Source organism: Scomber japonicus, chromosome 8 (assembly GCF_027409825.1).
Source record: "Scomber japonicus isolate fScoJap1 chromosome 8, fScoJap1.pri, whole genome shotgun sequence".
In the NCBI taxonomy this organism is placed as follows: Eukaryota; Metazoa; Chordata; class Actinopteri; order Scombriformes; family Scombridae; genus Scomber; species Scomber japonicus.
The window spans coordinates 28,924,470-29,068,648 of record NC_070585.1 but is presented as its reverse complement, the minus strand read 5'-3'; the positions used below and the strand labels follow the sequence as shown (position 1 = coordinate 29,068,648).

At 39.5% G+C, this 144,179-nt stretch overlaps 7 protein-coding genes across 7 annotated transcripts; 3 read left to right on the top strand and 4 right to left on the bottom strand.

Annotated features, from left to right (window-relative positions):
- Positions 1–33,948: 33,948 nt before the first annotated feature.
- On the bottom strand, positions 33,949–56,708 carry arhgef37 (Rho guanine nucleotide exchange factor (GEF) 37). Its single transcript, XM_053323698.1, has 13 exons — positions 56,184–56,708; positions 50,077–50,206; positions 48,641–48,788; positions 48,330–48,529; positions 47,940–48,070; positions 45,875–45,979; positions 43,983–44,096; positions 43,175–43,344; positions 42,050–42,197; positions 41,272–41,400; positions 39,958–40,153; positions 38,929–39,098; positions 33,949–34,167 (listed from the first exon to the last, which is right to left on the bottom strand). The coding sequence occupies exons 1-13, from the start codon at positions 56,706–56,708 to the stop codon at positions 33,949–33,951; spliced, it is 2,385 nt and encodes a 794-aa protein (XP_053179673.1).
- Positions 56,709–73,584: 16,876 nt separating this feature from the next.
- elp1 (elongator acetyltransferase complex subunit 1) lies at positions 73,585–86,905 on the top strand. The gene is made up of 35 exons (XM_053324339.1): positions 73,585–73,761; positions 74,009–74,161; positions 74,314–74,395; positions 74,806–74,886; positions 75,010–75,095; positions 75,195–75,385; positions 75,521–75,644; positions 75,790–75,883; positions 76,645–76,875; positions 76,972–77,142; positions 77,743–77,821; positions 78,146–78,301; positions 78,411–78,517; positions 78,864–78,967; positions 79,144–79,197; positions 79,355–79,460; positions 79,575–79,690; positions 79,928–80,001; positions 80,308–80,386; positions 80,521–80,600; positions 80,694–80,831; positions 81,452–81,537; positions 81,654–81,802; positions 82,467–82,590; positions 83,081–83,178; positions 83,557–83,758; positions 83,941–84,002; positions 84,174–84,236; positions 84,384–84,444; positions 84,543–84,656; positions 85,409–85,508; positions 85,684–85,811; positions 86,016–86,167; positions 86,482–86,569; positions 86,767–86,905. The coding sequence occupies exons 1-35, from the start codon at positions 73,612–73,614 to the stop codon at positions 86,832–86,834; spliced, it is 3,951 nt and encodes a 1,316-aa protein (XP_053180314.1). The 5' UTR covers positions 73,585–73,611; the 3' UTR covers positions 86,835–86,905.
- A 1,793-nt stretch (positions 86,906–88,698) lies between these two features.
- On the top strand, positions 88,699–91,364 carry LOC128362846 (ADP-ribosylation factor-like protein 9). Its single transcript, XM_053323696.1, has 5 exons — positions 88,699–88,834; positions 89,692–89,702; positions 89,859–90,039; positions 90,248–90,423; positions 91,194–91,364. The coding sequence occupies exons 1-5, from the start codon at positions 88,699–88,701 to the stop codon at positions 91,362–91,364; spliced, it is 675 nt and encodes a 224-aa protein (XP_053179671.1).
- Positions 91,365–92,655: 1,291 nt separating this feature from the next.
- On the bottom strand, positions 92,656–115,173 carry LOC128363358 (probable carboxypeptidase X1). Its single transcript, XM_053324341.1, has 14 exons — positions 114,912–115,173; positions 106,985–107,094; positions 106,748–106,887; positions 106,289–106,373; positions 103,850–104,012; positions 103,675–103,766; positions 101,619–101,742; positions 98,796–98,992; positions 98,520–98,699; positions 97,915–98,112; positions 97,736–97,832; positions 94,746–94,885; positions 94,153–94,255; positions 92,656–93,743 (listed from the first exon to the last, which is right to left on the bottom strand). Exons 1-14 carry the CDS (start codon positions 115,171–115,173, stop codon positions 93,436–93,438), a joined length of 2,199 nt encoding a protein of 732 aa, XP_053180316.1. The 3' UTR covers positions 92,656–93,435.
- Positions 115,174–118,193: 3,020 nt separating this feature from the next.
- Positions 118,194–125,395, bottom strand: LOC128362845 (GTPase IMAP family member 4-like). The gene is made up of 4 exons (XM_053323695.1): positions 125,274–125,395; positions 121,015–121,091; positions 119,264–120,318; positions 118,194–118,217 (listed from the first exon to the last, which is right to left on the bottom strand). The coding sequence occupies exons 1-4, from the start codon at positions 125,393–125,395 to the stop codon at positions 118,194–118,196; spliced, it is 1,278 nt and encodes a 425-aa protein (XP_053179670.1).
- LOC128362844 (GTPase IMAP family member 4-like) lies at positions 125,394–128,391 on the top strand. The gene is made up of 3 exons (XM_053323694.1): positions 125,394–125,650; positions 126,016–126,074; positions 127,409–128,391. Exons 1-3 carry the CDS (start codon positions 125,394–125,396, stop codon positions 128,389–128,391), a joined length of 1,299 nt encoding a protein of 432 aa, XP_053179669.1.
- A 648-nt stretch (positions 128,392–129,039) lies between these two features.
- smu1a (SMU1 DNA replication regulator and spliceosomal factor a) lies at positions 129,040–139,012 on the bottom strand. The gene is made up of 12 exons (XM_053324342.1): positions 138,896–139,012; positions 137,480–137,690; positions 136,095–136,247; positions 135,291–135,401; positions 134,382–134,510; positions 134,067–134,186; positions 133,584–133,700; positions 132,927–133,054; positions 132,679–132,805; positions 131,929–132,096; positions 131,309–131,461; positions 129,040–130,094 (listed from the first exon to the last, which is right to left on the bottom strand). Exons 1-12 carry the CDS (start codon positions 138,919–138,921, stop codon positions 129,996–129,998), a joined length of 1,542 nt encoding a protein of 513 aa, XP_053180317.1. The 5' UTR covers positions 138,922–139,012; the 3' UTR covers positions 129,040–129,995.
- Between the last annotated feature and the right edge of the window lie 5,167 nt (positions 139,013–144,179).

Below are 144,179 nucleotides of genomic sequence, written 5' to 3'. Positions count from 1 at the left end.
AAATGAAGACCAGATAGTTGAGCAAAAGGGTCTGCCTGTATAGTCTCAGCCCACTAATCAGGTGATCAACATAGAGCAGTAGTCTCCAACTCTGCTCCTCGAGAGCTACTAGCATGCATGTTTTAGTGTATCTCTCCACTCTAACACACCTTATTCTAATTATTAGCTTGTTATCAAGCAGCTGAAGTTCGTCAATGGGCTTGATAACAAGTTAATTGTTAGAATCAGGGGAGATGCCCTAAAACATGCAGGGCAGTAGCTCTCCAGGAGCAGGGATGGAGACCATAGACATAGAGGGATCACAACAGGAACTTACCAAAATAAAACAGGATGTAACAGTATATGTGATGAATTAATGTATGCCTTAAATAAATAAGAGTTTACAGACATGTTAGTAGCTCTGTGAGGCTGCACACTTAGCATTTATTCAATTAGCACGCTAACCTGAATGTTTACCATCTGAGTTTAGCATGTTAGCTCACAAACATTTGCTAATTTGCGTTTAGGCATAAACTTAGTATTGGACTAAATAAAATGTTGATCTAATTATGACAGTAAATGAAAGGTTGGGGGGTCAAATTATTCTGATTTATCCTCTAGGGATGATTGATAGCTGTATCACAACAATCCATCCAATATTTGTCACGATATTTAAATAAAAACAAAAAAACTTCTTGGTGGTGGCAGATGATGGTGAGGGCATCATTAAAGACTTTATCCTTTTGGAAACATGAAAACTTGTTTAAAAAATTCTTGGAAATTCATTTGGTGAATGTTGAGATATTTCACTCTGGTTCAAAGTGCTGGACTGACCAACAGACCAACACTGCCCCCCCTGTCAGAGCTGCTATCATGTCTAAAAATAAACACAGAAATTAGGCTCTGTTGAAGCTTGAGAGTTAAATTTAGAAATAGATTACACTATCAGCACATACTCTGACATTACACATGTGCCAAGGCCATCCATCATTATGTCTGTCAAAGGCTCTCCACTATATAATTGAAAGTAATATTCAGTTGTCAGATCATATTGCAATTTATGGCTGTATGCCTTTGAAGATGGGCCAGAGGTTGTTTATTTTGGGGGATGGAAGTGGCAAATTATTTAGTCAACTTCCACTTTTGAAAATTAAAACAAAACACACATAAACAGAAAAAAACCCTAAAAAATACGCTACAGAAAATTAAATGTTATATTAGTAATTGCCTGTTGTTTGCTAACATCTGTCCCACTGTCTCCATCAAAAGTATATGTGTCCCAGCTGTCATTTAGAAAATGATAGTCATCTTCTTGAACCGGGCTCCATCTGAAAGCAGACGATACCAACAATGCCAACACCTGGACAACGGCTACACATCTCTGCCAAACCACATGTAACAATAGATACACACGTCAATTATCTCATTCTTTTGCCAAAGCTTATCACGCAGTATCACAGAAACAAACTAACACAACAGCCTGGCTATGCTATGTCTGTTCAACATGGTTGTTAGATCCCTAAAATGAATCTGGAGGGTAAAATAAAAATCAACCAGGGGAAAGGAAACTAAGAATTTATTAACAACTTAAAGAAGAAAGCAGTAACAAGGCTGTATTTTAACTAAACATAGGGTCTGTTCAAAACCTCATACTTTCCTACTACTCGTATTAACTCTGACGTCATTTGAAGTATGTAGTGTGTTTCAACTGCGTTTTAGAGTATGTGAGAAGTTCCTGGATGGTTTACTAGATTCTCCAGAAATGCAGAGTATGCATCAAGAGCTGACTACTCACACTCAAATTACCCAAGATGCAACGCAACCCAAAATACAAACGTCACAGATCACCACCTCGGTGGTTTAAAGTTAACTACAGCAAGGGTATGTTCACTTCCTGTTTTCAAAATAAAAGCACCAATTCTATCGTTATGGTTTTCTTAATAATAAAAGGCAACGGGTGTTTTATTTTGTGAAAATGACAGGAAGTGCGTTACTCGCTACAGCTAACTCCGAATTCTCAGGGACAAAACTTTAAACAGGTGTTATTTGGACAAATTAGCGTTACTACATTGTGGATCTAAAGGGCTACTTTACTTTCTTCCTAAAAAGGTTAGAAATGTGGATAAAGTGGTTTATTTACAGAGTTAGAGCTAAAATGAAATCAGCTTCAGCCTGATGATTTCAGCTCGGGTAGGAACGAAATGCATTGTGGGTTATCGTGTAGTTTACTACAGTATAAACGGTCTGCTTACTATCTGGTCCTTTAGTGTGTAGTGTGTAGGATGGAAGTATGTAGTATAGAAGTATGTAGTATGTAGTATGCAGTTTCAAATACAGCCTAAGATTAAACACAGCACAAATAAGCACACGCCCTCTACAAAAAAAAAAAAAAAGGGAGCCAAAGTTAACGACCCTGGCAAACCACAGCTCGAGTTCAGCAAGAAGCAATAACCAACACGAGGCCTGAAAGCTGCCAACTGGCCCACTGACACTGTCTCCAAGCCCTGATGAACGAGTGAGCGCAGCTGTACTCGCTTATACAATCACTGCTGCAGTGAGGAGGGGGGGGGCAGGGAGGAGGGAGGAGTCTGGGGAGAGACACAGGTGAGCACAAGGAAAGAAAAACACTACAACACTACATATGTAACCATGAACATCAGCCAGTTTTTAATTATGAGAGTAAATGCACTGTAACTTTTTATTCTCCTGTTTATATACGTCTTACTCTATTTAAGCTTAATTTAATTTCCAATTGAAGACTTTTAATTGTGTTTAAATGTCCTTTTTTATTTGCCATGTGCTGCTTTTATATTGTGTCCTGTTGCTTTTTGTGGTTTACGTACAGTAAAGCACTTTGAATTGCCTTGTTGTTGAAATGTGCTTTTCAAATAAATGTGCCTTGCTTTAACTCTCAGATCTGACAGTATCCCATCATAGTTAGTCTCTATACATCATTTCACAACCACAAATCATCAATATGCATCTCATCCTTCCTTCCTTCCTTCCTTCCTTCTTTCCTTACTTCCTTTCTTCTTTTTATTCCTTCCTTCAGTCTATCCTTCCTACCTTTCTCCCTCCCTGTCTTCTCTTCCATCCTTCCTTCCTTCTTTCCTTTCATCTGTCTTCCCTTCCATCATTCCTTCCTTCCTTACTTCTTGTCTTCTCTTCCTTCCATCTGTCCTTCCTTCCTTTCTTCCTTCCATCTTTCCTTCCTTCCTTTCTTCCTTCCATCTGTCCTTCCTGTATTCTCTTCCTTCTCCTCCTTCTTTTCTTCCGTCCTTCCATCCTTTTAATGATCCGGCCCACATGAGATCAAATTGGGCTGTATGTGGCCCTTGAATGAAAATTAGTTTGACACCCCTGAGCTAGGTGGTTTAAAAGAAGTACTCAATGCTACTGTAAGGACAATATATCTCCAATAAAAGTGTTATACTGATATACTGTTGCTTTCTTTTTCTACACATACTCAACACAGTGTGCTATAATGAGTGGGTGTTATAATAAACAAAGAGAGCTCTAGTAACAGCATACAGCACAGAGATTATATATTTGATGAAAATGTACTTAGCATATATTGTTTTGTAAGCATAGTTTCATAACATAAGACGTCAATAAAGTGCCAGTGAGTCTGAGTCTCACACACATGTTAATCCATCAAAGGGAAGGTTTATTATACTTAAACATGTCCCACATATAGTCTACCATCCACAACAACAGTAAAACATGTTATGTTCCCATAGACCGGCTCAGTTTACTAGACACATAATTAGCAGGTGGAGAGCATATTTGAACAATGAGAATAACAGGCTACAGGTGTTGTGAGGCTTACAGGTTACAGGCTGTACCTCCAACACCTTATGTAGAAGCTCACAGTGATGAAATGTAAAAAAAAATAGATTTGGAAATTTCACAAATGATCCTCTCTCAGTCCAGACTAAGGAGGCATATGTGTTTTCAGTGTGGTATACTCAGCAGATTTTGGCAGTGAACACAGTAAAACATGGATAGTTTCCAGCTGTCATGTTTACGTTTTAGAGGGTTTTGCTGACACCAATAAATAAAGTGACTTACAGTAAGTGCAACTGTAAGCTTTATATCCTAGATGGGAATACAATGATGTGGAGTTAATACTGCAGGTCTGAGGTTGCAGCACTTTTTGGCAGACTGTTAAACAAATCTAACACCTCTCCAGAGACTGTCACAGAGAAAATAGGTTGAGCAATGAATGCACGGAGGAATTTTTAACAGGAATGAATTCATATAACTCAACCTGACAAAGCAAGGTGCCCATCGTGTGATATTTCTTTGTTTTGCAATGGATTTAACAGATGAAAAAAAAAAAAAAAAAAAAGTCTTTACACTAAATAGTTGAGTCAATATTACAGCGCTGCTTCCCATGGACTCTGATTAGATCACCTCTCCTCTATCAGACTCAGCACTGTTTGGGTTTTGGTTGAAATCCTTTATGTTGGCTGCTTACACTGTCAACAGTTTTGGTGTTTAGTGACAGAGTGTAAGTCTGTTGACATGTAAGCCTTATTACAAGCACAGCGGCGGCAGATTTGCATGCCGTCACATTTGATTAAATAGCCTTTTTTTTGGTTCATTCATTCATTATTTTTAGCAAACATTGGCACAAGATGTTACTTTATGATTGAAAAGAAGCAGGGGCAAGAAAACCAGAAGAGTGTCATATATGAAACATACAAATAAAACATGTTTATGTGTTTCTATAACAACATATGTCATTAAATACCTATGTGTACAGTAAGGGACGCTGTGTTGATGCAGGTGATGGTTTAATTTACTAAACAGTGCTTACAAGGTTGAGTAACATTTAATATTTCAAGTTCATATTTCAGGCTAGTTTTTCAAGTGTTTTAAAACCAAGAAAAACTACAACAAAATATTTTAACCTTCCTGTCATCCTCCCTCCCTTCTTCCCTTCCTTCTTTCCTCTGTCCTTCTTTACTCCCTTCCTTTCTCCCTCCCTCCCTCCTACCTTCCTTCTTTCCTCCCTCCCTCCTCCCTTCCTTCCTTCTTTTCTTTCCTCCTTTCCTTCCTTTCTTTCCTCCCTCCCTCCTACCTTCCTTCCTTCTTTCCTCAGTCCTTCCTTCCTTCATTTCCTTCCTTCCTTCCTTCTTTCCTTTCCTCCTTTCTTCCTTCCTTTCTTTCCTCCCTCCCTCCCTCCTATCTTCCTTCCTTTCCTTCCTCCCTTCCTTCTTTCCTTTCCTCCTTTCCTTCCTTTCTTTCCTCCCTGCCTCCTTCCTTCCCTCCTTCCTTCCTCCCTTCCTCCCTTGACTCGAGGACAACAGGAGGGTTAAAATGAAATTGTTAGTTGTTTCAATAGTTTAATAGTCATTTTACTTTTCATTTATTTTATTTTATCTTGCTAAAATTATATTTGTATCTTTTAAATGTCGCTCTTGGATGATGGAAAGCACTTTAAATTACCTTTGTGTATGAATTGTATGATTTAACTACACTTTGTTAATCAGTTTTTGTAAAATCTGAGTTTTCAAATTGCATTTTTTGTGCATTTTTCATTTAGTAGAAATCACTAAAATACTCCGAAAAGATCTGAGCATGAGTTTGTTGTTAATCTGTGTTTGCAAATGACACAGTGTATCTGTCAGTGTGAGCTCAGGTGCTTGTATCTATTTCCATCTGTGTGGGGTTGCATACCTTTGTGCATTGATGTCTGTGTGTGTATGTTTGTGTGTGTGTGTGTCCAGTCTGGCCGTCACCCAGCGGAAGCATGTGGCAACGGCTCGTTCCAAAAAGCCCAGTGTAAGGAGCGGGCTTAGTTTTATACACTTTGAGATCCTAGTTCAGGAATTACAGTCATGCTCTAACAGCAGTTTACAGCTCCATCACCATCACAGCCAATAAACAAATTCCTCATTGGAAACTCAGACGCTCCAGAGGGACAGGAGGGGTGAGAGTGAGGACTATCTGTTCATTGTAAGGTTATAAACTAAAGGGATCTTCAGAACTATTTGGGGGGGGGGAAAGAAAGAAAGAAAGCTCAATTTTCTTTTGCCATTGTTGTTTTGCTGAATAGGATTTTATCTGGGAAGGTGTGACTTTATTCATGTATAAGCAGACCGAATATGCTGACACACTGTCTGTACCCACAGCCCCTCAATCTGATAAAAATTCTTAAAAGGGTGCAATGAGTTTAAAGAGGATGGTTAAAACCACATTAGGCACTGAATATCCACCTGTCTCATCAAGATAAACCATCACAGAGGAATTCTCCTTCTGTGGATTCAAATTATGTGCCCCCTAAATGAAATTCTGATGTAAAGCATGATCAGTTTTCAAAAATCATAGTATGACAAAGGCACTTCATCCATTTCATCCTTTTTTATGTCCTATACTTAAAGCATCACAGACTTTCATGTTTCTATCTGGTTTGGAAGTTTTACAAGTCTCATGTTTCTGTGGTTTACTGTGTTTACACATAAAACAGGAAGTCTTGCAGAGGCATGTGAACCCATAGAGGGATTTGAGTTGAAGATTTGAATGACTGAGGAAGAAGTGACTGGACTGAATCACCATAAAAAATTTAAAGCATACTCTCATTTAATGGATTTTTTATTGTAATTGCACCGCTTGAGAGCAAAATTCAATCAGCAAAAGCATTGTGTGGCCTAACAGGAAGTGAATACGGTGCGATTTTGATATAAAAATACAAGAAAATACTTTTTTTTGAACTCATATTTATTATGTAAAGATAAACCAAAGGCCACAACATAAAGGAAATGCTTTTATGCAAATGTATATACTATAATCCCAGAGTCTGAAAATGCTTAATTTGATTTTCAGTATGTACCATGATGACTCAGCATCTCTAGGGATAAACTATATTCCATATAATGCCTTGCTCAGTGAGATTTTTTTTTCTGTTTATTCAGTTTTTTTATATAGTCTTCATCATGATGCATTTCAGAGAGCTTTATGAGGAATAACACCTGCTCTGCCTGCGATGCTGAACTTGCATCAAATTTATGGGACTTCTCTTCAGCTGAGCTCTTGACTTTTTTTGTTTCTTTTGCTTCTTTTTGATGCTCTTTTCTTTTTTTTAAAATTTCCATTATTCACAATAATAATAATAACCCCCACCCCACCCCAACAGTCAAACCCCTCCCCAGTCATCACCATCCACACTGTGCTCCTTCATGTACAGCTATTACAGCTACGATAACTGCATCAATATAGCCAAAACATAAAAAATAATTATTAAAAAATGAATAAATAAATACAAATTAAATAAATAAGTAGAAAATAGACACAGAAAATGACTCCAGACAAGATCAGTACAACAACTAAATAAAGCAAATACTAAGGCAGGAGGTAATTAGTTAGCAAATAATAAAATAATAAATAAATAAAGAGCAATAATAGCACAAGAAACAAAAAACTAAGCAAATAAAAAATGTTTATCCAAAAAGTATTTATCCACAATGTCTGAAAAATTGCATCTCTCCACATCTCTCCACTATATGAATGCAGCAACTCTTGCCATCTCCACATAGCCCACTCCTGAAGAGAGGGCACCCCTTCCGTCTTCCATCCCCTGATAAGTATTTGTCTCCCAATCATGCTCATTTCTTTTAACGTTATACTCATATGCTATCTTCTCTCTTCTCTCCTTGTCCTTATTCCTCTATGTCTTTTCAAAGTAGTACAGCGTGTAAAGATCCTTCAGCTGCTTCTTTTCTCTGTGTTAAAAAGCGTGATAAAAATAAAGCTTTATTATTACTCAGTACACTGGGCACTTAACAGCTATGCCGAAGCGGTCTGGGATTTCATGTCTGGTTCAAGGACGTCTCAACAATAGATGCTGACTGCAGGAAGGAAGTGTCGCTCCTGTCTGACCTTCGTTTTTTCAACGCGGCGAACCTCACAGACGTATAATCACTTCCCCCGCACTCTACAGCCTACAGTTGTTTACTGATAAAACAAAAGATTTTCTATCATGTATACCAAGGCAAGTTTGTATTAACCGAGCAACAAGACGTCTTAGCAAACATCGCTGCAGGTCCAGTATGTGAGTATATTATCGGGGGGTGGGGGGGTGGCCTCTTGGGAACGGGGCCAAAATAAACCCAACACATAAAGTAGGAGGTGACTGGTGGCCGTAAAGAGCAACGAAGCAGGATCCTAAAATGGTGTGAATGCAACTGCACATTCACAAATGACTGTTTGCTCACCTCTTGACCCTCAGCTTCCTCCACACCTACTATCTGCACCCCTGCATGCACATGAGCATGCACGTACGCATACCAGACACACACACACACACACACACACACACACACGCACACACACACACACACACACACGTACGCAAAGTGCTGTGTGATCTTTACACTTGACATCTTTTTCATGGCAGCAGCATTCTTCATGTGTCAGGCCTCTTATGGACTCAACCTTCAACTGTTTATCAACCTTGAATGACCAGCATACCAGTTGGCTGGCCAACTGGTATGCTGGCCTCTTGCCTGGGAGGGGTGATTATGTCGCTGGTTGACTGGTTTCCTGGTTAGTAAACTGGCTGGGAGGGACAGTTGGTGACCAGACAGGTGCTTAGTTGGCTTTCTCTGTTTGGCTGGGTGACATCTGGCTGGATTTGATGTTAGTTACCTTGCTGTCTGTCTACCTTCCTGGCCTGCTGCACGGTAACCAAAGCAACGACTGCCTGAATACTTGGCACTGAACTGGCTGATGACTACCTGTACTGTATGTAACTGGCTCTTTTGCTGATAAGCAGGGTAGGCAGATGGTTGGCAGGAAGCTGATTATATTACTTTTACATTTCTTTACTCATGGTATAATCTGCAATGTCACCTAGAAATCAACACTCTTATACCTTTCTGTATCTTTAAAACCATTCTCAATATCTGTCCTCTGTCTGCCTGATTGCTTTTACTGAGCCTGCACTCTATCTTGTTTATTGTCAGTTTTTTTTTTTTAGTTATTGAGTCTGTTCTTGTTATTTGGTTTCTATTATACTTCTAAACTGCTAAGCGGACGTTTCTGGAGAAGCACTGTCTGCTCTGACAACCTTTCCTGTATAAAGGTTTAATGGAAATAAATAAAAAGAGGGCTGTAACTGTCCCCCAGACTTTGCCCTTTTTGGTCGAGAGGACTCAGTGGGTTTGACAAATTAAGGCAAGGTTTGGGCACATATTGAGGTGCCCTCCAGCTTGACATATTTTGCCTATGTCAACAAGAAAAGACAGGAAACACATTGCCCATTACTGCACCCTCTTCGACTGAACAGCACGGAAGTATCTGTGATAATGTAGAGCTTCTATCTGCTCAGAGTTAAGCTGTTTTTTCTGCTGAAGTTGCTCAGGGTGCTCATCCACAAAATGTAAGATACAACACGACTTTCCTCGAGTGAAAACTCTTCAAATTCATTGAAATTAACCAGAAAAAATACCAAGAACATGTAGCTAGATTGTTGTTTGAGGTGAATTTATAGTTTCTATATCTGCTTAGCCACGAGGTTAGTTGCTTATGTTAACCTTTGTGTCGCCCTCCCGGGTCAAATTGACCCCGTCTGTTTTGACTGTTCCTTCCTTCCTTCCTTCCTTCCTTCCTTCCTTCCTTCCTTCCTTTTGTCCTTCTTTCCTCCTTCCTTCCTTCCTTCCTTCCTTCCCATTCTCCCTTCCTTCTTTCCTCCCTCCCTCCTTTTCTCTTTCATTCTTTCCTCTGTCCTTCTTTCCTTCCTTCCTTCCTTCTTTCGTCCATCCTTCCTTCCTCCCTCCTTCCTTCCTCCCTGCTTTCTTTCCTTCCTTCCCTTCTCCCTTCTTTCCTTCCTTCCTCCCTACTTTCTTTCCTTCTTCCTCCCTTCCTTCCTTGACTCGAGGACAACAGGAGGGTTAAGAAGTGATCACCTGGACATCGACTGCATGAGCTACAAGTGCATCAACAGCTTTGTCTACACTGCTTTCTGCTTTCTGTCCTTTTTGGGTAAAACTTGCTTGTCTTTTATAGTATTTCTTATTTCTCCTCTGCTTACAGTCATTTCTTACTTTAATATTTAAACAAAAAAAAGCTGTCTGTACTTGTTCTTGGTTAGCTACCGGAGAATTTGTACCACAGCTTATTTGACTCACTATCCTCTAATGCTTTGATTGTTTCTATCTGCCAAATGGTAAAATTCAAATGTAAAAATCTGCCGTCATCCTGGCTAGTTGCCTGATGATTTAGCTGGTTGGATATTTGGCAGTCTAGCTAAATGGCACATTATGAAGAGGGCAACTGACTGAGTAGATAGTGAACTGCCTTGCTGTTTGTTGGTTTGTTGACTATATTTAATAATCTGAGTGGAGATTAGGTTAGTTGGCTTGCTGACTAGTTTCCATTTTTGCCAGCTGATGTCATGGCTCATCGACGAGCTGGGTAGCTACATATGTGGGTGGCTGGCAGGTTGGTTGTCTTTCTGTGTAAGTACACGGGTGGGAGGGTGTCAGAGCTGTCAGTCTGATGTTTGCCGGTTTTTTGGTTGACCAACTGGTTGACTAGATGTGTGCATGATTCGACAGCTGGCCATGATGGTAGAAGTAATCAGGGAGAGAGACTGAGAGGCAGGGAGGGAGGGATGGAGGGAGGGAGGGATGCATGAAATGTTCATAATTGCAGTGATGAAGTTTGACATGTGGAACACTAAGTGTATTAATCCAGCGCACTGCAGCCCTGTCACCATGCATCTGTCTACTCTGCTGACACCGGGTGTGTGTGTGTGTGAGTGTGAGTGTGTGTGTGTGTGAGTGAATAGTGCTTTTGTATAAATGTGTGCACTTTTGTGTTGGCCTATGTGAGTGTACATTTACAGATGCATGTGTGTGTGTGTGTGTGTGTGTGTGTGTGTGCTCCACCACAAGCTACTCCAATTTGTAATGTACACCATGTACTCTGAGCAATCTCAGAAATAATGTAAAAGCATGGTAGGGGTTTTTGGCACAACTTCACTCGCTTCAAAGGTGCATGGAGAAGTAACAAAAAAAAAAAAAGTCCAAAGAGGTCGAAACTCCAGCAACACTTCTATAAAGAACTACTTTATTGTTAGATCAACATGTTTCAGCTGGTGGCCTTAATCAGAGTCACCGTAAAACACATTACAAATAAATTTTAAATAGAAAAATGGTAAAGACACAGAAAAGACAAGCAATCATATACATCAGAGGTGTCAAACTCATTTTCATTTAAGGGCCAAATACAGACCAATTTGATCTCATGTGGGCCGGATCATTAAAAAGATGGAAGGGAGGGAAGGAAGGAAGGAAGGAAGGACAGATGGAAGAAAGGGAGTAAGGACAGATGGAAGGAAGATAGGAAGGAAGGAATGAAGAAAGGTAGGGAGGAAGGACAGATGGAAGAAAGGAAGGAAGGACATATGGAAGGAAGGAACGAAGAAAGGAAAAAAAGGAAGGTAGGGAGGAAGGACAGATGGAAGGAAGGAAGGAAGGAAGGAAGGAAAAGAACACAGGAAGGAAAGTGGGCCGGATAGCACCCCTCAGCTGGCCGGTTCTGGCCCATGGGCCGCATGTTTGACACCCCTGATATACATCCACACACATATCAGCCAATGGAGCACCTTCAAAGACAGACAGGTTGGGTTTATGGTCACGTGGCTTCAGGCCAGTCATCGTCCTAGAGTGGCAGAGAGGCAAGTGGAGGGTGCAATCAAGGAAATTGGTGACACAATATTTGGTCCATAAACTAAAGAAGTGCAACTAGAGGTGGTATTTGAGTTTGTACAGATGAGGCTTTAACCCAAAGTGTGCCTATTTGATGTGGCATTGGTGTCTAACATGAAACTTCTATATACCGGAGCTTTGACTTCTTCAATCTCAAAAAATAAAACATACAAGACACACTCTCTCCTCTTCTGTCACACACAAGCGCACACACCAAATTACTGTATGCTTTCAGTGTCATTGTCCCAGCAGCCTCTGTTTTATGTATGTACTGCATGAGTCACACACACTATATATTCCAGCTGCCAATTCTATGTGACGTCCAAGGTTTACTGTAGCCTGCTTGTATTTGCATTCCTATATAATATGGGATTTAAATACATAATATAATGATGAAACATAATCTAATTAGAGGCTTTACTGCATGTGTCTGCTTTTAGTTGCCAGTAAAAACAATCACAAAAGCTACGAAAAACAGATTGTAATAAACTTGAATTATCTTTTTAGAGCATATGGCTGGCAATATATATGTTTCTTATTGTCAACGCTTCTCATGTGTAGAGGCAGACCAACAAAAACCCATCCTGCTTACAAGTATTGTGTGTGTATCCAAAGCCTTATATCTTATTCTTTGGTGCCATAGACCTCCGTTGTTGTCCAAAAAACGATTAAAAACACATCAATGAGCCACATCGCTGCACTCAGTACATGTTCCTTCATTATAAACAATTTAACCACTATAGTTTGTTAAGAAACAGCTCCAAAGACCAATGACAGTGATCATGTTTTCAGTCTCCAGAGAGTAGTTCTGAGTAAGGCCGATCTATAGAGCTTCAGTGGCTTGTTGTGCTACTGATCACAACCTCTTAACTTTGTACTAGTATGAACCAAAAGCACCATAAGAAGCAAATAGAAAGATTGAAATGTTCACTTTAACTGTCTTTTTGATTTACAGGGTATAAATATATTTCTAATCACTTGGAGGAACAGCCCTGCACATATGTCCTATTGTAGATATACAGACATAAAGGTGGAATGGGAGTCACTGGTTTTTATATGTAGTGAAATGGTTTGACCTCCTCCTTTTTACTGGTGAAACGTGTCATTTATCTCCTGCTGGTTAAGGGATAAAAAATGATCTCAGCAGGAGTCAGGAGAGAGGCAGCTGTGAGTCAAGGCCAACAGAAGAACATCTTATTGACAAGATCACTTAAACCCCCTCCCACTCTCTCTCCCTCTCTCCCACTCTCTCCCTCTCTCTCTCTCCTTTTCATATTGATATAGTTGAATCCTTTACTGAGCTCCTCTGCCCTTTCTTCTCCCCCTGTCCATCCTATTACCTCTCTTTCCCTCTCATCCTTTCCCTGCCTGTCTTTACATTGACAGGGTCTTTATGGGTTTAATGATAAATGCAACCTCCTCTTTCTCCCCTTTCTTTCTCCTCCATGGTCTTCTTTATCAGCTGCTTTCCTTTTATTTTGTCCTCTTGGACCCTCGTTTTACTTGATTTCCCTCATTTGACCACTTTGTCCTTCAACTCACTGCTTGTTTCTCATCTTCCTCCTCCCCCTTTTTTCCACCCCTCCTTCCTTTCCTCTCTTTACATCTTCTCCTACCCATATTCCTCCTCCTGCATTGCCCTCTTCTTCTACCTTTATTTTCTGTTAGCTTTTCTCTTAATATTTTCAAAGCATCTTCACTTCTCCATCAGATTCTTCCCTCTATTCCACCTCCATTGCCTTCATCTTCCCATCCTCCACTTCCTCTATAAGACAGATAGCCACTTATCCTTTTTTTATTTCAGTTTTTTTACAGCTCAGCCAGGTGGAGCTCGGGGGTCAATCGAGCAGAGCAAGGTCACAGCAGGATTTAGCTCTTTCTAGAAAATAAGGAGGCGAGAGACTGAGGAAAAAGAGACAGAAGAGAGAAGGTTTCGACCTCTAGTTATTGCATTGTTGCCTCTCTGCAGCCTCAAATGTCCAGGTTACAGGGAACAAATCATCTGAGACTGTCTGCACACGTACGACACTGGTCCAGGTTCAAATGTGTTGTTTTTTTTAAACTGAAAAACAACTTTTGGTGACTGTCTTCTTTCAGTAGCAACAATAGAGGTTGCATTAAGGCCCATTTATGCTCAACGTTTAATACGGATCTGGATACAGACGGAGCCTTCTGTCCGTGCTCTGCGTTCATTTCGTCCGTATTTCTGCACGTTTCCATAAATCTTACGGATACAGACCAAACGGAGCAGTACCACCGGAAACCATAGGGGGGTGGGTGGTGTTGCTGTAACTACTCGATACGTAGCTCTAGTGAGACACGAAGAAGAAATAACAATGGCGGAACTTTTTGAGGAAAGGTTTTGCGAGTTGGTTAGAAACTTTAAACATATCGTTTTTGTCTTTAATGCAAGAGGAACATTATCAATATCTCCTCCACAGTCGCCATGTTTGTTTTTGAGTTTGTTGTTGTCATAAACCTTTGGCTCTGCGCTGCCTCCTGGTGGATGTATTGGTTAACATCCATGCCAACGTAAAGGACGCATGGAAGTATGTGAGCAGTGACGGTAACATCGTTTGAAAAGGACAGATACATTTTCATATGTACATTGTGCATAAATGGGCCTTTATTGCCAAAGAACAACAAAACCTGTTAGTCAGAGAGTTAATAATAATAATAATACATTTTATTTATAGGCACCTTACAAACACACATAAAAAAACAAACCAAATCAGAGTTCACAGTAACATATTACATATGATGGATCCAATTATTTTACAGTAATAATACAATACTGAGGAAGCCAAAGGTCAGAGGTCATAGGAAATATTCTTGTGACCCAGAGATAGTGGAAAGAAATGTGCCAAAAGGTAATAAAAAGACTGTAGAGATAGGAGTAGGAAGAAAGGAGGATGGTTTGTCATATAAAAGAGAATTTAGGAGTGATGTGAAATAGATGCTGGTTGAACTAGACGACACACAGAGCGAACGCTACACTGACATACTATTAAGTGTCAAGATACGTCTGTTCCACAAATTTTTGTGCCAGAAGTTAATCTGGGTGTTCACAGCCCCGTGACCAAACCTTTTTTTGCAAGATTGCTAAAAATCCACTGAGAAGTTTGTGAGATTTTCTGCTGGAAGACACGCAGACAGAAATAGGTCAAAAACATGATCTTCATCGACTCTAATGAACCAGCATTAGTCAACTGATTTGGTTTGTACTGATATCAAGCTATCGTCTATTTGAGCTGATGTGATTCATATAATAAAGAGGCATATTTAGGCTTTATTGAGCTGTTTATCTTGTAGAGTAAGACGGTACAGATTTATAAAAGGATAAAATCAAAGTGCATTCAATAAACCTTTATTTTTCCACCTCTCAGTCAATTTATCAGCCACTTATTTCACTTTATTTTGTAGCTTGATTTTCTTTATTATTGTTATCTAATCTTACTTAAGTATTGTCAACATTTCTTCCTATTATAAATTGTATTTCTCTTATTTATATCCTTATTTATTTTCCTCCTTTTCATCTGTTTGATGTGCTGTACGGCTGTCTGGGGTCGGGGGCATTGTATGATATTCTGTTTATTTAAACTCAATTTTTTTAAAAAACAGTCAATGCCATGATCACAACTGTTACAAGCATTAAAAAAAAAAAAAAAAAAGGAAGAAAATAAATGATGAAAACAAAGTGAAATTGAAAGTAAAATACATTAATGATGCAAATAAACCAAATTAAAGCCTCTTCATGAAAACTTACATCAGTCTGTCAAGTTTATTAAATCTTATAACAGAAAAAGTTTCATTTCAGCTCAGTTTCAAAGCTTAAAGTAAACAATGAAACCATTTTACATTGATAAATCCTAAAGACTGGCTTACTGCTGTTATTTTGAATATTCATTCAGTGATATCACGTAACATAACATAACCATATTGAGCTCAGACTGTATTTAGTTTCCTCCATATTTCAAATGGTCTGCCGCTCAGCTGTGCTCAGTCTCTGTATAATGTAACACACGGTAAGACAGCTAACGAAGAGTGACAGTTCAGGCTGTAAGATGAGAATGATAAGTGTGTGTGTGTGTGTGTGTGTGTGTGTGTGTGTGTGTGTGTGTGTGTGTGTTTGTTTGTTTTCGCCTTGCAAAGAAGCAGAGCTGAAAGTAGAGGGTTTATATTTGTGGTGTGGTGTGTGCGTGTATTTGTGTGTCCAAATTTAATGACAACAATCACCTGATATGTGTGAGAGCATGAGGGTATCTGCTTAAATATAGACCTTCACCACATGTAATGTTTTCTTCAGTGTGTGTGTGTGTGTGTGTGTGTGTGTGTGTGTGTGTTTGGTAAAAAATGTGTGGCTCGGTTTACTGAGAACGTGAGAATGACATAAAATATGACACACTGCCCTTTTGACGTCATCTGGTCTCTCAAATTCACTGCGGAGCCGACTCTTTTGATCATTTGAGTCCTATAGCTACAGTAGAGGGATTTGATGAGTTTCCGTAGTAACTGAGAATTAACATATTAATATCCTTCATTTCACATTCACACTGTAGGAGTCTCTTAGGTATTTTATTTTTAGGTTCATGGTGTGGCCATTAGTTTTAAATTCTGAGAAATTATGCCACTTAGATATGGTCAGTAGATTTAAATACTACAATATCCATGAGACTTGGCCATGGTTGCTATGGGGACAAAGTCAGTCAAAGGTCAGAATCAGGGCTATGATAATTCAGAGCATATCGTTGTTGTAATAATATCCATGAGACTTGGCTATGGTTGCTATGGAGACAAAGTCAGTCAAAGGTCAGAATCAGGGCTATGATTATTCAGAGCATAACCTACAACATGATTATAAAATTCATTTAAGATTGACCCAGAATCCCACAGTGAACTTATTTAAACTGACCCAGTGGCCTACTAGATAAGATGATACGTAACCTCAACGTCACACAGGTTCAAGTCTGAGAGTAGACCTTTGAGGTATGTCACAACCATGTCAGTCTCCTTTTATTTACAGTCCCGTCTGTGCTGTCTGTTGAATGTCTGAAAATACATTTTAAAAAAACCATAAGTACTCTTTTAAGCTTTATTTAATGTTTCCGTATGATCCTTGGGAGTTTTAGTTTACTTCTTCCTCAAGATTTTACATCCATAAGTTCTATGACTTTTTATCAAATAATCATTTTCCAACACACCTGATCAAATTTTACACTGATGATTCAACCAGGAGAGTTTTATACTCACCCAAGCCTTGAAGGTGACCCATGAAAAAAAAGACAGATCAATATTTACCCTCCTCAGTCTTTAAAAAAATAAAAAATAATAATGATAATAATAAGAATAATAAAATATATACTTAGAGTTTACAAGAGCAACAGAGCAGAGCTTCAACATGTGTGTAACAGTGTTAAAATGTATGTCTGTTTATATATGATTGTCTGTGTGTGTGTGTGTGTGTGTGAGTGTACTGTACAAACACACACACACACAGTGGAAGTTACAGCCACTGACCTAATCTGACTCCCATTTATAAAGAGAGCATGTTGACTCCCATTTATAAAGGCAAGGTGTTGATGTCACTCTTGAATATGACACCACCCACCTGGCGTCCACTCAGTAGCAAAACAAACTCACCACAACAGCTTCATGTAAAATTATAGAGCTGGGATGATTAATGTTGTAATTGACTTTAACAAGAGCTCTAACTAAAAACCCTTCATATATAGATACCAGTTATTCTGGTAAAAGCACTACTGTAATAGATAGTTTAATGGTTTCTCCACACAGTTTTATTCAGAGTCAAAGAGGAGATCAGCTGTCATGCATACAACACCTTCCTTTGGTGTCCCATTTTAACATTCAACCAAAAGAAGAATCACTCCAAAATTAGTCAGATATTACTTGCAGCAAAATGTTTTTAAAAATATTGCAATTTGCTTTGAATCATTACACATTATTAATGAGCCATTTAGTGCACAATTTCATGATAGCTGGGTTATAAATAGAAAAAAACAAATGTATGCAGCTAATGAGTTTGAGCTGCCAGTGATGACTGTGCAAACACACACACACACACACACACACACACACACACACACACACACACACACACACACACACACACACACACACACACACACACACACACACACACACACAAACATCATTTAGAGCTGGCAAACAGCAGATAAAACATGATGCATTTGTCAAGAATCAGAAAGCACACACACACACACACACACACACACACACACCAGTCGTAAAGCAGAGCTTGGGGGATACACGTATGTGAGAGTGTTAAAATAAATGTATGTCTGTTTATATATGTTTTTCTGCACGTACACACACACACACACACACACACACACACACACACACACACACACACACACATAGAGAAATATAGTAGAGGTTAAAGCAACTGACCTAATTTGACTCCCATTTGTAAAGGCAGGGTGTTGATGTCACTTTTCAACATGAAACCACCCCCCCTTGGCATCCACTCAGTGGCAAAACAAACTCACAACAGCAGCGATATGTATAAAAATATAGTGCTGAGATGATTGAAAGAAAACAAACTTGGATGAAATTAGCAATAGCTCCTCACGAGTGAAGCAAATTTAAACTAAACTGACCACTAAAGTGAGAGTAGATATGATAAAGCACCACAGTAATATAATAATGTAATGCTTTCTCCATTTCAGTGTCTCTGTAAAGCCAGTGAGCCAATATACATAATATCAGGGTCTCAGGCTAAAGCTAAATGAAACGTGGCCATAATGAATGTTATTGGAGTATTGTAAGTTGATGTGTACAGTACAGACCAGTTTGACACAGGTGGCTCTGCTTCATTGTAAATGAGATTGTGGGCATTAATGATATTCATTGCACCTGTGCTGTTCCTGCTCTGACAAGTCAAAATGTCCATAATTTTCAGTTCATAATGTTCAGGTGCCCAAATGAACAATGAAAAAGGTTTTGCTTGCTTGTCATTCCTCCTATTCATACTGACAATTATAGGATTCAAATTACCATTTAAATAGTGTGTGTGGGGGGGGGGGGGGGGGGGGGGGGCTCATGTGCAAAAATATATTCAATATTTTATCTGAGGTCGATATATTGGGCTTGAGCAGTCTGAGTTTGAGTCAAATCAATCTTTCAAAGTTAGTTCTCTTGTTTTATTAGAAACCCTCCACTGAAGCTCAACAGTGAAAAACTATGAAAAACTGTGAAGCGTAACGAGGGGATTTTATACTAAAAACACTGCAACATAGGAATATATCTACTTGGTTTGACTAATTCAGACTACTGAAGCCTCATATTAGCTTCAGATAGACTTTAAAAGATATTTTGGAGAAAAAAAACTGCTTACTTTGAAAGCACAACTGGGAAGGCATCTCTTAATGGTTGGCATGAACAGGAGGAATCACTGCAGCAAGCACCTAAGTAAGGCAAGGCAAGGCAGTTTTATTTATATAGCACATTTCATACACAATGGCAACTCAATGTGCTTTACATAAAACATAAAAACATGTAATTTGAGAAACATTAAAACATACAATTAACCCCCCCCCCCCCCCACCTCACACACACACACACACACACACACACTAATAATAAAAACAAAGTACAGAAAAATAGAAACAGAGAAATAAAATACTAGAATAGAGCATTAAATATAAGATTGCAGAAAAAAAGTGGATCTACCCTTTAATATTAACAAGCAGTTTGGACCTGTGACAACATAATGCTCACAGATACAACTGAGCAATCAGTTGGAGCAACTCCACCTGCTCCTGATGATGGTTTATTTCGTCTGTCTGCAGTGAAAAAGGTTAAAGGTCAATAAACAAAATCACAAAAACTCACAAGGACATTCTGCTTGTCTGTGAACAGGTTTGTAAAAAAAAAAGAAAAGCTGTTTATTTCCTGGCACTTGGTTATTTAAGTATTTCTTAATGTTGCTTCTCATCTGATTAACTGTCAGAGTCTATAACGTGACGCCTGTATTCTTTATGAATCTGTCTGCGCGTCTGATTACAACAGATCCTTTATCACACACTAAATTTAGACTTGACAAACACAGGTGTAAGTAACAATAAGTAACAGCATTAATTAATAATGACTACATTATGTTTATGTGTCAAGTATTGTACCTGCTTGCTGAATAACGGTTGCAGAGTCGTCGTTAATGTTCTTAGTTACACCTGTGCTCTTCCAGCTGCTGTAGGTTAAAATGTGCTGAGATAAAAGTTTGTGATGGCTAAGAGCAAAATAAGGAAAAAAAAAAAAGGAGCAGTGGATTTTAAACTAACAGGAGACTCACACAGCTGTCAATCATCACAGTGTTGAGTGTTGAGAAGGAGTCTAATCAGCCAGTCTGCACTGTGCATGTGTGTCTAATGACTTTAAACTGAGGCAACACTGAGTAACAGAGACATGCAGGTGTCAGCCCTGTCACCAAAATAAAGTGCTGGTATAGTACGTCTCTGTAAGCATGGATACTAAAAATATATATGTTTAAATATATTTAATACATAGCATATCAACTTCTCTATAATACATATCATATTGGGAGAGTGACCTAGTTGAGATGGCATCTATATGAACTGATTTCTATGTTAGGAGAACTGATTGACTGTTCCTTCCTTCCTTCCTTCCTTCCTTCCGTCTGTCCTTCCTTCCGTCTGTCCTTCCTTCCTTCCATCTGTCCTTCCTCCCTCCTTCTCTCTTTCTTTCCTCCCCATTACCTTCCTTCTTTCCTCTTTTCCCTTCTCCCTCCCTGCCTCCTTCCTTCCTTCCTTCTTCTTTCCTCTTTTTCTTTCTCCCTACCTCCTTCCTTCCTTCCTTCCTTCTTTCCTCCCTCCTTCCTTCCTTTCTTCTTTTCTCCCTCCCTCCTTTCCTCCCTTCTTCCTCTCTTCCTTCCTTCCCTCCTTCCTTTCCTTCCTTTCCTTCCTTCCTTCCTTCCTTGACTCAAGGACAACAGGAGGGTTAAAGCAAGATATCAAGACGTTTGCAGCCATTTCTCTTGTGTCAAAACCACATTTTAACCCAACTCATGATTTTTCCCTAAACCTAACCAAATGGCTTTTGAGGCCTAAACCCAACCAGACTTTAACCACAGTGTTTTCATGTCATAAAACATAATTACTCATCTGATAATGGCTGTTTAATGTTGTGTTGAATGAAGCTTCAAATATTAGAAAAGAAGGTCACATTTCTTGGCTCATTTGGAGGCCTCAAATGTCTTCATGCCCCATAATGATACAATAACACCAATGAATCAATTTATTTTAAAAGATGCAGCCCATGAAATCTGTCTTTCTGATTCCTGTTATATGAATACACACATCTATAATCTGGCAGCTATTTCATGTATGACAGCTGAGATGTTTTGTGAAGGTGAGATGAAGGTATAAATGTGGAAGTGTGGAAGTCATGAGTCTGAAATGAATGATGATGATGATGATGATGCAGGCTTTGTGAAGAAATAACACCAACGTGGCGTTTCTGTCCAACCTCCACACTCTCTGTGTTAAAGTGTGTGGAATAACTTGGCTAATTAAACCCAGCAGGGATTACTTGTTAGCTTATGATTTAATTCACATCCATGCTTTTTTTGCATTTTAATCAGAATGAAAGAATAATTTACTGTAGGATAAATAAACAAAGACAGAACATGAAACACATGATGATTGTAAAAGCAGAATTTTGGCTAGAAAACATACAAAGCTAGCCAGAGATCAGTATGGTAGCAGCTCTTTAGAAGTACCTGCTTGGTCATAATAAAGTGAAACATGAGGATTTAATGAAGATATATGAAAAGTAAAATTGATTTCTTGGAGCAGAGTCTTTTGATTTATACTTCCCATTTTTCCAAAGTGTCAGCTGATAACAGAAACTGGGCTAAATTTTGCTGCAAAACTTAAATAGAGATTCTAACTGTATTTTAATGGTGTGTGAAGACTATTTATTGAGTATGACTGCTTTTATGGGATCTTTTGGACATATTTCTTGACAAAAATGTCCAAACACTGAGACATTTTTAAATAAACTGCAGTCTTATCTGTGAGGTGTCACAGCAGTAATGACGACTGAGCTACTTCTGCCTTCAAACTGGATTTATCTATACTTACCATACAGTAAATTAATGATTAAATGCTGTACAAAGCATCCTTAAATTCCCAGTGACTCAGATGTAGAAAGGTTATTAATATTTTGCCTTATGTGTGTGTGTGTATCAGTATGTGTGTGTGTGAGTGACATGTCAGCTCAGCCCAGCACCTCTCCATCTCCTCGGGGGGACTTGACTTTGGCTGCTCCTAATTTCAGACATCAGCTGTCACCTCAAGCACAAACACGCACGCGCACACATACACACACACATGCAAGCACACACATACATGCACACACACACATGCACGCTTTACACCTCGTGCCTCACAAGTGTGTTGTGATCTTGCGACTAAGTTGACTGCAACGTCAGAGCCAATCTAGTCTGTGTGTGTGTGTGTGTGTGTTTTCTCTCTCTCTCTCTTGCTTTCCTCTTCTTTGACTATAAATCATGACATTCAGGATCAGCTGTAAATAAGGCAGCGACCATGGCAGAGGCGCAGATGGCTTGCTCTCACCCTGAGGCTGCCATTAACAACATGAACAGTTTACCGTTGTTGTACACACACACACACACACACACACACACACACACACACACACACACACACACACACACACACACACACACACACACACACACACACACACACACACACTGGAGAGTAGACACAACATGCTGGTGGAATGAAGATTACAAACACTTCTTAGACACACTTAAAGGTGCAGTATGTAGGATTTAGTGACATCTAGCAGTGAGTTTGTCAGTTGCAACCAACTGAATATCCACACACACACACACACACACACACACACACACACACACACACACACACACAAACACACTCACTTTGAATCATGCAAACCTGCATTGGCCATGAAGCACATGAAAGGCCCCCTCTAGAGATTTGTCCATTTCTGGCAAACATGGTGGTGCAACATGACAGGCTCCATAGAAGAGGACCCACTCCCTATGTAGATATAAAGGCTCATTATAAGGCAACAAAAACAAGTGATTATTCACTAATGAAAACATACCTATAAATATTATATAGGATATTTCAATATTATGTGTGTCAAATATTCTGTACACAACAAAACATAAACAGGTCTTATTCAGAGAGAGAAACAAATGACCATAATGTGAAGGTAGCTGTGAATAAAGATTAGTTTGTCAGGTGATCTCTGGTGATAATGTGACCTAATAACAGAGCAATAATTTCCAAATTGATCACGAGCATACTTTATTATTAGAGGGCCTGAATGTAATGATTGAGACCATAAAAAATGACTGACTTAGTATTGGCATTGCACTTTAAGGTACCTCTGCATTGGTTTCAGGTTCAAGTCGTGCTAGTTGCTGCTTAGAATACCATCATTTACAGTATAAATACCCCTGACCTCTAGGACCATGGTGGCTTAGGAGTTAAGGCGCCATCCATGAAGGCTCAGACCGAGACACCTGTTGAACAACACATGGAACAACCTTAAGATCAGGAAGTAGAGGCAACTTTCATAGCAGGTGGAAGCCTGTTTGGGTTTTGACTTACAGGGAGAATTTTTATATAAGTTCACCTCAAGATTTGGACATATGACCATGTTTAACATATACATCCAACATCATAACATTATAAAAATAACAAGAAATGATACAAAGCATGACATAGCCCTATTAAACTACATTTAAAGCGTATTTTCTGTGATGTAATGCTACATGTGTCATAGTTCAGTAGTCTGATGGATGATTATCAGCCAATTATCTGAAGCAAAAACAATCAACTTCTTTTTTCTTTTTCTTTTTAGACCCCAGTGACTGTTCGAGACCCCAGTGACAAAGTTTCAAAGATAAACTGAATGAGTCAGTATAACTGTGGTTAAATGACCACTGAATCAGCCGTGTTGCAGTGCTCGAGGCCCCAAATGTACATTTAGTTATTTGCTGCTCCACCTACCTCAGTCTCTCACATCTTCATTTTTTTCCCCCCTTTCAATCTTTCCTGGTGAATCATCTTTCAAGCCCCAGAGAAGACAGAGACTGGAAGCTGTAGGTCATGACTGCACAGAAAAACAACAGCAACACACACAACCACACACACACACACACACACACACACACACACACACACACACACACCCGGATGCAGTTCCTCTGTTGTCCTCCAGGCAGCAGTGTGAGCTGTGAGTCTATTTTTAGCGCACCATCAGCTAGAGGACAAGATATTTATAGAATGAGATCTGTTCACTGTTACACTTCTGAGGCTCAGCCACACACGCACACACACACACACAGGCATGTGTATCCTCCCACACACACTGGGAGGCATATCCTTGCGCACACTGCCACCATGACCAATTTATGAACACACACTCTTGCATGCAGTCATTCAGAGGCTATCAGATGCCTCGAGATATTCTTCAGCACCAAACTGCTGCTGACAGGAAAAAGGTTAGCTGACACAAGCATTAATGAGCACAATACATCTACACACATGTTCGTGCCACTGTTCAAAGTGAAGAAACACGCATGAATGAGGACATATGTGAGTGAAGATGTGAACACACGATCCCCAACAGTAGAAGCACTAATATATGTACACAACCAGAATGTATTCATACATGCATATGTCCACTTTTTACACAGGATACACACAGAACTAGTCATCTGAGCGTCGCCACATTCATGCAAGCATGCACACAGCACGTCTTGATGTGCCTCCACACAAACACAGAAGCGGCGTTTGTTCACTAAGTGCCACTCTAAAAGCCCCCAAACCAGCTCTCCAGTTCACACTCCAGTGCCCGCTGGAGCCAGCTAATGCTCCCTGTGGAGACACTCGGCACACACACACACACACACTCATCTGCTCAGATTCAACGGGCAGCTCCAATCTTAAACACAGCAGACAAAATATGCTCAGTGGACATGATGCAGCTGTGGTCAGCATGCAGCAGCAGCATAGTGCCAAAACACATTGGGGTTTAGTCATTAAAATACCACAGATAACTCATCTATTGGATGTATTTCAATAATTTAAAATATTTATATGATGAGAATCACAGGACAAATTACACACTGCAGGCTGCCACCAGGTTTACCACTACCATGTTCAGACCACTACATCCACTGTTAAAAAAAGAAAAGCTTTTTGGCTAAACCTACTGCAGCTTTTTAAGAGCTGCAGTGCCCAAGAGGATCAGGTCAGGGCGAAACACTCCCTTTCAATGCTGCCTGAGCTGCGGCTGACTACTGAGTCACATACAGAAAGAAAAATGTACAAAAGAAAAATCTCAGACAGCAGCAAAAGCAGAAAAGTCAAGTGAATACTGGTGTTTTATTTTTGAAAAGCAAATCTCTGAAGAACCTCTGAGTGATTGCTTGATTAATCAAATTATTCTTTAAACAGCTACTCTGTTTGTGACCACTAATGACAGTATGAAGTAAATATTTAATCAGCTTGTCCCATTGTGTTTGTATATGGTGCTCTGCAAACATAAGTATAAAGCACTTGAGCATGTATCTGATGCAATACACTCCTACTGACTGCAGAGGGTGCTGTCTCACCGGATTCATAATACAGCCTAGATTACATGCTAGATACATGCCATGTCACTTCTGATGTTATTAAAATGACCCTGAGGAAATCAGAGATGAGTGAAATTTAACTACTTTCTTCTATACAATAATAATAATGATTTTCTTTTAAAAATAGGGCAGTGCGTGGAGCTAAAACCTGCACAGCTACCCAGGAGAGGGTAGTCTTTTTCTGCATAATGTAAAGGCATCTTCACACTGTGCTATTTTGGCTCGTCTGAGAGGAAAGCTGAACATTTTGAGAGAAACTTGTTAAATATTTCGTTGTCAATCCAATTTCGTAAGATTAAGTTTATAGAGAAAACACACTTCTCTTTCTCTTCTCTTAAATATGTTCTTATTACTCAAATAATTAAAAAGCGATGGCGGTGAAGTGAAAAAGAAGTTTGTTTGAATCCTTCTTCAACGGCTTTGAATCTGGGCAGCGCCATCTCGAAAATTTCAGGTGCATGCTGGGAAAAATAAAAACACGGATTCTACTTATATGGGCATGAAGCGGGGCCATGGGCGGAGTCATGGGCGGAGCGGGGAGGTTGCTATGGTTGCAAGGGCTGGATCTCGAGGACATTGGTCAATCAACCTGTCAATCAGGACGTAGCCACGCCCTAATGCATACCCTGCTTTATCGTCAAATATAAAATCAGGGAGGCCAAAATGTCCCAAATGAACATCATACTGCATTGAAGAAGGCTTTAAACTAACGATTGAGACCATAAACACATTTTGAAAACGTTTACTGAGGTTAGAAATCATGTGGGAAGTTGGTGAATTCTCCATTGACTTGTATAGAGACGGAAGTCCTTTTGACACCAAAATGGTCGCCCCCTGGTGGCCTTTTTATAGAATGCAGTTCTAAATTACTTCCGCGTTGGCCTCATTTCAGAGGAACTCCCTGTCTGGTTAAAGGTCTGTGTTTAAAGTGGAGCGGGAGTTAGGAGATTAGCTTAGTTTAGCATAAAGACTGCAGACAGGGGGAGACAGCCTGTCCAGCACACTTTAAACTCACTAATTAACACACTATATCTCATTTGCTTAGTTTGTACACAATTAGAAAAGCAAAACATTACCTTTAATGTCTGGAGTCCAAACCAATTTGTGTATTTGTCAGATTTACCCAAACGTCTGGACTTCACGCTGGTTCCAAAATCCCTCTGAAGCAGCTCACAGAGGCAAACTGCTGGTTTCCTTTTGTCTCAATGTTATTAATATTTGTCATCTTCTATTTTTTTCCTCACTTTTTCCATTTAGCTTTTTTTAAAAACATGTCTCTTTATCAATAACATAATTAGAGTCAGCTAATATGATGCTAATAACAGACAAATAAAATCCCATTAAGGCACCTGTGGCTGCGGGTTTTCCATCAGTCTGTTCATGATGCTCCTTAAAATTACAAAGTGAGCTGTCTGATGACGGCTGAGAGAACAAAACAGGTGAAAGCTGTCTGACAAGCAGGGGAAAACACAAAATAGTAGTTTAGGTTCGTATGTGGGGAATATATGAAGAAAAAAATGCTGTCACAATTTTTTTTTTTTTTATTCACACTTTTATGTCTTTGGAAGAGATTTGCTTCTGAGCTACTTAACATTCATTCAGCAGGTGACCAGTACACTGAAGGCAACGCTGAAGTCTCCTGAAAAAGAGAGAAAGCTGAACACTGCACAGCATATAAATGTGTGTGTGCAGGTCTTGGTGTGTGTGTGTGTGTGTGTGTGTAGCTCTCTATTGTGCATTCATTTTGCACTCTGCAGCACTGAAGGTGTATGAAGATGAAAGAGCAACTTGTACATGAAAAAAAAAAATCTCACGACAGCTGTGGTGGAAAAAGTCCAATGACTAAGCAGCTTCAAGAAAATTAAGATTTAATAATTATTTTAAATACTGTGCTGCTGAAGGCAAGAAATGACTGATGTCGGACGGATAAATCAATCCTGGGGACAAGATGGACAGTTGGGGACACGCAAAGTCAATAACAGGACGAGAGGAGAAACACAAGTAAACCCAATATTTGAAATGAAGTGCTGATGATGGAGCGACAGGTGGTGTGTAAAGAATTGGACTTAGTTTGGGGCGGCAGGCCTGGTCACACCGCTGAGTCCGAAAACTGCGAGGAGCTTTGTGTACTCTGTAAACATGTTCAGTCTGTAAGAATCTGCCTGAACTAGTTTCTAACTGCTCAGCTGACATAATGCTTCATCTAGGAGTCTGTCTAGGATGGCCATGGAAGAGTAGTAGGAGAGCTTGCTGTGTCTTGCTGAAGGGCAGCATGGCGCGAACTGGTCACCTGCTTCAGCATCGTGTTTGTAAAAGTTTCTCTAGGATGGCCACGGAAGAGTAGTAGTAGAGCTTGCTGTGTCTTGCTGAAGGGCAGCATGGCGCGAACTGGTCACCTGCTTCAGCATCGTGTTTGTATAAGTTTGTCTAGGATGGCCACGTAAGAGTAGTAGTAGAGCTTGCTGTGTCTTGCTGAAGGGCAGCATGATGGCAACGACTGATCATCTGCTTCAGCATCGTGTTTGTATACGTTTGTCTAGGATGGCCACGGAAGAGCATCCACTCCCAATGTAGATATAAAGGATTCAACACACTTCTTATTTTCTGGGGATTAGACACAAAGTATTGAATAAGGAATGAAATATTATCTTCCATTTCTGCCAAGTCAGCTCTACACACTGCACCTTTAAAAGGCTGAGGTTTATACAAATTTGATGGATGGTATTTTGAAAAATGAGGTGACTAATTAATCATTAATTTGGTGATTTGCCAGTCAAGAAAACTGAGCTAAATTTAGCTGGAAAGTTATTCAGTTAGCACCTGGTTTATACTGTAGTACAGTTGAGTTATATGATCTTTACATATCTAATAACCTCATTTTAACTTAGATATTTACACATATTTTGACCTCCAAATCACAATATCAGCATTTACTGAGAGGTTTGTAGTGCTCAGTTAGTGGATTATTGATAGGATTGGATGCTGGATATAATACTGACAACAATTGTTAGTTTTCAATTAGTCATTTTAAAACATTTCCTGGTTCCACCTTCTAAAATCTGCTTTATTTTGCCATTTACTGTATTTATAGTATTGTTAATTGAATATATTTGGGTTTCAAGGCATTTAAAGATGTCATGTGGGGAATATTGAGATGTCAATATTTTAATATTATCCACACATGGCTCATCAATACATGCGTCAGATATATAATATGACAACTATGGACCTTAATCCTCCTTATTTTGAGCTGCTTAGTGTTTATTTCACACTGGTTTTCAATGTTGGTGCAGTCAGCCGAATCAACTTCTTCAGAACATTCACCACCTACATGTTTTTGTGGAATATTATTCAGGTATGAAATGACTCAACGACACTGGACTGGTTTCTGTTTAGTTTTATTGGAACCACACAGCCGATTCACAGCTGCACATGTAGACATTACTGCTGCACTGCAGAAACTCCCATCTACTGTGTGTGTGTGTGTGTGAGAGAGAGTGTATCTGTGTGTGTGTGTCTGTGTGTGTGTGAGAGTGTATCTGTGTGTGTGTGTGTGAAACTTCATAACTTTGGCAAAAAAAAAGCTCAAAGACTTCATGATTCATTTCATGTCAAATAATAAGTTACAACAACAAAATGGCTAAACACAAGTTTAAAAACAATAAATTATGGACAGAATAAGCTGTACACGCTGGAAAACCGGATCATCAGCAGGTTAAACATGTTAAACAACATCGGGTTAAAAAAATAAGTCACAGGTCAACTGAACAATATTAACAAAATATACATGAGGATGTTTTGGCTTGGCTGCGATCTCAGGCAAGCACTAATACTAACAAATGTGAGGATGGAGGTCACACTTACTCTCTCTCTCTCTCTCTCTCACTCACACACACACACACACACACACACACACACTCTGTCTCTCTCTCTTTCCAGTTACACAGTGAAATACGAGGTCTCTCTTATCAAACACATCCAAAAAAAGGTCTCTTAACTCCCTCTAGTGGTGGAAAGGAAAAATGTCCTTTTGGTACACACACACACACATCTACACACACACACACACACACACACCTCTACACACACACAATCCTGTAACGACATCACCATACCTGTGATCATGCCCAAATTACTCAAATTAACCCAAAGGTTATCCAGTTTCTGATCAAAAGATAAGATTGTCATGGTAACCACACTCTGATACTTATAAATGGTCATATATTATCACCATGTGGTTCTTTTTTTTAAAGGAGTGTGCAATGAGGTGATTAAGTACAATTTTTGTGATAAATAGATTCATGTTCAATACTTTTGGTTTTCAAAGGGAACAGTTTAAAAAAAAAAGGATTGAGAGGAGCAGGAAGAATCGCTAACAGCAGATTCACACACTTGTTAAGCGTGATAAAAATAAATGTAACAGTTGAATGGATCCTAAAACGCATCATTTAAATGGCCTTTTGAAGAGGTAAAAGGCTGAGAAATGTTGTTTTCTTCATCTTTCCTTCATCTTACTAACCTTGAGGACATTTGGTATTTTGGCATATATGTAGCAGCATGCACACGCACACACACACACACGCACACACACACACTTTCCTCCCGCTGCTCTGCTCTGTCCTGACATTCAGACCGATGGGAACAGCTAAGCTCCAGCTGAGCAGCTCTGAATCGCAGCCTCCCACCCTCCGCTTCATATCAGCAGCTGATACAGCACAATTCAAAACGAGCGAGGACTCAAAATCAAATGCAAAAACATGCTCACGTGACAAGAAGTCCAGTTTCAGGAATGTTATTAATAGTTACTGACGAGGATGCTCCATCATGCTAAGAGTGATTGCTAAAAACGTCCATGCTTCTTCTTCTTCTTCTTCTTCCTCAAAAAAAATATCCAATTTGATTGTGGGATCAAGTTTAAACTGTATTAATCAGCATTTTTGGACAATTTTCTTGGTTTAACCCTCCTGTTGTCCTCGAGGAAGGAAGGGAGGGAGGGAGGAAGAAGGGAGGGAGGATTAAGGAAGGAAAGGAGGGAGGGAGGAAGGACAGACAGAAGGAAGGAAAGAAGGACAGAAGGAAGGAAGGAAGGAAGGAAGGGAGGAAGGAAGGCGGAAAGAAGGGAGGGATGATTAAGGAAGGAAAGGAGGGAGGGAGGAAGGACAGACAGAAGAAAGGAAAGAAGGACAGAAGGAAGGAAGGAAGGAAGGAAGGAAGGAAGGAAGGAAGGGAGGAAGGAAGGAAGAAGGAAGGAAGGGGGGACGAAAGAAGGAAGGGAGGAAGGAAGAAGGAAGGGAGGAAGGAAGGAAGGAAGGGAGGAAGGAAGGGAGGAAGGAAGGAACAGTCAAAACAGACAGGGTCAATTTGACCCGGGAGGACGACAGGAAGGTTAAATTCAACAACAAGCTAAAAAAACATTATGGGATAGTCAAGTTGATAAAGCTTTTATAAAATGATTGCCTGGTTATATACTGTAAGTGCAATATTCACTCATCATTTTAAAAAGGGGGATATCTGATTCTTTAGATGCTTTAAAATGCTCCACTATGTTCACCAGCTAGAAGCAAACCGGTGTGTGTTTGCTGTTAGTTGCCGAGCAGATCGTGTACAGTGGGTTTATCAGAGCTTTGTCTCTGAGAAGCCTCCGCCTGCCGCCTGCTGCTGCTGCTGCTGAGTCTGATGTCTGATGCACTCAAACTAAACCACAACAGTTACAGATGCAGGAAAGCTTCACTGAGCTGCAGATTTGGTGAGAACTGTGGATGTGATACTACGTGTGACCGCTTTTTAACATATCACACCTAGTGATTTGAACCATTGGTAATATAAAAAAGTTTAGTGCAGCTTTATAATTCTAGTCATAAAATCAGGGACTTTATCAATTTGATGATTTGATTGTTTAGTATATGTATAAATATATACCTTTCACATATATAAAAAAAAGTCTAATGTACAGGACGGTGTCTCTATGGAAGTATTTGGTAGTGGTTCAGTTTTGATTATCATATCCTGTTTTATAATGATACTTATCTGTTAGACCAGGGGTGTCAAACATACGGCCCGTGGACCAGAACCGGCCCGCCACAGGGTCCAATCCGGCCCACTGGATAAGTAAAAATTGCAGAAAAGTAAGTCAAATTTTTCTGTAACATTCACTGTTATTCTTATTTTCACTCACCATTCACATCACAGTCAAAGCTTCTGATCTGCCCAAAGATGTCCAACTTGAGATAATTGATCTTTGTGAGTAAGCTTTTTTTTTGGGACGAGCATGATTAAAATAAAACTGTGTTCAAAAGTTAGATATAATATTGTTGAACTCATTTTTCTTAAGGCACATGATTAGATAGTAAAGTTATACTATATATTATTATAGGTTATCATGTTATGGTTTTACTGGTCCGGCCCACATGAGATCATATTGGGCTGTATGTGACACCCCTGTCTTAGACTGTCCGGTTTAGGGTAACTATCCAATAACTGTCGTTGACATTCTGGACATCTACATCTTTTCCCCTATTTTAAGGGAAAAGCTTTAAATACATTCATAACAAATTACAGGAGATGAAGACTTGACTCCAAATCCATAAGGCATGTTTGCAGGGTCAGAGGAAGTATTTACTTTCTAAAAGGATCATGGGAAACACCAAGGTTTCTTTTTTCTTGGGAGTAAACAATATAAAACAAACATAGAGATAAAAAATAAATCAGAGACATTCACTTTTCACCCCTCCGTGTTAAATATGGAGGAGGAATCTACAGTATCAGCTCATGATAAGAAGATACTGAAAACCTTCTGGCAAACCTTCACTAAAAACACAAGCTAAATATTTTCACAGTCCAATTTGAAAGAAACCAAGATGCACAACCTGCACTAATACACACTGAACTGAACCTATCAAACATCCAAACACACACACACACATCATATACACTAAACTGCAACAGCTACTTTCTGTCTTTATGACTGATTTTGCTCCACTATATTCTGTGTGTAACCATCCTGTATATTCACTAAATTATTATTTTTATTATCCCTACATGGCACACAGCACCGATCTCATATTGTAAAGAGACCTTATTTACTGAAAACACCATAAAAATATACAGTGCAGTATGCAGGGGAAGGATTATTATTGCACTCAAACATGAGATGACTGTAGCAGACCAGTGTATATCTGTTTCTATATATGGTGCAATATTTAGCTCCCATGTATGTCGAGTGTATACCACGGAAGTAACAATAAAGAACTTGAATTTAAATCAGCTTATAGCCAGCGAAGGGCAAAGGAAGGATGCTGAGAGGGAAATAGAATCAAACTAACAGGATAACTTTGTACTGCCGTCTCCTCCCTGCCTGCTACTCCTCCTCCTCCTCCTCCTCCTCGCTGTCCTTTTCCAATTTTCCCTCCAACTCTTTTCAGTTCTTCTCCGTCATGAATTCCTTCCCCTCTCTCTCTTTACATCTCCACCTCCTACTCTTTCCTCTCTCTCTCTCTCTATCTTTTTTGCCGTCTCTCTCCTACTCGGCCCCGGAGACATTTTGCATTTACATCACATTACACAGTCTGAGATGATGAGAGCGCTGTGTACCTGTCAGTCTCGATACAGTACTGCTTCCTGCCTTCAGGTGAGGAGGAGGGGACTACACACACACACACACACACACACACATACACATGCACACACACTCACCTGTCAGCCCAATTTCATATCGAACAGATCCACTCACACACACGCCCACTTTTTTTGATCTGTGTTGCAGTTAGCTGCTAGCACACGGACACTTAGCAACATGCAGTCGGTAGATTTCAATACAAGTGTCCGTCTCTACTGCTGAGGATCAGAGGATACAAGTCTTTATATCCGAACTTCCCTCTTCAGATGATTCCCCCTTTTTCCTCACTGTCTCTGATGCTTTGTAACACTGGCCCAAAAAAAAAAAAAAAAAAATGTGCAATGCAACTTTAAAAATGATCCTTCAGCCTGACGACGTTGAATTAAATTCCATCTCAGAGTCCAGAGCTGCTGCTTCCTTCATTTTCTCCAGTGTGTTGTTTGGATATTTAAACTACTTCACTGAGGGATTTTCTGGGGCCAAAGCCAGAATTTAACAAAAAAAAAAAAAGTCCCCAAGTTTTCCCCAGAATTTTTTTAAAGATTATTTTACTGGTTTGCCGTCTCCACTATGGAAAGCATTATCAAGAGGATGAATTTTTGGTGTTTGAACAAGCAGATTTAGATCGATATTAATCTGAGTTAGTGCAGAAATGGCCTTAAAAACAAGCCCTTACTTCTAAAACTTATGCAGACTTTGTTCAACTTTGCTTTCCTTGTAATTTTGAAAATCTTTAAAAAATTAAACTCAATTAAAAATAGTAAACTAGCAGAATTTGGCCTTTCTATTGCTCAGGGTTAGCGTTAGCGTTAGCCAGCTCATGCTACGATTTGAAAAGCAGGTGCAGCTTCAATGCAAAAACACTGCTGTAGGCCTTGAAAGGTATTGGTGAAGCTTTTGTCTCTCAGTACGCTGATACTGTTCACTCGTCCCTCCTAGCAGTAGGGCTGGTAGGCGCCGGGCTGCCCCGTCGCCATAGGAACGATGGCGAGGTAGTTGGAGGGCACGTAGCCTCTCTGTCCACTCCTCGCCTCCACCAGGCTCCACTCAGGGTTCCCTCTCTTGTCGTGAGGTTCCAGGACGCGAACCGGCTCACCAGCACGTATTGAAACTTCGTGGTTTCCTCTCGCCATGAAGTCATAAGCTGCAAACACCTGAAAGAAAGGTAGAGGATGCAGAGTCAAAAACAAAAGTAAAAGCAACAAGCTTGTGAGGATGTTATGAGCATTACATAGAAGAAAACAAGATTTCTGCTGAGATACAGGATGGGAATATGGAGGCATGTTTGTGATCTTTATAATCAGCAGAGGAGGAAAATATCTAAAATATGGCTTGAATGTGCTGTGACAGGAAATGTCAAGTTACTACATGAATCTAAACACATCTTCAGCTCAGCTTTGTAAGACTCTGGCTCAACTTTGATTACATGTTAACACGTTAGCTTGCCCTGAGTTAGCATGTTATTATGGGATGTTAACATGTAAATACATATTGAGCAAGTTAACTCATGTATTAACACATAATTAACACACTTAGCATTTTAACTTTGTGTAGAGTGTCAAAACTGGACAATAAACCCAATATGATGATTTATTGTCTTGTATCATTATATGAGTTTCTGTTCATCAAATTATTGATTCAGACAAATTAAAAACTAACACACATATATTCTTATTTAAATTGTTGTTGTACACATATGAAGAGTCATGGAGGCTTGAACAGTGTTGTCAGCTTCATTTTCATTAATTTAGTATTTTAGTGTTAATATACTAATGTTTAACATCTAATCATACTATGTTAGCATTCATGTGGAGGTTGATGTACAGTTGATGGGCAGAACTGATCTTTTGCAAAAAAAAAAAAAATCACAACACAGGACTTCATGAAATGAGGTACAGGTAACACACACACACACACACACACACACACACACACACACACACACACACACACACACACACACACACACACACACACACACACACACACACACACACACACACACACACACACACACACACACACATCTACACACACAAACGACACAAATACGACAGCAAATCATTGTAATATTCTTTGAAAAGGTTAAGCCCACTGGTTAGGTCTTGACAAATCCCATCTCATCACACACAGAGACACACACACACACACACACACGCAGAATGAAGGCATCCTAATGAGCCCTGTGTTGCTATGACAGAGAGCCTCAGCATTGCTAATAGCTGAGTTTAGCCGGCTGCTCAGTGTCATTAACAAACCCTTCACCTCAGCTCACCTCTCAGCTATGACATTAGCTCGGCCCTGACAGTCTACACTAATTAGCATATAATTAGCGTTTTGCCAAGCAAGAGACAGGGAGGGAAAAAAAAAAAAAAAAAAGATTTAAAAAGAAGCGTGACCATGGCTGTCAGCTGCGGAGTGATTCATGTTGCTGAAGCCAGGCGAATATTTGCTGCAGCGAAGTTTCTGATGGGAATGAAGCAGTGGAGTGTGGAGCGGAGTGTAGATAATCAGTGCCTCTTTGTGGTGGAATATGGACATGACTGCACGATGGGACCACAAGAGTCTGAGTCTACCTGCATTAAATATCAGAGGGTGGTGTCTGACGGACTGAAGTGCCAAAGCCATAACTGGAATGTGGAAACTATACTTCCTGCTATGTTGAGAAGCTTTAAAAACAACTTTCTTAGGATTTTGAACAGAGCCTGGAGATGAGTATCGTTTAGAGCAGGGATGTCAAACATGCGGCTCGTGGGCCAGATCCGGCCCACCGAGGGGTCCAATCCGGCCCACTTTCCTTATTCCTCCCTTCCTTCCTTCTTTTCCTTCCTTCCTTCCATCTTTCCTTCCTACCTTCCTTCCTTCCTTCCATCCTTCCTTCAATCCTTCATTTCTTCCATCTTTCATTCCTGTCTACTCTTCCTTCTCCTCCTTCTTTTCCTCCCTTTCTTCCTTCCATCTTTCCTTCCTTCCTTCCTTCCATCTTTCCTTCCTTCCTTCCTGCCTGCCTGCCTGCCTGCCTGCCTGCCTGCCTTCCTTCCTTCCTTCCTTCCTTCCTTCCTTCCTTCCTTCCTTCCTTCCTTCCTTCCGTCTTTCATTCCTGTCTACTCTTCCTTCTCCTCCTTCTTTTCCTTCCTTTCTTCCTTCTATCTGTCCTTCCTCCCTTTCTTCCTTCTATCTGTCCTTCCTCCCTTTCTTCCTTCCATCTTTCCTTCCTTTCATCTTTTTAATGATCCGGCCCATGTGAGATTAAATTGGGCTGTATGTGGCCCTTGAATGAAGATGAGTTTGACACCTCTGGTTTAGAAGATGATAGATTTTTTTTACCCAACATATGAAATATATAGTAGCAAATAAAGTCATCACATGCTAAGGATCATAGAGGAAACAGCCTATATACTATTAAAATGAGATGCCATAAAGACAGATATAGCTCGATCCTCCATTCTGTCAGCTCGGACTTTCAATGACCTCTTATTCTGGCATCTCTCCGGTGTTATTGTCACACGTAGATGTTAATTATTTACCAAGGCTACCGGTAATTTGTGGGCTGCTGCACAGAGACACTGAAATTACTGTTATTCACACACAAAGCGTCTGACAGCATTAACACAAAATAGGTCAGCGACAGGACAGGACTGTTATATCATCATCTGCCACAAATAGGTGACAGAGAAATAAATCAAGAGATCTTAAAGGGGCCCAACTGATAAAGTTACTTATTCTGCACATTTAGAGGTTTATATTTATATTCTGGGGTACTACTGGAATATCTTTGTACTATTTACAGGTAAAATAAACTCCTTATTTATCGTGTATTGTCCCTCTATGCAGCCCCTCAGTTCAGCCTCTATCTGAAACAAGCCGTTTTAGCTTCTGTCCCTTTAATAAACCCAATGAGCTCAATTATTACTGTTTCTCTTATTATTTGGCATCATTCATATTTAATAGCAAGGGATCACTGTGTTAGTTAATGGTGCTTATTTCACTAAAGCACTAAAGCTTTAACCCTCCTGTCGTCCTCCCGGGTCAAATTGACCCCGCCTTCCTTCCTCCCTCTTTCTTTAATTTTTCCTTCCTTCGTTCCTTCCCTCCTTCCATACTTCTTTCCTCATTTCCTTCCATACTTCTTTCCTCACTTCCTTCCTTCCTTCCTCCCTCCTTACTCCTTTCCTTCCTTCTTCCTTCCTTCCTTCCTTCCATCCTTCCTCCCTTTTGCTTTAATTTTTCCTTCGTTCTTCCCCTCCTTCCATACTTCTTTCCTCACTTCCTTCCTACCTTCCTCCCTCCCTCCCTCCCTCCTTACTCCTTTCCTTCCTTCTTCCTTCCTCCTTTGTTCCTTACTCCTTTCCTTCCTTCTTCCTTCCTCCTTTCCTCCCTCCCTCCCTCCTTCCTTCCTTCCTTCCTTCCCTTGACCTGAGGACAACAGGAGGGTTAATATCAGCCTCATTCTCATCAGCTACAAAAACAAAACCAGCATCTATGGGATATTTGGAAAAGTGTTTTTTCTGTGGTGATAAAGAGAAGCTCTGTGAGGACGGAGTGACAAGCATATTTTTCAAATTTATCCGAGTTAGTGTGGACTCGCCCTGAGTTTGTGTATGTTTTGTATATGAGCAGGCTCAGGGTCATGAGGGATGGAAATGGGGAGGAAGGGGGCGTGAAAAACTGCCTGTATAAAGGTCACCGGAGCAATCAGTCACTTTAACAGGCAGTATGGAGGCATCTCTCTCACACACACACACACACACACACACACGCACACGCGCGCGCGCGCGCGCGCGCGCACACAGTCCCTAATGCAATCCTGCTTTCTCATACACTCACCTAAATCTCACTGGCTCTCTCTCTCATGTACACAACCACATAAACCATCACAAATTTACAAGCCATGACAGTCCCCTCTCACACTCACATGTGTCGCTAATGTAAATCAATCTCACACACACACACACACACACACACACACACACACACACACACACACACACACGCACACACACACATATACTCTCTATCTATGCCTGCAGTGCTGCTTGGCATAAATTAACTCTCAACCTTTCATACAGTAACCCACTTACAAGGTTAAACAGCTAATTATGGACCTTTCCATTAATAACGCACACATTCACACACTATCTATCCTACACACACACACACACACACACACACACACACACTCACTCATTCCAGGATGCCCTCTTACAGATACAGACACACACATGGATGCACTTACACATCACTGGTTATCTATTGATTTTTTTCTCTTTCTTGCAGACTCACCCTCATGCACAAACACACACACACACACGTCTACCCATGTGACTGAACGTTTAATTTAGGAACAAACACACACACACACACACACACAAACACACACACACACACACACACACGCTCGCACTCACACTGTGGAGACAGATGTCAGATAAATTACAGATCATTTAGACCCACTGCAGCAAGCTGAGGGCAATGTCACAGCCTCATGTATGGCTCTTCAAAGTCAGTATAAACAAGCAGCCCTTGAGCTCCATAGCAACATATTAAAACACTAATGAGGCCTTAAGATAAGATGACTGATGCATTAGAGAAGCATAATATTTATGTCAACATATTTCATTTCATATAACATTTGAGTGTTGCTAATTTGAACTGTGCATCTTACAGCATTAAAGAGCTGCTGTGTGATAGCTTTAAGAAAATCACTATCTAACTCATTAATATGCAAATGTTTGCAGCGAGTTGCTTCAACATCTAATCAGATTATGTACAGAGAGTACAGAGAGCCTTGCATGCAGTCAGTGTTCAGTCTCCATCATAGTTTTAGTTTTAATTTTGTTGTCTGTTGCTAAAAGAAGACAGAAGTGACACAAGCGGTGGAGTCTGTCCATCAAATCAGTGAATCAGTAAATCACCTGGAAGCAAGGCTGACTCACGACCGCCATCGGCCGGCTCTCGGGAGTGTAAGAGTGTCTCCTGATTGCCGTCACGTCCTCAGGGAGGGTCAGGTGTGGCGAAGGAGGCGGGTCCTCCGTCGGCTGATGATAACGAATCAGCTTTGAGGAAGGAGCGTAACCTCTTCTGCCTGCATGTAAGAAACACACAGATACAGGAAGTTGTTGTTAAGGCTGTATTCAGTATTAAAAGTATGTATGAAAAGTGTTCTGCAAATATAACAGTTAATTTTCTTTCAGGATTTATAGTTTTAACATTTAATCAGTAACCAATGAGCTGTGTTTTAGACAAGCTACGCTGGCAGTAGGAAATGTTATCGACTGCATCTTTCATTCCTCTCTGCTTCAGCACAGATAGCAATTAGATAGAGTCGGTAATGGTTCTCAACAATGCATGACTGTAAATACAGAAAGTCAGTTGGCTTTTAATCCATTTCCATTAAATATACAGTAACGTGGCCAGCCAACTAAACACCACAACATCCCATTTGCTTATAATAACTATCGCTCTCTTTCTCCCTACTCGAAGGCTCCCAATAAATTATGTTCCTATGAATTTATCTGCATGTTTCATTTTGTTATTTTCATTAACTGACTCACAGAAGTATATCCTTGAATTAATAATAACAGTGTGTTTGTCTGTAGTGGGGTGAGATAATAGAAGCAGCTTTTTCACATTGATGAGCTTGCGTTAGGTTTATGCAACTTTCAATTGCGTGAATGTAGTTACAAAACAGTTTAAACTAGACTTAATGCAACTTCTGCATTAATAAAAGTAATGCAACAACGTGAAACTGTTGGTTGCATTCAAATTTCAGAGGACATTTATTGAGTAAATACAAGAAGCACTCGGCAGTTGTTTGCATGAGCAGCCAGTCAGCATTAAATAAGAGAGATAATCAGATAAATAAACTTTACTTTCACAGTAGAGCAAACAATATCTGAGTGACAGCAAAGAGCATGACGTATGTATGAGTATGACGTTCTTACCTCCTGCGTCGACCAGCCATCTCCGTTTGTCTCCGCGGGTATCGGCCTCACTGATGATGGCCACCAGCTCCCCTTTAGCCAGGTTCAGGTCCAGGTCTCGGCTGGCCACCACCGTGCCGATCACCTGGTAGATTTTTCCAGAACCGTGTTTATCGGTGAGCTGCTTCAGACGGCGCTGAGAAGACGGGCTCAGAGGCTGAGAGTAGAAAAAAAACACGACAGAGAGTTAGAAGAGAGAAGACAGGATAGAGAGAATATGGTTGTATGTGGGAACGCTGAAGTGAGAAATGTGTCATAATAACCTCTGTGAATTTAAGCTGTTTACAATAGAGCCTGATGGATATATTGGTCAACAGATATGATTACAGATATATCATATCAGTGTTTATACTATCTGATATGTGCCGATATATAAGCAGCATTTTATATATATGTTAATAATTTTTCATATTCAATTTTAACATACATATGAAACTCCTAGTGAAGTTTACTGTTTCAGAGCACTGATGTAATTTTTATGAAAATGAAGTTTATTCTTAAACTGTAAAACATCACAGCTTCCATATAGTGTTCAGTAACCACATTTGGGGGGAAAAAGTGTGTCTATGTACATATTCTGTGTATATAAGATTATCATCTGATACATCAATATCATAATTTATTACTCACTAATACTGGTATAGAGCTCTACTAGTTTACGAGCATCAAAAATGTCAAATTGCACAGGCTTAGCCAACTCATACTACTACTACTACTGTATCTGGTGTGCTGAGTTACTTAATTGAATTACTGCCATTGTTGAAATCATATAAACTAAAAATGAATCATGTGGGATCTTGACTGTGATTTTTCATGGCAGGCTTAATGAAGTTTTATTCAGAATGACAGCTTAGCTACTTAACAGTCAAACATTCATTTCAAGGCGACCTTTTCCTCCCTATAGTTACAGATATGACAGAGACTGTTTGTTGTGTTCGACTCAGTGTCAGCACAGCAGTGTCTATGTTTAGTCGTCATGGTCGAGTGTCTCCTGTAACATTTTGTCCTTCACCCTCTGTCCCTGCGTTGTTGGGTGAATTGTTTTGTCCTGAACGCTTCAATGCTAATTAAAACAGCTCAAATTTCTTGTGCACCTGTTTGTACAGTAAAAATGAGATCAGGTGGTGTCTTGTTTTCTTGGTGGTATTATTAACTTAAAGTCTGTTTATCACCATGTGTGTCTCTTAACTCGTATATCTCTCTCAGCATTCATGTTCAAAAACCTGACGAAACACAATCTGACACGATGCTTATTTTAGCTCCATCTGCACTAACCTGAACGACCGGTGCATTGAGCGTGTCCTCTACACTTCGACACAACGTCTCCAGTCTGTTCGCGCCCGCCAGCACTGTGGACTCCGCCCACTCCCAGAATGCACCTCGGTCCAAAGAGCTGTGAGGAAGCTGGGAGGGAAAAAAAGCAGAAAGTAGTAGGAGTAAGAGAATATAATTTAACCACTGAAATTCTAAAAAAATGCATGTCTATATTGATTATTGTTGCAAAGTAGCTACCATATGTTTGTTGTTTAACTGTTCACTCACTGATATCCAATCCAATCCAACAGCTCTGCTTTAAATTCTACATTAATGAAGCTTATACATGACCAGTTTTTATTAACATTGTCAAGAAGGTGATAATTCTACTTTATGTTCATTATTGAGGTAATTTTGAGTGCATTAAGGTGCATTATATTGAATAGCGTCCACTACATTAACACATGGGGGGGGGGCTGGGAACACCATTCAATATAATGCACCATAGTACCTCCACCACCCACTATGACCTTAATAATAAATATAAATTAAAATTATCATATTCTTGATAATGTCAACTATAGCAGAGTTGTTATATTGGATTGAATTAGATTTGAGTTTATAATATCAACAGATATCGTATAAGCTATGCAAACCTAGAAGTCTCAGCATCATTATGACTAAAAACCCACACTAATAACAACTTATTGCCAAATTGCTTAATTTTTCAGTTATTGAATATGGGGGCCCAATATTCCTACTGGATAAAAAAGATCAGAGTTACTACTTGACGTGTTACCTGTTGCGCAAAGCTCTGGAAGAGTTGCTCCATGTCCGAGGCAAGGTCTTTATGCAGACAGCTGAACGTCCCCAACATGCTCCAGATCATCTGCAGAGCCAAACCGTTAAACTGAGGAAGCTCGTTAAGGAGCAACGTGTTCATCGTCCTGAGAGGAGAAGAGAGAAGAAGAAGGAAGAGCTTTACTTAACCCTCCTGTCGTCCTCGAGTCAAGGAAGGAAGTTAGGAAGAAGAAGAAGGAAGGAAAGGAGGAAGGAAGGAAGGAAAGGAGGGAGGGAGGAAGGAAGGAAGGTAGGAGGGAGGGAGGGAGGAAAGAAGGAAGGAGGGAGGGTGAGAAGGAAGGAAGGAAGGAGAGAGGGAAGGAAGAGAGGAGGGAAGGAAGGAAGGAAGGAAGGGAGGGAGGAAGGAAGGGAGGAAGGAAAGAAGGAAGGAAGGAATGTAGGTGGGAGGAAGGAAAGAAGGAAGGAGGGTGGGAAGGAAGGAGGGAGGGAGGGAAGGAAGGAAAGAGAGAAGGAGGGAGGGAGGAAAGAAGGACAGAAGAAAAGGAAGGAAGGAGGGAAGGAAAGAAGAACAGAAGGAAGGAAGGAAGGAAGGAAGGAAGGAAGGCAAAGTCAAAACAGATGGGGTCAATTTGACCCGGGAGGACGACACAATGGATAATAGCTGGAGCCACTAACTATCACTAAGTTTTATATATAACGATGACTCCGATGCAAAAGACAGAATTTAATTTAGCATTTCACTAACGTACAATCTTGACACAGATAGTTCTGCAAAGCTTAAATTCAATTTTTATGATGATTCAAAACGAGTCTGTGGTAAAAACAGAACCGCGGTCAGGCTTCATTACTTCTGAATGACTCTCCTCTCACAGCGGAGGAGTGCAAAGAAGTCAAACAGCTGAAAACAGTCAACAACATTAAACAGGTCATTACATCTTCAAGTGGATTTTTACACTTTTGCTTACAAATCAAAATCCAACTTTTTAAATGATGCTACAAAAAGCCTTGTATTGTGTTTCCAGCAGAGCAGCTTATTATATCAATTTAAAAAATGCTTTCTCCTGTTGACAGACCCACACAACCAGTTTCAGCCTGTAACTCAAAACTATCTCTCCGTCTATACCTGTACGTGTTGGCCACAGCCTGTTCCTCGTAGCTCAGATTAGATTTGGTCTCTAACACTTCGAAGTCGAGCAGCTTGTCTAGCCTCTTCCTGATCAGGTTCCTCGGGCCCACCAGGAGGTCACGGAGCGCACACAGAGGCTTGTGGATCAACGTCCTCAGTCTCTTTTCCTGGATGGACGGAGCAGAGATCAACATTAGGAAACATGTTTGTAATATTGGTTAGACTGATTCTATTTGTATGGGGTTTTATTTGTGTCCATGTGGTTTAGTTAAATTTAAAAAGGGTTCAAAATAGAAAATAAAAGTATGAATAACTTGCACATATTCATTTTTTTGTGGACTCAGCATCAAATGTTTGCTTTTAATCCATTTTGAGAGAATATATAGAGGATTATGGTAAAAATGTCTAAGTGGTGTAACCATAAAAACATTGTACCAAATAATTCAACTCGAGTCAAGGAAGGAAGGGAGGAAGAAGGAAGGAAAGGAGGGAGGGAGGAAGGAGGTAAAGAAGGAAGGAACGAAGGAAGGAAGGGAAAGAGGAAGGTAGGGGGGAGGAAAGAAAAAGAGAAGGAGGGAGGGAGGAAAGGAAGGAAGGGAGGAAGGTAGGCAGGAGGAAGAAGAGAGGGAGGAAAAAAGGACAGAAGGAAGTAAGGAAGGAACGAGAGAGGGAGGAAAGAAGGACAGAAGGAAGAGAGGAAAGGAAGGAAGGAAGGAAGGAACAGTCAAAACAGACGGGGTCAATTTGACCCGGGAGGACGACAGGAAGCTTAAAACATCTAAATGAGAATGTTAACATGGCTCACAAACGTAGGAAGGATCCACTGTCGGAGTGCGGTGGTGATCTCTTTGTAACAAATAGGAGCCTTCTCTCCGTCCATGTCCAAGTCGAACTCCTCTGTTCTGCAGGACAGGAAAGCCTGCAGAGCGACAACACAGACAGACGGTGCAGATTGTGAGATTACAGATTTCTATTGTTTACATTTAAAACAAGAATTTCTGTCTAAACTAGAAGATTGTTAGAGATGATGTTACAAGAAGATGGAAACAAGGATGGAAGGAAAACACAGTAGGAAAAAGATGACTGGATATTTGGAGTTGAAATGAATGGTCAAGGTCAATTAAGTAACAAAAAGTATTATGATTTTGATAATCAATTAACAATTGCAGTAATTTTTCAAAAGAAAACACCAAACAGTTGCTAGTTTCAGCTTCTTATCGAGCAGAACGAAAGACAACAATAACTTTTTTGTCAGTAGGAAAATGTAAGAAATAAATTAAAGGGAGGATAAAGAGGATACAGTACTGATCCTTGTTGAGTGCAGACAGTTTTGGGTTTTTTTGAGGGGAGAGAAGGAAAAACTGCTTCAACAGAGGATCATTTTAGAGCAGAAAGGCAAACAGAAACTCTCGTGTTTGACCTCAGGGGGATTCATGGAGCCTCTGAGTGTACACAGTGTGACACATAAACATTTTCCAGTTATATTTCACTTCCCTCGCGGTAAACTGGTGACTGAAGAGACACTAGTTTAGCCTCAAATGAGAGAATAAGAACAGATAAAGAGATAAATAGGTGATATTTTTGGTGTGTGGGGAGGAATAAACGAGAGGAGCAGTCATCCGAAGGGTCTTCAGTTATTACTTTGTCTCTCTTTGAAGTACCTCAGCTTTCACATTTAGCTCTAAACAGATATGAATGCTCAGGTCAGATATGAGCTCTGTGGAGATAGTATGATGATGATGATGATGATGGAGGTGTGAAAATAAACAAAGAAAAGCACATTTATGGCCACAGCTTCCTGTTGGCCTGTGAAGCAATGGACAGTGGTATAATTTAGGGTTTGGTGCCTTGCTCAAAGCAAATAACACTTCCTGTCAGATAAGAGACAGTTTACTATATCCTCATGTGTTATAAACTTCTCTGTTGACCTATAACAGGACCAGCTCATTATAAACATCCTTACAGGTTACAAGGCCGATGTCTTTTATTGTGTCTACTTTATTTTATTATTATCATTCTATAGTTTTATCTTCTTATGTGTCTATTTCTTTTGTCTTTTAATCTCTTTCTTAACCTCACTTTAGTCCTAGCTTTTATTAAACTTCATCTTTTATTTTACTTTTTAATCTATTTTAACCTAGTTTTTTTTACTCTTAACTTTTAACAAACCTTTTCTCTTATTTTGTAAACTATTTAATTATATATCTTTACTTATTTTATTTACATTTTTATCATTTTCTTGCGGCATTGGTCTCAATTTCTGTCTATAATTTGTTCTTTGTTTTTATTCCTTTTCTCTTATTTTACTCATTTTTTAAAACTATTTCTATTTATTTTATTATTTATTTTTACTCATTTTATTCAAATTTTAAAACTTTTTATAATTTTATTGCCTGCATTGGTCTAAATCTTTATCTTAAATCTGTTCTTTGTTTTTTTCCATTTTTTATTTATTCATCTATTTATTTATTTTGTCAATTGTTCTGTCTTATTATCAGCTTGTCAATCAACTAAACTGTAAAGCACTTTGAACTACGCTAATCTAGCAGTATGACAGGTGCTACATATAAATAAAGTTTGATTAATTGATTGATTGTGGCATGTAACAGTAATATTTAAGTTTAATTTAAAACAACATGACAATGTTAGACAACATAAACAGCTAAATGTCAGAAACAGAAGTGATTTGCAGTCTACCTGTAAGTGGAGCAGGTACATCTCTACGTTCTCAAGGAGCTGCAAGATGCCGTCTTCCAAAACGTTAAAGAAACCCTCCAGGGCGTCAAATTCCTCGTCCACCAGCTACAACAACACAAAGAGAGAGAGAGAAAGATGTGTGTTTATTGCCAATACAATGAGATAAAAAAGATGTTTTATTAGCCTGTATGTTTTGATGTTTTGGTTACAAATACAAGATCATATCTACTCTTTTTAAACTTAGCATTTCCTCCCATGCTTTTGATTCTAATTGGTTTTCTAAGTTAGAGGAATACATTTAAGGCTCATATTTTTGCAGGTGCATTAACCCTCCTGTTGTCCTCAAGTCAAGGAAGGAAGGAAGGAAAGGAAAGGAGGGAGAAAGGAAGGGAGAAAAGGAAAGACAGAAGGACGGAAGGAAAGGAAGGAAGGAAGGAGAAAAGAAGGAAGGAAGGAAGATAGGAGGGAGGGAGGGAAGGAGGAAAGAAGGAAGGTGGGAGGGAGCGAGAAAGGAAAAGGGGAAGGGAGGAAGGAAGCAAAGAATGACAGAGGAAAGAAGGAAGGAAGGAAAGAAGGAGGGACAGAGGAAGGAAGGAAGGAAGGAAGGAAGGAACAGTCAAAACAGACGGTCAATTTGACCTGAGAGGACGACACAAAGGTTAAATCACTCAAAACATGTTGTCTAAAGTACTTTAAATCGTGCAGAAACAGAAAACAGTTTTTATATGCTTTGGTTGCAGGATCATCAGCTTTCTTTATTTAGCCGGCGGATCAGCACCTGTGAGATGATGTTATACAGAGTTTAAAAACCTACGATTTGAAATAATTACTGTAATCACTTGCACCAATTCTTAGACTCCCTGTAAACACTGGTTTCTATGTGCAGTACGTAACAGACTGTCGGCAAATCAGAGCATCTTGTCAGCTACTCCCCCCTTTTCCCTTCTGAGCTTTAAGTCCTACGACACTCATCATTCGGTGTTTATCATAACCACAGATTAAGAGGAGCCACCTGTCTATTCTGTGTCTTCTTAAGCAATGATTACACTTATTTAAAACATACCTAAAGCTTTAAATAGCAGGCGAATGCACAGAGTCATTTTCTTTATATTCTATATAGAACAGAGGTGTCAAACTCATTTTCATTCAAGGGCCACATACAGACCAATTTGATCTAATGTGGGCCGGATCATTAAAAAGATGGAGGGAAAGAAGGAAGAAAGGAAGGAAATAAGAAGGGAAGGAAGGAAAGAGAGGCACAAGGAAGGAGGGAAGAAAGGGAGGAAGGACAGATGGAAGGAAGGAAGAAAGGAAGGAACAAAGAAAGGATAAAAGGAAGTAGGAAGGACAGATGGAAGGAAGGACAGAAGGAAGAAAGGGAAGAAGGACAGATGGGAGGAAGGACAGAAGGAAGGAATAAAGGAAGGAAGGAACAAAGAAAGGATAAAAGGAAGTAGGAAGGACAGATGGAAGGAAGGAAAAGAACACAGGAAGGAAAGTGGGCCGGATTGCACCCCTTGGCAGGCCGGTTCTGGCCCACGGGCAGCATGTTTGACACCCCTGATGTAGAAGTTATCAAACTGTAAAAAAAATAACTCAATAACTCATCTTAACACAATGCAACAACTAACCTAAAGCCAAAGGAGACATGAGTGGATGCTTGTGGATGCTGCTGATAAACTGAAATAGACTGACAGGTGTGGAAGGTTCAATAACAAGTCATATCATACAAGTTCCCTGCAGGTTTATCACTCTTCTGGTTAATCATTAACTACTGAAGAGCAGTTAAAGGGCGTGTGTGTGTGTGTGTGTACTGAGAGATTATTTATGGCTCAAAAGGCCTGGAAGATTAGCATCCTAATGTGTTGCTTCATTTATTCTAACGGGCGCAGGGCTCGCCTCTCTTAATGCCTTAACTGCAAATATAAGGAGGTGATTGTTCAGGGTCATTTAGGAGGATGGAGGATTGGAGAAGGGATGCTGCCAGTTGCTCAAGGATGCTTAAGGAGAAGAGGAAGAGAGAGGGTGATACTTTAACCGGTGGGTCATTAAACGTCGGTGTTACCTTAGGAGCTATTCCGGTTTCGTGTTTGAAGTGCTGGCTGAGCCTCGCCGTCTTCTTGGCGATGCTGTGGCTGTTGAGGCGGTTGATCTTGTCCTTGATGGTCAGCGTTTCTGTCTTCTTGTATTTGTCGGCTGCAAAATATGAGTTAGATTTAATTTAGAGAGACAAGAATGGATAAACTCTGAGTTCTGCTTCAGCACTGCTTAAGTCCATCCCTTTTAGACCATGCGACTGGTGCAGTGACCATTTTTCCGCCGTTAAAATAGCAAAAGTGGATTTGGACCAGCCCCAAAGACACTTGCGCCACACGCTTCACCCCATGTGCTATAGATCGTTAAAATAGGGGCCTAAGAGTTTAAATGATAGTAGCGGGCAGTTAGCATGTCTCACCGACTTCTCTGAAGCGTTTGTACTCGTTGATGCGACAGTTCAAAGCGATGGAGGTGTGAGCGGTCTGCTCCAGGAGTGAGTACGCCGGGTGGGATTTGTCTGTGTGTTTCTGGATGGTCTGCAGGAGGAGGGGGTAGCGGGCTATCCGCTGCACCGGCATCACCAGGAAGAACGTCACAGAGGTGGCGTTTACGTCAGGCCTGCAGAAACAAATAGAAACGCCAATATTTTTTTTATTTTATTTTGTGGTTATAGTAATATTTAGTGCAGTTAGTCCCAGTGGGAATCAAATATTAACTATATAAACTTACGCTGAGGCCTTTATGACTCTGACGATGTCGTTCCAGAGCGACTCCTTCTGCTTGTAGCTGTTCTCCGCCACTGTTACATGGTTGTAGTTGGCCAAGTATTCCTTATAGGCTGCCTCGATGTCTGAAGACAGGCTGAGGAATGAATCACCTGTCAGGAAGGTCAAAACACCAATTATTTATGTAAGAACTATCAAAATTAGCTGCACTGAGTACTTATTTGAATAATCAACACTAAAAAAAAGAAGAACACGTATAAGAGACACATCTAGACATGATTTGACAGGAAAACAAATTCAGTACATACTACTAAAACAAGAAGTACATTTTGGTCCAGAGAGCAGCTCTAAAAACAGTATAGCCGACATTTGAACTAATCAGCACCTCTGCCAATAGCGTTGCTGAGACCTCAGATTCTCACATGAATGTGAAAAACCACATGATTACCAGAGGTGTGAAAATTCAGTTTGCTTCCTGTCAACAAGTGTGATCAGAGCAATTGATCAACAAAAGAAAGCAGCCGTGCCCTCACCACTTCCTGTTGAGGGTTACCAGCTAACAAAAGACAACACCAGTCAGTAAGGTGGGAGTTTTGGGGCCAACACTGCTAGAAGAGTAATGGCGTTTTTCTACTACACAGTTCCAGCACTACTCGGCTCGGCTCGGCTCGACACGGTTCCAGGAACGACCTTTTCCATTACAAAAAGGTACCTACTCAACGTGGGCAAGGGTCGCCATAGCAACGGCTCCGCGAAACTGCTGTGACTTCGTTTTATACGCGACACAAACACATAAACAATGGAGGACATGGAGGCAGTGGTGTACTTGCTGCTGTATGAGGCTTTCTGTCACACACAAAGCAACAAAATTGAGCCGTATGGCTGTAACGCTGTTACCAGTATTTAAAAATGGCGGGTGTGATTCTTGTGTGGGACGGCTCATGACTCTTCAAGCGACAACTCTTCTGACCAATCAGCGGCCAGCAGTCTGTTGATGTCCCATTTAGTAGGGGCTCAGGAGATAGAGCAGTCATCCTCCATTTGGAAGATTGGCGGTTCCATTCCCGGCTCCTCCAGTCCACATGTCGATGTATCCTTGGGCAAGACACTTAACCCCAAATTGCTCCCGTTGCTGTGCCAACGGTGTATGAATGAGAATGAATGGTTAAATTCCCCCATTAAATTTGCACCCTGCGTGGTAGCTGCTCCTGCCATGGGTGACATATGATGTAAAGCGCTTTGAGTGGTCGCAAAGACTAGAAAGGCGCTATATAAGTACAGTCCATTTACCATTGAGTATCGGCTCGGCTCGCTTGGAACCTCAGCAGAGCAGGTCCTAAAAAGTACCAGGTACTATCCCTAGTGGAAACGCAATAAAACCCCGAGTCGAGTAGTGCTGGAGCTGTGTAGTGGAAAAGCGCCATATGTTGTATCCCTTACAGAGTGTCTCCAGGTAGAGAGGGTCTCCAGGCTGAACCTGCTTCTGGTCCAACAGGCTGAGGAGTCGACTCGACACGTCAATCACCTCTTCGATGTAGAGAAACATGCTGTCCAGGTTGGCTAGAGGAGGCTGTGTGATGGACAGACACAAACACATATACTTTCATTTTCTGTATGAGGAGAAATGCACTCAATTCAATTATAGACTAGACTGAGATAGTGAAGATCTGATAGAAACCAAATCATCAAACTCATGAGTGTTTCAGGGTTTTTATGATTTTCTTTCATTTCCATATAATATCATCACTTTTTGTGCTCTTCCACACAGCTCTGTTCTTCCACTTCATTAAGTCTGATTCTATTATGTTTTATGAAACCTGACATTTCTTATATAACAGAGCATCCGAGAGTGAATTTTGTAATTTTCTTTCATTTCCTTTAATCATAATTAATCCACATATTTCATTTGATGAGATTTATTGTTATCTTGTGGATCTACCACACACACACACACACACACACACACACACACACACACACACACACACACACACACACACACACACACACACACACACACACACACACACACACACACACACACACACACACACACACACACACACAATTAACTGAATAATACATTTAAATGAGAAGGATGTTAACCCTCCTGTCGTCCTCGAGTCAAGGAAGGAAGTTAGGAAGGAAAGGAGGGAGGAAGAAGGAAGGAAAGGAGGGAGAAGGAAGGAAGGAAAGGAGGGAGGGAGGAAAGAAGGAAGTAGGGAGGGTGGGAAGGAGGAAAGGAAGGTAGGTGGTAAGGAGGAAAGAAGGAAGGAGGGAATGAAAGAAGAACGGAAGGAAGGAAGGAAGGGAAGAAAGAAGGAACAGTCAAAACAGATGGGGTCAATTTGACCTGGGAAGACAACACAAGGGTTAAAGGACAGATAAAAAGCATGGAACATAAAATTAAACAAAAAAGTAAATATATTACATAAATGTAGAAAAGCAACAATTAGTCAATCAACAGAAAATGAATCTGAATCTTGATTTTTTTGTTTCCAAGTAAAAATATTTAGCGGTTGCAGCTTCTCAAATGTGAGAATGTGAAACTTATGTGTAATTTTTGAAAATGCAACATAAAAACACACAATGCTGATTACATAAACACACATTATTAGAGTAAGCATTACAATCTTTCAAATTCCAGGTTTTTGGCTGAACTGCTGTGTTACTACTTTATTAAATCCAAATTCTAGGGTTAACAATGGGATGTCTTATTATTTTCTATCTTAAATTTTAATATATATTATATTCATTTATTTTTTCTTCTTCTTCTTATTATTATTAAGTGTTATTACTGTTAATATACTGTATGTGAAGGGACTGTAAGTGTTGTGCATGTTGTTGCAACTTTTTTTCTTCTCCTGTTTTATATGTTTTATTCTATTTTAGCTTGATTTTACTTCCAATTGAACACTTTTAATGATATATAAATGTATTTTTATGTTACCATGTGCTGCTTTTATATCCTGCCTTGACGCATTTTATGTTTTATGGAAAGCACTTTGAATCGCCTTGTTGTTTAAATGTGCTATACCAATAAATTGTCCTTGCTTTGCATTATAAAAACATCATTTAAAAGTAAGATCTACATACATATTCTAATAAAATGTCAAGCTTGTGCATAAATCCAGCACAGACTGTAAAGTTATGCAGCTCTATGTGCGTCTGCTTGTTTTACATACAAGAAAAAAAAAGTGAATGCACAGCTGATAAATACGCACTTTGTTTTTCTCCATTTTATTCTAATGAGAGAATAATGGTCACACTCACTGCTGGAAGACTGAACAATCTGCACACTGAAAAACAAACAAGCAACTTTCCTGTCTCACAATGGCACCATTCATTCACATATTTATTCTGTTTCCTCCGTCCATCCCTCCTCCACTCTGCTGCTGCTGCTGTCCTCTGTGTCCTTCCTCCATCTATCCATATTATTTACCAACGTTGTTTTTTTAAAAGCTTTTTTCACCTCCGTCTTTCATTTTATTCCCCTACACCAGAGGAGTCAAACTCATTTTCATCCAAGGGCCACATATAGCCCAATTTGATCTCATGTGGGCCGGACCACTAAAAAGGAAGGAAGGAAGAGAATACAGGAAGGAAAGATGGAAGGAAGGAAGGAAAAGAAGACAGGGAGGAAGACAGGGAGGAAGAAAGGAAGGAAGGAAGGAAGGAAGGAAGGAAGGAAGGAAGGAAGGAAGGAAGGAAGGAAGGAAGGAAAGAAGACGGAGGAAGAAAGGTAGGAAGGACAGACGGAAGGAAGGAAGGAATGATGGAGGAGAAGAAAGAATACAGGAGGGCAGATGGAAGGAAGGAAGGAAGGAAAAGAAGACGGAGGAAGAAAGGTAGGAAGGACAGATGGAAGGAAGGAATGAAGGAGGAGAAGAAAGAATACAGGATGGACATATGGAAAGAAGGAAGGAAGGAAAAGAAGACGGAGGAATAAAGGTAGGAAGGACAGATGGCAGGAAGGAAGAAAGGGAACAAGGACAGCTGGAAGGAAGGAAGGAAGGAAGGAATGAGGAAAGGGAAGACCGATGGAAGGACCCGTGGGCCGGGCTGCATGTCTGACACCCCTGCCCTACACATTTCATTTAGTCTCTCAATATTACAACAGACAAATGCCATGTATGTAACAATGACAAATATCTTCCTCTATGCCTATTACATCACCCCCCTCCTCTATTCGCCACTTCCTCTCTGTCTCTTAATAAATGAGGAACCCATAATTTAAGCCCTGCCTCTCCTCCTTCTTATTTTCATTTTATTTTCTTCTTCATCCTCCTCCTCATCTCACCGTTCCCTCCTCGGAGCAATATCGTTTTCATGCTCATCCACCGCTCGGCCCTTCCGTCCCATAAAGCCTGATTCCATTATGTTTTACGAGGCCTCATTTCATTACCGCCGCAATGAGAAATGATTATTTAGAAGTAATAAGCAATACCTCAGACGTATAATGAAAAGCTGACGTTAATAAAGAAAAAAAAACGGGGGTTGGCTCTGGATGCTGCTGCTGCTCCAATCAACTAGTGATTACTTTTTATTTAAACGGGGGGCGATTATAAAGGCTTGATGAAAAAACTCCTAACATGGGGGTGTACCTGGTATCACTCCCAGACTGACTGACAGGTCTATTAATAGAGAAACAAACACTAGACAACAGCTAAATTGGAGAGGTGGAGGTGGATGTGTCACAGTTGTCAACAAACATGATGCGTGCTCAGTCAATGGAAGAAATGTGAGTGTGTGTGCTCTACTTTTTTTTTACTTTATTGAGGAAGTGCTTGTTTATAGACGTCAGTGACGCTTGTGTGAGACAGCAGGAGAGGTGGTAGTACAGTATGTGAGCTTCCAACTTGTTAACCCTCGTGTCCTCCTCCCGGGTCAAATTGACCCCGTCTTATTCTTCCTTCCTTCCATCCCCCTTTCTTCCCCCCTTCTTTCCTCCTTCCTTCTTTCCTTTCCTCCTTTCCTTCCTTCTTCCCTCCTTTCTTTCCTTCCCTCCTTTCCTTCCTCCCTTCCTTCTTTCCTCCCTCCCTCCTTCTCTCTTTCTTTCCTCTGTCCTTCTTTCCTACATTCCTTCCTTCCTTCTTTCCTACCCTCCTTCTTTCCTTTCCTCCCTTCTTCCTTTCCTTCCTTCTTCCTTCTCCTTCCTTCTTTCCTACCTCCCTCTTTCCTTCCTTCCTTCCTCCCTTCCTCCCTCCTTTCCTTTCCTCCCTTCCTCCCTCCCTTCCTTCCTTGACTCGAGGACAACAGGAGGGTAAAGCTATTTTTATCGCCAAATTATGCAGACTGAATTTACACCTGCCTGAAATCCTATTACCGGTCCAGCTGATCCGCTGCCATGCTGACAGTGGAAGTCTCTGCATGCATTGACACAATGAACTTGCATTTTTAACCCAGTTCACAGTCAAATTTGACCCATTTATCTTTTACAAATGAGAGCTGTAAAAACACACTACACACTATTATTTTAGCCAGACTTTTCCTACTGTGATGCACAGTATAGAACAATTTATTTAAAATGCATCATTTAAAAAATATATTTTGCAGCTGATACACATTTTTTGTATAAGCAAATGTATAAAATTAAAAAAAAAAAACACCATTCAAACATGTTATTGTATTCTTCATATTCTATAAATTGTTCCCCTGGATAATAAAATAGTGATTGTGAATGTCTTTTTTGTCTCCATAAATAAATAGAAGACACTCTCTGACAGCTTCTTTAAGGATTAAGCAAAGGTTTATTAAATGACTGATGGGGGAGTTTATGAGAATATGTGAATTGGTTTAGAGAGTAATTATGAGTAAGAATATGAACAGTATGTTAGGGTTAATTATACAGATCACATGTGAGCCAGTATATTTCTCAAGGATGTTAAGTTGTTTTTTTTTACATCACTTCTCAATTCAAAACTCGTATGTAACAATTAAGATCAACTGAGCAACACACACAAAACGTAGATTCCTCCTCTGTAAGTAAAACCCTTCAGAAGATGATGTGTTGAAGGGTTGAACATGATCTGAGTCAAAAAGTTTTAAATCCAAAGTAAGGGTTTGACTAAGTAAGGGTGGAGTTTCCTGGCACAAGTTCTCCTCATTCCAAAGTGCACCAAGAAAGGAAAAAAAAACTATAAAACTCAGCAATACGTAAAGTATGGAACAACTTTATTGTTAGACCAGCGTGCTTCGGTTTGCAGCCTTCATCAGGGTCAAAAACACTAAAAGCAGCATTTAAATAAGGTAATTAAAAAGCAAAAAGGTAAAAAGAAACAAAAAATAACCAATAATGTGCATCCAGACGTGTATCAGCTGATGGTGTATCTACTAAAATGGTCACGTGACTTCCAGTCATTCATTATCCCAGACAGGCAGAGAGGCAATATCCAATAACCGACACGGATGACATCATCATATCTGGTCCATAAACCAGAGAAGTGTTATTAAAGGTGTGGTACATGAGTTAGTTATTTTTTTTACACCTTATTTAAATGTTGTAATGTGTTTTATGATGATCTGGATGACGGCTGCAAGCTGAAACACGTTGGTCTAACAATAAAGTTGTTCTTTACTATAAGTGTTGTTGGAGCTTTGTTGCTTTTAAAACCAAAAAAAAAGAAAAAGGAAAAAAAAAGTATTATAAAGCAACTTATGTTTTTTGTTTTCTGCTCTGTAGCACTTTGAGATAGCTGAAATGTAAAGTGCAATACAAATTAAATGTATTTGTATTATTATTATTATTATTATTGTTGTTATTATTATTATTATTATTATTATTATTATTATTGTTATTATTATTATTATTATTGTTATTATTATTATTATTATTATTATAAAATCATGGTCCGCAAGTTTAATGTGCTCCAATAACAGAGTACTGTTTCAGGAAGGAGTCAAACCAGTGATATAGATATATATGGATTTAAGAGCAGTTTTCTTTTGACAAAATAAATAATAATATAATAATATATATCCTGAGTTTACCTCAGAAATTGCCCATCTGTGTGAGGAGAAGAGTCAATGTTCAGTAATGTCAAACACAAGAGAAACAAGCTCTGTGATTCATGTTTCTATGGTGATAACATCTGTGAAAAAAAACAAACCTTTTACTAAGCTGTTTGTTCATATTTAGTTTATCGTTTTTATTGTTGTATGTATGTGTATGTGTGTATATGTATGTATGTATGTATGTGTGTGTATATGTATGTATGTGTGTATATGTTATTGCATTTTAGGGTCGTTTTATTTAGTTTTTAATTTTATTGTTGCATACATTTGTTTCTTTTTGTTTTTTCTATATCACTATTTTTTGAGCTTCTGTAGCAATGAATTTTCCCCACTGTGGGATCAATACATTTTATCTTTATCCTTATGTTGTATATTTATCTGTAATCATCTGTCAGTGTTAGTAATCTTCTGTACTGCTTAAGCGATACAGATTTCTGATCTTTCATGCCAATAAAGCTTATTTTTATTTTAATTTTTTAATGATAACCATCCCAACATTAAGTGCTCTCCTTCATCGACTCATGCCCTCATACCTGTATTTTCTGCAGGTTGCTCCTGATGGTCACGGTGCTGATCTGCAGCAGTCGAAGGTAATTCCTCTCAGACTGCACCAGCTCCTGGATGGCCATCAGCTGTCTCATAGCTGCCCTCTCTTTAGCCTCCGCTTCCTCCTCCTCCGTCTTCTTTTTCACCTCTTTAGCCTCCTCTGCCAACCTCTCCTCTGATTTCATGCTCTCGGCTGAGAAACTATCCCGTGAGGAAAGTCTCACTTCTGACTCAGCTGTGGAAATATTTTCATCTCCGAGTTCTGAGGTCTCGTCTGGTGCTTCCACAAACACGGACACACCCGAATCCTCCTCTGGGCTGAATGTCTCTTCTCCGAACTCTGAATCATCCTCTGTGGTTCCATCATCCTTCTTCTCCTGGAGCTTTTCTTTCGTTTGATCTTTCTTGGTGACCTTCTCTACGGCACCGAGGGGAGACATAGGAGCAGGGGTCGCTGGTTTACGAAGAGGCAGCGTGAAAGAGGAAGTCTGAGGCCTCCTGGGAACCTCCATGATGGAGACCGCTGTCAAAGAGAAACCCTGTTAGTGTGTAAATACATTCAATTTTACATCTCATCATGATTAACAGGCTCTAGGCTTTATTTCTAATCATAATAAAGTACCTCTCCTGCATGATTTCAGTTTTATTACAGAGTTTAGTGAGATTGGAGGGAGAGAAATAGCTCTTAAATCTACTTAAACAATCAATCAAACCTACATTTACTGGCATTTCACAGCAATTAAGTCAACTTTATAGTCCAATCATTTACAGCCTTTAAAATGACATCACAGACCTCTTATGGATGCGATCAGTGTTACTCTTCCTGTGCCAACAAGACAGTTGCTAAGCTACCAACTTCAAGAAGCTGATTCTGTAATATGATCACAAAACAACTCATTTGGTAAAACTGATTAGACAGTCATTTGTTGATTTCCTCTTTACTGGTCTTCCTGTTTAGAGTGTCTTAATTAAATAGTGTAATTGTGATCACATAGCAAGTTTTTACTGAGCAGCATTAGTATGAAGCACAGCTGGGCAAAATATCTGAAGACATCTGGAGCGGTATGTTAGACCCAAACTCAGAAAACACAGCTGACGTCTTGGTTTATTACTCTGCTTGTTTGTTTCTTCTTAATATCACAGTACTTAATAGTATTTAATAGTTATTTACATAGTTACATAGTCTACATTAATGTCATCTTGTGTCACCCTCCCTCCTTCCTTCTTTCCTCCCTCCTTCCTACCTTCCTTTCTTTCTTTCTTCCTTCCTTCCTTCTGTCCTTCCCTCCTTCCTTCTTTCCCTCCCTCCTTCCTTCCTTCCTTCCATCCTTGCTCCCTCCCTCCTTTCTTTCCTTCCTTCCTTCCTTCCTTCCTTCCTTCCTTCTCCCTGTCTTCCTCCTCCCTCCATTCCTTCCTTCTTCCTCCATCCTTTCCTTCCTTCTTCCTCCCTTCCTCCCTCCTTTCCTTCCTTCTTCTTCCTAACTTCCTTCCATGACTCGAGGAGTATTTAATAGTTACATAGTCTACATTAATGTTACTTTGTATTATTTTAATACTGCAATCTTTTGTATGCAACAGCCAAAACTGTGCAAAAAACTAGTCCTAACTAAGAAGCTGATTGAGAACAATGTGTTTATATATGCTGATAAAACACGGAGCTACAAACTCTCTGTACTGTATCTCTCACTGCTGTGTTATTCAATCAGGGGAAAAAACACTTTCACTTTACCACTCCTACTGACTAGGATACATGTGTGCCTCTCTTCTGTATGTGTCCTTGAGAAAAGCTACAGATTATAGGAGCATGAAATATAAAATATATTAAATGAGTTGAGGACAAGCTGTTGAAGAAATTCATTATTACTAAACAACTTTCTCAGTTTAAGGGTTATTTGTCTGCAGTCAGTGTGGCAACTTGTCTGGTTTCACAGAGCACAAGAGTGAGGAAAGAGTTCAGAAAACTGTTTTTTTTTTAAACATCTGGTTTCTGATAAATCTTCAGCATAAATATTCCTGGAATTTCCAAATCCTGGTTTTGATTTAAGGTTTAGTGCCTAATAGTTTGAAAAGGTAAAAGACCTAAAAGACCTATATATGACATGTGTTGTGTGTAGGGTTGTAAAAAGTCCAGACATTTTCAAAGTTGGAAACTTTCCATGGGAATGAATGGAATTGACAAAATTGCATGTTAGCCTATAACAAGGAACTTAACTGTAGTTAGACAAAAAACCATCTCATAGCATAATCTTGGTTAAAACAACCAGATTTAGTGCAAATACAGTTAAATATCTCCTCTACTCCTCAATCACATGCACACAGTACATTACTCACAGCAGGGCCACCAAACCCTCTACATGAACTGTGCATTCCTCCATCACATGCACACATGATTCCTACAAACCTAGATTATTGACGCCACACATCTGAACCCAAGGACTACATAAAGTGAAATGAGTTTTAATGATATTAGTGGGGTAAATATATTTGATCTATGGTATCAAAATTTAACTTGCAAACATCAAATCAAAATGTGTTTGAGGTCTGAATAGGACTGAGTAAAAATGCAGAAGATGCAGAAACCAGAGGCCTGAGAGAGAGGGGGGGGGGGCGGGGATATTTTACTCAACATTCATGTTTTTGTTGATCAATGAAATAACTGATTAAAGTTCTGATCACAAATAAGTCTTGCATGCAAGTCTGCTTATGACGAAATGTTTTTATTCAGTTGATACAAATACCCCAAATTTCCCAAATTTGGAGCCCATTGGTTCCTGCTAATGCCACATAATGGCAGCATCCCTGGTTCGATTCTGGCAACGGAACTATGCTGCAGGTTACCCCCCCACTCTCTCTATGTTTCCTGTTAGCCTCGATGATTCAAGGGACCTATGCTGCAGGTTATCGCTCCCTCTCTCTCTATGTTTCCTGTTCCTGTCCTCGATGCCATACTGTTCAATAAAGGCTAAAAAAATGCCCAAAAAATAAATCATAAACAAAAAAGAAGAAAGTAAACAATTTCCTGTTAATTCCCATCCCAATGGTAAGTTTCCGGGAATTTTCCGCCCCTTTGCAGCCCTGCTTGTGTGTATTGTTCCCAGCTCAGTAACATGCAGGAGGTGAGAGGAGACGTATTGTTGTGGATCTTCTGAGCTGGAGCTCCACATGTGCAGCTCACCAGGAGGCTGGCAAGCTGCTTACAGAGCAAATAACGCTGCTACCGCTGTGACAATTAGCCCATACGTGGTGGAGGTCCAGCTGAAGAGCTTTCTATGGCTTTGAAGGGCAGACTCTAATGACAGTTTTATTTTTGACTCAGTGATTAAATGATATCCTCTCCATAAGAAATGACTCATGACAACACTTAAAGGATCAACAGACTCCAACAACTACCTCGTTATTATGTGCATGACCACACACAGACAAGTTTGACTTCATGAGCGTGGTGCAATGTTTACTTCCTTTTACGCTGTTTGTATTTCACTGTTTGAGCTCACGTAAAGTATTTGAGGCTCCGCTGCTGTCTGAGCTGTGAGAGTCAGGACGTGAGGACTTACATCACTACGAGATCAACTGATTATTTCCTTTTCATCGAAGCCACGAGAACAAACTCTTGTGCATCTTTTTGTTGTTATGAAGTTAATAAGACTTCAAGGGAGATGATTAAACACTGTTATAAATAATTCAATATAACTTGTTACTCTTACTCAGCAGTGTTTCCTATTACTGTTCATGATTACATAACTGTGATACGGAGGATGAAGTCAATTAATAGATAAGTAATTGCACATAATTTATCAACAACAAGTTTGAACATCGATTCATCACTTGTGATTAAATCAGGCAGGAGATAGTTTCTGTTCCCAGCTTTAAAAAAAAAGGGTTTGCTGCTTCTCTCTGTTTGAAGATTGAGTGGAAATTAAATATATTTTGGTTTTGGATTGTTGGTCTGAGAAAACAAGTAAACAAGTAATTTAAAGATATTAGTCTTGGTTTTGGAAAATGGTGAGGAACCTTTTTCTTTTTTTTTTTTTTTACCATTTTCACACATTTTAGCTCAAATTGTGAACTTACTAAAGGTTAAGATTAAACCACTGATTCAAATTTGACCACTGAATAAAACCTAATGAGAATATGTCCTAAAATAAACACTTTATATAACCTTTTCTTTAATTAGATTAATATTTTAAAACTATAGTACATCTTGAAAAATGTGTTAACATATATTTAAAATGTTTGTCTCCTCATTTCAATGATTTAAACACTAATACATCACTTTTTTTTTTACTCTGACTTTTTATTTTGCACATTTTAAAATTGTGTTTCTTTCTTCGTAACTTAACAATATTTTCTTTTCTTCTTTATTTTTTTATTTACTGCGTGACTATATTTAAGTTCCTTTTACCACTTCAGTGTTAAAGCGGGTTATTGTGACTTTTGTCATCCTTTGCTAATCCTCACAGATTTATCTTTTCCCTCCTCCAAAAGGTTCAGGGGGGTTTAGGAGCATATGGTGACTCAGAGTTTGGGATAACTGAGATTTACAACACCGAAAAAAAGGAGCAAAATGAGGTTTTTAGCTCTTTATGAACTATATGATTGTATTCTAAGAGTCAGATCAGATAAATAAACACCTGAACAGATAAATCTAAGACGTACAAGACACAAAACAAATGTCAAAAGCTTCAGGCTCAGACATCTGCTGCCCACAAGCTAAAACCTAAACCACAGCAAACTCTCTACAATCCTGACAGCAACGACAACAACAACATGTGTGTGTGTGTGTGTGTGTGTGTGTGTGTGTGTGTGTGTGAGAGAGAGAGTGACAGAGTATCATTAAAACCATGAGATCAAGCTCTTATTACCTTGTGCAGATTCCCTGATTCAGCTGCAGTGGACCTCGGCCTGCCTTGTTGTGCTCTGTCCCAACTGAGGCAGAAATCTGCTGCAGAGGAGAGGCTGCTGCATGGAAAACACACACACACACACACACACACACACATACACACACACAGAGAGACAGACAGAGACACACACACACACACACACAGAGAGACAGACACACTCTGGTGTAACTTTCTCCAGTGACTCACACACAGCAGGCTGCTGTTGGGCCTCATGTGGAAGAAGTGTGTGAGTGTATATATTCACAAGTGTATGTGTGTGTGTGTGTGTGTGTATGAGTGTGTGAGGAAAGGGGGGGGATGGGAGTGGAAAGGAGGGTGGGCCGGCAGTTTGTAGAGGAAAAAGGGGGGAGAGAGGCCACACACACACACACACATACACTCATGTTGCTGAATAAGCTGATTGACTGCAGCAGCTGGTGGGAGGAAGAGGAAGTGGCACTCACCCAAGCAAAAGCTGATTGGCTGGAAAAGTCTTCACAGCAGAGCAGAGAGCCAATGGGACGACACCTTGAGAGGCCTCATGGGACGCAGGACGGACCAATGAAGGCGCGGCTTTGAAGCGATTGAAGTTTTCCTCTCACAGGAAACAAAAGCACGGCGGGACGTCCCATCCTCTTCCAATTGCCAAAGGATTGTCTGGATTTTCTGCTGGAGGGAAACAACAAAAGACTTATTGCTCATTCCTTTGGATGTTCTTCAGCCGGAAATAAAAGATTTATGCCAGTTGTGTCTAAAGTTTCAAACTGGTAAAGTCTGAGTGTATGCCCACCGAGCACCAACAAGTTAATACAAAAGATATTCAAATGAGAGTTAGGATCTTCTGAGAAGTCCACAGCTTAAATAACGTCATTCTTTCATTCACAATTAAAAAAGGACTAATTCACTCAAACTTTCCGTGAAAAGTATCCAACAAATGAAAGTATTCACCATATTTTTAGAGTGTTAATTTGAGGCATATGTCCCAAAACTATAGCAGAGAACAACATTTCCTTTGTGTTGCTGTTTCTTTTACCTTCACAGGGACGGCAGATGGAAATAAGCTGGTGGCTAAATCTGGAACAAAGAATCTCTTTTTTGAGATGAGTGTATTTTGTACATGGTCCCTGATATAAATTAATTTAAATTAAAAAAAATACTAAGTAATGCACTAATACAGGGGTGTCAAACATGCGGCCGTGAGCCAGAACCAGCCCGCTGTGGGGTCCTAACCAGCCCATTTTCCTTCCTGTCTTTTTTTCCTTCCCTTCTTCCCTCCTTCCTTCCATCTTTTTAATGGTCCTTCCTTCCTTCCTTCCTTCCTTCCTTCCTTCCTTCCTTCCTTCCATCCAATGATCTGGTCCACATGAGATCAAATTGGACTGTATGTGGCCCTTGAATGAAAACTAGTTTGACACCTCTGCACTGATAGATGTGTTATTCTGTACTAAAGCATATAATATGAGGGTAAAAATCTTGGTTTTGTTAATTAGCACTAAACACAGAGTGCAGGTGAGGCTGAATGTCACTAATTTTGCAGATATTTGGTTAAAAAAACTAAATATTGGACAAATTTTGACGTGATGAAGGCGCTTAATGGAGAGCTAAGGCATCACCAAGTTATGACAATTCATCCTGAGCGGGCTCATCAACATCTGTACCCAATATTTGTTGAAAAGCTTCCCTCAAAAACCAAAATGTCATCTTAATGGTGGCGCCAGAGGAAAACTGAATGAGGATTCATGTAGAAACCATCCAACCAACCAACATCTGCATATCATTTAGTGCCAACTGCCAACCCATCCAGCCACTGAATTCACTCTGTATACACTCATGACACACAACTTCTATTATGCAAGATGCTACGTACATACACATGACTCATTTTAAATATCAAGCTTTGATTTTATCACATACTTCCTCCCTCCTTTCCTTCCCTCCTTCCCTTCCTTCTTCCTTCCTTCCTCCTTACCTCCTCCTCTTTCTTTCTTTCTTTCCTCCCTCCTTTCCTTCCTTCCCTCCTTCTCTTTCTTTCCGCCCTCCTTTCCTTCCTTCTTCCTTCCCTCCTCCTCTTTCTTTCTTTCCTCCCTCCCTCCTTTCCTTCCTTCCCTCCTTCTCTCTTTCTTTCCTCCCTCCTTTCCTTCCTTCTTCCTTCCTCCTTACCTCCTCCTCTTTCTTTCTTTCCTCCCTCCCTCCTTCCTTCCCTCCTTCTCTCTTTCTTTCCTCCCTCCTTCCTCTCCTTCCTTCTTCCTTCATCCCTCTTTTCCTTCCTCCTTCCTCCTTACCTCCTTCTCTTTCTTTCTTTCCTCCCTCCCTCCTATCCTTCCTTCCCTCCTTCTCTTTCTTTCCTCCCTCCTTTCCTTCCTCCTTCTTTCTCTCCTTCCACCCTCCTTTCCTTCGCTCCTTCCCTTCCCTCCTTCCTTCCACCCTCCTTCCTTCCTCCTTACCTTCTTCTCTTTCTTTCTTTCCTCCCTCCCTCCTTTCCTTCCTTCTTCCTTCCTCCCTTCTTTCCTTCCTTCCTTCTTCCTTCCCTCATTCCTTCCTTCCTCCTTACCTCCCTCCCTCCTTTCCTTCCTTTCCTCCTTCTCTCTTTCAACAGGAGGGTTAAATATCATCTTAGTAGCTCGACAGAAAATCCCTTCATTGCTCTTTCATAAAACCTGACATCTATCTTAGAATAAAAGTTGTGGCCTGCAGTCTGGTAAAATGCTGCTTCTGTGACATGTAGTTTAATTTAGAAACACTGTGAAAATAGCTTTATCTTACCTACGGTATTAGCAATTTCGAAAGCAGGTCCAATGAAAGTTTCATCTTTAAGAGATAGAGACAGGATCTTACTGTCAGTGAAACCAGTTCTGTGGTTTCCTGGTTTGTGGCTCCATCACACCAACACAAGGTCAACCTGTCATCTCTCACAGAATAAACCGTCCTTCAACTCAGGAAATCTGTTGTTTGATATTGTTGAGACAGGAAATGCTGCTGCAAATCCAACAAAGTAAGACGCTCGAGGCTTTAATGCTGACAGAACAGATAAGACTCAATCATCCTCACTTCTTTCTGTTTCATCGTTGTCATCTCGCTTTGAGTTTTAGATGTTTTATCAGTGGAGAAGATGTCATAACACGGGGCGAGACAACTTTCTAACAATCCAAGATATCGACTGACAAATGAAAGTTGAGCCAAATGACAACACTTCTGATCCAGGAACTGCACAACTCTGACAGATATGCTTCAAAGCTGGGCTGAACCTACTTATCTGAGCACTCTGCATGCTTTCAGGTCAAGGCTCAAAACCAGAAGTGACAGAGGCTTTGTGGTGAATGCTCCAAACTTACAATATCCGAACTGCTCAGACCCTAGAAAGTTTTAAATCATCACCTCTTTGCATTGAGTTTTAATCCTAGTCGAGCTTGACATCCTGAATTTTATTGTGTAACTTCCTTTGCTTTTATCCGTTGTGCTTTTATACTTTATTGTACTCATAATTATGATTATCTTATCTTGTGTCTTCAGCTTGTAGAGAAATTTGGTCAACTGAGGTTGTTTTAAATGTGCTCAATAAATAAACTTAGACTTGAAACTAATAATTATGTTCATTTTAACTTCATCCTTCTATAATAATTCATAATAACTAATCAGCCAAGCGACCTCAGTGTCCTCTTTTAAAACGCTCTTAAAAACTTATTTTCATTGGTTAGCTTTTAACTAATGAGTTATTTCTGACCTATATTTTTATTATTGTCCATTACATTAATTTATTAATATTGTCTATCATTCATTGTTTATGTTTGTGATGCACTTTTTTTTTTTTTGAAAGGTGCTATATAAAAAAAGCTTATCATCATTATTATTATTATTAGTTGCCTGGTCCATAAAATGTCAGAAAATTGTGAAAAATGTTGATTCCTTTAACCCTTGTGTCGCCCTCCCAGGTCAAATTGACCCCATCTGTTTTGACTATTCCTTCCTTCCTTCCTTCCTTCCTTCCTTCTGTCCGTCTTTCCTTCCCACCCTCCTTCCTTCTTTCTTCTGTCCCACCTACCTTCCTTTCCTCCTCCCTACCTTCCCTCCCTCCCTCCTCCCTTCCTCCCTCCTTTCCTTCCTTCTTCTTCTTCCTAACTTCCTTCCTTGACTCGAGGACGACAGGAGGGTTAATTGTTTTCCAAAGCCTAATGTGTCATCTTCAAATGTTTTGTTTGGTGCACAACCCAAAGATCACTGTCATGGTGAACTGAAAGGAAACCAGAATCACTGCTGATCTAATTCAGAGATTAAATTGGGAAATGAATTCAAACATGCAAATTAGCTCTATGCCACCTTCAATGAAAGATAAAGATGTAAAGACATTTCCTATATAGATTTATTTACCTTTTATATGATTTAGCATAACATTAACTCCCCATTTCGCTCTTTAAAATAGTAGTAAGCAAAAAAAACACACTAAAATGGCCATCCTAGCTTATGCCTATAAAGCCTGAGGAGAGTCAGATAATTATGAGAGCATGAACTCAGTCTGAGACAACGAAGTCATTCATTGCCGTTAGACATGGAGAGGAATGAGGGAGGCAGGAAGGTAGCCGCTAATCCATCTTCATCAGATCGGTATGAGAGGGAGGAATGCTGTCGGACGGGATTCTTATACCAGCTGACTTGTGTTGATCGTGACGACAGCTTTGGGAGTGCTGTTGCTGCTTTCTGAACGCTGACATGACACTTCAGGAATTCATCCAACTCTCAAGTTCAAAACAATCTTTTTTTTTTTTTTTTTGAGAACAAAACCTGTCTTTCCAAGAATAAAGCTTGTTGTCATTGTCACAATGGGTGAGTCTTTAAATAACAATCAAGTGCCAATATGAACAATGAAATGAGATCATCCCTCTTATTCATACTGGCTATTTAAAGATCCACCTTCAAATATGCGTTCAATGGAAGTGATGAAGACCAAAATCCACAATCAGAGTTTATCTGAAGCTTATATGAGGCTTCAGCAGTCTGAGTTAGTCATATGAAGTGGATATCTGGCACATTTATAGTCTTTTTAGTATCAAGTTCCTTCTTTGTGTTTCCCTGTTGAGCTGTGATGGAAGTATAGTAACAAAAAGAAGGACTTTAGCACTTAATACCTTTCTTGCATTTCACACAGCACTTTGAAAAAACTTTAACTCCTATATGTCCCACCCCTACACTCCATTCCCCTCCGCAAACGTGCACTACAATGGTTTTCTGATATAGTTTTCTTTTTCCCGGTGGGAGCAGCTGGAGGTGGAAGCCGTGGCCAGCTTTTGTCTGTCATTGTTAGTTGTTACTGTTTGTTTACGGCTATCTCCGTGTATCATGGATGTATGCCATGGACCCACAACAGACTCTCTTCCGGGTAGGGGTGCGCGCACGATTACATAATGCAGAAGGGGAAAACAGGCATCGGACCGAATGATATGATTGGCCTGAGTTTTCACAGAAGTTTTCTATGCCTGGTGGATCTGGACAGATTTTAGAGTATCATTACCTTATTAATAGTATTTTAACCTAAACAAAAAAAAGTGTAAAAATGTAACAAAGGTAAGGGTAGCTTTAAAAGACAGTAAAATTGAAAGATAGTAACTTGATTTGACTCATTTGGACGGCTGAAATGTCACGATTCCTCAGTTTCTCTACCTGTTGCAACTTCCCTGCATGTGGAAAGCCCCCCACCTCGTGTGTGTGTTGTGTGTGTGTGTGTATATGGAGGCAGGGGTCCATACCACAAAGCAGGTTTAACAAACTCTGAGCTTAACCAGTTCAATCAGCTCTGAATATGTTCTCACTGAGTTTTAAAAAAAGCCATCATCACCGGAGCTCTGATATTACGATTCACCATGGCAACAGGTGAATAAAAGGAGGTGGAGGTAGAGATATTAATGCGTAGTTTATGTGGACAGTGAACATTTATCTTAAAAACATAGCGGTGGTGACAGAAGTTAACCTGAGTCAAAGTAGTGAAAAGAGTTAACTCAGTAAAGTTTTATTCAGTGTTGTCCATTAATCCATTAATCAATTATTTATTAGACTTGAATTTCTTAAATGAAAAATAAAGTGGTGTAGTCGGGCTATACATTAGATTTTAAAGCTCTGACAAGGGGGGCAGCAACTTCAGATGAAACACATACTGTAGTTAAAGATTAAAAAATACATATAGAGAGAAATGACTGTAAGCTCACATCTGATCCAGTAATAACGAGTTTAGTGATTTGCAGGTTAAAACTGAAAGTAAATGTTTAGACATCTATTTGGATTCTCAACAGCATTCAGTGACTTTTATTTCAACTATTTTGACAAATGTTCATTTAAACAGTCACTGAAATGCTCAAGACTCAGAAATATGATAAACATATAAACACATCATTTCCAATATGACTAGAGAACTATGATAGGAATGCTGCTGTAAGATCACGAGTGATACAGATAATTATATAAGTAATGATCTTATGGGTCTACACATTAAATATGTCAGTGCAGGAACTGATCTAATAACCTCTGATCAATGTGCACAGTCACAGAGTTATTTAAAAGAAGGAGGCTTGTAGAGTGTAAGTACATTACTGTATGAAACCTTCTTCTAAAAGCCAGTTTGAACAGGAGGAAAGATTATGATAAGATATTTGGCTCCCAACTATCATTTTAAGGCAGACTTGAAAACATTATGAACCCAAACATTTTCAAGGATGCCCTGTCAAGAATTATCTGGGTCAACTCGTTCCACAATCTAACTTTCAACTAGATTTCACTGAATCTATAAACATGGTTTTGAAGTATCCTGCTCACTACAGTCAATCAGGAGCAAAAACATTGTGTCCTTGGTGTTAGCTGTGGTCTTCTGTACATATGTCGAATCAGCTGGCATTTGAGAGCAAAACAATGATTAAAAATTAAGAAAGACAAGATCTTACAAGTTTTGATTCATGGTTTTGTGTCATATAATAATTTAGACTGGTTAGATTGGTGCACTTGTCCATAAATAAGTGCATTTGTTCAAAACATGCTTAACACATGTAGGGTCACACTTTAAGCTCAGTTTTTGTGTCCGACCACAGTAAATGAGTGATGTGGAAACATGACTCAGAGCTGGGTGGAGTGATGATTCAAAGGCTAAATGTAGAACTATATTTCTTATAATTGCAGGGTTGGACTAGTTTATGACCCTGTGTGTGTGTGTGTGTGTGTGTGTGTGTGTGTGTGTGTGTGTGTGTGTGTGTGTGTGTGTGTGTGTGTGTGTGTGTCTTCACATAAAGACCATGCTTGAGTTTAGAGTGACTGCCACCACAGTACGTGCTCTCCCTCTTCTTCTTTAATGCTGGAGTAATGTAATGTAAGTCAGTCTGAAGCAGGAATCACTTGCTTTACTGGAAGTTGTCTCTCTGCTACAGTGACAAACAGCTGAGGAATGATGACAAGGCATGAACTGAAAGTGTGACGATTGAGTGATGATTACACGTAGCCTGCTCCGTCAGCATTAAACAACCTGCTCTCTCACATTCTGCAAGATTAGTCCCAATTATTTAAGGATGAGTGTGTGAGTGACATCAAAACTTTTGCTTTGTTTGGTGGCGAGAAAAACGTGACGCTTCCTCATTTGACTTGTTTCACACTGTACTCTAGGTCACGGACTCAAAAGCTGCTGATCCACAAGTTTACTGGACAGAAGTTTAGTGTTTTAACTTGAATAAAGGCAAAATGACTACTTCTGTATCCAAAACGCACAGTTAACCCTTACATACTGTTCATATTCTGACTCATATTTACTCTCTATGCCAACTCATATTCATAAATTCCCTCGTCAGTCATTAATAAATGTTTGATTAATAATTAATGAAGCTATCAGAGAGCAAACAAGACTGTATTAGATTTATTTATGGAGAGAAAAAGACTATGGTCTATGGTCTTGGAGAAGATTTTATAGAATATGAAGAATTTAAAGTCAAATTTGTACATTTGCATATACTGTACAAAAATGTGCATCAGCTACAGAACATTTAACCCTCCTGTTGTCCTCAAGTCAAGGAAGGAAAGGAGAGGAGAGAGGGAGGAAGGGAGGAAGGGAGGAAGGAAGGAAAGGAGGGAAGAAAGGAAGGAAGGAAAGGAGGGAGAAAGGAAGGAAGGACGGACGGAGGGAAGAAGGAAGGAAAGAAGGTAGGAGGGAGGGAGGAAGGGAGAAAGGAAAAGAGGAAGGGAGGAAGGACGGATGAAAGGAGGAAGGAAAGAGGGAAGGAAAGAAGGACAGAAGGAAGGACGAAATGAAGGGAGGAAAGGAACAGTCAAAAAAGACAGGGTCAATTTGACCCAGGAGAACGACACAAAGGTTAAAAAAAGGATGCATTTTATTTCTATTTTTGTATACTGTGGGTCACAATAGGAAAGGTCCCGCTAATAGAAATGTGTATATGTTGTTTTTACAGCTCTCAAATTTGACCCTGAACAGTATGTACGGGTTGAGATTAAACATCCAGGCAGAATCAGTGCACTTGTTTACTGTTTGGTGTGGGGCTGTTTCTCATGATTCAAGCTAGTTTCATTATTACTAAATTAAAGGAAATATATTTGCAAACTTTGTGGAAACTGTTTAGGGAAGTGTGTTTTCCTGCTTAAGAAATTAAAATGCTTCCGTTCACATAGATCCATGACCTTTATTCCAGTTTGGTGTTTAAGAACGTGACTATAGCCTGCACAGATCTCAACTACATCCTGCACCTTTGGGATGAACTGTAACCAGGATTCCTAAAAAGGTGATACACTGATCATAAATGATGATATTACCTCTTTGCATTAGGTCTGTGCTCTCAGTGTAGCTCCACTCAGGACATCCGTGGCAGTAGAAGGAGGAGGAGGAGGAGGAAATGTCATGGCAACGTCAGCTTCCTAATCAGTGGAAATCTGAAATGAACAATTCAAAACAGAGTAAACAACATTTTTGAGGAGTACGTAGTGCAGTGTGGTTATCGCTCCATCTGTAAACTAGTCTGGAAAACCAGCAGCTATCTTTCAGGAAGCTTTCCAGACAGACTCTCTAGATAGATCTGTCCCACTTTAAAATCAGACAAGAAAATAGTAAATGTGCAGCTTCCCATAACGTTTATTGTCATTATCATTTAATCTGATGATGATTTTCTCGAATAATGCGTTAATTCATTGTTTTATGAAGTAGTGAAAAATGTATCCTGAAGCCCAACATGTAATATTAAATGTCTTGTTTGGTCCTGTGTCAATCCACAACTCACACATACTCAATTCTCTATCATAGAGGATCAGAAAATATTCACATTTAAGAAGCTGAAACCTGAAAATGTGGCTTTTTCTCTTTAAAAAATGACTAAAAAGAAGAACTGAGTATCGAAATCAGTTAATTGACACATGGATCTGGTCTGGAAAACCAACAACAATCTCTCAGGAAGCCTTACTTGTTTGTCCTATTTTAAATCAAACAAGAAAAATAGTTAATAGACAACTATTAATGCATAGCTGACCATAAAACTGTACATTAGACATAACATTTATTTTATTATTGATTAACCTGTGGCTTGATTTGTCCTTTTGTCAGTCAACAACTCAAACATACTCAGTTTTTTTTATCATTGAAGAAAATATTCACATTTAAGAAGCTGAAACCTGAGAATCCTGCTTTTATTGTTTAAAAAATATATTAAAAATGATGAACTGAGTGTCAAAATAAGTCAAATTAATATACTAATCATTTCCATCCACACTGGAGATACACAATCATAGTTAATTGTATTAATTCATACAAATGTGGCACACACTCAAGCCTGTATATGAGGTATTAAACTTAAATATGTGCTCATAATCTTTATTATTTTAACAATATTAGCTTCAAATGCAACAGGTGGACATATTAAAGGAATGTCATTTTAACCTCTTTAGCTACTTGATTAAATAAAAGCTAAAATATCTCATAAATCTAATTACCCAACATAAAATAAAGCTAATTAATTGCTGTAATTACCATTTTACCTGACAGCATGTTGTTATCTTTTACAGCCTGAATGACATCAGCAACAACAGCACATGATTGTTTTTGGTTTCAGGAGCAATGAGGGGAGATGAGGGCAGAAACAAATCACTAGTTTTTTAAAAATGCATATATAAACATTTTCTTGACTTAAAGCTCAATTAACTCAGAAGACATGTCGACTGAGGAAAATTGCTGCAGAGCCTCGTTTGGTTTTTTTTAAGGTTGAGGAAATACTGCGGTGTGTCTGCTGCCATGTGTTTAGATAAAGACGATAAATAACGATGATGAAATGATGAAATAAAACATTTACCTTTAAGCTAGCCCTCCTCTCATCGCGCTTTAACTCCTGCTGCAGTGTTGTTGTGAATGAGCTCCGAGCTTTAATGTTGAATGTTCACCTGTTGTCAGTCAGCGGTTTGTAAAGCTGAAGATAATATACCGATAAGACTTCCGGTCTCTATAGTACAAAATAAAACATTTTTTTTTTTTTTTAAAAAAAGCAGCCACATCCGTTTTGTTTTCAGAGTAAAAGCCGAAAAACAAACAGGCAACTTTAAAGATTACATTTAAAGATATATTTTGTAGGATTTTGTAAAATAAACTGGAAATGACTGGAAATATTATCCAAACGAAATTTCGTAGCAATGGCTCAAAATAGTGCAGTATATTAAAAATGCTGATAATCAAAAACATTTTTAAAAATACAATAATTAAACAAAATATATATACATAAACTGTGCTATATATACATATATTGCACAGTATAATTATAATTTCACAGCAGTATATACTATTTTGTGATCAAGAACTTAATCTGTTGCATCAGGTTAATGTAGTAGTACAATGTTTTCCTGTGAATCAGAAGAATGCAGTTTGGGGGTCTTGGGTAATATTGGTATATTTAGAGTTGTAATACTAATATAAAGCAACATTTTTCATATCTAAAGATCATAATAAATCTACAACCCTTTAGTTGGGGGCTCCAAGTAGATCTAGAGTAATAAAACTGCCAAATAAAAGAAAGAAAATAAGCAACTACAGCTCTTATTTCTCACTGTATTTCATATATAAGAAAATGACCGAAACCTATTAACATTTAAATTAAAAAGACAGCATTTATCTCCATGCTGCTTTATTTAAATCATTTGATGCATGTTCACTCCCGGCCTGCAGGGGGCGAGACCGCCGGTCACGTCATGTAGCTGCGTCACCGGCTGCGGGTCAGAGGTCACAGCGCCACATGCATGTTGTTGTTGATGCTGGTCACTGACAAGATTTTATAACTTCAAGCTGTTTCTCCTGGGTGAGTTTTATGTCGCAGTGTTACTGCAGTCATATCTAGATTGGTTTGCTTGATTGTTGCAGCTTAATAAAATGTCGTCCTTTATCATTTAAACGTAAGCTAATAGACATAGTTCCATTGTCGGACAGGCTAATTTCAGTCTCTCTTTAAAGCTAAACGACCAGTTTCATTAAAACTACTATAAAACTATTTACACTGTAAGAGTACTTGTAAAGCTACACAGTTATATTTCATGCAACTTGTGTCTGGCTGTCATTGGTTTTATTTTTTAATCTCTGTTTCTTGTAAAGAGCAGAGAAATATTACACTTAATGATCCAAGAAATGATCAAATGTTCTATGTAATTACAGTCATGTTGGTAAAGTTAGTTATAAGTTGTTTACTAACCTCACAGGTGGTGTTGTCATCTAAGTTTTTGATAAAAAAAAGGAAGAGTGTCAGAGAGGAGAGTGGATAATATGAAGATATTTCATTACAGTCATTTATTATGATTGGTGACTAATTTTTAAGCTCAAAACTTTAATATTAAACTTTCTTAAACAAAAAGTCAGCCCAGTTCAGGAGCTAATTGAGAACATGTGATTTATACTCCACTACAAACAGGCTACTAATTCCTATCATACTTTAAATTGTTAATAAATGCTGTACTGAATGCTTTGCAATTAGTTGTTATGTGACTTTAAAAGCAAATCTCAGATGGTATAAGTTTATAATTGAAGCTGATGAAGAAAACCACCATCACCACTGTTCTCTAAATGATCTATAAATCACTAAATACTTTGTAAAAGAGTTGTCAGAGTACTTGCAAAGCTACTCAGTTATATTTCATGCAACTTGTGTTTTTTATCTCGGTTTCTTGTATAGATTCATTTTTGATCTGTGCAATATACAACACATTGCAGAGTAACTTAGGCCTTTTACTAACTGTATGGATGTGTGTGTACAAATGTATGTGTGTTTATATGAATGTTTCACCTTAAGTGGAAAGTTATCCAAATTTCACCCAAAAAAAAAAAATCAAGTATTTGCTGTCAATTTTAAATCATCATGGACTCAGCAATTATCATTAACATTAAGCTCATTTCTCTATATTTAATCACCAGTTCATGATAAATCACCCAGATCTATCTGTTTATTGAAGTGTTTTCATTTCTTTTGTAACAGGTCTTTTGGAGTGTTTGGGACCAGACTGCACCACGGTGTTGTTTTTCCCTCAGTCTTGAGGTGAGATGAGGAACCTAAAGCTGCTGAAGAGCCTGCGGAGCTCAGAGCTGCAGGGTCCGGGCTCCCCGCAGTGTTTCTCTGTGCGGGCAGACACGAGCTCGCTGCTGGTTGCCTCTCCGTACTCCATCACAGAGTTCGACCCCCGGACTGGTCAGGTACGCTGGTTGCAACGTGACTGTTTCTCAGCCTCGAGAAGAGATGAAGCTCTCAGCACAGTGTAATAACAGTTGTCTGGTCACGTAGTGCAGGTGAAAGTTCAAAAGTATGCAGGATTTTATTTAATTTGAAATGCAAGCTTGTTTTACACCTGCTCTTTTTAGCTTTCTGATGTCAAAGTTTAAAAATTATAATATGGAGATGAAAGTCTATCACTCCTTATCGACTCTCCTTCCTGTTCTGCAGGTGGTGAGCGAGGCCTCGTTGACAGCTGAAGGGTTTCTCCCCGAGGACGGCTCTGGTTTGGTGGTCGGACTGCAGGATCTGGCAGAACTTGAGTCAGCATGTTTAGCCACAGCCAACGGTGATGTCGTCCTCTTCAACCTCAACACCTGCCAGGTGGGTAGCACAGAAAAGTCAGAGAGTATAAACACATTTTGTCAGTTCATCTCCGAGCTTTAGGGTCAATGTTGGAGTTAGTTTTAAGTTTTTAGTTTGGATAAAAGACGGAGGAAGGTCTGTACTGAATGTGTGTGGTTGTGTTTTTACAGTTGGAGTGTGTTGGCAGTGTCGACAGCGGCCTGACCTCAATGAGCTGGAGTCCTGATGAAGAACTTGTTGCTCTCACCACTGGTCAGTGTGTTATACAACTGTCAAAAGCATATTATTCATAAAAATGTTAAATCACTGTTCTTGATGAAGATTAAATTAAATGTCTCGCCTTGAGTTTATTGTTGTGAATCATCTCTAAGTTTTATTGACAGATTATCTCTGCTTCACTGCACACAACACAATCCAGTTTCATAAATTCATAGTTTCATAGACAGTTATTACCCTTAAAGGTGGGGGAGAAGCTGGTCTTCATAGTGAGCTGGATTATTATAAAGCATAGATAGTCGTTGGTAATAGATTCAAACACACTGTTGCTCTCTAAGATATAACCTCAGTGGCAGATAAATGTTGAGTTAATCCATTTTTTATTTCCAATAAAACATGTTAAACAACGTTACAAATGAATAAATCTGAATAATTTGTGCTTGCAGGTCAGGAAACAGTCATCATGATGACCAAAGACTTTGAGCCGATCACTGAGGTTGGAATCCACCAGGACGACTTTGGCGAAGGTACTGTGGCTCCAAAAGGACTCAGCCTAAGGTTCAAGGCCTATAGAGGGTCATAAGACTGTACACATGCTTGTATTATGGTTGAATGGTAATATTTGTTCATCTATATTGTGCATATTGCAGGAAAGTTCATCACGGTGGGTTGGGGGAAGAAGGAGACTCAGTTTCACGGCTCAGAGGGGAAACAGGCAGCACAGAAGAAGAGCCAGGTCAGTGTTTCATTAATTACACATCAGAGTTTGACTAAAATTGGAAAAACATCAAAACCTCTGTAAGATTTATGAAGTATTTGTCTAACGTCCCCACAGGAGGTTCAGCCAGCTGCAGTGTGGGACGACCGCAGGCCCCGGGTGACGTGGAGAGGTGACGGTCAGCTGTTTGCCGTCAGCGCCGTGTGTCCTCAGACTGGAGCCAGGAAGGTTCGGGTCTGGAACAGAGAGGGCGTTTTACAGGCCACCAGTGAGCCGGTCAATGGCCTGGAGCAGGCGCTGTGCTGGAAGTACGAGTTAACTCTAGTTTCTGCTCTTTTCTACTTGGAGAGCGTCAAAAATAAGCAAAAAGAAACACTCTGGTCTGACTGTTGAGTGTCTATAAGAAGTGTGAATCCATGTTTAACCTTGTCCTGGTGTTTCAGGCCTTCAGGCAGCCTGATAGCGAGCACTCAGCGTCATCCTAACAAACACAGCGTGGTGTTCATGGAGAAGAATGGACTGCTGCATGGAGACTTCACTCTGCCCTTCAGCAAAGACCAAGCAAAGGTACATTCACTAAATCTGACCCACTGAAAACATAACAACAATATATCTCAGTCACTTTTTTTGCTAAACTGATATAAAAATATTTTTGGCAGTGATCAATCTTGCAGTTAATGTGATCAGATTATTTGATGAATGTGTGTTTCAGGTGAAGGAGCTGCTGTGGAACAGTGACTCCACTGTGTTAGCGGTTTGGTTGGAGGACATGACCGCTGGAGAAGACGGACAGGCCAACACTTACAGTAAGTTCAGATAAAGATAAACTGCAGTGTGTAGTAGCATTTATTGCCGTCTACTACAGCATCTTTTAATAAAATATTATGATTTGGAGCCACTTCAAAAGTAAAATAAGTAAGAAGAGTTGTACAGTTCACATGAGGTTTTAACTTAATTATGCTTACATCAATTATGATCTAATTCAGATTAAGGTAACCAAAGAAAAGTGCTCACGTGATGATAAATTCATAAAATCCAAAATATTTGTCTTATAGCGTTATGTCAGACTTTTGCATTTAATGTAAACAAAATGATTCACAGATACACAATTCAGGTAATGGAAAGTATTAAAGTTCCAGAAACATGTTTATGAGCAATAATATATATAATATAATGTATGCAATAGATTAGTGCTGGGCGGTATACCGGTTCACACCGAATACCGGTGTATATTTTCGTTATGATATGAAACCCGGGAAAAACGGTAATGTTGGTAGCTACAATATTCACTCATCATGACAGTAAAATAGTCCATCCTAAGTCAATCTGCTTCAGTAGAGTAGTAGTTCCTCTCTCAACTAGTAGAAGATGTTGTGAACAGCTGATTATGCATGAAAAAAATACCGTCATATACCGTGAAACCGCTTTTATTTTGAAAAATACCGCGATATACATTTTTGATCATACCGCCCAGCACTACAATAAATAACTAAAATGTTTATGTAAGTCAGATGTGTGTTCCTGTTTTGTCAGTACGTGTTAAACTTGCCTCTCTCTCTCTCTGCAGTCCAGCTGTGGACGGTGGGAAACTACCACTGGTATCTGAAGCAGAGTCTGGAGTTTGGCAGAGACCCTCAGAAGGCTCCGGTCTGTGTGTGCTGGGATCCTGAGCGCCCCCTACGGCTCCACGTGGTGACCCACAGCTGGACCAGCATCACCTACGACTGGTGCTGGACGACGGAGAGGAGCCTCGGGCTGGACGCTGCCGACAAGGCCAACGTGGCTGTGATTGACGGAGGTGAGGGCCAATGAGACGAGAGGAAGAAACACCTAAAGGACGATTCCAGCATGCTTGACTTGACTTTGTTAATTTTTTTATCCTAACTCTCCTCAGATAAAGTCCTGGTGACGACCTTCAGGCAGTGTGTGGTTCCTCCTCCCATGTGTTCGTTCGAGCTCCAGCTGACGTCACCGGTCAACCAGGTGACCTTCCTCTGCAAACCTCAGGGAACCAATCAGCTGTCAGCATTCACAGCTGATGGAAACATCTCAATCTACGGCCAAGGTGGGTTTATACTTCGCTTTCCATAATGATGCAATTATTGAAGTGACTGCAAATTAAAATGATATTAATTGAATTATGTGATTTAAACTCTGTGTGTTGAGCTCAGACTCAACTTTTTTTGTTTAGTTTAGCTCATTCGGCCATGATAAGCAACTTAGCAATGAGACTTTATTAAATGGGTTTTGGCCAGTTTTGGTTTAAAATATAGCTTTTGTTGTAACGCAAAGTGTGCCTATTTTTTCTCAATCTACAGCCAAGGTGGGTTTATACTTTGCTTTCCACATTGATGTGATCTTTAGAGTGAATGCAAATAAAAATAGATTAGATTAGTTGAATTATGTCATTTAAACTCTGTGTGTTGAGCTCAAACCCAACTTTTTAGTTTAGTTAAGCTTTAGTTTAGACTTTATTAAGAGGGTTTTGGCCAGATTGAGTTTAATGTTTGGCTTTTATTCTATACATTTTGTCTTTCTTTTCATCATGACAACTTTTTTGTTTGTTTTTTAAACCGACAAACGCCAAAGTGTGACTGTTTCTATTCCATATACATATTTTCCTGACCTCTTTATTTTACCCATAAACCTTTCTGTGTGTGTTTAGATTCAGGAGAACAGACTGACAAAACAGCAGATGGATTCAGGAATATGTTTAGGCCTCTAGTCCTCCAGAAAACCCTCAGGTAAGACATCGACCTGCAGTGCTGCTGTTTCCTGTTGATGCACACATGCTTTTGAATTCTTTTTTTTTGAATGTTTTGAATTCTGCAAGTTTACAGCTGATTCATTCTGTGAAATTCAGCCAATTAATCAGTGTCATGGCAGCTTTAATAAATACAATTTGCATACATTTAAAAAAGTGCTGATTGTCAACTAATTGGTGTTTCATGAAGTTAGACTGGCTGGCATTCAGCTTTTGAGTAATGATGCTAGAAGTCATTTTTAGTTGTTTACTTTGCTCCCTTGAGGATTTTGTTTCTTTGCTATTAACTTTCATCCTCCTGCAGAGTTTCGGTTCTTCAGGAGGAACCTCTGGCTTTGCGGCAGCTGCTGTGGCTGGACGATGAGCTGTTTGTGGGTGTGAGCTCCGGTCCACTGCCGACCTCCTCCACCCTGCTGCTACTCCGTCCTGCTGAGGATGCCACTGACACGCTCTCTGTCAGGTTAGCAGCATACGTCATAATTTAACTAAATTGCATCGAATTTGTTTGGTTGAATCATTCAGCAGCCATGTTTGAAATCAGGACTCAGCTGTTTGTGTTCATGCTTCAGGTCTGAGGTAGAAGTGGACGGTGTTGTGGTCAGTATGGTTCACAGCTCTCAGACCGGCACTGTGGCACTGCAGCTGGAGGACGGACAGATAAAGAAACTGCTTTATGGTCAGTTATCAACACTCTGCTGCTGAATGATGTGTTCTCTTTAATGTTAACAATTAAAATGATTTTCTAATGTATTCATTCATACATTTAACTCCTAAATATGTGTTTTTTTATGTATTGTTACTTTTTTAATAAAGTGTTTGATGCAAATAGAGACACAGATTAAAACTTCTTAACACAGTTTAATAGATTTTGCAGTCAAAGTATGAGCTTTGGTATTAAATGGCTTCTTCCACCATTATTTTGCACTTTTATTTATGTTGATCTATGCTTTTATAGCTGAGGAGAAAGTCACTATATATGCAAATAAAATACATCAGTTTACCTTTTTGTTTTTTCTGTGTAGATGGTCCTAAGCCGTCAGTGAAGGACTGGCGTGACTTCAGCGGATGCACCATCAACTTTCCTGTTCCATGTGTTCAGACGGCCCTCTGCAGCATCAGTGGAGAGGTAGAAACACATCACCTGCATATTTATTTATTAAATAATAAATTCAGGAAGTACATATTAAAGCATTCTCCTCGAAAGACACCTGGTGAGAATGAAACCAGGGGATTACTAATTATAAGTGAATCATTGTGTTCAGGCTTGAATGTGTCTTTTTACTCTTGGGTTTATGTTTGCAGGAGTGTCTGCTCGGCCTGACGGACAGATCCCACCTCTATGCTGGAGACACAGAGGTATGCTGTCAACTGAAAAGCAGCAGTCTGCTTTTGTAACACGTTTGATGTCATTTGGTATAAAAACATGATTTTATTGTCTGATTTTGGACACATAGCAGATGTTCCTCCTTACAGTGTGCCAATTTGTTTATATCTGCCTCTCTCTCTCTCTCAGCTCGCCTCCAATGTTTCCTCCTTCGCTGTTTGCAACGACTTCCTCATCATCACCACACACTCACACACCTGCCGCTGCCTCCAACTGAGCACGCTCAGTGTTAAAGGTATGGACACACACACACACACACACACACATGCACACGTACATTAAAAATCCCAGAGTGAGAGGATAGTGTTGCAGCTGTACAGTTGAGTTTTATGACCTTTGACCCCCACAGCGCTACAGGCAGCTTTGGCCTCAGATGGAGGTGAGAATGACGAGACGCTGCGGCGGGTGGAGAGAGGATCCAGGATCGTCACCGTGGTGCCGCAAGACACCAGAGTGGTTCTGCAGGTCAGTTTAACACACTTCCAATATAACTACCACAGCAGTGCAGCTTGTGTGTGTGAGTGTGTGTGTGTGTGTGTGTGTGTGTGTGTGTGTGTGTGTGTGTGTGTGTGTGTGTGTGTGTGTGTGTGTGTGTGTGTGTGTGTGTGTGTGTGTGTGTGTGTGTGTGTGTGTGTGTGTGTGTGTTAAAATAGCAAATTAAGAAACTAATTTCATGATGTATTTTGGTATGTTTATGTCCAGATGCCGCGTGGGAATTTGGAGACAGTGAATCATCGAGCGCTGGTGCTGGCTCAGCTCAGGAAATGGTTGGACTGGTGGGTTTGATTTTTATATGTGATATGTTGAGAATCACTTTTGAATGTAGTCAAAACATTAGTGACAAACAGTCCTATCAAGCCAACAATTACCTTAACTACACCAAACTCATGTGTTAGTTCATACTTTTTCAATTTTGTTAAAAACTACTGAAGTCTAATAATTATAACTTTATGTTAATTTCACCTTTTTTAGCTGAATATATGGAGAAAGGAAGCTAAGACTGTGTGGTGAAAAAGTGGTGAAAAAGCACCGTACTCTGGAGTAAATTAAACTTGTTGTTTGTTTGTTTGTTATTTTTACAGTTTAAGATTCAAAGAAGCTTTTGATTGCATGAGGAAGCTGAGGATCAACCTGAACCTTATTTATGATCACAACCCAAAGGTACCAACAACACAAGCATCTTATTTTCCTGTCATAATTTTGCAGACTGGATTGCTCTCAAGCTGCTGTCTGTTTCCGACCTTCACCAGTGCATAAATAAAAATGTGTTATTTGGAATCTGTCTCCTCCTGCAGGTTTTCCTTGAGACCATCGTCACCTTCATCACACAACTCAACTCCATCAACCACATCAACCTCTTCCTCACCGAGCTCAAGTAAGAGTCGCTGGAGTTGATTATCACACAATAAAACCAAAAACTGGTATTTAACTTGGTCTCACTAAGTCTATGAATGTTTTTGGTACCCAGAGAGGAGAACACCACCAGTACTATGTACCCTCCTCCTGAGGGCAGCCCGGTCCAGCCCCAGCCTGCATCTGGGATGAAGAAGGTGGACGTAGTGTGTGATGCTTTACGGAGCGCCATGGAATCAATGGATCCAAACAAGTCAGTAAAGCTTCGTTTTGTTTCTAGCACAACTGGGTCTAGCTCCAAGCTACATAACTGACATGTTGACTTCCTATGAGCCGGCCCGCAGCCTTAGATCCTCGGGTGGGGCCTTTCTGGTTGTTCCAAAGTCAAGGCTTTTGCCATCAGGGCCCCTCAGCTTTGGAACAACCTGCCCGAGGAAATAAGACTCGCACGTTCAGTATCTTCTTTTAAATCACTACTCAAAACTCACTTCTACAGACTAGCTTTTATGTGATGTCATCTGCTTGTCTGTTCATTTTGCTTATTGCTACTGTATTTTATTTAATCTTATTTTTACTTTGTCTTATTTATTTTATATATTTTTACATTCTCATTATCTCCCACTGTATTCCATTGTCCTCTACTCTCATCCTGCCAATGCCAGTCTTGTTACCTCTCTCTATGTTGTATGTCTTGTTTTTTATTGTAATGTTTTTGCTTGCCTTGTCTGTCAAAGCACTTTGTGAGCTTTGTTTTTGAAAGGTGCTATATAAATAAAGTATTATTATTATCTTATATAGTTAATAAAAACAGATGCCACATAGACAAAACTAATAGATTAACATAACAGCATCACCATATTTTTGTCTGTCCAGGTTCTGTTTGTCTATTCTGACCACTCATGTGAAGAAGACGGTTCCTGAACTAGAGATCGCTCTGCAGAAAGTCCACGAGCTTCGAGGTGAGCTCATCTTAAATACACTGAATCTTAACCCACCCATTCACTCCGCTATGCAAACACACTCAGAGTAGCAGATACTGTGAGTAGAAGTAAACTGTGTGTTTCTGTTTATCCAGTGAATCCTCGTGAAGCTCCAGGTGCTGTGAGTGCTGAGGAGGCGTTGAAGTACCTCCTGTTTCTTGTTAATGTCAACGACCTGTACGAACACTCGCTGGGAACGTACGACTTCGACCTCGTGCTCATGGTGGCCGAGAAATCCCAAAAGGTACGAGACGATCAAAGAGGAGGAAACATCTGATATTGATTTTTTACTTCACTTCACACAACATTGTTACAAAGTGGTTTAAAGCAAAAATAAGTATAAGTACCAATATAAGAAATACTGTAAATCAGGCATTATGAGTTATACTAATGACGCCATTACTTAACCCAGTTCATGTGTTAAAATGGACTCATTTTGACATTTCTCTTCATTTCCCATCTATAATCTTTATGGTCTCTATATCCTGCTAAAAACTTTGGAAAACATTTTGTCCTCATTAATATATTAAGATTTATGCACAAAAGCAACACAGATGAAGCAAATGAAGCAAAATGATACAAAAGGCATTTAAGCAATTAATTAATTAAATAATCAGCTCTGGACTGGCGAAAAGAAATACGTTTTTGTCTTATTGGGAAGTTTTGCTCTGTGGAGTGTTTGTGGGAAACACAAATGAGCCAATAAAGTGAGATTGTATTAAATTAAACCACTAACTCCTAATTTATTCAAATTAAAAGCAAATTATACTTTTCAGAAACATTCCAGGGAGCCAAGTATTCAAAAACAGGAACATATTCATTTAATTACTCCTAACTGTGTATTTGATGGTTAAGCTGTGATTTGTGGATTAATTATGTCGGTTAATAATAATCTACGTTCTTTGCAGGACCCCAAAGAGTATCTTCCCTTTTTAAATATGCTGAAGAGCCTGGAGCCGAACTACCAGCGCTACACCATCGACAAACACCTGAAACGCTACAGGAAGGCTCTGCTCCACCTCAGCAAGTGTGGTCAGTCTAAATGTTTCTGTCAGCTCGACACTCTCTCTGCTGCTGTTTGAGTTCATCTGGAAGTCACCAGCTGGCTTAAAGATCTCCCAGTTGCAGGACTCAACTCTAATTATCTTTCCAAATGTATCTCATACAGCTTTGTGTCAAAAAAAAATCTGACCTTTGTCCTCCAGATGGTACAAATATTGAGGAATGTACCTTTAAGATTATCTGAATTTCAACCGAAACCACTTGAAAGTTGTTATACTGTGTAAAGAAAATAATATCATAGCAAACTTGATAGCATCAGCACAGTACTCACAATCATAAGCAAATAAAAACTGGACTCAGATGTTTACTTTAACCTTTACTTTCAGTGTAAACACTCATAATGACACCATTAGCCTATAAAAGCTGTAAAAAAGTGATGGAATAATAAGTAGTAAATGAGGTTGTAGTGCTTTTCAGAGTCTGGACACACTGAATCTGATCTCTTGTGTTTTATATGCAGGACAGGAGCATTTCCCCGAGGCTTTACAGCTGGTGAAGGAGCAGAAACTCTACAATGAAGCTCTGAGACTGTACGCGGCAGACAAAGCTCAATACAAGGTAGAGACATAAACACAGCTGTGCCCACTCGACCTGAAGGTACTTCTGGGAAATCACTTATTATTATGGAGCGCAACCCCCTGATTCAATCACCTGAGCTCACACACATACTGTACTGAGCAAAAGTGTTAGGCCATCATTAGATTTGTGTTTTCGCAATGCTATAATGATCATATTTAATTATTTCTTAGTCTCTTAATTAGAATACAACCAGATAATACAGGAAGTGTGTATTCAGTGTTAAAAGATGGATAGATAGATAGATAGATGGATAGATAGATGGATGGATGGATGGATGGATGGATGGATGGATGGATGGATAATAAATACACACTAAACCTGACTTTCACCTCCCACACTTCACCCTTTGCCCTCTAGGCTCTGAGCTGCGCCTACGCCGAGCACCTGATGGAACAGCAACAGGCGGAGCAGGCCGGCCTGTTGCTATGGCGATGCGGCGAGCCAGCCAGCGCCCTGCAAGCGTTCGCCAGCAGCTCCAGTTGGAGAAACGCCATCTGCGTCGCTCAGCAGTTGCCGCTGCCGCCAGACCAGTTAGCTCTGCTGGCCCGTGACCTGGCAGGTAACCATGACAACAGGTAGCCAGACAGACACAAACACAGGTCAGACAGAGAGATAGCGGTGAGCTGGGTACACATGAAATAACTCATAGTCACATGCTGATTATTTTTTGTTTTTAACATTAATAAAGGAATATCTTATCTTATGTTATCTTATGATTTGTTGTTTCTCTCTCTGTTGTAGAGAAGCTAATTGAACAGCGGCGTTACTCGGAAGCTGCTCTGCTGTTGGATCAGTACGCCAAAGTAAGCTTTCACTGTTTGTCACCTCAACAAAACTAGAAAACTTCATTTGTGATACAATCTGCTACAAATCATCCACAAACAGACCTTTATTGAATTTATTGACTCACATATTTGCTTGTAAAATAAAACAAATATCACAGCTGAAGGTTTAAATGTTTCTATCTCCTTTAGGACTGTGAGGAGGCCATCTTGGCTCTGATCAATGGTGCAGTCTGGGAGGAGGCGCTTCGATTGGTCAGTATATGACATTAAATATCCTTTTCTTCTTTTCTCTTTTATTTTAGTTTGATGCTGTTACCAAATTTTAAATTTTGTTAAACATCTTTTTCTATGTTCTTCTATACGACGGCTTATGTGTGACATTTTCTTCGTCTGCTTCAGATTTACATGCACAACAGACAAGACATCACTGAAACCAACCTGAAACCTGCTCTGTTGGACAGTAAGAATACCTTCAGAAACATGACTGTAGCTTCTCACACACAAACAGAAACCTTTGGACTGTATGATTTAAGGTCTCGTGATGTTGTCTTTTGTCAGCCTTCAGCGCACAGACCGTCTTCCTGGAGACTCAGGTCGCGGCGTTCACCCGGCACAAGACCCGGCTGGCTGTGGTCCGAGAGCAGAAGGAGAAGGCCAGACTGAACATGCTCGGTGAGAATGAGTCCAAACTAACAGGATATAAAGTATCTGATGTCAACTCTGTCTCTGTCTGTTGTACTTATTCACCTAAATTGTCAGTTTTATTCATCACACCCACAAGCAATATGGGACATTTAGTGTGGGATACTCGATTAAGCCTGAAGTTTGAAGTTTGAAGTTTTTATTTTGCACAATAATAAGGCAAAAGAAAAAGATAAAGAAATAACAAAAGAAAGGTGCAAGGTAGCGGCAAGAAACCCAAAAGGGCTTATACAGGGCCTCTACCTATCTATGAAAGCATGTACTAAAAGTGTAAAAAAGAAGTATTTTAAACCAAGATTAAAAAGTCTAAAATAAAAAAAATCATCATGTCACAATTTTTAAAACAAACTATACTTTAAGATTTGTATACTGTGTAAATGCAAATATGCAAAGGAGCAGAGAAATGCAAAGGATTCATAGAGTAAAATGTGACAGACAAGAAGAAAGAAGGTATTTCTTTGTCTCTCTGTGTGGCTAAAGAGGCATTTATCAGACAATTAGTAGTTTTTATTATCTCTAGTATTTAGTTTTAGTATCAAAGCTTATTACCCCAAAATATGACCTATTACAGTGCCTCCATTTACAGCTGGAATTTTGTAATGAGGGACCAGTGTTAACAGCTTTATCTTGTCTAAAAGAGTATAAAGAACATGTTTATATTCATTGATTAACATCACAGTGAAAACCTGCATTAACAGTAGTAACTGTGTCTTTTCCATCAGATGAGGACGGTCCAGACTGTCCTGAGGCTGAGCTTTACTCTGAAGCCAGCAGCGTGATGACCGGCTCCAAATACTCCCACAGTAACTCCCGCATCTCCTCGTAAGACAAACACACTCACAACACACAACACGTACACGGATATCTTGTTGTCATTTTATTTATTCTATTTATTCTAACTGGCCAATCAGTCTCTATCCTATGATGCAAATAACAAAATTTAGCCTGATTGTTTTTAGTTTTGGTTTCTGGTTTAATGTGCACGCTCCGTCTGCAGGAGATCATCAAAGAACCGGCGGAAGGCCGAGCGGAAGAAGCTGAGTCTGAAGGAAGGAAGTCCGATGGAGGACAGAGCGCTGATGTACGCTCTGAGTGAGATCATCACCACTGTGGACAAGATGAGAGGTACATACACAAACACTTTAAAGTCTTTAATGTATACCATGGAGACAGCAGTAAAAATATATGAAGCAGCTGGGGATGATGGGAAATGTAGTCTTATTTTGGCATTTACAATCTGAACCATATTTAACTAATTTTCTGAGAATTTTTCTGTTTTCTCACAGCGACAATGCCTCACTCTTTTTTTTCTCTCCCTCTCTCCTGCAGAGGAAGTGCACAACCTGCTCAAAGCGCTCGTGCTCTTCCAGTTTGACAGACAGGCGGAGAAGCTTCAGCTGGTGTATGAGGAGGCGCTGCAGATGATGGAGGCAGCCGTGCCTGAGGTGTGGCCAGAAGGCCTGCTAAACAACCAAACCCCGGTAACCATGATATCTATATATTTATTATATGTACTAACTGAGATCTGCTGTTTCTCACTTTACTCTTAATCTAATTCATTTTAAATGCAAAACAAGCAATGAGAAGTCAATAGAGACATTTGCAGACATTAAACTTTTTTCAATGGACCTTTGTATGTGAAGTAAAGAGAAATAATATCCTGCACATGAACAAGAAAGTAATAAAAACATGAAATAATCAAATTAAATTAGACATTAAAAGTAGATGAGAATGCATTATTGTATTTGTGTGTGTTTGTTTTATTCTAATTTTTCACCTTGTTCCCACTCTTCAGCTCACAGGGCCAAATTCAACCGCAAACAGCATCATGGCTTCTTTCCAGCAGCAGCAGCAGCAGCAGAAACCTGTAACTTCACAACAAGGTTAGCAGACTGTGTTCCATTAAAATATGTTGTTGTTTTTTTAATGCATATCTGATCTGTGCCTCATGTGAGAGGTGAGGAAACAGATATTACACTTGCAAAGTCAATAGGGATGCATGTAAATTATTTTTTCAGGCTCTACAGATGAGATGAGGAAATGTTTCTGTTTTTAATATTGTCTCTTGTTTTCCTCATAGATGCTGAAATCCCACCGCCACCAAAGATGAGAAACGGTGTGAAGTGGAAGCTCATTGTTCTTAAGTAAAATGAGTTTTGTTTTTAATGTTCTTTTTACTGTAAAGTGGTAATTATGTATGAATAAAGATCCAGTTAGACGTCCTCTCTGGCCATCTTTTTTTTTTTTTTTTACTTCTCTGCAGTTGCAACAGAACAACATGATGTTACATTAAGACATTTCCAGCAGCTACAGTAGGAATTGAAAAAATCTCTTTGAGTGATGCCTCTTCCCTAAAGCTGCCATGTAGCAACAATTTCAAAATCATTTACATGAAATATCCACAATTACAGGAGCTGGAAGTGGTAGGATGCAATAAAAAAGACAAAGTGAGGAATAATTGTGAGTATGTAAGACTATATAGAAAATATGATAATTGGTAGGCTGTTGCAGAAACACCAACACTGCATAGAAATGCTACTATAAGTGGAATATTTTAATTACTCCACCCACTTACTGTTCAATTCCTGATACAATGGAAACTAATTAATTAGTATTTTCATTGTTTTTTCAGTTATTTTTTGTTACTACCACCTTTTGAAGCTACTTCTTAAATGATAAATGCCAATTTTGTGTTGTGAATGATGAATTGAAGACAAGAAAAATGATGAAACGTGTCTCTGCGGTCATCATATCACAACTTCTTTTAATCAAATCAGCTTTAATTTAATCAAATCCTTCAATTAATTTTCGTTATTTCCACCTCTCATGGATGTGGAGCCTGTTCTTCTCCAGTGCACAAACAGTGAAGTAGGAGACATCTTGTATGCAGCAGTTAAACTTTTGAGATGAAATATATTTGCTTATTGACAGATCCTGGGATTTTTTAATGAGGAGGAGAGAGATATGTAATTTTAAGCATTTTAAGATAATTGAACTTTTTGTTTGGTGGAAAATCTATTAGGCACAAATGATTAGTCAGAGTAGAGTATTTTACATATTGTACATCTTAACCCTTACTTACTATAGTTGGGTCAAATTTGACCTGTTTTGACATTTAACAGATGTAAAAACACCCCAAATGTCTTTTACTCTGAAATGTGACGGCTTTTCATAAAGTGGCCCCAAAATGCATAAAAATAAAATGTTTTAATGAGGTTTAAAACTATTACCTATGATGATTTATTTTTATGATGTAGCAGTAATAATAAACCCCACAATTCCATTGCAATTTTCAACAGTTTCAACAAAATATACATTTAAATTATTATTGCTATGTTATATTTTCATGTCTTAGGTAAAATGGACATGATATTGTGTGATAGTTTTAATCACACATTTATTGATCAGTCAGATTGGTTATTGATGCTTTCTAAACAGATCTGTGGTTCAAAAATGTGGTGTAGACAAAATTATGAGGTATGTGAAGGTTAAAACCAGGGACGATTCTAGGATCAGACCTTTAGGGTTGGCTCAGCTCCTAATGAGAATTTAACATACAATGCTCTGCAAGTGTTCAAACCCCTCTGCTAAATTACAACAAGAACAATTAATATAGTAGAGTGTTCTACTGTAGTGTATAATAATAATAATGGTCCAGAATAAACAATCACATATTTCTACAGAGGATATTTAATGAACCCTGAGGAAAATATTATATATTAATGACTGAACTATCTAAAGTACATTAAAGCTGTTCAAATAAAACTATTTGAACCTGTAGCATAAGTGTTTGTCCCATCTCTAATATACAGGCTCACAAAATAATTAAAGTTGTGTCAAATAATACAAACAATAATAATTTATTTATTTTTGGAGGTGCTGAGATCAAATTCAAGTTTGTTGAAAATTGTGTTTTTATTTGATTGGAGTGGTTTCCTTAGGAGCAGGAGGAGGTGCACACAGGACTTACTTACACCTCCTCCTCCCTAAAACTCTTAATTTAGGAGTCAACATGTCTGAATGGATCAGAGCCACTCTCCGCACTGTGTTAGAGGGTCTTATGAGTGGACTCTCCTATCTTGTCTGGGACCTCCTCCTTTACTCCTTTCAGATGAATAAACGTCAGGACCTGCAGCTACAAGAGGAGGGTGAGAGCGATGAAAAGGAGGGAGAGAGTGATGAAGAGGAGAGAGAGAGTGATGAAGAGGAGGGAGAGAGTGATATAGAGGAGGGAGGAGATGTCCAAGCTGGGGACGGAGGACCTTTCATGGCCGATGGAGCTCAAAACGCGCCAATGGTAAAAACATAAATTAATTAATTAAGATCATTAATAGACGTAATTAGACATTTTTAATGTTTTTCCCATCGCAGCTGAAACTTGCGCTGTTGGTAACCGTAGCAACAGTACTGACGCTGCTGGTAACCATAGCAACAGTAGTGACGTTCCACGCTCATTAACGAAGCAAACTTGGATATAACAGCTGGATGAGAAGTTTAGCTTTATTGTGAAAGGTTGACCGTGGAAGCTCATTTCCGCCAATTTGATGGCAAAAAAATATATATAGGTAAGTCTTTATAATAAGAAACTTTCTTTTTTTAAAATGACTTAGTAACTATCTAAAAATAATGATTTAGTAACTCAAAATATTGACTTATCTTTTGCCTTAGTATTTCATTATATTGAGATACTAAGTAATTATTTTGACTTACAGGATCACCTCCTCACCTTCACTCTTAGCTTTCAGTCATATCACATGATCTTTATCACACAGATTTTTCCTTTTTTGGGGGGCAGTATAAAACTTTGAAATGCTCTGATAACCCCAGTTTTGAGCTCTACAAGTTAACTCGTTTTTTTGTCTTGTTCATTTATTGAAGTCAAGTCACATTTAAAGTTGCTCTCCACACAAGAACATGTTCTTCTTCCTTCAGCTGGATATTTGAGTAAATGATGTATGTGCAGAGTTTTCATTGCAAACTTACACAGCTCTCTTCTGTATGCCAGTCCTCTGCAGTGTAGGAAGAATAAAGCTGTTTAAATTCAGGTTAAATGCAGCACTTTAAATAGCTACAATCATTAAAATAAACCATGAAGAGATGGGTCATCCAATAGCTGATATATCTAGTTAGTAGTCCATATCTGATGTGTATGTTTATGGTGTCTGTGTGCAGCAGATCAGGCCCGTGGCGTCAGGCAGAGCACGAGTAGTAGTTCTAGGTATGGATGGAGCCGGAAAGACCAGCCTGCTACGTGGTTTGGCCTCCGGTTGTCTGGAGCGAGACACTGAGCCAAAAGAGGCCTTTCGTACCTTCGCCATCGACAAAGACGACCTGCACATGGAGTTCCTGGAGAGTAAGTCTGAACTCAAAGTGTCACCATGAGAGTTGGGTACATTTAAAGCACAGAGTTCAAGTGTTTGAAGGCTAGACTCAAACACTAACAACTGATACTGAACACACAGTTTTACATCCTGCTGTCATTTGTGTGATTTTTGTTGGATTCAACTTTTTAGCACCAAAATCTTCAGATCCAGTTTGTCTGTTTTCTGTCTGTCTGTCAGTTGGAGGTAAAGAGGCGCTGCAGTCCTGCGGGCAGAGTTACATGTCCACGGCTGAGCTGCTGATGTTCGTGGTCGACTCCTCCAACTCGCAGCTCTTCCCTGTCACTAAAAAACATCTGCATGAGCTGCTGGCCTCAAACCCCGGTCTGCCTTTAATGATTCTGGCCAACAAACAGGTGAGCAGAAAAAAACACTCAAGACTGTCCTCAACAAAAACTGGCAGGCTTCTTGTGCACAGACTGTATCCAGAAACGTTTAATTTAGCCTCCAAAATCAGCACCTCACAACTTGGAGAGCACCAAAAATCAGTTACTTTGATTGAGAAGGACTTCTCTCATATTTCTACACACGTTGAATATGATCTAATGTTAAGGTTCTAGCTAAAGGGTTTTGAACATTACATTAGATTCAACATTGTAGTAATTCAGCTTTTTAATTGAGCAAAAGATTATCATCACTTTGGGTTTCAGGGTGTGCGAACAATTCAAATAAAGAAAAAATGGTGGGCAGTGCTAGAGGTTGGCTTCTGGGGCTGCAGCCCTAAATGTTTTCTCAAAAGCCCTGAAGATATATATATTTAAATCTGATTAGTGTAGTTAAATCATTTTTTATTTAATTCCTTCATGTTATTTGTCTGTGTGCATTCTCTTTGGAAAATTGTTAATAAGGACTGAAAAACAGTTTTCAGTAGAGATACAATACAGTAAAATTAAATTGTGCACATGTGAACCATCAAAAAAAAATGGCCGCCCCTACTTTGTAGACCAAGTTTTGAGGGTTGACAGAAATAAAAGATCTCTTTACATTATCTAAAAACACACAGAAGGTTTACATAGACACTTTAATTGAAGTCTGTAACCTCATATTTTATACTTTGACACATTTGGGGAATGGTAGAGACCTTTCTTCATTCAGACGTCTCCTCCTGTTTGGTTCGTGTTTCCAGGATCTTCCAGGAGCTTGCAGCCTCATGTATCTCTATGACGCTCTGTCCCTGTCTGAGATCAGAGGACGCAAGTGGTTCCTCTTCCACACTTTCGTGAAGGAAACGGAGATCAGCTCAGAAGTTCAGAAAGCTCGAGAGCTGTTGATCCAGATGGTTGGTGATCACAAATAAAACCCACTGACCTGCATTCATGTTGTGTTGTTTGTTTATTTGTTGATTTTATTATGATACCTGCATCTTTTCCCACTTTAGTGTTGGGTATAGTTGGGATATAAAACAACTCAAATCTGGGTGGCAAAGTATAAAACCTCATATGTGATGTGTTTTCTTTAGAGCTGTCAGCATTAACGCGTTAATCGCAATTAGATTAATGCAATCCATTACGCGTTATTTTTTTTAAATCGCATTTTAATGTTGCAAGCCTTTTTGTCCCTTCTACTCACCCGTAGACGGCTCCTCTAGCTTCAGCGCTATGCTCTGAAGTGGCCTCCTGCAGTAAACCTACCGCGCTGATGGAAAGTAAGAGAGCTACTGGACTTTTGAACGGCTTGTTTAACTTTAAAACACTTCCAGACGGTTCAGTTGACAAGTCAAAAGTAAAATGCAACCTGTGTCAAACGGAGTTTAACTACCACCGGAGTACGTGGAGTTTGAGTTAGCACCTCCACGCTAAACACCCAGGTGCAGCCAAGCGAGCCTCAGCTCCACCAAAGGACCATTTTGGAGTGTGGGAGTCGCAGCAGAGCCGTGATTGATTCCCAGTTAAGACACTCTGGTAAGAAATGCTTTACATTATGGGCTTAAAACTGCCTTGAAATGTAAAATAACAGGATTTTAAACATGCAATTCAAAAAGCGATTAATCGTGATTAACTATGGAAATTCTGTGATTAATATCGATATATCCTCACAACAAAATATCAGACTATAATAAAATCTTTTTTTCCAGATCCAACCATTTTTTATGTTAAAATCTTGACCAAAGACTTTCTCTAAGGAGGCAACTGTTTTAAAAAGAGTAAATATTTCACTGTGCAAGTAGAAAAGCTTTAAAATGAATGAATGAAGATGAATTAGTGTACTTGAGGAACCCTGGAAGGAAATCAGGTGTTTTTGGGAAGACTAGGAGACGATACAGTAGATTCACTCAGGTCATCTGTACCTGCTGTGGTAATGTTTACACAGCAAACATTACCACTAAATAATACTTTGGAATTGTTGTTTTTGACCTTACTGAAGCATTACCACTTTTATAATACATGTTCATTCCAGTATGTGTTTTGACTTTATGTTTGAAAAGGGAGTGATATTTATCTTTCTTCTCTTGGCTGTTTGGTTTAGCTTTGTGTGTTTTATGCTTTATTTAAATGTCACAAAATACTGTTTGCTTTGGGAAAGTCTGTGCATGTTAACATAATTCATACAGTATATAAAGATTTCTTGTGGGTCAACAGTTTCTTTTATTGTATTTGCATAAACTGAACATGTAATCTTGGTGATAGAACAATCAAATCTGAAACATGGAGAAGACATGTAATATGACTTTTTATATATATATATTTAAATGGCTGTGTGTGTATCCAAAGCCTGATATCATATTCATCTTTGTGATAGATCTCTGTTGTTGTCCCAAAACTATTACAATCACCTTAATGAGCCACATTGGTGCACTAAGTGTTAATACTGAAGTTGTAGTATCTGTCTTACAGGAGACGCAGAAGAAAAACGCGATTGCTGTTATTATTCTTTGGAGCCGTTTCTGTGGGTGAAGGAACATTGTAATTTCATTGACTTGTTTTTAATAGTTTTTGGACAAGAATGGAGATCTACCACACAGAGGAATAACATATCAAGCTTTGGATTAACACATAATACTTGTAAGAAGATTAAATTCATTGCTGGTTTGGCTCTTCACATGAGATTTGTCGACAATAAGACAATTAAAGAAAATTGCCGTCTTTTAACAGCAACCGTAAGCTGCTTCCTCAGTTGCTCTGCTGCTCCACAGCAGATGATGAAGCTGTTCATTAATCAGGTGTGTTTACAGGTGTAAAAACAGTGTGTTGCTGAAAACACACATGGTGCCCAGCTGTCTTGTCCCAGATAAATAACAGCTTTAAAAAATAAAGAAGAAAAAGTGACATGACTCCAGTGAGGACGAGCTGTCTCTGAATCCAGCGTGAACTGAACTAAGTCCTGCTTTGTTCTCAGATTATCCTCCAACATCATCATCATCATCATCATCACACCCTCTTCGTTTTTCTGGCGGCAGCAGCAGCACGCCTCTGGTTGAGGGCCTTGGTGGTGACACGGAGTTTACGGAGGCGTAGCTGGCGAAGTCGGAGCTGCAGGTCTTTGGGGAGTTTCCCCCCTCTCGCCAAGATGTCTTTTAGCCTCTGCTTGGGCACTTTGGTGAGGCGGAAGTCACAGATGGTGGGGAAGTGGTCGTACCTGACGAAGCAGGTACGGGAGGAGGGGAAGTAGCCCTGTGCGCTGGCCGTTACCCGGTACTCACCAGGATTCAGCAGACGCCAGTAGTCGCCATCAGTCACTGCAGACAGAGATAGCAGAGGATGAGTATAGTGGGAAACTCAGGATATGATGAAAACAAATAATTGAATTGCCATGTAATGTAATGGTATTATATTGAATAGCATGGTCGAAGTATATCAAAATCCATTAGCTTTTTTACTGTTAAAACACTTAATTCAACTTATTTGTACACTACATTTCTTCTTTTTCATACAGAAGTTTGCCATGAAGTGCATGAATCAAATCAGCTTCATTAGTCAACTTTAAAGTGTTTATTGTGGATTTAAATTGAGGAAGAGGAGCAAATATAAAACTACTTATAACACAAACTCTATACATTTGTTACATATGACATACAAAAGCTTTCTTTATGTTTTCCAACCAAAGACTTTAATTATTTATATATCATGTGAGATGTAAGACTGTACCTGATCTGATATGATGATCAATATCATCCACCTTAATGATGGCGTCGGGGATACCAGCTTCTGTGTCTTTATCCCGAACTACGCCTTTAATTCCTCGGTGGACCTAAAAATAAAATGTTAAGGAAAAAAGAACTTTGAGCTAATACTGTTTTATTGCAGATGTGGATATAAAGCATAAAGTTGCTGACAAATAAATTGCAAATAAGAGATAGAAGCATTGCCATTTTCATATGTGTAAGACACACCGCAACAAGACAGTAAAGTGTTTTAAAATACAAGGATTAACCATGAAGTATAAAGATGAGTTAAAGATGAAAAGCAAAAAAAAAGATGATTAAATGGACATTAAAGCTTAAAGTTGCAGGTAAATAAATCACAAATAAGATATATTGTAATGTAATATTGTATTGTCATTTTGATGGGAGATGTAGCCTCCCCTCTGTTTATTTGCCTAATGGATGGTTACATGGATTTTCTCTCCACCCATCATGTTTCATATGTGTGGAGACTTTTTTTAAATATAAGGATTAACCAGAAAAAGATAATAATAAAGTTTAAATTGGGGTTAAAGATGTAAACCGTAGCATCCAGACCTGCTCCATGTAAATCAGCAGAGACTCTTTGTTGTTCTCCCACTCAGTAGGAAGCTCGCTGGCATGAGGAAATTTATCACAGGACAACTCCACCGTTATCTCGAAGCAGTTGGTATGCAGGTAACTGAAATCATTCATACCTGCAAACACAGACAACATACAGACATTAAATCTGTCCATTTCTGCACATTAACACAGGACATCCAATTTTAGTTCCATCATATTTCCATTAGACAGCCGCTAAAGTGTCATCAATCAACCAGGTAATGAAAATACAAATATAGTTGGGACGTTGTGTAAAACATAAATAAAAACAGAATACAATGATTTGCAAATCCTTTTCAACCCATATTCAATTGAATACATTACAAAGACAAGATATTTATGTTCAAACTGATAAACTTTATTGTTTTTTTTGCAAATATTCACTCATTTTGAATTTGATGCCTGCAACATGTTCCAAAAAAGCTGGGACAGGGGCATGTTTACCACTGTGTTACATCACCTTTCCTTTTAACAACACTCAATAAGCGTTTGGGAACTGAGGACAATAATTGTTGAAGCTTTGTAGGTGGAATTCTTTCCCATTCTGGCTTGATGTACAACTTCAGTTGCTCAAGAGTCCGTTGTCTTATTTTGTGCTTCATAATGCGCCACACATTTTCAATGGGAGACCAGTCTGGACTGCAGGCAGGCCAGTCTAGTACCCGCACTCTTTTACTACGAAGCCACGCTGTTGTAACACGTGCAGAATGTGGCTTGGCATTGTCTTGCTGAAATAAGCAGGGACGTCTCTGAAAAAGATGTTGCTTGGATGGCAGCATATGTTGCTCCAAAACCTGTATGTACCGTTCAGCATTAATGGTGCCTTCACAGATGTGCAAGTTACCCATGCCATTGGCACTAACACACCCCCATACCATCACAGATGCTAGCTTTTGAACTTTGCGCTGATAACAATCCGGATGGTCCTTTTCCTCTTTGGCCCGGAGGACACAACGTCCATAATTTCCAAAAACAATGTGAAATGTGGACTCCTCAGACCACAGCACACTTTTCCACTTTGCATCAGTCCATCTCAGATGAGCTCGGGCCCAGAGAAACTGGCGGCATTTCTGGGTGTTGTTGATATATGGCTTTCGCTTTGCATGGTAGAGTTTTAACTTGCACTTGTAGATGTAGCGACGAACTGTGTTAACAGTGCCGCCAGAGGGATCGAAGGTCACGGGCATTCAGTGTTGGTTTTCGGCCTTGCCGCTTACATGCAGAGATTTCTCCAGATTCTCTGAATCTTTTGATAATATTATGGACCGTAGATGATGAAATCCCTAAATTCCTTGCAATTGCACGTTGAGAAACATTGTTCTTAAATGTTGGGCTATTTGCTCACACAGTTGTTGACAAAGTGGTGAACCTCGCCCCATCCTTGCTTGTGAATTACTGAGTCTTTCGGGGATCCTCCTTTTATACCCAATCATGACACTCACCTGTTTCCAATTAACCTGTTCACCTGTGGAATGTTCCAAACAGGTGTTTTTTGAGGATTCCTCAACTTTCCCAGTCTTTTGTTGCCCCTGTCCCAGCTTTTTTGGAACATGTTGCAGGCATCAAATTCAAAATGAGTGAATATTTGAAAAAAAACAACACAGTTTATCAGTTCGAACATTAAATATCTTGTCTTTGTAGTGTATTCAACTGAATATAGGTTGAAAAGGATTTGCAAATCATTGTATTCTGTTGTTATTTATGTTTTTACACAACGTCCCAACTTCATTGGAATTGGGGTTGTACTTCCATTCATCTACCTGCCTCTTAAAGTCTCTTACTAGCTTCAAATATGGATATTTTTCCTTTCCACAGTAACAAGGGCTGTTTAAATGGAAGAAACATTATTAGCTGAAGTCAATATTTATGATGGATTATCCACGTTTACAGTAGGTCAGCCTTGAAATATGAATTAACATAATGCATTTATTAAAATTACCAAGGTGTCAAATATAATAGCTCATTACCGAGCATTAATCCAACTAATCTGTGAGGTTTTTAGCGTGACTGACAACAACTATTAACAGCAGCATCTTAAAACTAATAAATCACACTTTTTAAAAAAATGCATTATTAAAGCTAAACAGTAACTTTTACTCAAATGTATTAAAGTCAAATCATGTCTCTTACCTTGTTGTATTTTTAAGGGTCAAGAGTGAACAACTAGACTAAATTATTCATTAAAAAACATCATAACTAATAAGGAACACACAAAAAGGGATAACTATAAAGTATAATAATAAAGTATGATCGCACATTTTACCTACAAGAAACAGAACTATTCATATGTTGATCGACAGTAAGATATACCAATTAGTTCATATATAAGCCTTAATGAAACCAAACCTCACCTCCATTAATAGATATAATGATGGTATATTAATTTTAAAACTGTATAGATCTGAGTTAGGCTTAGACTGCCGGGGGACTCCCATGATGCACTGAGCTCCTCTCTCCTCCTCTCACTCTCTCTCTATCCATCCATCTATATCCATTAACATTCATGTTCTATTAATGCATTCAATAAGCTAAACTTCTTCCCCGGAGTTGTCTGTGCTTTCTGGTCTCACAGGTAATCTGGGCCTGTAGACGTCCGGATGACAGATTCCAGTCCCGGACCTTCTAGCTTCATTGGTGATTTTCATTGTGCTTCTCTCCTCTATCCTTCCTTTCTCTCCTCTCCCACTCTGAGTCTGGTTCTGAGGTTTCTTCCTGTTAAAAGGGAGTTTGTTCTTGCCACTGTTGCTCATGTGGGAATGTTGGGTCTCTTTAAAGTTAAAACCTGAAGAGTTCGGTTTAGAAGCTGCTCTATGTGTAAAGTGGTGCCTTGAGATAACTCCGTTGTGATTTGGCGCTATACAAATAAAGATTGATTGATTTGATTGAGCTTTAAATGAGAACCAATTACATTTAAATTAACTTTAAAAAAACACACACATTCTTACTTCCTGGTACGTTGTGCCAGTCGGCTCCATTGATGATGTTGTTGTATCTGAGGAAGTCCTTGTTGTGGCAGGGCCGCCGGTCTGGGTTGGACATCACCTGGTCACATGACATTACAACAACATGTTAAGCCAGTTTGTTTCCTACAGATCAGTGTTTGAAAAGGATGAGGAGTATGAACCTGATTGGTGCTGGCGTACGCTGTGGCCAACCAGCGGAAGAAGCTCTCATCAGGAGTGGGGGTGTGTTCGCGAGGAGCCCAATCCCGAGTCATGTCGTATGGGTAAGTGACCACCAGCTCGCCACCGTGGAGGTTGGCGCCTAAAACAAACGGGATGTTCTGCATCCAGCTGATGACAGCTCGAGTTTCTGGCGCCACCTAGTGACGGAGATTTAGACAAAAGGAATACAGTAGCAGAGTACAGGTTAACCTTCGTGTCCTCCTCCCGGGTCAAATTGACCCCGTCTGTTTTGACTGTTCTTTCTTTCCTCCTTTTCTTCCTTCCGTCTGTCCTTCCTCACTCCTTCTCTCTTTCCTCTCTTCCTTCTTTACTTCCTCCATCCCCCTTTCTTCCTTGTCTGTCCTTCTTTGCTCCCTCCCTCCTTGTCTCTTTCCTCCCCATTACTTTCCTTCTTTCCTCTGTCCTTTCCTTCCTTCCTCTTTTCCTTTCTCTCTCCCTCCCTCCCTCCCTCCCTCCCACCTTCCTTTCCTCCTTTCCTTCCTTCCTTACCTTCCTTCTTTCCTCCCTCCCAAATATGCAGCATGTGTATTTATTAAAAACTTACAAAGGCATCCTCTGAGGTGTACTGCTCAGGGATGGGAAAGTAGTGGTTGATGAGTTTGGAGCGGTCCGTCTCCAGCTCGATGGCGGTCCACATCCCTGAATTGAGGTCAGCAAAATTGTGGTTCATGTCAATGCCTTCATAGGTGTAACGTCCAGTGGCCCAACCTGCCATCTCCGAGCCCTGAATAAATGAAGAAGGACGGAGCCTGTGCAGTGAGTCTGAGCATTATTCATCTATAAAACACCATTTAAATGGACTAAATGCAGCTCAAGGTACCTTTTTAAAGGCCAGCTCATATCCATCAGGGTTCATGCAGGGCAGAAGGTGGATACGTGTCTCTTTAATCAGATGGACGATGCGCTGGTTGCCTTCTTTGTACTCTTGGCACATGTACTGCATCAGATTGAGCAGGATCTCCTTGCCCAGCACCTCGTTCCCATGCATCCCTCCGACGTACCGAAACTCTGGTTCTCCTGCAGGGGACGCCAACACACAAACACAAGGTCTGACATACTGAACCATTTAACTCTTACACACTGTTCATACTCAGGCATTTCATAGTATCACCTCATAATTTGTCTAAATACATAATTTTGGGGCCACAAATCATCATCAGTCTCTAATAAATTGGAAATGAATCTCTTATGAAGCTTTCAGAGAGCAGAGAGAGCTTATTCTTTATTGGTTCAATGTTAATTAACACAGAAGAACAAAATAATTTCAATTAATTATATTAAATGTGAATAAAAGCAAACAAACAAAAGCATTTTTTTAGAAAGTTGAAACATTTCCTCTTTTTTTGCATATTTTTGGTCACTTTAGGATTAAGTTATCACATTTCTGGCTAAAAGAAGATTTTTTAAGGTGCTTTTTTTCTTCTCTCATATGTCAAAATGGGTCAAATTAGACAAACAGTATGTAAAGGTTAATAATTCAAAGCTTTTACTTTTGCTGTTGTTGATGTACAATGTCCAAAAGCGGCCAAATGAGTTAATACAGATGAAATAAAATCTAAAAAAATAAAATTTAAATCAAGACAAAGCAAGAAAGACCATTCAAGACTCCTACCTCCCACAGCTTATAATTCAACACATCAAAAATCAATCGTATGCATATCCTTGAAACTTTCTTATGTTTTCAAAATACAGCTGCATGAAAGCCATGGAATACCTGGAGCTGCTTCCTGTTTGGTGCACATACATTTCACTGACAGGCAGCTCATAAATCTCACACATCCTCCTCAAAGCTGTTTAGGAGGAGGAGTTTTTAGTTCACTCTCCTGCTAATGCAACACTGCACACTTGAGATGAGTTTCTTACATAGTGAGTGAGAGAGTTGGCTGATTTGGGTTTATCCAGACTCTAATTAAATAATAGCATATAATCAATTCAGCAGGCATGCATGTTAGGATTATGTAACTCCTATTAACTTCTATTTATGTAGAAGATTTTAGTCTGAAAAGGTTGGCGAGCTAAAAATAAAAAGTTAAACTGTGGAAAGGGAAGGAAAGGGACATTTTTACTACTTTGAAGCCAATTGGCATTTTCCTACTGTGATGACTGAGATGGTAAATACCATTAAAAAAAAAACTGAGACCTCAGCCAGAGAAAGTAAGAGAGCACCAAACCAACAGTGCTCTCTGGAAAAAGACTTTGAGGTAGACAAAAACTATTAGTTCAATCAGGAGAAAAGTGGAGGGAAAAACTGATCAGCAAATTATCCACAGCTTCATTAACCTTCGTGTCGTCCTCCCGGGTCAAATTGGCCCCGTCTGTTTTGACTGTTCCTCCCTCCCTTCCTTCTGTCCTTCCTTCCTCTCTCCTTTCTTCCTTCCTCTCTCTTCCTTTCCTTCCTTCTTTCCTCCGTCCTCCCTTCCTCTTTTCCTTTCCTCCCTTCCTTCCTTCCTTCCTTCCTCCGTCCTCCCTTCCTCCTACTCTTTCCTCCCTCCCTGCCTTCTTTCATCCCTTCTCTCCTCTGTCCTTCTTTCTTTCCTTCTCTCTCTCCTTCCTTCCTTCCTTCCTTCCTTCTGTCCTTCCTTCCTCTCTCCTTCCTTCCTTCTTTCCTTCCTTCTTTCCTCCGTCCTCCCTTCCTCCTTTCCTTTCCTCCCTTCCTTCCTTCCTCCCTCCTTTCCTTCCTTCCTTCCTTCGTTCCTCCGTCCTCCCTTCCTCCTATTCTTTCCTCCCTCCCTTCCTTCTTTCATCCCTTCTCTCCTCTGTCCTTCTTTCTTTCCTTCTCTCTCTCCTTCCTTCCTTCCTTCTGTCCTTCCTTTCCTCTGCTCCCTTCCTCCTCCTTTCCTTCTTTCCTTCTGTCCTTCCTTCCTCCTTTCCTTTCCTCCTTCCTTCCTTCTTTCTTTCCTTCTCTCCCTCCCTCCTTTCCTTCCTTCCTTCCCTCCTTCCTTCCTTCTTTCCCTCCTTTCTTACTCCTTTCCTTCCTTCTTCCTCCCTTCCTTCCTTGACTCGAGGACAACAGGAGGGTTAAAAAACACAATAGATTTACTGATAGATTATTGTTTAAACACTTGTTATCTTTTATAATCACAATAAGGATTACATTACCACACATTCACACGGCCAAATGAGCACTCACTATCTCCCTCCGTCCCTCCGTCCCTCCGTCCCTCCGTCCCTCCCTTCCTCCCTCCCTGGTATCCGTGCTGCCTTCACTGCCATGTGCTTTTGGCGGGCAAACCTCTCCGCTCTGCTGCCATGTGGGCCGAGCAGAGGAGGCCAAAGAAAACATTTGTACGCCTCAGAGTAAACGAAGAGGAACTCGGCTCTGCACGGGTCTAATGTTTCACACAGTGCCGGTGTAGTTTGGGACGGACTGGAAAACAGTGGCGGCCATTGTAAATGTCTCATGTGACCCTCTGACCTCCTAAAGAGGGATCCGTCCTTCATTAGATGAAATGATTCCTCTGTTGCAGCATTTATTATAAATCCTAAGTGATAAATAATGATGCTGACGACAAATTATGGCACATTTTAAAGGTCGGAACTTCAGTTTTTTTGCTTTAGGTTGATGAAAATGCTTAAACTTAATCAACTCTTCCACACTTTAGAGACAAACCATGATGAAATAGATTTTGATAGTGCGTCTCACCCAGTTCGTGTTTTCCCGGGTTATCAGAGATCTCCATGACGTAGAGCTTCAGACCTTTGTAGCTCTTCCCGATGCTGTAGATGCGAGTGATGTCAGGACACGCCTCGTTCACCGATTTCATCAACTGTTGAAAAGAAAAGCTATTTTAAAAAAACAGTTGAAAGAAGTGAAACTGTGACTGTCATCTACTGTACCAGAAACTGTTTAAATGTATTGAGAGAGGAACACATTTAGTCATTTATTAACTGAATCAGTTTAAATGCATCAGTAAATCCACATTATTATCACTCATTTAACTTAACTACAGTTTATCTTTATGATTTCTTTATGCAGTTGGGACTCATGACTTAGTCCTTTATGCATGCAGACGCTTCAGTATTATGAAGTAAAGCAAACTGAAGACCTACCTTCTCAAATTGGCTTTCAATTGAATTGTATTTATTTATTAATCTGTGTCATTTATCTTCTATTTTACCCAGTTTTACTACTTTATTCTATTTTATTGTTTCTTCTTCATAGCTCAAGGAAGGAAGGAAATGAGGGAGGAAGGAGGGAAGGAAGGAAGGAAAGGAGGAAAGAAGGAAAGAAGGGAGGAAAGGAAAGAAGGAAGGAAGGAAGGAAAGTAATGGGGAGGAAAGAGACAAGGAGGGAGGGAGGAAAGAAGGACACTTCATTACTTTTACTCTTTTACTCCTAAGATTTCCAATTTTACTCACTTTATTCTATTGTGACTTTATTTTATTCTTTTAGATATTTTTTATTAATCTACCCTAACCCTGGACAAGAACATGGAGGCGTAAGATTGAGTTTAAAATATTGTTTGTTTTTTACACATAAAAATGAATAAAAGCACACCTTAAAACTAAAGATTAATAACAAAGATGCCCAGAATTAACCTGTCAAACATTATTATTTGTGCATTTTTATTCTGTTCATCAACAGAAAAAGACTCTCCCATCTCTTAACCTATGTCACTGTTTAATATTTGTGCACTGATGCTTAAAAAAAAGCCTTTTGTCATCGAGGATTAATTCCTGTGGTGTGGTTAACAAGTGTGTAAACATCATGAATTCACCCTCAAAGTAATGAGTGGAGGTGTCAGCAGAGAGAGCAGAGTATCAGTCAGTGGACAGATGAGTGAGCTGAACAAATGATTAACATGCAATTATTCTTTCATTAACTGCTTGACTTGTGTTTAAATGCTCAATGAGTTTCCACCAGGCGAGTAGGTCTGGTCCTCTGAAATGAAGCCAACGCGGAAGTAACTTAGAACTGCATTCTATCAAAAGGCCACCAGGGGGCGACCATCTCTATACAAGTCAATGGAGAATTCACCAACTTCTCACTTGATTTCTAACCTCAGTAAACGTTTTCAAAATGTGTTTATGGTCTCAATCGCTAGTTTAAAGCCTTCTTCAATGCAGTATGATGTTCATTTGGGACATTTTGGCCTCCCTGATTTTATATTTGACGATAAAGCAGGGTATGCATTAGGGCGTGGCTACATCGTGATTGACAGGTTGATTGACCAATGTCGTCGAGATCTAGCCCTTGCAACCGTAGCAACTTCCCCGCTCCGCTCATGGCTCTGCCTCATGCCCATATAAGTAGAATCTGTGTTTTTATTTTTCCCAGCATGCACCTGAAATTTTCAAGATGGCGCTGCCCAGATTCGAAACTATTGGCTTCCGAGCAGCAGTCCACAAACCAATGGGTGACGTCACGGATGTTACGTCCATTTCTTTTATACAGTCTCTGGTTTCCACGTGTGGAATGTGGACCTGTGTTTGTGTTTTACGACCCTCAGATGCCAACCCGCGTCTCCAAACAGACCAGCTGGTAGTGGCAGCACAGTGTGAACGCTGCCTCGAAAGGAGTCAAACCTCCCATAATATTTGTTTTTTGGTCACGAACTGAAACCAGACCACACACTTTGAGAGCTTTCATAAAACTAGCCGGTCTGTCAAGTTGGAAGTTGGAACAGAGTTTTATTTGCACATTTCTTGATGGCAAAAGCTTTTCTGTGCAAGCCAAAGAAATGTCATGCATGCTTTACCTTTCTCATCTCCTTGTAGTTGTGGTGTCTGAAATCCAGTTTGTCTGTGGACTCTGGCTGCTCTGTCTGCCAAGGGTAGATATTATTAGGATCTATAAAAATGAGAAAGGTGTGTGTTACAGATGTAGTGTAAATAAATGAATATAACAATATACAGCAGCTGGGCCTCGTGTACCTGGGACTGTGCAGCCCAACACCTCTGCTCTCAGGCAGATATCACCCTGTGTCCCGTTCTCGTACCAGCTCTGTGGGTTGATGCGAATGTAACGAGCTACTGTGGAAGTGTTGAAAAGGGAGAGGACAGGTATCTCTGAATTATCCGGGTTCCCGTCAAACACCTGCAACACAAAGAGACATGGTGAAATATACTGAATCTTAAGAGTCTTGTGGATGAATGGTTAAAGATGATCATGATTTTTAGCTTCCATGTGTGCTTGTCATCTTTCACTCTCTCTTTTACTTTGTTTTTTCCTTCTGAACACTTTTAAATACTTAGAAACATTTTTTTTAACCCTTCTGTCGTCTTCCCGGGTCAAATTGACCCCATCTCTTTTGACTGTTCCTTCTTTACTTCCTTCCTTCTTTCCTTCCTTCCTCCCTCTGTCTTTAATTTTCCCTTCGTTCTTCCCCTCCTTCCCTCTTTCTTTGCTCCCTCACTTCTTTCCTCACTTCCTTCCTTCCTTCTTCCCTTCTTTCCTCACTTCCTTCCTTCCTTCCTTCCTTCCTTCCTTCCTTCCTTCCTTCTCTCCTTACTTCCTTCCTCTTTTCCTCCCTGAATCTTAAGAGTCTTGTGCATGCTCGTCATCTCTCACTCTCTTTTACTTTGTTTTTTCCTTCTGAACACTTTTGAATACTTAGGAAACACTTCTTTTTTAACTCAGCTGTTTCCAGAAAACATTCAAATCTTACTAAAAGTCATCTGGTAAAAGCTTACAGTTATATAATGTTGCAGGCTACCAGTCTAGTCCCTGTGGAAAATACTGTGGCATGATTGACACCTCACGGTCAGCTGTGGCTGTGACCCACATGCCAGAAAAACCAGTGAAATAAACACATTTAACCAAGAATGTGGTGTTTCCAAACCTGCACTGACATCCTGAATCACCAAAGGAAAGAGGAGTTTAACCAAAGCATAAAGCCTCTTATTGTCTCCTAACAAAAAGAAGGAACTTAGAAGTGTTCGTTCACTGCAGGATGTAAAAGAAAAACATCATTTTGTTTTTCATCATGGCAGCTTAACCCTTATTTAAATGTTCCTTTACAGGCTTTTGTTGGAATGATGGTAGCAGCTTGTGGATGAATTACACTGTAATGACTTTCCCGTTCTTATTTTCCTCCACAAAATGACATTGAGCATCTGCTGCATGAGTTACAACATGATGCATAAAGGTTAAAATGTAATCAGTTTACAATTAAGACTGAAATTAAATATTACCAAAAGCAGTAAAACATGCTGGATAAAGAGCACCATGATGTTCCACTTATGCAATGGAGAGAGTATGATGACAAATTTAAGCACCAACTTAGTAACTACAGGATGATATATTCATTTAAAGCTGGAGGGCGGGACTTAAAAATATAAATGAACATTTCTTACGTTCAATCCCTTTTCAAACGACTTCACACAGTGCTGATTAAGTCTTTCACCACCAGATTAATCTCTCTGTATTTTGCAGTATACTCAAATGTTTAATCTGGATACTGCACATACTCGATGGGCTAACTTCCTGTTTAGTTCTAACTTGAATGAGGATAAAATGATTTAACCCTCGAGTCATCCTCCCGGGTCAAATTGAGCCCGTCTGTTTTGACTTGTTCCTTCTTTCCTCCCTTCCTTCCTTCCTTCCTTCTTTCCTTCCCCCTCCCTCCTTTCCTTCCTTACTTCCTTCTCTCTTTCTTTCCTCCCTCCTTTCCTTCCTCCTTTCCTTCCTTCCTTCCTTCCTTCCTCCCTCCTTCCTTCCTTCCTTCCTTCCTCCCTCCTTCCTTCCTCCTTTCCTTCCTTCCTCCCTCCTTTCCTTCCTTCTTCCTTCCTCCCCCCTTTCCTTCCCTCCTTTCCTTCCTTCTTCCTTCCTCCCTCCCTCTCCTTCCTCCCTCCTTTCCTTCCTTGACTCAAGGACAACAGGAGGGTTAATCGTGCGGTTCCTCGAGACTTTCTAAATGTTACCAGACTGAATGGATCAAAGTCTTATCCACAGTTTTACAGCTGCTACATGATCAGTAAGCATATGTTGAAAGTGTTTTTGTAATTACTCTCACTGCCAGGAGGGGGAGACAAAAGTCCTGCTTTAAAGATTATTTTTTTTAACCTTACATTCATGGGCTTTAATCTTGTTCAACAACATAAGGAATGCTCATTTTATGAGACTTCTGCATTATTATTTGTGATGAGCTAAAGCAGCATTTTAATGTAGTTTGTTGAGATAATTTTGGCTGTTTTATAAACTGTTGGATAGTTCATACTCCCTGCACATCCACAAACCTTCTCTCTAGACTTTGCTGGGTTTATGGAAAAAGCAGCAGCACTTTGAGAGAGAAATGTGAGAATAGGCAAAACAAATAAATAAGAATCAGAGTGGACCTAATGATAACAATGTGTTAAAAAAAAGCAACTTACAGCCTCTTCGGTCCCGTTCATACACGGCTTCCAGACCACCGAGTCGTTACTGAACTGCACTTTGTAGGAATGCACCACGTCCCAACTGTGTGAACAAGATGTATGTAGTTCTTTAGGACATATCTTATCACGTATGATGCACAAAAACCCTGCAGATTAGCTCGGCTCCCAAATAAGGCATCCACCATTTGAGAAAAAAAATTGCACATATATCTAAGTAGACAAGCCCAATTAAAGTGATACTCCAACCTTTAGTTTTGTTAATATGCATAAGATTTTAAACAAAACAATGCATATGATCTCACCCTGAGTTTCAATATAATATAATAATTGTAACACAATTCTAGGGCACATTTCACATCTATGTGGGTAAAGACATGAAAGAATAACATTTTAGAGAACTGGTTTGATTTCCCAGAGCTCTCTCAGATACTGCACTTGGTGACTTTTGGTACTGACCTCCAGATAGAGTTGCGACCCTGCAGAATGACTCCAGTGAAGCGAGTCGGCCGCTGAGCGTCGACCTCCAGCCACTGATTCTTGTCTCTATACTGAGCACACCAGGCTCCATCATAGATATCTCCATCCTCGATCCCTGACTACAACACACACACAGGAAACACACAATAATCATGTTGTGTTGCCCTTGTAGGTAGTATATTAAACGTTTGGTCTGCTGTCCGTCTCCGTGGTTACCTGGATGTTGAGTCGACCTCGATGAGGACCCAGACCCCTGCGCTTGTAGGATGAGGCCTTCAGCTGAGCGTCTTTGACCCTCAGTGACTCCAGACCCAGCGGAGGACATTCTGACACAATCAACAGGTGTTTATTTGTCATATATATGAATATCATCATGTCATAATCAGGAAAGGGCAGAGTAATAAAGTAAGTGGCTGCAAAGGTTCCAGATGTAAAAGTCAGACTAGCAGCATTGGCATTTAGATGTGCATTAAATCATCTGCACAAACAATGAAATGCTGTTTTGAAAATAAAGAGTGCAAGACTTCTGCCTCTAGGAAGGAAAGGAGGGAGGGAAGGAAGGAAGGAAGGAAGAAGGAAGGAAAGCAGGGAGGAAGGAGGAAGGAAAGGAGGGAGGAAAGAAAGAGAGAAGGAGGTAAGGAAAGAAAGGAGAGAGGGAGGAGGGAAGAAGGAAGGAAAGGAAGGAAGGGGTGAGGAAGGAAGAAGGAAGGAAAGGAGGGAGGAAGGAAGGAGGGAGGGAACTGCACTGCTTTAGTAATTTTTAAGCATTCTTGAATTTGGGATTTTTGATCAATCTTGGATCATTTCCACAACTAATAGTGCAGTGGTTTCTTAGTTGACAACAGCCAAAACATCATCTTCATAACAACCAGCCAGTGAAATGTAGTATTTGTAGCATTTAGTGCCGTTTGACAAACAAAACATGGTGGGAGGAATAAAATCACAGAATAAAATAAGTCAAAAGTAAAATTTAAAATGCAAACTTCAATTAGGAGAAAGAAAACATCTGGAAACAGCAGCTTCACGTACTTCACTGCTCTGTATAGTATCACAGTGTATGCAGGTTTGTACACTACATGCACTGAAATGACACACACACACACACACACACACACGTACATATATAATATTGGACATATGTACACACACTTCCTTGTGAGTGAGTAGCTGAGAGATTACAAGATCAACTATCATGTGAGTAAAAAAGATAAATTAGTCAAGAAGAGAGGAGAAAAAGGTTTGTTTTTCTAGGTTAATGCTGTATTATGCACAGGTATTATGTAACACTGAGGGAGATTTGTCACATTTGATCAATGTAACAAATGACAAGCAAGAAAAAAACACAAATAAATATATAAATATAATAAAACAGCAGTGTATTGAATGTTGGATTAGTATAAAGGGACCAAATCTCCACCCATAATTCATCATTCATCATTGAAACTTTTACTTAAGTCTCATACTATTTCCAACACTAATGTTTTCAAATTTCAAGCCAAAGTAGCCAAAGTTAAAATAAAAATAAAAATAAAAAGGCGGGCAAGAAAAGAAGAAATGATGAAGTTTCTTTAAAGCTGTCCAGCTTCCTCTGACAGACTCTCGTTGTCTGGAGGGTTCAGCTTGGTTCAAACCTTCTCTTCATGCCAGGAAGCTTTACTGGCTGCTAAAGAGTCTCACACTAAAGTATAGAAGCAGTGTAAATGAATGCTAAATGTAGGTGGCATTTCCTTTTAAAGACCCTTTCCCCCTCTTGCCTTGTAGTCCTGCAGGATCTCTGCTGAGTTAAAACTGTTGCTCAGCTCAACCCAGTGATGTCTCTTTGTAGCTGTTGACCACTGGATTCCTGCCAAACCACAATTTTTTCTTTGTCAAACTGTTGAAGTTGAGCCAGAGAGACTTGGCAATCATACAATGATGCCCAGAGGAGAATAACATTCAAGTTTTTTTTGTGTACACTGAAGCAGTTCATAACCCAGCAGATTATCTGGGTAAATAAATTCCACAAGGAGAAAAAATAAATTATAATTGTTTGTTTTTATCACTCCTGTTGATGGAAACGCCCACTCAGCCATTAGCAAAAAGCAGTGACATGTGTTAGAGCACACCTTCTATATATGCACAGTTCACTTACGTCATTGTGGATCTGAAGCTTTCTTTAATACAGTCTATGATCTAAAGGGCTACTTTACTTTCTCACCTAAAAAGGTTAGAAATGTGGATAAAGTGGTATATTTACAGAGTTACAGCTAAAATGAAATCAGCTTCAGTCTGTTGATTTCAGCTCAGGTAGGGATGAAATGCATTGTGGGTTATCGTGTAGTTTACTACGGTGTAAACCAGATGTGTCAAACTCATTTTCCTTCAAGGGCCACATACAGACCAATTTGATCTCATGTGGGCCGGATCATTAAAAAGATGGAAGGAAAGAAGGAAGGAAGGAAGGAAATAAGACGGGAAGGAAGGAAGGAAAGACAGGCAAAAGGAAGGAGGGCAGAAAGGTAGGAAAGACAGACAGACGGAAGGGAGGAAAGAAAGGAGGAAGGACAGATGGAAGGAAGGAAGGACAGAAGGAATGAAGGACAGATGGAAGGAAGGAAGGAAGGAAGGAAGGAAAGACAGAAGGAAAAAAGGAAGGTAGGAAGGAAAAAAGGAAGGTAAGAAGGACAGATGGAATGAAGGAAACACAGGAAGGAAAGTGGGCCGGATTGGTCCCCTCGGTGGGCCGGTTCTGGCCTGTGAGCCGCATGTTTGACACCCCTGGTGTCAACGGTCTGCTTACTATCCGGTCGTTTAGTGTGTAGTGTGTAGGATGGAAGTATGTAGTATAGAAGTATATAGTATGTAGTATAGAAGTATGTAGTATGTAGTATAGAAGTATGTAGTATAGAAGTATGTAGTATGCGGTTTTGAACACAGCCTTAGTTCAGTCTTTGTTGGATGGTCTGGTCTTAAATAGAGATACATTCTTTGGTTCCTGTGCTTGCTGTGTCCTTCATTTAGACCCACCTGTTCTGCTCACTGTTACACAAAAAGCACTTCATTTTTTTCCACAAGCCTACAAAGTCGCTCCTTTTATTCATCATCATACCAGCGCTCTGTTTGACTCCGTTATCTGGAGGAAATAGTTCCCTCTGGGTCTCAATCTGCTGGTCCAAAAAACACCAGATTTTATTCATGGCAGACTTTGAAACAGCTTTTAAGACCTCCGTGTTGGATAAAACAATCTGGACAAAATACTAATAGAAGACTTAATTGAACAAATATGAAACATTTAAATGATTAATAATAAAAAATGTGTTTGTTTCTTTGCTCACGAGTATTAAAGGATTATTAAAAGTGACACAGGAAATAAATATATCAGTAAGTACTTGAGTCTGTGCAAAAGCTGCAGGCATTAACCCTCCTGTTGGCCTCGAGTCAAGGAAGGAAGGGAGGAAGAAGGAAGGAAAGGAGGGAGGGAAGAAGGGAGGAAAGGAGGGAGGGAAGAAGGAAGGAAAGGAGGGAGGAAGGAAGGTAGGAAGGAAAGGAAAGGAAAGGAAAGAAAAGGAAAGAAGGAAAGGGGGGAGGGAGGGAGGGAGGAAAGAAGGAGGGAGGAAGGAAAGGGGGGAGGAAGGAAAGGGGGGAGGAAGGAAAGGGGGGAGGGAGGGAGGAAAGAAGGAGAGAGGAAGGGAGGGAGAAAGGGAGAAAGGAAAAGAGGAAGGAAGGAAAGAGGGAAGGAAGAAAAGGAAGGGAGGAAGGAAGGAAGGAAGGAAGGAAAGGAAAGAAGGAAGGGAGGGAGAAAGGGAGAAAGGAAAAGAGGAAGGAAGGAAAGAGGGAAGGAAGGAAAGAAAGAGAGAAGGAAGGAAGGGAGGAAAGAAGGAAGGACAGAAGGAAGGAAGGAAGAAAAGGAGATGGAGGGAGGAATGAAGGAAGAGAGGAAAGAGAGAGGAAGGAAAGAAAGAGAGAAGGAGGGAGGGAGGGAGGACAGACGGAAGGAAGGAAGGAAGGAAGGAACAGTCAAAACAGACGGGGTCAATTTGACCCGGGAGCACGACAGGAAGGTTAAAAGTGAAGTAGCTTAGCAACAGTTCTCCTCTATAGACCTGCACACAGTTTTTCACATCGGCCGTTCCTCCATCTCGAAGTAGTTGCCACACGTTTTCTTCTTCTGTGGATTTCTTCGTCTCAGCTGCTTCTTTCTCTTCTTTCTCTTTCTCTAATCCCAGATTGACTCCATGACGTTGAGATGGGGGCTCTGCGGGGGCCAAACCATCTGCCGCAGGACTCTTTGTTATTGTCGTTGATGAAGATAGTCCTTTTATGACTCTGGCTGTAAGTTTGGGGTCATTGTCTTACTGCAGAATAAATTTGGGAGCGATCAGACGCTTCCCTGATGGTAATGCATAATGGATAAGGATCTAAACCTCTAAAGTGCCTCAAACTTTTTGCACAGTACTGTATAAATGAATATAAACCGATTTTATGAAGCAATGCTGGCGACAGATAAGAGAGAGTACAGATATTTACACAGTGTTCAGTGTTAGTGCTTATTTAAAACAGCAGATTAGGTTGATTTTTATAAAGATTTAGAAATACAGTATGTCTCCCATCAGCTCTTAATTGTGTTAATTTAGCAAATAGTTTAATGCTTTTATTTGATGCTATACTGTGAGTCGGGTTTACCTGAAATAACAATTCAGTGTCTCAAGCAAGTTTAACCCTCCTGTTGTCCTCGAGTCAAGGAAGGAAGGGAGGAAGGGAGGAAGGAAGGAAGGAAGGAAGGAAGGGAGAAAGAAGGAAGGAAGGATGAACGTAGGAAGAAGGAATGAAAGGAGGCAGGAAGGAAGGAAAGGAGGGAGGAAGGCAGGTAGGAGGGAGGGAGGAAATAAGGAAGGAGGGAGGGAAGGAAGGGTGGAAGGTGGAAAGGAAGGATGGAAGGGAGGAAGAAGGAACGAAAGGAGGGAGGAAGGAAGGTAGGAGGGAGGGAGGAAATAAGGAAGGAGGGAGGGAAGGAAGGAAGGATGGAAGGAAAGAAAGAAAAGAGTAAGGAGGGAGGGAGGAAGGAAACGAAGGTTAACCCTTTACATACTGTTCATATTCATTAATACATGGTTGATTAATCCTTAATGAAGCTTCCAGGAAGTAAACAAAGTGTACTTCTATTTATTTATGGGGGAAAAAGACATTTACAATCACTTTTTTATGAACAATTTTATGCATCAGCTGTAAAAAATGTTTAAAAAGATGCATTTTATCTGTCCATTTTTGTATAGATCACATTAGGAAAAATCCAGCTGGAAGAAATGTGTATATGATGTCTTTACAGCTTTCAAATGTTAAAAAATGGGTCAAATTTGACTCTGAACAGTAAGTAAAGGGTTAAATATCAAAAGGAAATAGTTTTTAAGTTGATCTAAACCTTCATCAGAGAGCACTTGAATTGTTCTGACCCAGTAAACCCTGCATGTTTAAAGCATATCAAACTATTTGCTACTACTATCTGATTGGCTGATTGACATACTGTATATATATCTATGGAGGCTGTTCCTCATACATACGTGGGACTGTCTCCTTTGTCACTGACTTGTTCCCACTTTTTTTGACCTGAGGTTTCTTAACAACAACCTTTGGCTTCTTGGCGATGACTTTGGGTTTCTTCAGGACCGTTTTGGGCTTGGTTGTTACCTTAATGCTCCTGATGGATCTCCTTTCTACGGCAGAGTAACATGCATTCCTTATAAACCATCATCAGGACTTTGTGTGTGTGTGCATTAACCCTCCTGTCGTCCTCCCGGGTCAAAGTGACCCCATCTATTTTGACTGTTCTTTCTTCCCTTCCTTCTTCCCCTCCTCCCCTCTTTCTTTGCTCCCTTCCTTCCTCCTTTCCTTCCTCCTGCCCTCCTTACTCCTTTCTTTCTTTCTTTCCTTCCTTCCTTCTCTCCTAAATTCCTTCCTCTTTTCGTCCTTACGCCCTTTCTTCCTTCCTTCCCTCCTTCCTTCCTTCCTCCTTTCCTTCCTTCCTCCTTTCCTTCCTCCCTTCCTTCTCTCCTAAATTCCTTCCTCTTTTCGTCCTTACTCCTTTCCTTCCTTCCTTCCTTCCTTCCTCCTTCCTCCTTTCTTTCTTTCCTTCCTTCCCTTCCTCCCTTCCTTCCTCCTTCCCTCCTTACTCCTTTCTTTCTTTCCTTCCTTCCCTTCCTTCCTTCTCTCCTAAATTCCTTCCTCTTTTCGTCCTTACTCCTTTCCTTCCTCCCTTCCTTCTCTCCTAAATTCCTTCATCTTTTCATCCTTCCTTCCTTCCTTCCTTCCTTCCTCCCTCCCTCCCTTCCTTCTCTCCTTACTTCCTTCCCCTTTTCCTCCTTCTTCCTGTCCTTCCATGACCTGAGGACAACAGGAGGGTAAATCTTAACTTTCAAACTAAACAGTTAGATATTTTGGAAAGTATGTTTCTAACTTGCAGTTAAATGAGCCGCTTTGATCTCTTTCTGTTAAATATGAAGTTGATTATCTTAGCTTAGTATAATGACTGGAAAAAGCGGGAAACCACAAGCCTGGTTAAATATAACATTAAAAGGGATGTATCATGCACATTTCAAGCTCTAAGTTTATATTCTGAGGCTCCACTGGAACATTTTTTGCATGATTTATAGTTCATAAAACTCCTTATTTATCTTATACTGGCTCTTTATGCAGACACTCAGATCAGCCTCTGTATGAAACAAGCTGTGTTCGCTCCTGTCTCTTTAAGCCCCCTCCTCCCCCCCTCCTGATGATTGGTTAATTTCCTGTAACTGCCCCTTTCACTGGTTTTTTTAGACTATTTAAACAAAAAGTAAATAAAAATCTGAACCAGAATCTGATCTGAAATATGCAAATGGACAATTAATTAGGATTAACTCATGGACAAACCTGGGCTGCTGAATGGACGGCCATTTGTGTGCATGCATTAATAAATTGATGTCAGTTCGATGAGGAAGTAGAAGCCCAGACTTTTGACTTTCAGGGAGCGTTTTACATTTACTTCAAGTTTTAGGAGTTACTCTATATTTAACATCCAACTTTATAACAGAACAGAAAATCACAAAAAGCATGTTATGTCCCCTTCAAAATAAGATGACTACCTGCATCTCTAAAGCCCCAGTCCAGTGATTTAACCTTATAATTAAACAAATAAGATTCAACATATTTACTACACAATATAAACATCACCAGGCTACATGTTTCCCCCTATTTCCACTCTTTATGTTCTTTCTTCCACCTCCAGAGTGCGCTGTAGAGCACAGGAAGTAGCACGAACCAACTTTCAAACCTGAGACTTTACATTAATATAAATGATGCTTTGTGTGAGTTTTTTGGCAGCAGATGTTTACATTCAGCTCAATGTATAGATGAATATACAGTAAACATTACACATGTCTGCTTTTAAAGAGTGTGAGGAGTCTCTTTCTTGCTTTTCTTGCATCACATTGAGCATCTGGTTTTCATCAGAAGGAAACACAGGGCTACAATGTCTCAGTGCTCACAGGGTACAATGTGGAACGTCCTCCCCCCAACCCTCGGACATTGACTCTCTGACCGCAGATATGCAAACCAGCACACCCTGAGTATCTAAGAAGCTCCGAGGAACCCTGAAGGATATTTAGTTTACAGTGGAAACCTTGAGTCTGCAACATTAACTGCAAATCAATGAGTCATGAAACCTGATGGTGCTTTAAGAGACCTTTGATATATGTGAGTTAGTGAGAAACCTGATGAGTATTATTCCCAGAACTCCAACAGCTGTGAGTTTGGATCTGTTTTTAAATGATGCAAACAAAAAAAATCACATTTTTTCCCCCTTAAAATGTACTTTTGTGTACTTTGTTCAAGAGAAACACATTTACACACAAAAATGTTACATCATGGTTGTTTCTATTTATAGTCAATTACCAAAGTTATAAAAAAGTGCATTTGGCAGATTAGCTTTAATTCCCTCATGAAGATATTTCCATGCAGTTGTAATCCTGTGGCAAATTTCACAATAAAAGCTATGAATCATTAAAGGAACACTTAACACATGTTTTAGTATTCAATTTGTTCACTATAAAGTCTGTATTTAGATCATTGGAGATCAATTAAAGAGATTTAAACTTCTAAAATATAAAAGTCAAAGTAAATACACACTCACCTAACTCCAAAGGACCTTCTTCTTCTTCTTCTTCTTCTTTGGTAGCTGCTCTGTCTGTTGTTGTTTTACCTCCAGTGTGATGGTCAGTCGTTGCTGTGGTTTTGGGGGGTTCAGTTGTTGTCTTACTATAAACTCCTGTGGTAGGAACCTTAGTGCTGTTTCCTGTCAGAGTAAAAGCTGCATCTGAATCCACAGTGGAAATAAAAACAAATGATCCACAATGTAGAAACAAAAGCAGAGTGAAGTGTAGAAGTCCTGCCATAGTAACTCTTCCTTTCACACTCTTCCCTCTAACACTAAACACTCATTCAACCTCCCTGACCTGCAGCTCTGCAACGCTGTCAAGACGCTCGCAACGCAGAGGCAACTTCCTGTCACAGTGTTTCAAAATAAAAGCCATGTTTTTTACGAGCTTTGTTAGGAAAATGAGTGTCTAATTAAGATTATGTAAAAATGAGAGCTGAGACAATTTGTTAATGAAAAGATAATGTGAGTTTTATCATTTATTTATCACTGCAGTCTTTTTTTCCCAGTAGAAATACCCCTAAATGTCTAATTCAAGATTCAAAAGTAAAGCTGCAATGATAAATTGATAAACATAAAATTGATCAGCAGCAATGTTTTTTATAAACTAATTATTTTAATTATTTTTTTAGGCAGAAATGCTAAATATTTGCAGTTGGTATTATGAAAATGAGAAGCTTTTCTGTCTCATACCCGACAGGAAACTGAATATCAGACTGTGTATTATTATATTATATTATATTATATTATATTATATTATATAAGACTGTTGATCTGATGTTTGAAGATATAACCGTGGGCTCTAAGGAATTATAACAAGCATTTTTCACTATTGTCTGATATTTTATGGACAAAACAATTAATTAATTAATTAATTAATTGAGAAAATAATCCACAGATTAATTGATAATGGAAATATCCCTGTGAAAAACAAAGAATCTGTAGATGCTATCTTGGGCTCTGGGAAATTATGATGGACTATTTTTTAAACTATTTTCTGATATTTTAAACGATATGATGAGAAAATAATCATTACTTGCATATAAAAAGACAAACTATACAGCACGTAAGGCATGCCAGCTGTGTTATCATTTCACAGTTTTCAAAAACAGTGACTTCAGCTCTTTAGAAAACAACTACAAGTGGGTAATGAAAAGATGGGATTTACAACAATTTATATCAGGTAAATAAAAAGCATAAATTACCAGGAAACTTAAATTGTGGATATAAAAATTGATCCCAACAGCTTCTATTCCCCCCGTCATTTACAGTATATCTAAAATCTTAAACACAAGTCAAGACCAATTACAAGTTAGTCCATCATTGGGATTTTTTCCGATTATTAAATCATTTATTTTGGAAATATCTCTGACCTTTTTTGGATTTACAGCTTTATTCTGAAGGTCTTCTTTAACATCTGGTGTTTGTGTTGCCGGCCGGTTTGACGCTGCTCTCCGCAGAGCTGCTGTACCAACAACCGTCCCAGCAGAGTTTATCCAGAGATTAAACTCAAGTCAACTCTCGTCTTCATCCGAGGAGCAGTTTGTAGACTTCTCTCTGTATCACACAAAGGCTGCATGCATGGCTGGAAATGATGGTATTCAGGGTTTAATAACATCTAAAGTCACCATGCAGAGATGTTTAGTAACGGTTATATAGTGACACCTGCTGTCCTTGTTTCATCAAGCCTTCACACTAAAATCACATTTATGGAGCATTAACCATTTTTTCCCACACTCCAGCTCTCCACTAACACAGGAAACACAATTTAAAGACACTCACAACACTTCACTGGTCTGGTTAAATAACTTTAATGGCACAGATGATGGATTTATGGGACATTTGTACATCTGGAAACATGGAAGTCCTTGAAATATTAAGTCTCACTGCAAATGCATGTATTCAATGTAGGACATTTTTTTGTTGCCTTATAGCAGAAGAGACAACTTCTGACATATCTTGTCAGGTCATAGTGCCTCTGTTTAGGGACCATATAGTGCTTGCATTTCTTACTCCATTGTATATAATTTGAAATTCTTATGTCCATTTTTTATTTTTTACTTATTTCCATCCTACAATAAATCCTCATCCACTTCTAAGTCAGCTGGTTCACATTGCAAGCCAAAATCCAATGTTTAGCCCATCTAGATTGGAACCGGGTGGCTCTTATGAAGTCTGAACAGTCATAAATCACATGGGATCCGATTTTTGTAAACTAGATTGAAACCAGCGTTGCCACGGCAACTTGTCAAATTGGCCATTAATGTGGCCCAGTCTGACTCTGAACAGACCGATTTGGACACTTGCTAGAAACAGTGTGGACAGTCAGGTCTAAAAATCAGATTTGAGAAGGAATCACATCACGTTATAACGTGATAGTATCATGTTCAGTGTTGCCATAGTTACCTTGAAAAACTAATCTGATTAATGACTACTGATTAGGCTACTCCTTTGGAAAATAACTAACTGATTAATTGATTTTAAAAGTAACTAAGTTAGATTACAAGTTACTTTATTAGTTACTCCATCTCCAGGTAAGAAGAATAAGATGTTCAGTGAGGCAGCTCAGCATTGATGGTAGTGGGGGTCTAGTTTATTATGGCACGAAACGAGGGCGAGTCAACTGTGTTTAAGGGCAGCATTTCCTCTACAACATACTGCCCGACCAACTTCTTTAACTCTTCCCCACTTACCGGTTTTGCACCAAAGTCCAGCTTTTGTTGTTTGGGTGGTGGGGGTCCTCCTGCATTAGTCACAGCTCTCTCCTTTGCACCACCTGGTGGGACTTTCTCCGTCAGTTTGACTGTCCAAATGTTTCTTCAAATGTGACGTTGTGTTTTTGAAGCTAGATAATACTTTGTCTCCAGCACAGAGTGTACAACGAACCTTTATGTTGTTATCTTTAACAGACAGGAACTCTAAATAATGACTGTATTTCCAAGTTGAAAGCGCGCTTCCCTCTCCCTCCTCCATTGTTGTTTACGTTTGTGTCTCACACGTGAGTTGTCCTCATGCTGAAAATGTGACGTCACTCTCCGCGCCGCAAGAAGAAATCAAATAATATCTTTTTACTAAGGAAAATGACAAAAAATAGTAACCCACAGTGACTTGGATTTAAGAAAATGTAATCTGACTACTGGTTTGGAAATAGTAACGCGTTAGATTAGTTGTTGCTGAAAAAGACACCATATTAGAGTATCACTGATCATGTAAAACTTAACAAAACTTTTCACGTTATAACATGATAACATACATGTTTCACGTTGTGGGCATGAGGAAACGCTGTGTGGAGAACGTATTCATTGAGGAATATGGCTCATTTACAGGATTTGATCAAGTCCTACTTCATGTTTGGGTTGAGACATGGCGAGATTCTGCTGTTATTGAATGCGTTGGATGATATTGTGCGATTTTGTAGAAATCTGAACTGGGGTATCCGTGTTTTGTGTGACCATGATATGAGAGATTCAACCTTGCTGAGCTGTACTGCTTTAGGTAATAAAACTAATCTACACAGGACAGTGTCTCATTATCCAGACAAAAGGAGAACATGTGTAGAAGTTACTTATCATACAGTATAAGCAAGATTACGTATTAAACAGATTTTCACTTTGTTCAATTGTATCAGTCATAATATGCAAAATATGTCCAGTCTGGTCTTATTCAATGGTTGACATGTTTTCATTTTTATTAAGGAAAATATATCTGAACTCATCAGACATACATGCATACAGTAGAAGATACAAACTGTAATTAAACTCCATCAAATGACTCTTTCAAACTAAAAATGGATCATATGTTTCAGCATGAAGTCTAGCTGACTTTTCATAGCTTTCCCTCAACCTTTGTCTTTCCTCAATAACTTCTGTCAAGCTTCTTCTTTCGTGAATCAAAGAAAAGTTATAATACAAACAAGTAAACCAGAATGATCATACATTATATATATATATATATATATATATATATATATATATATATACATATATATATATATATAGAAGAAATCAATAGATACTGATGGAAATATTAATTTACCCACTAGGTGACACCACATCAAAAGTAATCACCCACCAGAGGTGAGTACAGTTAAATGAAAATGTAACACCATTTAAAGCATTTATTACTATGAATTGTAAAGACTCATTAAGACCATTTTCAAACATACATGTGAAGAGGAAAAGAAGATATGAGAGCCCAACTAATCTACAGTAGCTACCTCACCAAATACAATGAAATGTAATCATTCATTTAGATCAATAAGTGTGTAGGGACTTCTGGAGGTGTCCTCTCTAGATGAACTACCTGCATATGGGAACACCGATTCTTACCGTGTTAAAAATTCCTACTACTATTTCACAGACATTTAAAAAAAAATTTAGAAAAGGATTCATGCTCTCAGCCTCCTGTCTGGCATCATTTTCATGTCTTTCCTGTATCTTTTGTTTTTCCTTTTTGAGCTCTTCTTCATGCCGTTTCTTCATGTTTGCCAGCGCCTTTTCATGATCCTCTCTGTCTTTCTTTTTCTGTGCCTCTGTCTCCTTCCTCTCCCTATCCCTCTCTTTCTCAAGGTTCTTCCACTTTTTCATCATCTCCTCCCTCTCCTTCTTGTTCTCCTTCATCTCCCTCTCTCTCTCAGCCTGGAGTCGGGCATTTATTTCCTTCATCTCTCTTTCATATTTTTCCTGTAATTTCGCCTCCAGTTTTTCTTGTTCTCTGCGTATTTGTTCTTCTTTCTGTTTGAGGATGCGTTGTTTCTCCTTTTCGACTGCCCTCTCAGCCTCTTGGAACATCTCGTTGGTGTAGTGGCTTCCTCCGTTCTCCTGGACTATAGCTCTGATCTTCTGGAGCAGCTCACAGACCTGAGCTTCATCCTTCAGTTTATTATTGAAGACATGGTACTGGCCGTTACATCTGGCTACAAGTTCCTGCAGGTCTGGACTTTCACGCAAGAACTTCTCAATAGTGGTATCTAGTTCATCACCACCAGTAAAGAGCACCATGCTGTATTTGTCTGCAGCCTGGCCAAAGATTTCTTGAATCTTCTGCACCGTCTGCTTTTCTTCTTCAGTGAATCTTCCCAGTCTGATGACCACCAGGAAGACATGGGGTCCAGGAGCAGCATAAGAGATGCACTGGCTTAGGTCTTTCTTTGTTTTTTCCTTGTCAAACCTCGTGTCAAACAGGCCTGGGGTGTCAATAACAGCAACCTGTTGTCCAAACACCTCACCTCTGCCCTTAGAACAGTCTGTAGTCATAGACGTAGGACTGAACTTTGATTCAAAGCATTCTCTTCCCAGGATGGTGTTTCCAGAGGAACTCTTTCCAATTCCAGTCTTCCCCACCATCACTATCCTCAGCTCCTCATTATTGGTTATGTCAGATCCTGTGTAGAAGAATGTGTAAAATGTGTTAAAAAAAAAGTACATTTTCAGAAGTACTTTGTACTTTGCAACTTAAACATGTATGTAAGAAAAGAAAAATGTATTCATCTGCACTGAGAGACAAATGAGGAGCTGGGGGATTGTGAATAAATGAATGTCTTCTACAAACCAACAGTTATTGCAGTTTGAGAAATGGGTTTGAAACAACCTTTTTGCAGAATATTTCCAAGATTCACAAATTCACTCTTAAACTTCTTTGGCTGGCTCTCCATGATCTATCCATGACCATTTACAGGAAGAGGCAACAGTTCATTAAACCGTTTAAAGTCGTTTTTGTTGGCTTGAATTTTAGACCTGCACTGTCATTCCTTCTTATGAGGACGAGTTTGTTTCTGTTACATCATCTAGCAGCCAATAATGTAATAAGCAGATGACGTAATAACTTACCAAAAACGTAATAACATTTCTGAACTAATAATGTCACAAGTTTTTGCCAAAAATACAATAAGTTCAAATGTTATTGGTTTGGTTAAAAACAACCTTTACTAGTGTAATAACTGAAGTTGATAACATAATAATACACTAATATCACATTTATGTCTTTAGCAGTGTTATAGTTGTATGTAGACTATCATATGGTCTGATTCAGCAGTGATGACAGTTATACACCAACATAAAATAATTGTACTGTGACTTACCAAATTTGCTGGCCATGTTTGGGTTGGAATAGTTGCCGTCTATGTTTAGGTTCAAGAATGCAGAGTTGATGCTGCAGCTGAAGTAAAGACACAGAGTTCAGACTGTATCTGCTGCAGCTCCTTAAAAGCATACCTATGCACCAAACCACTCCCACAAGCAGGGGTGGAGCCAATGTGGTGGCTGGGGGTGGCACCTGCCCCCCCCCCCCCCCCCCCCCCCCCCCCGGAATCTGATTGATACTCATTTTATACTAGTAGAATTGTTTTCTTATCCAAAACCAACATTTTTTTGTGATTTTGTATTTCCTGCCTCACTGTCATTACTCAAAGTGCACTCATTTAAATTTTTATTTAAGTTATTGTCTTTTTTTATTTTATTATTATGTCATGATGTATTAGTTACAGCAGGGTTTTCTGTCACAGTTCAGTCATCCAGCCCTAGGTAGTTTTCCACTGACCCTGCCTCTGCCCCACTCAGCCTGTCAGCCACACCCACCTCGTCAGTTCACTCTACTCACCTGTGCACACAGCTGCCTCATCACATGCGATCAGCCCAGCATATACTCTCCAGCTCCACATTCACTCCTTTGCCAGATTGTTCTTTGCCTGTCTTCCCAGTACTGACCTTGTCTGCCTCCTGGTAAATCGACCTTCTGTCCCTAACCAAGAGTTTAGCCTCTCCTCTCCTGATTCCTGTTTGCCGGTTTCTGAACTGTTTGCCTGTCTGCCAGAGTCTGAAGTAAACTGTTGTACTTTTACCACTGTTTCTGAGTCCTTTGTACTGCAATTGGGTCCATACACCACCCGTTACATTTTCTGATTTTCTTCTGTGCAATTCAACACGACATCCTAGGGGAAGCAGTGTATACTACAGTCTCTGGACTCATAGTAAATAGATCTGAGTTAAGCTCTGCTAAAATACTTTACCTTTTAAACGTAAAATGTGTTTTATTTGCCATATATGTTGAAACAAACTCCTGACAACAATAACTAATGTTCTGTGATGATGTTGAGTGGTTGAAATGTTTGTGGAGCAAGTTAAAAACAACCTTTACTAGTGTAATAACTGAAGTTGATAACATAATAATACACTAATATCACATTTATGTCTTTAGCAGTGTTATAGTTGTATGTAGACTATCATATGGTCTGATTCAGCAGTGATCACTATTATACACCAACATAAAATAATTGTACTGTGACTTACCAAATTTGCTGACCACTGAATGGTTTAGGTCCAGAATACATGAATGACATGTTAGTAGAATATAAACCCAGTAGAGCTCTGAGATCTACTGACTCAGGTCAGATAGTTGAGCCCAGAGTTCAAACTAAACATGGTGAAGCAGCTTTTAGCTGTTATGCTGCACACAACTGGAACAAACTACCAGCAGAACTGAAATCAGCCCCAACAGTGAACACTTTAAAATCCAGGTTAAAAACATTTCTCTTCTCCTGTGCTTATGATTGAGCTCTTTTAAAGCACTTTACATTTTAATCTTTCATTTGCACTCTATGTCCTTTTAATGATTTTAAAGCTAATTTATTATTTTATGCTGCAATCATTTTATTTATGTCTTTCTATTTTTCTGTACTTAGTTTTTATTATGGGGGGGTGGGGGGGGTTAATTGTATGTTTTATGTTTCTCAAATTACATGTTTTTCTGTTTTATGTAAAGCACATTGAATTGCCATTGTGTATGAAATGCGCTATATAAATAAAACTGCCTTGCCTTGCCTCTTTACTCCTGTCTTGCTGTGTCAGAGCGAGGTATGGTATGTGTGGTAATGGCAGTATGATCAGACTTGAATAAATTAGGAAATCTCAGAAAGCAGGTTTAAAAAACTCAGAGTTTATGAACCACAAGATGGGAAACAGTTGATCAGAGTCAGTCACTGAGCAAGTTCACTCTGGGTTAAGCCTGTATGTGATGAATTAAAAAAAGCCATCATCAATGGAGTACTGAAACTACTCATTTTGGAAGGCATCACGAACAACAATGCAGTAATATCATGATGACTCATCGCAGGAGTAGGGTTGGCAGGTTAGTTAGTGCTGTTGAACAGCATTCGATATCTTAAAGTCTCCAATCATCAAACAACACCTACAGTTATTGCTTTGTGAACATCTGACTGAAACTCAAACTGGACCCTGCCCTGTCCGTTGACATAAAGCAGTAATTGTTACAGCCTGAATGTTTAAATGTACAAACATCATATTTTCACTTCTGTGATGTAGTCCAATCAAAGTGGTTTGATGTTTAATAGGTGACAGACACAGAAGGCATGATCAGATGTCCAAAGGTAGTTTATTTACAGTATGAAGTGTCACCATGGTACACTTGTAAAAATAAAATAATAAAAAATGAATTGCTCATAAAAGAACGTGTACCACTTCTTCAAATTCAAACTTTTTACATGTCTGACATTTTTCTAGAGTACAGAAAAAACATCAGGAGTGGTACAGAAAAGCACTGACTGAAAGAAATTATCCATAGTGGTTTTACTGTGTCCCTATTTCCAGTTCATATGATTAGATTGTGAAAGGAGGCCTTTTGTGAATGATTGTGAATTTACCCACCTTGATGATTTAAAAAGTAGTTGAGAGATCATCTTGATTGAATATGAGTCCATGAGTAGTTCCACCACAGACAGATTTCCACACTAAATCTCTCAGATGGTTTCACTTAAATAACTGCTCTACCAATAATTAGTAAATATTTATTCTACAGTTTCATAGTGATTTGTTTTTTACATTTAGAAATTACACCTCATGTACTATAATCATCTCAGTGCAGGAACTGCTCTAACAAACTGATAGCTGTCTCTGTGTCATTCCAAAAGGACATGCAGAGGTTTTATTCTGAGCTGAGGCTGAATTCATGCTGTGTAACATTTGAATGTGAGAGCAATAACAGCTGTTCAAAGAAATGTGCATAAAAGTCATAACTTTAGATCCTTGATCAACATACTAATATCCAACCAGCACTTAGACTCTGACAGACAGTAAACCTCTGTTAATTAATGTTCTTTGATGAGGAAGTAAAACATTGTGTCCTGCTGTGTCAGAGCGAGGTATGGTATGTGTGGTAATGGTAGTATGATCTGTCTGTTAAGTTAAAGCAGTGATTGTTACAGCCTGAATGTTTAAATGTACAGACATCATATTTACACTTCTCTTTATATATAGTGTTTTGTCGCAGACATCATTGTGAATTAAATGGATACATTGCTGTTATCACCAGCCAAAACCTAAAAAGGTAAAAGGTGTGTTTATAAACACTAACACAATCACACAGATGTTTTCATGCCAGGAGGCCTAAGACCACCAGGAGTCAGACCAAATCAGACCAGGTCCACAGGACCAGTTTTCATATGCAGAAAAGTTTTACAAATCTGAAACTGAGTGTGTGGAGTCTTGTTGTTAATCTGGTCCAGATTTATCAACTATAAGTAATACATTACTTACTTTGTAATCAGCAGCATGAAAGTGAAATTACTGTAAAAACATGTGTATAAGTTCAAATTAAAGGTGCCTCTGACCATATGATGTTCTGAGTAGCATTCTGTACTTACGCTGTGTTGGCTACAATTATTACCAATACTAACTGTTAGTCAGTTAACATTACCCAAACAAACATTTCAAAGATTAACTGAGGAAACTAATAACGGTCACTCACTAATCAAATGTATGCAAGATGCAAATGTTTGAAAAGAAACATACCAGGTTCTGTTTGGTGCAGCGTTATGCTTTCGTCCACCATCGCCTTCAGCATTGCTGTTGTGGAGTCTAGTGTCCCAGTAATTTGGCACACAGGAGGACCAAGTCCAGGACATCAAAGTGGGGATATCTCCTTGGGGACTGTTGCTGCTTTGGCCAAGTTCCTTTTTTTGGTCCCTAGAGACTTTTTTCAGCTTCTTCAGCTTGTTACTGATCTGTTCTATGGTCCTCTCATTACCCCGTTGCAGCCTACTTGCGCTGTATTTGTTGAAATACAGGCTTGCTCTGAGAAGCTCCGAGAAGCTCCTCTATCGCCACAGCTTTCTTCTTGACAGACCACTGCTAGCACAGTCTTGTTATTTTGATTGGTCACAATAACGTCTCCCTTCCAGGGTGCCTACAGGTTCCAGCCTCCTCTGTTCCTTGCCCTGGAGAAATAAAAGGTTCTCCTGCCTATCTGCCATTCCAGAGCCACCCTCCTCTGCTCTACTGACCTGTATGTCACCACTGCTGAGTGCCATTGCACCAAGGCCCCCACCTATCAACCTGGCCAGAACGTTTGGCTGTCCACCAGAAGTTGACACCTAGGTTCATTGGCCCATTCGAGGTCCAGAAGGTCATTAACCGAGCAACATTGAGGCTCAAGTTGCCCAGGTCCATGAGGATCCACCCAACATTTCACATCTCCACAGTCAAGCTGGTCCGCGAGAGTACTTTGATTACTGCTGTTCCTCCTCCTACACCGCCCTGGTTCATCGACGGGGGTCCAGCCTATATGGTTCCTCGCTTGCTTCGGTCTTGCCGCCATGGAAGAGGCCTGCAGTACTTGGTCACCACATCCTTGATGACCAACTCATCAGGGACTTTCATCGTTGCCACCTGGATCAATCCTCTAAGGCCCCAATGCCTGCCAGGGTCACCGCCCCTGAGACTATGTCTATACTATATAAGGATGAGGAGGCGCGGGTGTTGTATGTTGACTGATAACAGCAATGTATTTAGCAATCTCTTTCAAAAGATGTCTTTGACACAATTTAATATAGAAAGAGAACAGTGAACAGAGAACTGAACAGTTTTAATTGAACAGGTCAGGATTCAGTTTCAGTTTCAGTGTTCACAGTGCAATAACTGAAGGTGTGGTTTTCTGCTTGGAGACATAAAGAGTAGAGCAACAGCAGAGAGACTGAACTCCATTCACCAGTACCGGCATCTGCACTCTGAAACATGGCCAGTCATTACTTCTCCTGTGGTAAGTCATCCTTAGCGCCACGGGTTCTCAGCTCCAAGGCACTCCATTCCAGTAAAGCTGGAAAGGAGTGCCTCGGGGCAGAGCCCCGAGGCAACTATTAATCTTCTCCATACTTCTTCTTCTTCTTCTTCTTCTTCTTCTTCTTCTTCCGCCGTTTTTTGGCGTGTAACTCCTCCCACAGCTTTGAGAAAACCACAACAATATATATATCAAACCGTGCGTCTCGATCGGGGGAGGGGTACTATGACTTTTGGTGTTGAAATTCCAATTTTTCCCAAAGTTATTCCCAAAAAAACGGGAGATTTCTCCATTGAAAATGAATGGGATTTTTTTTTTTAAACACAAAATTTCACCTTTTTTCAGAGTCACCTAGCTCTCTCTTACGTGCACGTAGAAACATCATTCAAACTTTAAAATGGAGGAAAACTTGTGCTCTCTCCAAAACACCAAACTATTTTTACATAAAATGTAAACTTTTCAAACTATGAGCAGTCAAACGAGGAGTGGAAATCACTTTTTCGTCAAAGTTAGAGTGGAAGCAGCAGTTAGCTAGAGTGTGGGAAGCAGTAAAAAATAACCTTAATTTTTGTTTTTGACTCAAGCTCACGGCCAAACCGTAAAAAAGAGACAAATAATTTTTGGTCAAAATGTAGACATAGGTGTTGGGACTCATAAAATGTGAAGTTGACAGGCGGAGTCTGCACAAAATTTAAACAGGGGGGCCGAGACCGGTGGCACTACCTGTCTCGCTCCCCATTGACTCTAATGTAATCGTCTTCTTTTTTCAAAAGAATCTCACTCTGTGTTCACACTGAGCTTACTCCCTCATTTTAAGGAATATCTGAATAAAATAAACACTGTCAGAATCTGCCGGCTTCTGTGTCTCTCACGGTGTTTTCGGCTTTTGGGCAGGACTTACGGTTTTCTCACAGTTTGTAATTGTTCGGGACCTTGTCAGAAGCTAAATTCTCCAGAATTTTGAGATTTTTTTCCAAGCAGATTCTCTAATCGCCATAGCAACCGCAGGGCCTTAGCTGCCCTCAGCAACCTGTCGCTGGGCAGAAACTGACCTACTTTTTTGTGATTGGCTGAACTGACCTACCTTTTTGTGATTGGCTAATTCTACCTGTCTGTCTGCTTTGCCAGTTAACTGAGCTAATTCATTTGAATGGCTGCTCATAGTTTGAAAAGTTTACATTTTATGTAAAAATAGTTTGGTGTTTTGGAGAGAGCACAAGTTTTCCTCCATTTTAAAGTTTGAATGACGTTTCTACGTGCACGTAAGAGAGAGCTAGGTGACTGAAAATGACTTCTCTTCTGCACGAAACGGACCTCGATATGTGTTTAACTTGCATCTATGATGACACCAGGTGCCTGACTCTAGGATAGCATTCTCATATAATGTTATTTATTCTTCCATTCAGGACAGAATAATGAGGAGCTGAGGATAGTGATGGTGGGGAAGACTGGAATTGGAAAGAGTTCCTCTGGAAACACCATCCTGGGAAGACAATGCTTTGAATCAAAGTTCAGTGCTGTGTCTATGACTACAGACTGTTCTAAGGGTACAGGTGAGGTGTTTGGACAACAGGTTGCTGTTATTGACACCCCAGGCCTGTTTGACACGAGGTTTGACAAGGAAAAAACAAATAAAGACCTAAGCCAGTGCATCACTTATGCTGCTCCTGGACCCCATGTCTTCCTGGTGGTCATCAGACTGGGAAGATTCACTGAAGAAGAAAAGCAGACGGTGCAGAAGATTCAAGAAATCTTTGGCCAGGCTGCAGACAAATACAGCATGGTGCTCTTTACTGGTGGCGATCTTCTTGATACCACTATTGAGGAGTTCTTGAGTGAAAGTCCAGACCTGCAGAAACTTATAGCCAGATGTAACGGCCAGTACCATGTCTTCAATAATAAACTGAAGGATGAAGCTCAGGTCTGTGAGCTGCTCCAGAAGATCAGAGCTATAGTCCAGGAGAACGGAGGAAGCCACTACACCAACGACAAGTTCCAAGAGGCTGCGAGGGCAGTCGAAGAGGAGAAACGACGCATCCTCAAACAGAAGGAAGAACAAAAACGCAAAGAACAAGAAAAACTGGAGGCGAAATTACAGGAAGAAAATGAAAAAGAGATGAAGAAAATAAATGCCCGACTCCAGGCTGAGAGAGAGAGGGAGAGGAGAGAGAGAGAGAAGGAAATGAGGGAATTGGAGGAGAGGGAGAGGGAGAAGGAAAGAGAGAGGCAGGAAAGAGAAATAGAAATGAGGAGAGAGAGAGAAGAGAGAGAGAGAGCAATTGCAAATATGCAGAGACAATTAGAGGAAAAACGTGAAAGAGAACTGGAAGAGGAAAGAGAAAGGCTGAGAAGGCAAAGACAGCAGCCGGATAATTGTACAATTCTCTGATTTGGTTATTCTGTTCTTTTTATTTGTGTGCTACTCAGCTGAGCTAAAATAAACAATCTTCAAATTCAATATGTCTTCCTCTCATTATGCAACAATGTTGAATACACATATTGCGAGAGACGTATGTACTACATATAGACGTATACTACATTTCAGCACCAACATACGTCTCTCGTCTTTTACCATATGAACACTGATGGCCTCTCAGGTGACCAAAAGTCTGCTAATAGTTCCCAAAGTTCAGACTAAACCTTCCATATGTATTTAGTCGATATCCACTGAGCTGTAACAAACCCTCTGAATTACATACTTGAAAAAAACATGAACTTAAAAACCTGGTTTTATTTAATCTCCACTGCTTTATATCTACCTTGTATTTATTTTCAGTTTTTCTTTTTCAATATCATAGAATGACTACTATTCATTTGTTCATTAAAGTATTGTGTGATTTACTTATAATTTAATCTATCATCCCGGAAAGATGTTTAGTAACGGTTATATAGTGACACCTGCTGTCCTTGTTTCATCAAGCCTTCACACTAAAATCACATTTTTGGAGCATTAACCATTTTTTCCCACACTCCAGCTCTCCACTAACACAGGAAACACAATTTGAAGACACTCACAACACATAACTGGTCTGGTTAAATAACTTTAATGGCACAGATGACGGATTTATGGGACATTTGTACATCTGGAAACATGGAAGTCCTTGAAATATTAAGTCTCACTTCAAATGCATGTATTCAATGTAGGAAAAATGCCTGTCAGTAAAATGACTTATTAAATTAAATGTATAGGTTAAAGTTCATTTAGACATGAAGTAGCTGTTTATGAATCATTTTAGGAAACAAAATATATATATGTGAAACTTTTTGAGGTGGGACTCTTCACTTCTTGCCATGACTTGAAAAAAAAAAAAAAAGACACAAACAGTATTTAACCAGGTCTTCTTTGGAAAAAAAAAAATCAAAAACGCTAATAAAAAAACATATTTACAAAGAAAAATTGGAATTTTAAAAAATAAGAATTGAGTCTAGTATCTACACTCCTCACCTCCGAACATCTGACACCTCAGAAAACAAAAAAGTAAGCTCAGGTGTTTAACAGCAGAGCCTTATTTAATTTATCTGCGGCTTATGACACTGACTGAATAGCATTAAAACAAAGCAAATCATGTTTTTATAAGACACATATTCAATTATTTATTTGCTGGACAACCTGTACATTGTTTCTCAAGACCTCACAGATTCAGGAAAAATAAGGCTCTACTGTGCAAAACACGTCAAACCCCCCCCCAAATCTGACATCAACTACTAATATTCAGCTGTGTGGATTCAAAAATGTAAAAAAAGAAAAACACACAAATATCTTAAATCACTCGTACAAACATGCAGCTGAACGTGTTAAACTGAGTATCACTGAGGGTCGTCGACATCCAGAGCTTTCAGTCCATGTTGACCCCGAGGATGTACAAAGTATAAAAAGACAAAATAAAAATAAAAAATAAACGGGCGGAGCAGTGTCTGAAGTGAGGAGAGCAGCCGCAGAGTGAGAATGTCCGGTCTCAGGTTTTGGGTTTTGGGGGGTGGTCCGACGCCTCCTCAAGGTTTCCAGAGCTTCAGCAGACCGTCCTCGCTGTAGGTGGAGATCAGGTTCTGGTGCGGGTGGTGGGCGATGCCGATCACGTCTTTCTCGTGGACCTGCAGGAAGAGGAGGGGACGAAGATTAGAGAGCTATTTAAACCTGTGTTAGCTCATTTTTTGGGGGAAACTTTTATACAGTGACATTAACAAATGATCACCTTTTAAGCTGATATGTTGTTAATATGTTGCTCATTGCCACAACCAACAACTATAGAGCAATATTATCATTCATTTGGAGTCATGTTTCTGTCCACCTGCTGAATCTAAGTCCAATATTCACTCTGTTTTAGCTCTGTTTATGTCATATCTGGCTTTTTAGCTGCTAAATTGCTTGCTGTTTGGTGCTGAGCAGGTAGTGAACAGTGGCTTTTTAGAGCTTCTTCTCTGAAAACAGCTGCTATGAGATAGCTGAGAGTGAATCTAAACAGTAAAGTTGAGAGGAAACTGCAGAGTTGCTAATAATTCCCTGTACTCACTGACATTTGATACATTGATTTTAAGTTATTGTAATGAAATTTTCAACTTAGTTACAAAAAAGCAGCAAGTACAAATTGTCACCAGTAAATCACACTATTTGTTCAAGTAACTAACAAAATACTGACTCAAAAATACCTTCATTCAATGACAACCAACTAATCAATCAATCAGAATTCAGTTAGATTATGTGAAATTAAAAAACAAAAAAACTAATCAGTTTAATATTACTGACTGCATCTATAGCTACACTATATAATATATATAATGTCATCATTTATAATAATAATACATCATTGCTAATTTCCTAGTGGGAATAAGACCACCAGTCCTGACTGTTTTTGTTCTTGAGTCAAATGAGATGCATAAAAAAGCTTTTATAGAAACACTGAATATAGAATATCTGTAATAACTAAACAGTGTTTGGAAATGACCTTCTTGATTGGTATTAACTAGTATAGTAACATTTAATTATTCAAAGAAACTGTGCATTAATACTGGATTATTTGCTAGTTAGTGATAACACTGCTACATTATAAAGTCCAGTGTGTTTATAAATGTACAAAAACACCAAAGAAACAAAAGGTTTGGTGACTTCTGCAGCTGTTGGTCTTCATCAAACCTGCAAACTGCACAAAGATCACAGAGCTTCGCCCCCACACCTCCAACACTGTCAGATCTTTTTTTTTTTGGTAGCAGCAGCAGCGGCATCAGGAGGAGCAGGAGGAGGTGGAGAACGTGCTCTGTATTATTTTTGGGACACTTTGATCTGCGGCTCCTGAAGCTCAGTAACGTACCGTCAGCGTTCGCTCCAGCTTGCCGGTGACGGTGCTGAAGCAGTAGAGCACAAAGTCTTCACCCACGCAGTAGATCCACTCGCCGCGAGGAGACAGAGTGCAGCACACAAAGTCACCTCCTTCCCTTTTACCGGAGCTGAAACTCCTCACGATCTGCACAGCGGAGAAGACATGTGAGAAAACAGGCAGGTAGGCACATTCATTACTGTTACATCATAAAACATGTTCAAATATTAATACAATCACTATGAAGCAAATTTATTCTGCTATTTATTACTCAGTACTCAGGACTGCCTGCTTTTCTTCAGTTATTTGCTGAGACTGCATTAAAACTCCTATTAAAAATGAATACTAAACAATTTATCTCACTAGGAAAACCACCTGTAAGTTTCCATCCTGGGACTGAGCACTAAGTCTGATAAATTACATGCCAAACTTTGGAAGACACAAAGAAAAGTTAAAGACTTGAAAAGTTCAAACGCTAGTAAAAAAGATGTGACTTGAGAGAAACTAATGAGTATTAATTTCTAAAAGGAGATCCTACAATTCTCCTCAGTGTATTTAAATAGTTTGTAGTAGCATATAAGCTGTCCTGGGCTGCAGTGAGGAGCTGTACTAACCTGTCCCTGCATGTTCATGATGACCACGGTGTTGGAGCGATTACACACTACGAAGTGCTCGGGGTTTTTGGGCAGCAGGATGACGTTGTTGACGGTGATGTCCGTGCCGGCCGACGTACCCAGAGGTTTGAAGGTGCTGCTGCACTCGGTGGTCTTCACGTTCCACATCTGGAGGCGGGAAACATCGGCCGTTATGAGAGAGACATAAGATACATACATACAGATGTGTTGGATATACTACTTTACTTCAATTCAACTGTGTATCTATCAGGGTTATTATAGTTAGTTTGGGAAAAATCCCACACATTTGAAAGTTCATCTTCGTGGTTAAAGAATGAAATTAAAAAGGACTTGATGATAAAACATATTTGGTGTCACACATTCTTTCATCCTTTTCAGCTTCTACAAGTCAAGGCTTTCTCTTAATACCTGAAACACTAAAACTAAATAAAAACTAAACTGAAACTAGTCAATCACTTGTTAACCCTCGTGTTGTCCTCAAGTCAAGGAAGGAAGGATGGAGAAAGAAAGGAAAGGAGGAAGGGAGGAAGGATGGAAGGGAGGGAGGAAGGAAGGAAGGAAGGGAGGGAGGGAGGGAGGGAGGGAGGAAGGATGGAAGGGAGGGAGGAAGGAAGGAACAGTCAAAACAGACGGGAGAACGACATGAAGGTTAAACTAAAACTGAACTGAAATAAAAACTTCTAAACTATAATAACCTTGGTTGAGATATTGACAATGTGCTTCTCTTACCTTCACTGTACCGTCAGAGGAGGCGCTGACGATGTGGTGACCGTCTGGAGTGAACGTGGCCTCGTTGACGAATGAGGAGTGACCGCGAAACTCCTTCAGAGTTTTACCCGACTTCAATCCGTGAATTCTGAGGCGGAAACACAAAGAATTAAATGCATGATCAACAAAAAAAAACAATCGTATTGTGTATCTTCAGAGTCTAAATAACAGCACTGTTGGGTTTTAAAGGCTCAGATATGTTTATTTACCTGATTGTCTGGTCGAAGGAGGCGCTGAGGAGCTGGCTGCTGTCTTTACAGAAGCTGATGCATGTTACTCCTTTACTGTGAGCACGTTCAAACCTCCTCAGACACTGACCGCTCTGGATCTTCCACACCTACAAGTTACACACAAGCATAAAATGCGTTAGTTCAGATTCTGTTGTTTTAACTCGTTTTCTTCTGGTTGATGAAAGACGATCTATGAATTTGAGAGCTGGGATTATGTTAAAGTGACAAAATGTAAAGAAAAGAGTTTTGACATATATTTGGTTCAATGTTCTTGTTAACTATTTGCCTTTCAAGAACACTGCGATCATCTGCTGCTGCAGGTTTATTGGAGGTTTCCAGCAATAGCAGAAAGAAAATTGGGGGTGCAGCTTTTGTCAATTAGGTCCTGAAACTATTGAACAAACTACCCATAGATATCAAGGAAGCCAGTTCACTACATATTTTTAAAAGATCTCGTATCTCTTCACTTTAGCTTTTAATTAGCTCTTCTATCACTTACTACTGCACTTCTTTTAGTAGTTGCATTTTACTTGATTTATGTGAAGCACTTTTAATTTCCTTTTATTATTATAACTCTGGTTTGACTAAAATGAAGTGAGAGTAATAAGAGGGAGAGGCTTAATTTTCCTCGTCTACCTTGATCTTTCCATCCTGAGCGCCGGTGGCTAACATCTCCGTGTCTCGACTGAAGCCCATACACAACACTGCATCGTCCATCATCATGAAGTTATCCTGAGCCTGGTACTTAAGATCCTGAAGGACACAATGCGTGCAAACAACATGAGATCAATGAAAACAGATGACATAAAATATATTCTATATCTACATGAGACATATTTTACATGGATGCAAGCCAACAACTGCAATTCATTTTAAAATAGTCAATTCAGATGCACTTTAACACTTAAATACACAGCTACAGCTCACAGCTACTTTACATAATTAACAAATGACTCAAATCTGCTACTTTTAAAAGCTGTTGCTCACAAGCTTCTGCACTCTACTCACTTTTTTTCATTTAAAGAATAAACATAAATCACTTTGGATATAGAGTTTTAAAGTATTCATTAATTTCATTTTGTTGGACTGTCTAGTTTCTGTGTGTTTCCTTTTAGTTACCTTTCTGATTTTGCCCGTGGTGAAGTTCCAAACCTCGATGAAGCCGTCCACAGAGCCGGTGACCAGATACTGACCGTCAGGGGAGAAGCGGGAACACTCTACGTGGGATTTCTGTCCAAACTGTGGAGGAGGAAAAAAAAAAAAAAGAGGCCACGTCACAACATTTTCAGGGTTGATATGATTAATAAAAAAAACGACAGTAATGTTAAGCTGAGCGGTGCTGAACAGATGGAGCTAATCAGAGCAAAGGAAGCAGAACATCAATATTGTCTCCCAGCGTTCACACTTTGAGACTTTGAGACGAGAGTAGGTTACCTTGATGTGTCTGCTGAGCTGCGTGGGGAAGCGCTCCTCTTCCACATCTTTGACGGCGGCTTTACCTCTGAATAAATCGATGGTCATTCCAGGAGGGAGGAGACCCTGATGCTGCTGCCACTTCAGAGACTGAGGAGAGGAGGAATGGAGAGAGAGGGCGACTTCAAAATTAGTTTAAAGCAGGGGGGTCAAACTCCTCTTCATTCAAAGGCCACATACAGCCCAATTTGATCTTATGTGGGCCGGTCCATTAAAAAGATGGAAGGAAGAAAGGGAGAATTGAAGGAAAAATGGAAGGATGGAAGGAAGAAAGGAAAGATTGAAGGGAGGAAGGACAGATGGAGGTAAGGAAGGAGTGAAAGAGAGATGGAAGGAAGAGCAGACAGGAAGGAAAGAAAGAAAGAAAGGAAAGATGGAAGGAAGGAAGGAAAGATTATAGGGAGGAAAAGGAGAGAAGACAGTAAGGAAAGATGGGAGAAAGGAAGGAAGGAAGGAAAGATTGAAGGGAGGAAGGACAGATGGAAGTAAGGAAGGAGTGAAAGACAGATGGAAGGAAGAGAAGACAGGAAGGAACGAAAGAAAGAAAGGACAAATAGAATGAATAAAGGGAGGAAGGAAAGATGGAAGGAAGGAAGAGGAGAGAAGACAGTAAGGAAAGATGGAAGAAAGGAAGGGAGGAAGGAAAGACTGAAGGAAGGAAGGACAGATGGAAGTAAGGAAGGAGTGAAAGAGAGATGGAAGGAAGAGAAGACAGGAAGGAACAAAAAGAAAGAAAGGACAGATGGAAGGAACAAGGGTGGATGGAAAAGAAGACAGGAAGGAAAGTGGGCCAGATCGGCGGGCCTGGTTTAAAGGATGCTGTAACTTATGAGGGAATCACAGACTCTCAGGCTTCCTGATGTGTCTTACCTGTCCGAGCAGAGCCATGAGACGAGAGGGCGGCACCACGCTGACCTCCCCCGCCAGCGCCTGAGCGATGGCTGCTCGTCGCTTCTCCTTACTGCTGCCGTCCGGGTACGCCTAGAGGACGGCAGGAAAAACAAAATAATGACAATCACACTCCACACAACTTGTATTTCACCAACGTATTTCTGTTTGTACAACAAAAGGAAGCTAATTAGTGAGAGTTAGATATCTTGTTTAATAATGAATGAATGAATGAATGAATGAATGCCTTTATTGTTACTGCATGTTAATATACAATGAACGTTGTTGTCTCTCATGAAAGAAAACTGTTTCCATTCACTCTGCTCAAAACACTCTGGAGGTGCAACATTTCAGGACCCTGTAGCATCTTCCAGTTAAAATAACCTTTAACTATTATTTGTGAGACCCAGAAGCCTGTTTAATGTATTTATCCCATTATAAAGACTTGTCTACAAATTATTTTACTTTTTAGAGTCTAAGATCAATGGATTTTGTAAAAGTAGATTAGTTAAAACACATTTTACACCATCATACATTCAAAATGTGGTATTTTCTGGTGCAGTAAATGAGGTCAACATGTATTAAAGGACCATTCTGAATGTGGCTCAAGTGACATAAAATAAAGAGAAACCCCAAAAAGTGCTGTTTGGGTACCAGTCCCTCGCCTAAAGCTTAGACAGACCAACTAAAGGGTTTTTGAGTACTGAGGAGCCAAAATCAGCTGATCTACCACACCACTTGATCTTTATATGATTGCATCTTGTCGTGTTTTTGGTTTGGACTCACCTCTCTGGGATCGAAGTAGGAGCGAGCCAGCAGGTTCTCCAGGTGAATGTATCTCTCCGGCTGCGTTTGTTTCAGCATGATCATGGGGTCGGTCTGCCTGAGGAGGGAACGGGCTGCACCCAACTCTCTCAACTCGATCAGCTCCAGCACCACCTGGTTGGAACAAGACAATAGAAACACTCAATGACATGAAACATGACTTCAAGCATAATCTACCAGGCTGTCTACATTAGAAGATCCACCGCTGTGTTTTCCTAAAATACACTTAACTAGAAAAATTTGAAATCAAAAAGTTGGTAACAAGAAAATAAATGCCAACATTAAGCTAAATGAGTATAGTAGAAACTTCTACGTACTAAATAATAGCTACCATGAGATTAAACACACTGATTCATTGAATACAAGACTTCAGACTTCATACATCAACCAATTACACAAAGACCAAAGGAAAAGACAACACCACAGATGAACAGCTGGTCCACAAAGCCGGTGAGTTTCAGGTCAACAAAACACTGGAATATGAAACTGGTGTATTAACTCTTATATAATGGTCTGGCCCTTCACAGTTTACCCTCTATACTTTATTTCTGAATGGGTGATTAATCCTTAATGAAGCTTTCAGAGAGCAGAGAGAGTGGAAGTGTTGAGGGTGTTTTTTCTTCTCTCAAATATAAAAATCAGTCAAATTTGACAAGGGCTGGGTATCATTTAAAAAAATGACAATCCCATTATTAATCCAAGTACCCTTAAAGTGATACCGATACCAAGTGAGTACTTCATTCGATACCCATTACACATTTAGTGCTCTGTCTTTTATCCGGTGTATCAGGTGTGTAGTGTAGACACACTTTAGAGCATTTAGGTGGCATCTTTGCTGCTGAACGACTAAGCATGTTAACTCAAACTCACCACGACTTCACCACCACAGACGGGTTGTAGCTGCTGTGGCAGTGGACCAATCACATGACGCATTAAATGAAAGAACGCTTGCGTTGATTGGCTATGAGCAAGTCGGTACAAATAGTCATATTTTCTAGCTCTGGATGCAAAAAGGATCGATTGCAGGTATCATTTGGTGGGAGACATTTCGATACTATTTGGTATCAATTTATTTTGGTCGATACCTTAAAAAAGGTATAAAGTAGTAATACCCAGCCCTAAATTTGACCCTGAACAGTATGTAAGGGTTAAGATCATGAAATGAAAGAAAATGTGAAGCAGGTAGAAAATGAAAGAAGGCTAGAACATGTCTTAACTCCTTAAACCTCTAATGAAAGCATAGGACAACAATAGACAATGAAAATCTAATGTGTGCATGAAGTCAACATGCTATGGACACAGATCAGGTTATTCCAGCTTCACACCACGATAAAGTCACACCGTACCTGTTCGTAAAGGTCGATCAGGGTTTTATCTGGCAGCTTGAGGGACTGGATGGCTTGCAGGACGGTGTCCCAATGGCCGCTGTTAATGTCCGCCACGAAGCTCTCGATACTGTCCACTGTGTTCAAAGACACTGTGGTCTCCTCCTGCAGCGTGACCAGAGTCCTCTGCAGATTGTTTTCTTTCAGGTACTGCATGATCAGACGGATCACGCTGTGGGGAAAACAAAAATTAAAATGAGTCAACTGGAATGTTACAAAGACTTAGTGTATGTTAACAATGTAGATAACCTATTAGGAGCACTAAACATATGCAATAAACATAAAGTAGAATTATTACCTTTACGAAAATGTCAAGAAAAACTGAAACTGGTTCAACTTTGTAAGAGTAGAGATATAACAAAGCTGTTGTATTGGATTTAATTAGATTAAACAGATGAGTATGTATCAGTCTAAGTGATGAGAAACACCACAGAAATGAAAATGATGTGTAATAATTGTTGTAATAATCTTTTTAGTAGTGTTTCTATTAAATAGTTTGTCCAGTAGGAAGCACATACAAGTTTATTTTTCAGATGCAAAATGTACCTTTCAATAAATCTCATGTTTCAAGATTCAATATTATTACACAACGAAAATTCAGTACACTGCCTAAAACGAAACTCAAGGTATTCACATAAAAAGAAAGATGTATCATACACACACACACTCATCAAAACATGTTCACATTCAGCTACCAACATATGCTTAAAAGAAAGTAAAAAAAAAAGTGTTGCTAAAGTTTGGACCTCTTCAGACTTCATCTCTTGTCTACATTACACCTTACACAGTAGTTCAAGTTGTGCAATAAAAATCTCTATTCTGCAAACATTAATATCAGCCAATATATCTAATAATCTGACTTTTTAAGTCTTTAAACTATCGGACATGAGGCATGAAACAGAGTATTTCAGAGTATGACAGCTGCCCTAATGTTATAACATGATCTAGAATTGCATAAATTAGCTGATACTAACATGTTGGAGAATATGGACACTAGTGCAGATACCGACAACAACAATAATAATAAATTACATTAATTTTATGCTTTTTCAGGACGAGAGGTTTGAATAATTTAGTTAAACTTGCAGCATAACTCCTCTAATATTTACTTTTAATCCTCTTTATTAAGAAAGGAGAAGCTGAAGGAGACCTATCACGTAGAATAGTAATCTACAGAAAACACAATGACAGTTTAAAATTAAATAAATGATATAAAACTGCAGAAGACTGGTGCTAACTTAGCTTAGCTTAGCATGCTAACCCTAACCCACTGCAGCAGGCCTCACTCCCACGAAACACGATCAAAAGCGGAATAATAAGAAGGCTATATGTTGTATAGTCGATCTGAAACAGTAAGTTATTAGTCGGGTCACTTACTCTGCGGATTCGACTTCCAGAGACATGATTATTTATCTAAATAAACAATAACAACAGTCACAAGATGCTAAAGAGTCTGCAGCGAGACACACGTAGGGCAACCGGAAGTACAGCCGGAAGTATACGATGAAGTACCGAAACCCCTCCAAAATAAGATCGTCCTGTTTCAGATTTCAGAGTCACTTCATTAAACATTTGGGGTAGTAATAAAAATAGCTAATCAAATAGAAACAATGTGTTAATGCTACAAAAAGCTCCCGAAGTTATCCTGATGGTAAATCTGGACAACATTATTGTTTAACTTATTACAAAAACATATTATTTAGAGAAAAGACATGCATCACACAGGCTATGTAACTTAGTAAAGAATATGAGAGCCTTCAGTTCCATTTTCAGTTTTTTTTTTTTTTTTTTAATTAAATTGCCATCTCACTGTAAAGCACGTTTTTGGTCTATAAATCAACTGAAAAAAATATATGCATTTATATTTTGATGTTTATATTTTGATGTTTCCTTCACTCCGATTTTATATATAGCCTACCTGGGATCAGTTACAGTAACCTGTTCTTAAAATGCAGTCCAGGAACATGAGTGAACCTTGAGGAGGCTCCAATTGACACATCAGTACTATTTTTCTATTATACATTAGTTAAATGAGAAAATACATCATGACTTTTTGTTAAGATAAGATATGATATTCCTTTATTAGTCCCACAATGGGGGACATTTGCATTACTACAGCAGCAAAGTGACCAGTAAAATAGAAGAGCATCAATAAAAACAAAATAAAAACAATAAATAAGTACAAAAGCAATTAAAAGCAATAGTGGTAAAATAAATAAATAAAATAGGCATGAAAAGAGGAAAAAGAGGTTTCATTGATTTTCTTCCTACATCCAGAGATTGATTTAACCCTTTCAATAAGAGGACCAACAGTATAATTGTTACACATAATTGAATAGTCAAAGTATGCTCAGACATCCCTGCTACATATTTCTAATATTATTGTTCTTTATTCATACTTATTTATTGTTCTTTATTCTTTCTTATTGATACTCTTCTATTTTTTACTGTCCACTTGCTGCTGTAATACTGCAAATTTCCCCCATTGTGGGACCAATAAAGGAATATCTTATCTTATCTTATGATGCTGTGGCTTGTTTTTTTTTAAATTAATTTTTTATTAGGTCAAGCAACAGGGGGCACTGTCTGCACAGCTATGGCTCGGTGGCCCTTTTGACTCTCTCCTCTCTGCCAGTGAAGGTCTTTCAAGGTTATGATGATATTCAGCTTCAGTCTGCGGTCCCATGCCTGGGTTTGATTGTTTTGGGAAATCATCACAAAATCCCCACTGTGACTCCCGTCCACATTGGAAATGAATTTGGCACCAAGAACACAGCAGACTTGGTTTCATTTGGTTTTGCAGATGGAGAAATATATTGAGGGGCGGGAGGGGGGGGGGGGGGTGAGGAGAAGCAGAAGAGTGGATGGTTAGAGGAGGATAGGCAATACCATAACACTGCAGTCTTTCTCAATATATTAACATAAGAGCAGAAGAGAGACGTCAATATAATTTCTCTGTCTTCTGGCGTGACAAAGCAGAGGCTGTTTGGGGGAATGCTTACCAATGAGGGAGACGCTGCCGTGCTTGGAAGAGTGACAGCAATATAAAAGGCTGTAATGTAATCACATCGTCCTTTCTGAGAAAAAACAAAACAAAAGACAATCTAAATTTATGTTTATGTGCCTCTCTTGGTGTGTGGTAAAGTCACACGTTTCCCTCATAATCAGGACACATTACCACCATAAAAATATGTCGAGATTGTTTGGTTTGTGAAGAAGGAAACAAACACAGACACACACACACACACACACACACACACACGTAAATAGCTATGTATGCATCTTTGGCATCACATAATTCCCAAAGCATCTCATGCTCAGTCAGGTGTAATGCCATAATAATTCCTCCTGTTCACACTGACCATTAGAAGATCCCTTTTTAATCCAAGTGATGGAGAACAAAATCCACAGTCCTCCTCTTCTGTGCAAAAAAAGTTTATCTGAAGTCCAAATGAGTCAAACCTTTCAACGTTACAGTCTTTTTAGTGCCAAAGTCCCTCTTTTTGTTACTATACTTCCACCACAGCTCAACAGGGAAACACAAAGAGGGTAAAAGGCTGTAAATGTGGCAGATATCCACATGATATGACAAACTCAGACTGCTGAAGCCTCGTACAGTATAAGCTTCACGTCAACTTTTGAATGTATTTTTGTACAAAAAGACCCCATCACTCACTTACATTGAAAGCATTTGAAGGGTGTCATTTTTAGCCAGTATGAACAGGACGAATGATTTCAGCAAGGAAAACCTCTTTCTGTATTCACATGGACACCTGCCTTTTGCTTTAACACTTTGAAACATTGTGAACTATTTCCTTTTAACGCTATAACTCTAAACATTATATATAAACCCTAACTCTAAATATCTGCATAACATAAGGACTTTTCAATCAGAGGCAAAACACGACACACAATTCTTCATTATTTGGCACAATTTTCACAACTCCAGTCTTCTGTGTTCACATGGAAACAAAAACAAGAGTCATTGAAAATGCTGAGCTGAAATGACCACTTGGCCACAGTGCTCACACTCACTGCTCTGACAATAATAACAAATCAAAGCACGGAGCCAAGGGCATCTTGTTTAAGGGATGAATAGATGAATTATCCAATAGGTGACAACACACACAGCAGCAGAGTGAAGCAGAGCAGTGGGGAAGGTGTCCATCATACATAAATGTTGGCTGAAATGTGCACAGTGTTGTATCACTATTAGGGTTGCAAAGGGGTGGAAAATTTCCGGTAAATTTCCGGAATGTTTCCAGTAAATTTCCATGGGAAGTTAAGCAGGGGAATTTGGGAAATATTCCAAATTGGAAACTTTCCATGGGAATTATGGGAATTAAATGGGAATTTATGGGAATTAAATGGGTATTTATGGCAATGTATGGCAATTGAGGGTAATTTAGTGGAAAGGTATCATATCTAAGCAAAAATAATTGTTTAGTTAGGGGGCGTGATCTCAGTATACACAGTGCATGTAGGGGGCGTGATCTCAGTATACACAGTGTATGTAGGGGGCGTGGTCTCAGTAGCCCTGCAGTAAACAGTGTGCTATGTGAGCATGTGATAGCATAGATATTCAACTGTACTGAATGATATCTGGTTGTTTTAGTCAGGATTATTCTAAAATATTATTTTACACAACTATATTTAAGTTCCCTAATAAGAACATACCTTCAGTTTAGTAGATTCCCGGTTTATTCCCATTAATTCCTGTTAATTCTCGTTAATTCCCATTAATTCCCATGGAAAGTTTCCAAGTTTGAAAATTCCCGGAATTTTGCAACCCTAATCACTATGTTTATGTGCAGTGGTAAAATTGAATTTAGGTGTTTTTATTAGATTGCAACAGTGTAAAGGTGTCATTTACAAAAATAATCATATTATTTGCAGGTTTTTTTGCAAGGAGGCAGCACTCAGATGTTCTGGGAGTTCAATCTACGATGCAAAACTGCTGACAAACTCAGATAGGATGTAAAAATGGCTGCTGCTGAGATTCAGTTGCATTGCTCTTTAATGAGGATTAAAACTGATAAGAATATGGTACATATAATACTAAATCTTTGCATTGTCTCGTCAGCTAAATATGGGATTATAGGTGTGCTTTTGGAAGGAGGGACGCTACAGTATGGCTTTTCTGAGATTTCAGCAGCAAAGATGTTTTGCATACTAAGCTCAGCAGGCACAGAGATGCAAATACTAAAAACTTTATCGGTGGTTTGACTCAGGATCAAGAAGCTATACTGCTGATTCACAATCCAGATTAGAGTAGAGAAGTTATATTCCAAGCAGCCTTTTCCACGTCACAGTCACTAGAAGAACATATCAGATCAAATGCGTGATACACGTAAGGGAGATAAAAACCTGCAGCTTCTTTCACATACAGAGTTCCCTGCTGTGAACAGCTTAAGTGAAGTGCTGTGTGCCTCGTTCGAGTGTGGCTTTAATGACAGAAAGGAGAGAATTCATCGTCTGTGTTGAGTGCTGGGTTTTTTTTTTTCTTGTAGTGAGCTTCAAATCTGCAGCCTGATTCTCTAACCTAAGCATGAAGGGTCTGGTAGTTCCATTTTTATTTTTATTTTTTTTACCATGGCAGGATTATGCAAATACAATATGAGTTCTATTTTCATTTAACAACATAAAAAAACACATATTTTTAGATAAGATTTTGGGTAAAGCATCTTTCATAATGTAACAATATCAACTTAACATGTATCTGCAATAGAAAACTTGATACCAATTAGTAGCACTTATTTTAAATGGAGTTAAAGAGTCCTCAATTATAAAATAGTCAGTGCCGTTGCCAAAAATGCCCCAATTTATTGCTAATTTTTTAAAGCCTGTTTTGATCTGCCAGCTGTGTAGCAACAGTCTGGTTGAGATAAAGCAATTTAAACTACTTTGTCTGATGTTTCCAGTGTTTTACTATTTTCTTTTTTACCAACATAAAAAAACACAAAGTAGATAAGGTTTGGGCAAAGTATAATTCATGTATCTGCAGTAGAAAACTTGATACCAATTAGTAGCACTTATTTTAAATGGAGTTAAAGAGCCAATAAAAAGTCCTTAATTATAAGATAATCAGTGTTGGTGCCAAAATACCCCAATTTATTTGTTATTTTTAAAGCCAGTTTTGATTTGCCACCTGTATAGCTACAGTCTAGTTGAGATAAAGCAACTTAAACCAATTGGTCTAGTTTTTGGAAATGCTGCCTTCATGACTGTTATGGTGCTTTTCCACTACACAGTTCCAGCATGACTCGACTCGACTTGGCTCGACTCGACTCGTTTTTTTTTGCATTTCCACTAGGGATAGTACCTGATACCTGCTACTTTTTTAGTACCTGTTCTGCTGAGGTTCCAAGCGAGCCGAGCCGATACTGCCAATACTGTGATGTCAACAGACTGCCGGCCGCTGATTGGTCAGAAGAGTTGTCGCTGGAAGAGTCATGAGCCGTCCCACACAAGAATCAAACCCGCCATTTTTAAATACCGGCAACAGTGTTGCACCCATATGGCTCAATTTTGTTGCTTTGTGTGTGACAGAAAGCCACATACAGCAGCAAGTACACCGTCACCTCCATGTCCTCCATTGTTTATGTGTTATGTAAGTCACAGCAGTCTCGTGGAGCCGTGCTATGACGACCCCGCCCACGTT

What these genes read in the sequence shown, in the direction of transcription:
- arhgef37 (XM_053323698.1), bottom strand. Translation starts at nt 56,708, where the DNA reads ATGGAGGTTCCCAGGAGGCCTCAGACTTCCTCTTTCACGCTGCCTCTT. An exon ending in GCAACCTGCAGAAAATACAG is followed by an intron (nt 50,207 to 56,183) that starts GTATGAGGGCAT and finishes TCCATCACACAG; the next exon opens with CCTCCTCTAGCCAACCTGGA. An exon ending in TCAATGCACCGGTCGTTCAG is followed by an intron (nt 40,154 to 41,271) that starts GTTAGTGCAGAT and finishes TTCTACTCTCAG; the next exon opens with CCTCTGAGCCCGTCTTCTCA.
- LOC128362846 (XM_053323696.1), top strand. Translation starts at nt 88,699, where the DNA reads ATGTCTGAATGGATCAGAGCCACTCTCCGCACTGTGTTAGAGGGTCTT. An exon ending in GCACATGGAGTTCCTGGAGA is followed by an intron (nt 90,040 to 90,247) that starts GTAAGTCTGAAC and finishes TCTGTCTGTCAG; the next exon opens with TTGGAGGTAAAGAGGCGCTG. An exon ending in TGATTCTGGCCAACAAACAG is followed by an intron (nt 90,424 to 91,193) that starts GTGAGCAGAAAA and finishes TCGTGTTTCCAG; the next exon opens with GATCTTCCAGGAGCTTGCAG.
- LOC128362845 (XM_053323695.1), bottom strand. Translation starts at nt 125,395, where the DNA reads ATGGACCTGGGCAACTTGAGCCTCAATGTTGCTCGGTTAATGACCTTC. An exon ending in AAACATGGCCAGCAAATTTG is followed by an intron (nt 120,319 to 121,014) that starts GTAAGTCACAGT and finishes TCTTCTACACAG; the next exon opens with GATCTGACATAACCAATAAT. An exon ending in TAGTAGGAATTTTTAACACG is followed by an intron (nt 118,218 to 119,263) that starts GTAAGAATCGGT and finishes TTCTCCACACAG; the next exon opens with CGTTTCCTCATGCCCACAAC.
- elp1 (XM_053324339.1), top strand. Translation starts at nt 73,612, where the DNA reads ATGAGGAACCTAAAGCTGCTGAAGAGCCTGCGGAGCTCAGAGCTGCAG. An exon ending in ACACCAGAGTGGTTCTGCAG is followed by an intron (nt 79,691 to 79,927) that starts GTCAGTTTAACA and finishes GTTTATGTCCAG; the next exon opens with ATGCCGCGTGGGAATTTGGA. An exon ending in ACCTGTAACTTCACAACAAG is followed by an intron (nt 86,570 to 86,766) that starts GTTAGCAGACTG and finishes TTTTCCTCATAG; the next exon opens with ATGCTGAAATCCCACCGCCA.
- LOC128363358 (XM_053324341.1), bottom strand. Translation starts at nt 115,173, where the DNA reads ATGGCAGGACTTCTACACTTCACTCTGCTTTTGTTTCTACATTGTGGA. An exon ending in GAGGTCGACTCAACATCCAG is followed by an intron (nt 106,888 to 106,984) that starts GTAACCACGGAG and finishes TGTGTGTTGTAG; the next exon opens with TCAGGGATCGAGGATGGAGA. An exon ending in TGCTGATTTACATGGAGCAG is followed by an intron (nt 94,256 to 94,745) that starts GTCTGGATGCTA and finishes TTTTATTTTTAG; the next exon opens with GTCCACCGAGGAATTAAAGG.
- LOC128362844 (XM_053323694.1), top strand. Translation starts at nt 125,394, where the DNA reads ATGAGGATCCACCCAACATTTCACATCTCCACAGTCAAGCTGGTCCGC. An exon ending in AGGCCCCAATGCCTGCCAGG is followed by an intron (nt 125,651 to 126,015) that starts GTCACCGCCCCT and finishes ACGGGTTCTCAG; the next exon opens with CTCCAAGGCACTCCATTCCA. An exon ending in CCTCGGGGCAGAGCCCCGAG is followed by an intron (nt 126,075 to 127,408) that starts GCAACTATTAAT and finishes TCTTCCATTCAG; the next exon opens with GACAGAATAATGAGGAGCTG.
- smu1a (XM_053324342.1), bottom strand. Translation starts at nt 138,921, where the DNA reads ATGTCTCTGGAAGTCGAATCCGCAGA. An exon ending in CCTCTGACGGTACAGTGAAG is followed by an intron (nt 132,097 to 132,678) that starts GTAAGAGAAGCA and finishes TCCCGCCTCCAG; the next exon opens with ATGTGGAACGTGAAGACCAC. An exon ending in AGCTGGAGCGAACGCTGACG is followed by an intron (nt 130,095 to 131,308) that starts GTACGTTACTGA and finishes CTCTTCCTGCAG; the next exon opens with GTCCACGAGAAAGACGTGAT.